Source organism: Cyprinodon variegatus, unplaced genomic scaffold (genome assembly GCF_000732505.1).
Source record: "Cyprinodon variegatus isolate N-32 unplaced genomic scaffold, C_variegatus-1.0 Scaffold736, whole genome shotgun sequence".
Lineage (NCBI taxonomy): Eukaryota > Metazoa > Chordata > Actinopteri > Cyprinodontiformes > Cyprinodontidae > Cyprinodon > Cyprinodon variegatus.
The window spans coordinates 5,547-108,453 of NW_015151189.1; the positions used below are offsets into that span (position 1 = coordinate 5,547).

Here is a 102,907-nt window from a genome sequence, read left to right on the forward strand (position 1 = left end):
GTTTTATCTATGAATTATCAAGGACCTTCTAAAGTGTTTTCGTTTTATCTGTGTTGTATTTCTTTTTGTGCACTCTGAGCCGACTAACTTTAACATCTCATAATGGTTCCATAATGATGATAGAGATTATAGATTCTTGCTACAATGCCTTAATTCGATTTAGAATGAACCTCTGTATCATGATCTACCATCAGGTGTCACTGTTAGTCTTCATAGCGAAACCACAAAGAGTTGATCATTAAGGGCCTTAAAATGCCCCTTAACTTAACCTTTACTGCTGTTGGTGTGTCTCTAAGTAAAAGTCAGAAAGTCCAGAAATTTGCAGAATTTCAACAAATATTTTAGCAAACTAAAAGAAGTTGAACCTCACGAGCGTTAAAGTTGTGAGACTGCTGGAAATATAAGCAGGCCTTTAAAGGATAGAGGAGACCGGGATGGTTATATATAACACTTTTTGCATATCTAAATCCCCTACTTTTTGAGATACATGTCTCAGATATTTATACATGATGTTTCCTACTACATATTAATGTATATTGATAAAACCTTTGGATGTTTGTCACATGCATGACAGATTAATGTCAAAGGCACATGAAAACGACTTTGCTACGACCTCCCCCAACTCATGTAGCACTGGGTTGAGTTATAAAGGTAAAACAAAAGGAGCAAAAACAGAGGCCATATTGTAGATTACATTTTACAGGTGTATTAGAATAATATATCAACCCAGAACACTGCCACTTTATGAGTGTGAATCACTGGATGGACCTCACCATGGAGATTAATCACAAAATAAAGTAAATGTAGTGAAGAACTAACCCTGCAGATCACCCACAATGTAACGTTAATCTCAGTAAGACATGTTGATCTTTTTTTACGTACTATCTGTTGGTCTGTAAAAGAAAAAAACATTTAAAATGTGTTTCAATTTCTAGTTGTGAGAAAATATGCTAAAGCATTAGGAGCAGAAATCCTTACGCATTAAGATACATTTAAATAGATTTTTAAAAGCCATCCAATATCACTTTTTTTCATTTAGGCTGAGGGTCTAAATGTAGAGATGAGGAGGCAGAGATGAGTATTTGCTGATTTAATGGCAAACGGAAACAAAATCCAAGAACACAATGCAGAAAACCAAAAACCAGGAGACGTCAGAGGAAAACACACATGAGGAGCCAAGTAAAGACAAGAAACCAGCAATGATGAACTGCAGAGGAGGTGTATCTATGGGAAACAGAACAATGAATCAGCTAATGAGCTGAATATGGAGCAGGTGTGGATAGAAGTAATTAGAAGGGAGCTAGGGGAAACGAGAGTAACTCAAAAAATGCAACACAGCTTAAATTGAACACAGAATGGAAAATAAACTAAAGATCAACAAAACAGAATGACATAGATAACTCAAAACTCAAAGGGGAGAACATAACAGTTATATCTTTAAAATAACATATATAAGCTAACATGCCCTGTTCTTAAACACCCACCATATTATAACATGTTAATGATTGTAAAGCTTTAAGAAAGAAATCTGCTAATGGGATTTAATCTGATCAAAGGACTTTATGTTAACTCCAGTCTCCTTTGGCCGGCCCAAGCCTCCATTGGGTCCTAAGCAAAAATTGATATGGTGCCCCTCTGAATCAGCCCATAATATAGAAAGCTGCGATCAACAGTCAGATGATTTTACCATTTACAAACCTACCTTAAACTCTTCACAGCACTGGCAGTGCTTTCTACAGGTTACTATATGTTTATGTCATTTTAGCATGTCATTTGTTTATAGTAGAGGTATCATATGATATTTGTCTACTTTTGTTTCTAGAATACTCCCCCAGGAATGTGCCAAAATGACCATCAATGCAACAACAAAAATGAATAAAAAGATTTGATAAAAAAAAAACATTAATTCAATTAAACAAAAAAAGACATAATTAAAAAAAAAAAACAATAAAACATCAAGCACAAAACTAAATAATATAAATAAATAGTTTTTTTTAGTTTGGAATAATGTTTTGCATATATTGGAAATGATGCAATAATTCAGTTCTAAAATTAAGTTGGTTTTGCTCAGATAGCAGTAGCAAAATCATAATTTATGCAAACAAGTATTGGGGGCTTTCTAGTGGCCTATAGCAGCCATTTAGTTTGCATCGCCTTGGGCTGACCTAAAAAAAAAAAAAATGAATTTGAGTGGGATAGAGAGAATCTGCTGAGCAAGTGTAAAAGAAAAGACTTCCTAAGCCGATTCATTGTGTAAAACAGAAAAGGACACCTTTATATTCCAAATTTGGTCAGCTGGCCTAGATTCGATGTAACGTCTGTAAGCTTTTGCATAAAATAAGGTTTTCATCATGACAATAAAAAGCTGAAAATGCCTAAACAGTTGTTTATTCGGGCCAAATGTAACTGGAGCAGGTCCATTCAAAATGAGAACATGGTATTTTAATTTACAGAGGAAGCTTTGCTCTTTTGCTGCATATTACAAGCTAGAAGCCAGTGTTTAGAGTGAACCAGGTCCTTTTTGTCTAGTTAGTGACAGATCAAACTGCGATCAAGTACTACATGCCATTTTCTTTTTATTTACAGTATTACACTGTTCAAACTTTATCACACACTATAGTATTCGTCCGTCTAGTTTTACATAAACATAAACTTCAAAAACAAACTATTCAAAAAAAAAAACAGACTGCATGAGGTATGCAATGTGAAAGTTCCTCTGTCTTGTCAGCTCATTGGATACTACCATAACTTGATGCATTTAATCTAGTTTAATTGGCTTGATCATGTGACTAAATACTTCTAAGAATATTTTGTATTTGGTCACATCCCAGCTTAATTTCTTTTTTTTTTTTTATAGGGAATGCATCTGGTATTTAAATCATAGATTAGCTTATAGTTCTACTTACCATGAAATAAAAATAAAAAAGTCAAATATTTGATCAAAAAACATTTTGTGTTGTTATGAGGAGTTTGATTTTTCAGTCAAAATGTTAAATATATGTAAAATATCCACCTTTTTCAATAGCCTGCACTGGAGGGTTAGATTTTATACATTCTTGAATGTGATCTGGAGAAAAACTAAATCTCTCCAAGGGACACAGCTCATCTCTCACAGAAAAGATAAAACAAAAATAAAGCACATGAAGGTTTGTTGTTGCAATATGACAGTGTATGGAAAAGGTCAAATAGTGAGAAAACTTTTGGAAGGCCATGAAAAAGGCTACATTTCATGAACTCAATGCATTTCCTCTCATGGGTGGGATAATTTTCAACAGGAGGAAGGATTAAAATATTCAGTAGCTTGTCTAATATTTTTGCAGTATTTGTGTTTGCCAGTGGGATTGTGATAATTGTTGTTTAATCCCAAACACATTTATGAAGTGAGCCAAGAAAACTCCAGATTGGTCTATTAATAAATAGATCAAATACGGTCTCAGTTATTCTCTTTGAAAACTATTATAGCTCTCATTTTGTGCAACAGCCCTCAAACTGCCTGGAGCCTTGCTGCAGAGCCCCTCGTTGCACATTAACAGCTATGAAGTGGAGTTTTCTTGTAAATTATCTTTAAAGCTCTCAGATTTATTTTGTGACTGCCTGAAGTGTCTGATTTAATGCTCGCCTGCAGTGCCCTGCTATCAACTTTGGCTGAATGCTATAAACAGGAGAAAAGCCATTACTTTGCAAGTTTTTCTACAGGAAATCTTTTCTTGTGCTTTGCCATCAAAATGTGATATAATGCACAACTGAGCATGATTGTGTGTGAGAAATAGAAGTCATTTGCAAAAGCCGACTTTACAGCTTTTTTGGGGCAGTTGATGTGGATGGAGATCTCCTGGGTCACTGATGAGGTGCTTTAGTAAGGATCAAGTAAGAGCGCTTAGCCTTTATAGTGATGCTTCACCAAACTCCCTATTAACGCATCGGATGACTTCCCCTGAGGGAATAAAATATGGAGCTGTATGCAGTATGCTTCCTTTCAGCAGTGGTGGTTGATCTCTGGAAAGCTGTGTTTCCTTGCTCTTTTTTCTTTTTTTTTTTAGTTAAAGACTGAAAGTTTCCTATAGAGATTAATGAAAGTAAGTATGGATAGCAACTCAGCAGATTAACAAAGGGAGAGTCTACTAATCAAAAAGCAAACAACTGTGAAAAATGAGTTTCTCTGGGGGGCTGTCTTGCTGAAAGGAAGATTATAAAATCACAAGATTTTTAGAAACATGCCAGGGTACTTACACGTCAAGCTAAACCGTTCTTTGTAAGGATGTGAACTGAGATGAGAAGAAGCATGGAGCTGGAAACACATTATGTGCATGGATTGTTAGCTTTGCTAAAAGTTCAAATTTGTTGACTTCAGACACAGCTGAAAAAGAATGGATCGATAGCAACATACGTCCCGTTTTTCTTAGAGCGCATTCAAATTGGCAAATATTCAACCCGTTTAACAGTCGCGACTGTTATCATTTTGATAGAGGAACAGTGTGTTTTTCTAGATTACAATGTTTAACATGTTGTAAAATCTTGTAATATATAGCATTTGGTAATTGGTTCAGTCTCACAAAAAAACATAGGGTAAACCTTACCTGAAGGACTGTTATGTTACTTATAGAGTAGCCTTATTTTCTATTTGTGTGAATCTATGTGGTGTGTATTAAACAATTATTTAGTTTGATAACATGTAAATGACATTTGCAATGCTGAATAACATGCATACATCTTCAATTAAAGGTGATAATGACCCAGAACAATCTAACTATAACCACCAAAGGGTACAGCTAATACAGAACAGCTAAGTGGGAGGCGGAAGCGATTATCATGAATGGTTGCCATTATCACAAGGCACAAATCTCACATGAAAAGGTGATAACAGTTCTTCACATATATGACTTTAATTTATGCCAGGAATCTTTATTATGGAAGCTGTGGAGTGTGCACAGTCTTCACCTGTTTGAAAAGAAAGATCTCTACCCCCAGTCTATGGAAAGAGAGAGTATCTGAAATTCATTTAAAAGATGATTATTAAATTAATTTAATGTGATGCTTAGTGAGCGAACATATTGAGCCAATGTCCCGTTGCTTAAAGAAATGTAGCACTAGGTCCTGCAAGACAAGATTTTCAGTATGTGTTGCATGGCTGAGCACTGAGGACATCCCTTGAGGCTATAAAAACAGCACAAGTGTGAGATGGGGAAATATGCTGCTTTTGCTCAGTAAAACAGATGTCTAACTATTTAAGTGTCCCCAAGGAGACAAAAGGCAACAACAGCTATTCAAGGTTACTTAACTAATTTTAAGGAATGATTTTCATTATCTCTGTTGTAACTCTCTGTTTTAACTTATAAGCTGAAGGGCTGCTGGATGTCTACAAGTGAAAAAATAAATTAAATGAATTTGGATAACATTGAAGTTGTGTATGATATAAAAAGTCTACATATAGTGTATTTATGCAAGGCTTTGAAATTCAGAAAAAATAAAAAAATAAGAAGATAAAGAAACTGCATTTAAGTGGTTCAAAAAACAGTCAAATGAAATAAAAATACAGGATATTGTACATCACTGAAATGCAAAGAAGATAAGTAAGATATTAATTAAATAAACTATTTAAATTTGAAGTTAGCATCAAAATAAAAAGGAGATGGATGTGTCTCTGATTTTAATATAACTTTCAAGGGGAACAGATCATTAATAAAAACTATTTGATTGTAAGGCTGCACAGTGTTGCAATGCGCAGCACAGCTGCCTTGCAGCAAGAAGGTTCTGGGTTTTATTCCTGGCCTGGGGAATTTATGCATGGAGCTTGCGTATCTTCCCCGTGCATGTGTGGGTTCTCTCTGGGTACTCCTGCTTCCTCCCACAGTCCAAAAACATAACTGTTAAGTTAATTGGCTTCTCTAAAGTCTCCTTGGCTGTGAGTGTGTGTGTGTGGGTGAATGGTTGTTTGTCTCTGTGTTGCCCTGCGATGGACTGGCGACCTGTCTAGGCTGTACCCCCTCGCGACCACAGCAGGGATAACCGTGAATTCTGAAATTAAAGTGAGATTTCTGAGAAAAAGTCAGAATTCTGAGAATAAAGTCAGAATTTTGAAATTAAAGTCAGAATTCTAAGAAAAAAGTCAGAATTCTGATATTAAAGTGAAAATTCTGAGATTAAAGTCAGAAATCTGAAATTAAAGTCAGAATTCTATGATTAAGATGAAATAAAATTCAGAAATCTGTTACTTTTTTTTTTCAGTGACCCTAATCCTCTTCCGTATAACCACAATAAAGGGATCAAAGAGAAGAGACACCTCTGCTAGTTGGTGGTCATCCAGAGGGGGCGCTGTCGCGGTTTCGTACCTTTCGAAACAAAGAAGCAGCCAGGAGACCTTTTATATTTCCAAAGAAGAAGAACCCGGCTTTATTACTCCTTTCGTACTGTACGTCATATTCAGTTGGTGATGATCTTGTCGCACAGTAGTCTGTACACTATTCCTGTCCTCATAATGCTGTCCCTCCTGTGGTCACGAAGTCTATGTCAAGTTGTTACCGAAGTCAACCGAAGGTCTTATCCGACTGTAGCTTCGTTTATCCGGAGTTACACCACCCCCACTCCAACATGCGGAGGAACATATGACGACGGTAAATGAAATAAAAAAGAGATTTTATAGGACCGTGTCCTTCTGGAGTCACCTCTGAAAGCACACATGCATGAATGTGACATTTGTATTTAACATAAGAGCTGTTTTTTTTCGTTTTTTGGTAGATATTATGTTCTAATTGCTTAATCTTTTAAGTCTGCTTCTTAATTCTGGCATTTCTGCTTACGGTAAGTTGGGAAACGGCTAACTCTTCCTGTAAAGTTGTGGGAGTTGCTGAGCCATGGGTTTGATTTTACGAGAGTGTTTGAATGTTTTTGAACGCTTGTTCACCTTAACCTCTGAACGTTCAGAGACTTTTCTGCTCAGTCACGGTGACTGATGGTTTTACATGGAAACCTGCATTGTTTTTTTTATCAACTGTGTAACACTCTTCCTTAGGAATCCAGCTGTCAGACCAGATTACAACCTATTTTTATGAGCTGATTTTACACCCAGCCTTGTGTGTTTGATTAACATACATTTTGTTTTTGATCAGAGCTGTTTGACATTCTGATTTTGGGAATTTACTTTTTGGATAAGTTGTACATTTTACTGAAATTCTTCATCAGCAGCACAGAGGACGTTAAAGCAGCTGGAAACATGCAGGAGCTGGCTTTACTAAAGTTGGTGAAATTGTTTTGTAGATAGTAAAAATCATCCATCCTTGGTTAGTAAAGCATTTTTCTGGATGATTTAAAAACAGTTAAAAGAAAAAAACCCAAAACATTAAGAATACACCTGACAAAAGTTCCAGTGCTCTGAAAGTGAACTTGGTCACCACAGTTTTTATTGATAATTGTCAGCTTTTACAACTATAACAACTAAAAACACAGACTAAACATTATATATAAACTTATATTAAATACTTTATACCACCTTTCAAAATTATGAACAAAATACATCATTATAATAAGTGAAAAGTCAGAAGAATATGGATAGGTAGAAAAAAAAATGTTCTGACTTTTCAATATCAGTGTATCTTGAAACCTTCTCCGGAATGTAAACAAAGACGGTAAAGTTGAGCCTTTATTTTTTCTTTATGTACAAACTTAAAGTCCTTCTTATCTAGTCTGGTCCATAAACCTTTTAACCTTAGCTTAGCCTGTTATGCAGTCATTTTCTGAAAAAGTTTCTTTTTTTTTTCTTTTGGGCTGCTGTTTGCCTCGAAGTACTGAACAGGGTATTATAATTCTGTGAGAAGTTGCTTGACATAGAATATGGTTTCAAATAGTTTTAAAGATGTATTATTTGGTGTTACAGATTCTTTACAAATTTGGTCTGTGACAGTTCTTTGACGGGATTTCCTCTGCAGATTTTGATAAAAAATAATCAGTACATGTCAGTATGGACTAGGGTTGTCAAAAATATTAATACTTCAAAAAGTGCAGATAGTTGATGCTGTAACCGGTTTCAAAACTATTTTTGCTATTTTTGCTTTAGTTTTCTGTAGTATCTAAAAATTAAAATAATTCCTCATGCAAACTCTGATTACAATTAAATTGTTTTACTTTTGGATTAATAAATTTTAATAAAGTGTTTTTGAATTAAATTGTTTGCATTAATTTGCACACTTATTTAAATAGCAACCGTGTTTCTATTTAGAAATTATGCTCCATGCTGAGATTTGAATTATTTTTAATGGTGATAAAAGCATTTTTTATGCCTCTAATTATTTCTTTCTTTTTTTTTTATCTCCATGGTAGTGTATCGACAATCGTAGCTATGTTGAATGTTTTCCTGGGTATAGATACCAAGTTTGAAATATTGGTACCATGACAACCCTATAGTGGCAATAGATTAGATAGATTCACATTGAGGGAAACATTTGAAGTCCGTTTGTTTCTCCTCAAGATTTTGATAATTATAGCTTATAGATGCTGCAGACGTGCAATTCAGGCACAGGCCTTTAGATATAATGAACATTGATGTTTTTTCTGGAAAACTGTATCTTAGAGAGTGCAGAGTTAAACTCTTGTTGCATTTGATGTAAAATCTTTATTACAAGCTGTTTTTAAAAGCGCCACCAGGTTTTGCTGTAGTGATAAAAGGCTGTTTGGAGGCTAATTAGCATAACATCAGGGAAGAGCTGACTGGAAAATGTAATTGTTTCAATAAAAACATTGTAACTATGACCTTTAACCTCTCTTTTTCTTCATAGAAGCGTCAATAGTGACCCCCTCACAGTTGAAGTCCATGCTGTCCAGCCGTAACATTCAGCTTTTTGATGTGAGGAACCCAGATGAATACCAGGAAGGCCACATTCCTCAAGCAGTCAACCTTCCATGTAAGTAGCAATGCATGTACAGTCTAGTTCAAAGCGATTTATCTAGAGGTTTACCTTTACCATTTCCTTTGCGATGATTGACTTTTTTTTTTTTTTTTCAAGTGGATGTTGTGGAGGAGTCTCTGAAGCTGCCTGCTGAGCAATTTCAGCAGAAGTTTGTAGTCAAGGCTCCTGGGAAAGATGATGCCAACATAGTGTTTCACTGCAAAACCGGCATCAGGAGCGCTGAAGCTCTGGGCATTGCTCGTCAACTGGGATTTCACAGGTAAAAACAGGCACATCTCCATTTACAAATCGTTGACAAAGCAGGAGCTGAGATAACCCCTTATTTTTGTTTCTTGCATGCATCTTTTTCTCAGGGCAAGACATCTGAAAGGAGGATATAGTGCGTGGGTTGAGCAGGAAGGAAACTGAATCCCAGTAAAAATCTACTTGCCATCAGAGACACCTTTTTAGAAGTGCAAAATACTAAAGCAACACTCCAGAACGTAAACATTTTTCACTTTGGCAGCTTGCGAAACTTTGGTTGTTTTAAGTTATGACATTTTAGAAGCTTTATTTAAACGTACGGATTTTAATGAGTACCTATGAAATCTGGGTAACTACTGAAAGTGTCTTTTATTCTAGATAAAGTCGTAGGACATGTGCTCAGTGTAAAAATGTTTCATGATAATAAAGTGTTCCAAGTTTTAAAAGGTCTCTTTCTGGAGTTTTCCTTTTGAAGTAATCATACAGGTTTGTACTGTAAATTTTATTTCTGCAGCTGAAAACAAGTGTTGTAGGTTCCTAATTACTATGCTGCGTTGGATGATTTTGCAGCAAACATTTTCTTTAAAGTCTTTACGCCACTGAACATGAAGAAACCAATATCAGTAACCCTTCTTTTGTGAACTTCTGGTAAGATTGAGAAAGTTTAAATTGAGAAAAAAAATTGTTAAAATGAAAACAAAGGCTGAATCTTTGGTTTTTTTCTACCTGAACTTGATTTAGAGGAAGGCATTAGAAAGGGAACAGCAAGGCTGTAACAAACCTTTGGTTTGTGATATATATAAAGATTGAACTATCAACATCTATGGTTGTTGAGGTAATATGGTTGATCTCAGTTTCAGTTTATTTTATATACCGGTAGCACAAATTTACAACACATGTCATCTCAAGGCACTTTACAGTTCACCAGATCATACAGTCAAATTGATACAAAGTTTTCTATCTAAGGAAAACCAGTTGATTGCAATGACTCATTGACTCGGATGCAATCCCTCACACTAAGCATGCTTGTTGCGACAGTGGAGAGGAAAAACTCCCTTTAACAGGAAGAAACCTCCAGCAGAACCAGGCTCAGGGCTCTCATATGCTTATAGTAAAGTCCTCCACATCTGTCTTATTGAGCTTTTGACCATAATGGCAGTGAGACGACAGAATTAGGATTTTAAAATAAAATGGGAGATTTAACTGTATAGAAGTTACAATTATAAAGGGCTAGGGTAGGTAGGAAGGATCTTCTGTAGAGGCCTGTCTTGCACCAAGTCTGGAGAAGCCTCTGACTGAGGACACACTGTTGATGCTTTAACAGTATAATGATGAGGGTGATCATGGTGATCCAGAATGTCCTTTTTTTCTCTCGGAGAAATTCCCTGTAAAATCATCTCCCAAGGAGTCCCTAGAACAGAGCCAATCTTATTTATAAACTTTTTAAGTTATTTGCTAGATGCTGTTTTCCCAGTAGATAGTGGCAAAAGGATTTATAGAAGATACACAGCATCTTGCTGCAAACGCTGAAGGTTTTCCAAGCAGGACTTGGACAATTTAACATTCCTAGTCTGAATGAAACCTTGTTCTTGTTGCACATTGGATATTCTGTTTATTTTCCAAAAATATTTCCTTTTCTGTTGAAGGAAACATACTTTTAAACATTTTTCGATTAATTTCTAAGAACCTTTATTTTAAATAACATAAGCACCATTTTAATCACTTTCAGTGAAACTTGTATCTTTTTTTTTATGAAACAGGAAAAATAGATTAATGGGAAAGAGCAATGGTAAAAAAAAATCTGGAAGTGTGGTCAATTTTAGACTTCCTTAGTAGGGTTTTAGGATTGTTGAAATATCACATAAATATTTATACCCTGCCAAACCCTTTGTAAGGGATCTTTTGATATCTACATTGAGTTCATAACTGTGAGAAAAAAACCCTTCATGACTGTGGGTAGTTCAGTGCACAAAGGTCTATGCTGTTAGCCACAGTACAATGGAAGTTGGAACTTTTGACTTTAAATAGCACCGCTTTACAAATAATATATAAAAGAACCACATGGGATCAGAAACTCTCTGTCAATCATCATATTTCAGCATAAACTAGAAACGTCACCTAAAACTGGATCAACAACAAAGTCATCTCTTGTTTCAGATGGAAAGGATTAAATACTCTGTAGAAAGTGAGTGTATATGTTAAACTACAGGCTTATGAGTTCTAATTTTATCTACTACTCTGACTATTGAAGTAGTTTAAATTTACCCCTACAGCAAGTGTTAAACTGATTGAACAGCCCATAGTTCCTTAACTTCCAGCGATCAATGATCCTCTGATAAATAAATTACACATAAAAATGACATTTGTATTTACCCCTGCAAGGCCCAAAATTCATTCACTGCCAATGGTCAAAACTTTACTGTATATTTAAGTGCACTTTCTCATGAGTAGTCAAATTAAGTTTGCAGGTATTGTTCAATAGTTTTCAATTAGAAATTGGAAAATTTAAAGTGCATTGTGACCCCATTAGCGTCCCTAATAAAAGCCAACTGAGATCTCAAACACAAAGCAGAATCATTCATATATAATGTACAATCAGGCAAGTTTTCAGCCAAAATACCTTTTTTCCATCACTGTCAAACTGTGCTATAGTAAGAATTTTTAGATTTAGCGAAATAAGACAAGTCTGCCTCTTCAGAAGTAAAATATAAAACAAAGTGAGACAAGCCTGTACTGGCTTTGCAGGGATGTCCTTTCCTTTGAGGTCTGTATGGTTGTCTTGGTGAGACAATGTAAATCCCCAGGCATTGCCTTGGAGCAGTTACCATGTGCTACCAGTTCTGCTCCCATCCTGATTTGTTTAACCTTTAAATAAAGAAAGAAGCAATTGAAGGTACCCCTTAATAAAACCTGCCTTGTTTTGCATTACAATGGATGCCAATTGCTTTATGCAACCAAACCATGGAGTCAGTAACCAGAGCAGTAAATATGAGGCCATCACATTCCAGGCTTCATTTTGATTCTATTTATAGTGGAGCTGCTAATTGATTTCATTGCTTAGTGCTTACTTTTTTTGTATGGGTTAAAATAGATGCTCAAAGCAGTTTAAAAATACTGATATATCTTGCTGCATAAAAAAAAAATCCTTCACTTTTTTTAATGAGCTTTAAATGTGTTTTTGTGATTGTTAAATGCCATTAACCCAAAAACATTCCTTAATATACCCAATTGGGGTCTAACAACAGGCAAAAGTTTTTCATCTGTTTTCGTCTGAAACTTAATTGCCTCCGATTTTGCAGAGGTAATCTGGATTCAGTGTGCCTGCAGAAAGGTGATCAAATCAAACGGAATGAATTATGAAGTTAATAAAATCCATTTGATCACATTCACTTAATTTACGTTGTTTAAGCCCCTTTCTAAACACTACCCGCTAGCATGATTAAACTCGTGGGGTATGTGCAGTGACAGAAGAGCTCATTTGCTCTTTGTCGTTTTGATTCAATTAAAGAAGCAGAGCACAGTTTCCCCACGTTGGGCCTCTGTGGCCAGACATCCTTTATGAATACAACCCTGTGGTAACCTATAGCTGTTTAATTGTTCTATTTTTGGTCTCTAGGTTTTTTTTTTTTTGTACAGTACTCTGGTAAACTATTATGCTGTTAAATTTTTTTTGGTTAAAGGTTAAGGTTAAATTATTTATGTATGAGTTTAATAATGAAAAGTTCTTAGGTTACAAGTTTTTTTATTTAAATATTTATATTAACATGATTGTAGTTCTCTATAGTGCCACTTTATCATGTAATTTATTCTTAGCCCTATGCATAAATATTTATTTATGTGACCTCTGAGTTCATGACAGTTTACTTCAAGTCCTCTTCAATCACATCATCCACATCGAAGAGTGTTCTCAGCTTTGCTTAATTTCCAGCAGTGGAGAGTAACAAAGTACATTTACTTGATTACTGTATTTAAGTTATTTCTTTGAGTATATTTACTTTACATGGGGGATTTTTTGAGGGGGTACTGTTAACTTTCACACCACTACAGTTCAAAGTCAAATATTGTATTTTCTACTTCACTCCATTTCCAGGAAGCTGCGAGTTACTTGGTCCTTTTGGCTCAGCTTAGATTTGTAACCTCTGTTGCTGTTTTTCTTTCTTGAAATTACATTTCAACACCACTGTTTTAGAGATTTGCATGACGTTCCACAAAGGTTAGAAACTCAGTAGGATTGTAAATTGAGTAGGATGAGTTCTCAAGACAGAGTTGAGAAGAGAGCTTGGTGAGAGTGTGAGGAAAATCTAACCACTCCTGATTTTTTTTATGGTTTGTTGTTAAATAAGAAATAAGAATCAAAGGTTTTCTCCATATTTTTTTGTATCATCTTTATGGTTAAGTTTTTTCCAGGTGGTTTCTGAAAGTTACAAGGTTCTTTAAAATTACTATGAAAATCAGAAAGAAATGTACTGATATTAGAAAATGTAATTTTTATTTTTGAAAACTTTTAAATGCATGTACTTTTTAATACTTTAGTATTTTCAAATTGAATACTTTAATACTTAAACTTGAGTGGATTATTGACCGTGTAACTTACTTATAGTTGAGTAAGATTTGACTATGTACTACAGTACTACTGCTACTAAGTACTACAGATGAAAACTTCATCCACCACTTTGGTTTCCAACCTGCACATCACAGCCAATCAAGTTCAAAATGATCTTTTTAGGCTTAATAGATTTTTTTTTCTGTGAATGCATGGGCGGTTCTAGACAGGGGCATTAGGGGCCAGTGCCCCACAGAACTCTACCTGGCCTCTGTCCTGAAAATTAAATGTCCAAATGTTCTTGAAATGGGTGTATTTTCCCTTAATTAGAGCAGGCAGGTCAAACAAGTTACCCATGGCTAAAACTTTTAAAATAAGAAAAAAAAACTCCATTAACTTATTTTAAAATTCAAACCTTATCTAATTTTTAAAAGTACAAATACTCAGTCCGTTGTCAGATCATCATAACTACCTGCTCAAATAAAGTGTAATTATTATTATTTTAACTAATTTTTTTAGATCATTCTTTGGTGTGTAATACTAAATAAATTTTTCGTAAAGACATGCACTGACAGAGGAGAACATAACTGATTTGTACTTTTGACCAATTTCATATTATGCCTTTACAATTCCTTTGACAATTATTTAGAAATTCCAGATAGATTAAAGCTTCAGTTCTACAAAGATCGGATCACGGTTTCTTCTGTTAGGTCAGGTGCCTGCAACTTTGGCTTTGTGGCTCATCATATAGTAAAAGATGCCCTCTTGCTCTGTTTGCATTGCAAATTGTGTCTAGTTTACTTTGAGCTCTGTGGGGTAAAAATGGTCAGGTTTGTATTTTCAGGTTTTTTGTGTCATTTGCAAATTGCATTTGCAGTGTTCGGGTAGAAAATGTACAGGAAGAATGGTAAAAGATATGCAGCAGGGGTCTTGATATCAAAGGTCAAATTCTGAACCACTTCATTGAGGGTTGGTGGCCCCTACACATGCTTTGCCCAAAGTAAGGCAAAACACAACTTTTACAAAAACATATGAAGGAAGACTGACTGACTGATTAATGGGAATAGGTTTTACAGTACATATATAATTGTATTTTCTGAGATAAAGTACAAATTAGTTTTTTGACATCTGAAGAATCAAATGTAATATAAATATATATATAAAGCAACCAGAGAATATTAATGTATAAACCAGATCAGTACATTTACAGATCAGCATTGCAGCCAGCAAACTCTTTACACCCAATCGCATAGTTTTACATTAATGAAAACCTTATTGTGCTATTAATAAAAACTTCTTAAATCATTATTAAACTTAAGTATACCATAAAAACAATAGTGAAGTAGTAAAGCTAGTAATAAAATGTTTTGTTTGTCCGTGGCCATGGTTAGAATGTTTGACACACAGATGAAAAATGAAGTATATCAACCAGTAGATGGCAGCAAAAAGCAAGACAGAGTTAAACAGAAAAAAATCATTTTTTCTCTTAATTCCAGTCTTCTATTATTTTTGCAGCGCTGATCTCTCAGTCCTGACCTTCACACCACCATCTGTCAAGACAGATATAGATCCTGACAGTAACAGCTCTGTGAGGAGCCATCAAGGGTCTAATCTTCACAAGGTCCCTCATTCAGGTGGACATACATTACCTTACTCTCCTTGTCCCTGCCCTTTCCAAGCACATCCTTCCACGATAATGTAGGAGAGGTGTGGATGCCCACTTAATGAAGGAAAAAACAGTCTTATTAATTACACACTTCTACTGAATGCCACTGAGAGACTGAGATCTACTGAATGTGGCGTATCAGAAAGGCATTGGTTTCCAGTGGTAAATCCAACTTAAGCTTATTGGAGTCAAACAACTCGCTCTAACATCCACATTACCTCTCATTGGGATTCTTCCAGCTCACCACAAAGCATATCAGAAATGATCCAGCATGTTGTTGACTAGCAGATGGATAGGTCATGTTTCCTTTGAGCACCAAGGACGTTTGGACAGTTATACATTAGTTAAATCACAACATGCTGTGTGCTTGGAGTGAAAAATGATCTGCTGATTGTGGTTGCCACTGTGGTTACAGTCCATCAACTTCCTGCTGCTCATTGCATTTAAAAAATGCACTTCACTGATGCTTTGTAATGAATTTCACTCCCTGACTTTGTCTGTTTTGAAGATACCTGGAAATATGAAGCCATTGCTTTCCAGATTACGCACTCAAAAAAATTAAATAAAAATCGTGCAAGCAGAAACTTGATATTTAAAAGGGAAATAACCCTTTCTAGTTACACTTTTATTCGGTTCCATGGTTGTCTTCTCAGGAAACAGACTTCTCGAGTATAGAAGTATACCTCAGTTTATTAAAAATGAAATAATAAATAAACAATACAACTATTACTTCAATTTGTGTTAGTGATTAAAACTGAGCACAAACACACATGATTAATCGGATACATAATAATATCATTGTTAAGAAAAGAAACCCTTCCATACAGAAAGCCAATATTCTTAGTTTCAGCTACCACAGTATACGTGTCAGATTAAATAATACTACTTATACTTCAGTGATAGTATCTAGGTGTTACTTTATTGTATGTCTTGTAACATGTCTGTTAGATGTGCTGTTCTTTTTACGTCTCTTTGCAGGTGATGAAGCAAATATTTCATCGTTATCTCCCTTTTATTTCCTCTTTCTTTCATCTTTCCTCCTTTTTTTATGTTTTCTTTTCCTGTTCTACTTACATTGCAGTGTCCATATAATCTGTAAAACTCTCTGCATAATTATTATAAAGCAATTTATATGCATAAATCAAGCGGAACACTATGGTGATAGCATTACTTCTCCACTTGTTAAAGAAACGTCTGTTGGGCTCTTTTTGGCATCAAGACATGTATACATTAAATGCCCATCATATAAGATATATTAATAAATGACTATTTATTAAATAATTACTCGATGGCACTTAGATAATAACTATTATTAATCAGTGTTTTAATTTGGAATAATAATGTACTTACATATCCAATTACCCAGATATTTTATTAAAATAAACATAAAGGGTATTAAGTAGGAGTAGACTGATACATCATCTGGCTAAAAATCCTATATAGATCGTTAAAAGACAATCTCACAAAGGTTAAAATTGCTTTTGCATTTTCAATCAGACATGAATTTTGAGTTCTGTCCTGGTGAGATACCTATTAAAAGTTTCAGAAGTTCTGTTACTGCTAACCCTAACCTTAACCCGAACCCACCTCTATATCATTACTGCTTCATAGTTACCAAAGCAACTCTTACTTCTTTGTCTTTTAGCTATTTTATAAATGTATATTCCTATCGAATAGCTTAAAATATGGGTTTTAAAAATAGGGTCACTTTTGAGATTAAGAGTACTTTTGACAATAAAAAAAGGAGGCGGCCTATTATACATGTCTTTTTGACACCAAATATCTGTTTTAAAAATGCTTTTCTGTTGGTATAATGGTGGAAATCATAATTAGCCAAAATATATGAAAACACCTGTCTGTGCATTATTCTTGCAAGGATAATAATGTTTTTCTCTCAGTGAAGTGAATTGATGAATTATATGAACCTCTCAATTTCCTTTGCTAAAAGTACTGGTGCCCAGTGGCGGTTCTAGATCAAATGTACCAGGGGGGCAGGACGGGGCCAGGGTGTCTTCATGGGGGCACAGAAAAGCATGGAATAAAAAACAGGGCAAGGGATACAAATGTATTAAGAGAGCTGCATGAAGTGAAATTTCTATTCAATTAGGTTTAGTAAAAATTCTATTTCCAATAAGGTCAACAACTTTAAGTTAATTAAGTTTCTATAAAATCTGAATTAGAACTAAAAAAAAATAGATAAATTCAGCTGTAAAAATTAGAGTATTTTTTCCAAATTTGTTTTGAAAAAAAAAAAACATTTAGCAGATGAAAACTGGGATCCTATCTCAATGCCATTGAAGCTTTTGCCGGATTTTTTAAAAAATAATTAGTAAACCATAATTTGAAAAGGAGGTCAATATACATTTATAATTTAGGAATTTTGCATATTTTTCACTAAATTTAAGTTAAAATGACCATTTTCTATAAAAACTGAATTAGAACTCAAGAAAAACTGATAAATTAAGCTCGGAAAATTAGAGTATTTTTCAAATTTATTTAGCAAAAAAAAAAATTTGCAGATATAAACTGGGATCCTATCTCAATACCATTGAAGCAATGCCTTTTTTTTTTTATAATTAGTAAACCATAATTTGAAAAGGAGGTCAACATACATGAATAATTTTGGAATTTTACATATTTTTCACTTAATTTAAGTTAAAATGACCATTTTTAAAAACATCTGAATTAGAACTCGAGAAAAACTGATAAATTCAGCTGTAAAAATTTGAGTACTTTTTCAAATTTGTTTTGAAAAAAAAAACATTTAACAGATAAAAACTGGGATCCTATCTCAATACCATTGAAGCTATCGCCTTATTGATTTTAAATAATTAATAAACCATAATTTGAAAAGAAAAAAAAAATGAAATAGATCCAAAGGACCTCTCTGTTACCATGTCTGTTCCAGCACATATCATCATTAGAATTTCTTTTAAGTATTATGTCTTCAGTAAAGGGGCCAGGACATGATCTACAGTGGCACTGGCCCCGTTGGCCCCTATCTAGAACCGCCCATGCTGGTGCCCCAACCCAACATCATTACTCCACCATGGCAACCCCTTAGAAAACCTTTTTGCAGATGCCCCTAGTGAAAAAAAGGTGTGGCATTCTCAAACATTTCCTCAGACTGCCCTCATTTATCTCATTCTGTCTCAATTGCTCGTTTAAAGAGGCCAACGTTAGGCAAGGCAAGGCAAGGCAAGGCAAATTTATTTGTATAGCACAATTCAGTACAAAGACAATGCAAAGTGCTTTACATGATTAAAATACAGGAAGATAAAACAAGCTATTTTAGTTTAAACGACCCTTCCAGCAAAGACCGACCCAGGCAGGGTCACCATCGCCTCCAACCTGGGACCAGACAACGTACATGTTATTGGTTTTTAAAGGAAAAACTATTTATTTGCCTGTATGTATTATTTACCCAATCCCGTGCCTGCTCCTTTTACGCACCTGCAAAAAACACCAGAGCGCAAAAGCGCAGAACGCATGTGAGCAGCCTCCTCTGGAGCGATGACATTTCGGTGGAGATGAAGTAACCAGCTTGGTTTGTCACAGAGCTGCTTGCAGTAACTGTATAGCTCACCCACCCTGCGCGCAATGGCACGGAGCGCTCCAACAGCTGGAGCTGGAGGCTGTCACCGGATAAGTTTCATGTCAGCTCGGACTAAGCGGCTCCATGATGGCATCTGGTGAATTCTCCACTGGGAAACGGTGACATGTGTCCACTTTGCGTTTAAAGAGGGGGGCGCGCTCCGAATACAGCACCATTAAGGACTATAAATGTTATAGGTAAGCTTCATTCCGAGCTTTTTTTGCGTCTTAAACTGGCTTTAGTAGCTATTTTGATCACTTGTATAATAGTCATGGACTTTATTTAACATCTGCCTTTTTTTCAGAAGTCTCTATTAGACGCTCTATTCTCAAAAGTTTATGAAATTTGGGCTCATTTAAAGATTTTACGATTGTTAATATTTGATGAATTTCATATAAATCAAAGAAGCAGAAAAACAACCGGATTGTGTCAGTCTTGATTGCCTATAAATCATTCTTGCTATGCGTCCTTTAAAGGGCTCCCATCCTTTAAAAACGCCCTGGCAGATTTCAGAGTACATTAACTATGCACTAAAAGGTCATGGGATGCACAGCAGATTGTTTCCTGAAGCAAAAGGGTAAAAATGAGTCTAATTTCAGAGTATAAATAAACCCTTGACTGCGCTCATATTAAAAATTTATTTTTATTCATGGATTTGCATACTTTCCAGTTCCCTGAAATAATTTATGATTGCAATGTTATGCAGCTTCCGAAAATATTTTTTGGCTTAAAATTTACCCCTGCACTTCTTGCTTTTCTGTCTCAGTGCCTTGACTTCCTCTGCTTCTTCAGTTTCTCCATTAATGTGATACTGGGTCCATTCAGGAACTGGCTGGAATAATAAACCGGGGAAAATCTTTAGAAACTTGAGTGCAAGCCAGGTCTAAAACCAACCCGCAGCCTTTTTGGCTAAATTCTTACATTTCTGCTCTTGAGGGAGAGAGGAGCAGAATAAGATGGATCTTCTTGAGCTCCTATACATAAACTAGACATTTTTATGTAAGAAAGTGAGACTATGGCAAATTATTTCAGAACCCTTTCTGCTTTTTATGTGACATTTATAATTTATAATTAAACTAAAATGACTAAAAGGGAAAACTGAATATAAAATATATGATTTGTTTGCAAGGTTATTTTTGAAAAAACATATGTGTTAATATCTGTTTCGAACATAAGAACATAATTAGTTCCAAATATAATCCATTTAGTTTTTTTTTTTTTACATTAACTATTTGACTAGCTAAACCCATAATTTAGATCAAAGTGATATTATGGACAAAGGTGTCAGTCAGGAGAAAGGCAGAGAAAATCCATGGCAACATATACTGTATGTAGATAGATCCAATACTGTGGCAAAAGGAGTTAGAAATTTCCAGATAGTGCTGGTTGTGTTCTTTGTGTGACAGAAATCTCCAAATCTTCAATGAGAATGTATTATGGTCTAATGAAACCAAACGGATAATTTTGTAACAATTTAAAAAAGTAATTTTGTGAGGGAGCATCACCAAAACAATAACCAATACCATCAGTGGAACATAGGGGTAGCAGCATGTTGCTCTGGGCTTATATAAACAGAACTTAACTTATTTTCAAGGCAGTTAAAGTATAGTACAGTTATAAATGTCAGTCTTGAAGAAACCAGACATAAAAAAAATAATTAATTTCCCACTCTTCAAAGTCCAAACATTTTATCCAGATCATCCATAGAATGAGTTAAAATAGAGGACATTTAAAGTTTAGGAACGTTGGTCTGCCTTTCAGATCGAAGTCTTATAGAACATTTGTGGGACTGCGTGAGGAAAGCTGAAGAAAAGACAAAATCAAAGCTGATGGACTTGGAGAACTTTTTCTAGGAAGAGTGAGAAAATATTGAGAAGTCAAGACATGGGGAGCTGACAGACCAAAGGAGATTCATTGCTGAAAATGAATGAAATTATGCTAAATTTGAAGGTGTGCATACTTATGGAGCCTAGGTGGAAGTTCAACTGAATAAACTCGCCTTCATCTGCCTATAACACAGCCAATCAGCTTTGAACCACACCTCCACGAAAGCCAATCAGCAACCAAAGTTCATCTTAAAAGGCCTCCAATCCACATCGTCTGCTACCTACTGCTCAGGCGGTGGATGCGCTGTGTGACTTCATTCAGATGACCCCGTTTCAACCCACCTCCAGCCCCTCCTCAACCATTGCAGCTAAACTTCATCAGAGTGTCATTCCTCCCAGACTCTTACTGCGTTCCGCATCTCATTTCAACTGGTCTGGCAGAAGACTGCCATGTTTAGCCTGGTTCTGCCAGAGGCTTCTTCCCAGTGGGGAGTTTTTCCTCTCCACTGTCGCTCCATGCTTGCTCATCACGGACATGTTCTCTCAACCTGTGTTATCCAACTGGACTTCCATCTTCCAGGTCCGTGAGTGAAGCTCTAGTATCAGCTCACGCGGTCCACTGGATCTCCCCATAAAGCTCAGCATACCGTCTCTCTAACCAGCAGTCTACAGACTGACCATCCTCATCTATCTCCACTCCACCACCAGTTTCAGGCCTGGGGGGGAAACAGCCCTATTCTTTGCTCCTGTTCATGCATATCTTTTAAAGTTAAGCTCTATGTTTCCTGACGAGGTCTGGGTGCCAAAGACAAAGTAATGAATTTCTCAAAATTGTCTTTTCTCTCCGTGTGAGTTTTTCAGATTGAAATGTAACCAGGTTAATGTAGCCTTTATTCTTTGCATTCCCGCCAAGACAGATTTACTTCTGAAGTTAAAATGTAAACGATAAATACCAGATTAAAGGTGAAGAAAGAGCTGAATTGATATATATATATATATATATATATATATATATATATATATATATATATATATATATATATATATATACATCTAACAGGGTTTGCAGATTTTTGTTATATCTGCTTCTGTAGGCACAGGTGTGAGCATGACTACCACTCTGATGTTTGGCTTCAGGCCAGGCTGGGGGGTTTGGAGACAAATGAGAGGGAAGATGAAGTGCAAGGAGCAGAAAATGGGACTACAGCCAACTGGACATCTCAGGAATGGTAGCTTGCACTTGTGATGTGTTAACCTTACTGACTCTGCTCAAAAGCATGCAACTACAGCCCTCATCAAAGCTAACATATCATTTTAATAGTTGTACCAAACTAAATAAATGTCTTTCGCTGTTTCAAGCATTAATTTCTGCATCGTCTTTATTTAGTTAACCGAGCCTACTGGAAGCAATAAGGATGACAGTATTACCTCTGCTTCTCATTTAATAGGAAAACTAAAGACAGTGTCGCATGGAAACAGGAGTGATGCGCAGAAAATAGGATTTCAGCTGGGATTTCAACCATTACGTTTCTTTTATCAGTTCATCTGTTTTTCTGTTGCTAAGAGGCAGTTTTCCCAGACGGAGCTTTGTTGTGAAATTGTGCTCCCATCATCAGAGGACAATTATGCTGCACTTATCTGACTAATGAGCTGTTAGAAATATATTTTCCATGTTTGCATGGGAATCCAAAGGAGAGGATGTACTGTGACTATCAGACGAGCGCTAAACAATGCTCCTTTTCTTGTTTTGGTAGGTTTGCCAAGTATCTCACCTCCCATGTAACTGGGGAAAAGCCATGGCAATGTTTAGCAGTGCAGAGCGACTCTGGAACGAGTCGGACCGACCTGGCTGGGATGAGAAGAATGAGAGCTCGGACTCTTTGGGGGAGGATGAGCGCAACTACTACGCCATGCTGTACTCCCTGCTCATCTTGGCCATTGTGTTTGGGAACGTGTTGGTGTGCCTGGCTGTGCTGAGGGAGCGCTCTCTCCAGACCACAACAAACTACCTGGTGGTCAGCCTGGCTGTGGCTGACCTGCTGGTTGCCTCGCTGGTCATGCCCTGGGCCGTATACCTGGAGGTTGGTACCTGAACTTATAAATTGGCTAACAAAGAACATAAGAAGTAATGTTTTTTTAGTTCTCCACATCCCTATAATATCCTAAAAAAAAGTATTTAAACCCTTACTAAACTAGGTGTAAATATTTTGGATCATCTAACCTACTATAATATCAACAAAACTTATTCTAAATGGAAACAAGATGCAGATTATAAATGATGATGTCCATGTTGTCCAAACCACTAGAACAAAATGTTTTTTTTTTTTATAATTATTTAACTGATTACATTATTTTTTTTGCCTTACTTTCAGAAGCCTTAAGGCTGGGCATACACTGTACAACTTTTTTCCCTTTTTGGGGCGATTCTCCAGTCGTGCAAGAATTTTTTCGGTTGGACTCCTGATCAAGAATCGTACGATCAGAATAAAATAAAACATTTTTGAAATTCAGTCCACCCTCGTGAGGTGTGGGTGGTTAAATCCTGCTGTTGAAGCAGAGCTACAAGCATCTACGAGCCAATTTACCAGAACTTCTAGCAGTATGCATGTGCAAACAATGGAGTTCTTCTTCCAGATTGATGAGTCCAACTGGCATCAGCTCTTGGTGCTGAGAACAACGTTTTGTTTTTGGATGTGCAGTGTGAGCATGTAGATTGCATCAGAACGTCTTGCCGTACATTGTGAGAACATACACGGGATCTGTGAACTTTTAAACCCTGCAGTTTCGTCGTGCAGTTTAAACTGTAGCTGAGTATAACAATTGAAATTATCATACAGTGTATGCCCGGCTTTACCCAAACCTGGTTACTGCCTGAACCTGTAAAAGAAAAAAAAACCCCACACAATTAACATGGAGGCTGCTTAGCATATAAAGCCAGCTAATTAAAAAAGGCATCACTCTGTCGGAAAGCCATGTACAATGCTTTAGGGTTTCTTTTTAGGGTTGCTGAAAGTGCAAACACTGGTGCATGTAGAAAGGAGTCACCAGGAATACATAATTACTCCAAAAAGGCATAATTTAATAATCTAGGAGATCAAAAAGGTTCTGAAAACTGAAACTGAAAACTTCTGAAAGTAATTTAAGAATTAAATTATTACATACTTTTCAATAAATTATAAGTGTTTTTAATTAAGAGTAATTGTTATTTGAATGGGCTTTACTGGAGACCACCATGTTTGTCAAAGAGCACTAGTGAGCACTACTGCCACCCACCGGTTTGTGGCATCACTTGTGGTCCTTTGAAGTAACACAAGCCTCAGTTGCCTTAGTCAATCGCCATGTTTGCATCCAAATGTTAAGCAAACTGGAAAAAAAATTTCAGGTTCCTTTTTTCCATCAAATGGAATGAAGCTTTGCATTATACATGGTTTCGTTATATAAAGTTGTTTTACATTTAGCTGTGACAGTATAACAGATCAATGATTAATGAATGCATTGCAATTGGCCAAGATCTACTTTATCATGTCGGCAAGTATTAGTGATGGTGCATGCTGACCAGAGATGTTGAGAGAGATGTGAAATTCTAATGCTTTACTTCTGAATGCTTGCAGAGTTTATTTAATGATTGTGTTTCCATCCCATCTATGGCATATTTACTGTTCGTTTGAAACCATGTCAAGTGAGCATAAAGACTTTTTTGGAAAATTTTGTAGCTTGATTAAAATATTGATATTTCTATCAACTTACGACCCTTCAAATTGCGCATATAAAATCACTGATGGAAATATATGATGTCGCTAAACAAAAGGAAAGAGAATGGGAAATAATTATTTAAACAGCCGACACTCAAGGAAAACCTGTCCCTGAAAAGATCAAACAAAAATGTTTAATTGTCAAAACCATTGTGCTGATCCACCAGACCTTTGGAAAAATACTCACTGGGCTGACAAGACAAAAGTGAAAAATTTTGGAAGATATGCATGTTTTAAATTTTGCATAAAACTAACCCAGCTTCCAGAATAAGTTATTTTAGAGTCAGGTTACAGTTACCCTGTTACATATGGACAGGTTTGCATGAATATGGTTTTTTCTTTATTAAATAAAAACCTCATTTTAATTCAACCTGGAGAAACTCCTGCAAAGAAAAGAAGCAATTAGAAAGATTTTATTGACATGAATGTAAATAAGTTCTTTTTGCGCTCGGACACCGGCAGGAGACATTATGCTGTAAGTCATCATGAGCCTGTTTGAATAACTTAAGAAGATGATTAGAGTAATCTTCCCCCTGGGCCCATCCATACTAGCATCGTCCATATTACAGATTTCAAGTAACAAAGTACAAATACTTGCCTTAATTAAGTATACATTTCTACTTTCTATACTTTGCTGGAATAATTCTTTTTTAGACAACTTTTCACTTCTACGCCTTACATTTATTTGCATTTATCTTAACTTTCTACTCCTTATATTTTAAAAATAGACTTTATTTTCGTTTCATTAAGGCTAATTTTCATTATGGCCTGTTGATGTTTAAAAAACATCAAAACCGTCAAAATAATTAGTTTCATCCAGACAATTTCTTTGTGGTTGGACTCAGTACTGCACCAACTTGTTGTTCTCCATCTACCAAAATGAATAGTGTTTCAAGATGATGCAAAGGTAAATTTGACACTGTTACCATTAGTTATAAGGAAGTATAAGAATAAGTATATTATAAGGAAGGTATCATCCAGAATTGTAGAAAAAATGTTCCTTTAGTTGCCTAGTTCAATAAAGCATTTCAATTTTCTTTTCCTGCATTAGTTTTACTTTTATATTTTAAGTAATTTTAAAAATGGTACTTTCACATGTTTACTTGAATAAAAAGCTTAAGTTGGTAATCTAACTTCTACAAAAGTGTTTTTAATCAATACAATGTATACTTCTACCTGAATAATAAACATTAGTAGTTTTGACACCTCTATTCCATACCACCAATAGAAGTTGAATTTGCCAAAATGTTTATATTTTCTTCTAAAAAAAAATATTTAGATTCATATAGATCATCGTAAGAGCAGTTGTTTTAAAGGATAGAATGCTCTTCGTAATGCCTTTTCTGTGCTGCATCATATAAGGGTTTACCCTGTTACTAATCAAATTTGTACAGAGTAACTTGTTGTAGACTGCAGCCATGCTACAGTGCTAATTCCAGCTCTTGCATACACATGAGTAATGAGTAAAAGCTCATTTTTATTTTTACTGAATCTACAACATTAATGTTAAGAGTGTTATTTTAGGATTGCCCAACTTCCTGCTAATAATTAGTATATAAGTGTTACCTGATTTGAAAACTGTATTGTTCATATAGTTCTACATATTATTTTATTAGATTAAATTAAGGTTAAACAGTTTGACTATTCAAGCAATTTCAATATGAATACATATTCAGGAGTTTAACAGTAATCATTCCAAAAAAATCAAACATGCCAGTTATTTTCTTTAATTACTTTATAATTTTCTCTTTTATTTTCATTTTTTCACTAATTAACTACAAAGGGCATATCTACCACAATTTCATTAATTAAAGCCTATTTAATCCTAATTTATGTCATAAATTGTTTATAATTAGGTTGGCATTTTGTCTTGACTTTTAATGGCTCTTGTAGTTTTTTTTTTGTCTTTTTTTTCTAATCACTGTACTTTAAATTCTGATAAACACCAGTGAATAATAATGTTCTAAAATATTACCATTATCTCAAATTGCTAAATAATTACTCAGTGATATACTAATTCATTGAAGTCTTAGACCTAATTGATGATAAGTATAAGAGCCCTGAAAGAGTATAGGTTAAATAGAAAAGGCTATTCGTCTTAATTAATTGTTATTTACCATCTAATTGTTAATTTACTTCAGCACCTCCTGTCATGCTCATTGCTCGGCAACCCCATTACGTGTACCTCAAGCATCAGGTTTAATCAAAGAAAAAGACTGCACTCTAAAGACAGGCTGTAAGAGAGTCATGTTTATATTTGGCACCACTGAAGCATCTAATTGTGTTTTATCCAGGATGGACTTCACACAGGGCCGGATTTAGAATATTTTTGGGCCCTAGGCAAAGGGTTAGGGTTAGACACACTTAATATCATAAGCATTCTGATGGCATTTTAGCGAAAAGATTTTTATCAAAAACATAATTAATGTGCACAAATAAGTAATACTTGTATTAACCATACATATAAAAGGAGTTTTATTGGGCCCCCTGGCACTTGGGGTTCTAGGCAATCACCTAGTTTTGCCTAAATATAAATCCGTTATGCTGTCCTAGCTTTTTTTTTTTTTTTGCCTTCATTTTGGATTAAATCAATTATTTAATTTCATAAATACTGGAGCATTAACAGAGCATAATATAAAATTTCCAAATAATTTTGTTTTAAGGCTAAATGCAAACGAAAGCAGTTCTAAGATCAGGGAGGAAGAAAATATACCAAGCTTAATACTAAATACCTTATAAATCTGCTCAAGTAAGCACCATCAGCTGCAGGAAGAAAAGGGGAGGATTATGTTATTGTGACCACAGGGTGTCTATTTAGCTGCTTCACAGAAATGTGATGATCTGTCTTTCTGCTGCGAGGATGAACAAATCATACGCCTCCTCCCAAGTTACCTTATCCTTCGATGGTTGAGCTGAGCTATGACCTCTGCCTGAGTAAAAGTGGCAGCTACTTGCAGCAGAGAATGAGCAATCTCTTTTCACAACTCACCCTAAATGATTCTTCTTAGTTTTGAACACATGACTTGTCTACAGCAACAGCTTCAAAAAAGTACAAGGACCTTGCTAAAGTATTTGTACCCCATAAATATATTCACATTTTGTCACAGCCAAAAACTTTGATATATTTTTTTGGTAGTTTATGTGATTTACCACCTACAAGATAGTGTAAATATTTGAAACTAGAGGAAAAACTGAAGGTGGTTTTCAATGCCGTCTTTTCATAAACATAATCTGTAACATGGAAGATGTATGAGTATCCAGCCCCAGAGTCAAAACTTTTTAGAGCTGCCTTTTTGTACAATTTCAAACCACCTACAACTGCAAGTCTTTGGGTGAATGTCTCTATTATCTGAGCTTTGCAAATTTAAAGACTGAAATCTTATTCTGCTTTACAAAATAAAGCGGAACAGGCTAATCCCATTTAAAGATGCAGCCAAGAGGCCCATGGTCAGTCTGGATGAATTGCAGAGATCTACAGCTTAAGTGGGAGACTACACACATCTGGCCTTTTCTTAGCCATTTCTTAAATATATCCTTAAAAAGTCTAGTTTAAGGTTTGCTATAAGCCACCGGGGATACACAGCAAACATGTGGAAAAAGGTGCTCTGGTCAGATGAAACCAAAATCAAACTGGCAACAATGCAAAATAGTATGTTTGGCATAAAAGCAAATCAGCCTGAACACAACACCCCCACTGTTAAACATGGTGGTGGCAGCATCATGATTTGGGCCTGCTTTTCTTCAGCAGGAACAGGGAAGATAGTTCAAGTTTATAGGAAGATGGATGGAGCCAAATACAAGAGATTTTTCTGGTTGAAAACCTGAGATTTGTCTTCCAACAAGACAATGATCAAAATGATAAAGCAAAATGTACAATGTAATTGTTCACAAATAAAGGTATCCAGGTGTTAGAATGGCCAAGTCATGATTCAGACCTGAATCCAATCAAGAATCTGTGGAAGGAACTGAAAACTGCTGTTCACAAACAATCTCCATCCAAACTCACTGAACTCTAGCTGTTTTGCAAGTAAGAATCGGCAAAAATGTCAGTCTCTCGATGTGCAAAACTGATTGAGACATAATCGCAGCAAAAGGTGGCGCAACAAAGTATTAACTCCAGGGGGTTGAATCATTTTGCACACCCAATTCTTTCAGTTTTTTATATGTTAAAATGTCCATTAAATTTTATTCCACTATATGACAGTGTCCTACTTGTTGTTGATTCTTCACAAACAATTACAATTTTATATCTTTATGTTTGAACCCTGAAATGTGGCAAAAGGTCAAAAGGGGGCTGAATACGTTCGCAAAGGACTGTATATGTAATCTCCTATTAAAAATATGTTTTTGTGAAAAAAATGCATCACAACATCATAATGCTTACTAAGAGATTGAGCATTGCTCTTTTAGATGTTCACATTGTGGGATACTTTTTTTTCCCAACCTTCCACCTTGAATATATATATATATACCAGTCATTAAAAAGTAATAAAAAAAAAGTAGAAAAATACTTGCTTCATAATTGACCTGTGAGCATCAAATTGCTTCAATGTTATTCTATGGGTCAAATGGCACAATTCGACACAATACGGCCCATTTGGAGAGGTTTGGAGACACCAAGAGTTCAAGGCCCCACAGAAATTTTCTGCAGTTATGGTTGACATGATGTAGAACAAATGTTATACAATGAGACATGCCTTTTATCAAGCATGTTTTCTATTAGTGCTGTCAAAAAAAGACCTATTATTTTTTTGAGAATAAAAAAACAACTTTGAGTAATTTTTGAAGGTTAGTTTATATTTTCAGAAACCAGAAGGTGTTAGCTTTCAATTGATGTATCACACATGTCATTTGGGTGTACATTTCCTCAGTTATTTGCTTTTCCATTTGGTTATGCAAAATAGGCAAGGATTATCCAAAATTTGGTGGGTGAAACAAAAGCGAACACAATGTAGCATATCTGTAAAAAACAGTATACTATATTTTAAATTAATTCAAATGGATCATAACAAATAAGATCAATAGGCTAGTTCTCAGAAGATAGATACAACTCATGAAACAGCAGACAGAGACTAGAAGTTTGCAGTTGCGAGTGCTTTGTATTTATAGTGAGGAAAATTTTATACATATTTACATCAGTGAATCATCCAAATGGCCATATAAAATGCGCAAAAAAGAAAGAAAACAAAACAATAACGAGGAAAAAGAAAAACAAAATTAATCAATTCCACAATTAATGAAACCACATCCCTTCAGTCCATTCACCCCGAGCTGGGGTTGATTAAAGGTCCCAAGCAAATTCCTTCTAAAGTGCTTGGTACAGTGCAGGTCGTGGACTGACAAAAGTCAGAGCAGAGTGGAAACAAAATTGTTCGTTGGCTGCAAGGAGTCTCCTACCAGCCTGGCAGGAGATCCAAAGTCTTTGTGCACCCAAAGTGCAATCTTTCTTGGGTTCTAGGCCTGGACCTTCAGCTCGCCATCAACACCTGGCCAATTCCATAGTTTGTATGTTAGACAAACAGCTTTTTTCATGTCATCTCGGCTAAGTAGTTAGCTCCTGCAGCTCTGCTTCTCCCAACATGCCATAGTCTTTCATACTTCCCCACTTCAACTAATATACCTAACTGATAGGCTGTTGCACATGTGACCCTGATACTCAACAGCAATTGGCTGTGTAGCAATGAGGGGATGGAAGTGAAAAAACATACACAGAATGATCACTGGAATCTTTCTCCATTATCTAAACATGTAAATGGAAAATCACTGGGATTTACACCCGTTTACAACAAGTGTTGTCTATTTACTTATTAGTGGTTTTTTCAAGGCTATTTTTTTACATGAGGTTTTATTAAGATTTTTCAGACTATAGTGGTCGGCTGGGAAATTTCACATTTTCACTTGTAAATGATTTTATAAATAAAGTAAAGGTGGCACTGTTTAATGCATATTGTACCTCTCTGTACACTGCTCACCTGTGGACTACATATAGAAAAATCAACCTGCAAAGGCTGCAGGTGGCATATAATGATGCTTCTTAGTTAGCCACGACACTGTATAGAACAAGTTCATTAATTCTAAAACCCATATTATTTATTTTATTAAACAATTTCCCCTTGAGGTTGTGATATGATCCACATAAAAAAAAAAAAAAAAAATTATGGATTAATATTTTTACTGTTCAGTTCAGTCAGGTTGGATTTTATTGATTCCCTATTTGTGTTTGATCTGACTTAATTAAAAGCATGAATTTTACAGAGTTTTAATCATATCAGTTTATGACTGTGTAGAATATCAGCAACAGAAGAGCTTCATAGGGAAAATCTATGCTATTCTTTTTTAATACCATGCAATGCAATGCAATCTTAAGTCAGTGTGATTTGCATACCACCTAGTGTCTCGAATATTAACCAGTTATTGTTCTTATGAGTCTATCATCTTGCAGTTAGTGGCATTGGTGGGCATAAGGCTATAATGAGAAAGCTACCGCTTTCAAAAAGAGATCAATGCTGCCCGCAGCAGTTTACTAAAGAACGTGTGGGTGAGGTTGAAAACTGTTCAGAAATGTGTTCTGGATCTACAGTATGATGAGTAAAATATGAACTTTGGTTCTTAATAGGAAAGACACAGGGACAGAGTTTCTACGTCATTCTGATACATAATGGTGAAAGAGTCATTTTTCAGTATACAGTCTGCTGCAGCGGGAGGCCAAAGTGGCTCATCATTCCTATCAAGAGATTGTTCAATAGAAAGATGAAAGGCTTTTTCAATCAAAGTTATGTCAAAGAAAAAATATTGTTGTAAGTTTTAGATGTCAGAGAGTTGTCCTTCAGACACCTAGACACGTATAAGAATCTCAATTCGTGAGTGTCAAACAAAGAACTGAATTATCCAGTATTTAAGGCGGACAAACAGTTAAATGTTTCAGAGCGTTTATTGACAACAGATTCGGAGTAAGTGGCGACTGCATCTAAAGCAGGAACCTCTGTGGGTGGAGACTACAGGTTAGGGACTAGGTCTTTCTGGAGGTGAATGATCATGAAAGTGCAAGTCACTATCGTAGTCTTATAGTTCAATCCGCACCCAGAGGGTGAAGTTGGTTCCAGCCACCGATGTATTGGTGGTTGGAGGACAGGTAGGAGATCAGAACCGAACAGACAAACATAGGCAGGATAATCGATAGGGTGAAGCCAAAGCCTTTATCGGTTATCGATCAAGAGCAGGTAGTCAGATAACAAGCACGCAAGAATAAGTCTCACCAAATGCTCGAAATAATCTGGCACTAATGACTTGTCTGAGTGCTGGTTCTATGGTGACTGAGTTCGAATTCAGCAACTGCATCCTCCGAATGCAAGATTCATCGGCCGATTATGTCATAGCGCGGCGCCGAGGTCTGTTTGGATTGGAAAGGTCCTCGTTATGCGGCCGGCAACTGAAGGCTTAATTTTGCTTGAAGTACGGGTCCGGTGTATCCTATGTAGCCTCGGGTATCCCGTGATTCATTGCGAGTCCAAGCAAGCCAGCTACTCCGTGCTCAGAGGAAAAAGGGAAATGACAACGAACAGTTTTGAATGTTTTAAGGGCAGTTTAATAAAATACAAGTATATGAATAGTTCCATCTGAAATGTATGAAAATAGTTCGTTTTAATGGTTATTGAGTCAGATATGTGGCAGGTAATGTTTGGTTTATTGAACTTTTTTTTTCTGTCCCTGTGCAAATGGGTTTGGTTGACATTTAAGCACAGATTATAATATCTCTGAAGTGTGAGGACTATAAATGTGATATTCGTGACGATGGTGCTGGGCTGCACGGTGGCTCCTGACCTGTTTGACTTCACAACCAAAGCTCTTTTCACGGACCTTAAAAGACCCAGTCCAGGTAGACCAAGTTCATGGAGGATGCAGCCTCTAAAATTGAACACACCCAGAGACTAATGCAGGTGGATCAGATGAGCGGGTAATGAGAACTCGGCGGAGTTAAGCAGGTGTATGAAATAAGTAATCAGACCAGGCATCAGTGCTGAGATCAGGACAGTGAGAAATCAAAAAAGGGAAGGGTTAAAGTCTAACAGTGGAATGAATAAACTCAAATTATTCAAATTTTTTCAAGCTGAACTTATCGATTGTTACACATTTTATGAAAAACGTACAAATATTTATCAGATCATTTCTTATCTTTTTCATGAGAAAGCAAATATCCAAATATGGTTTTCTAATTAAATCTGTTTTAGTGAGTTTTTTTTAAAATTTATCTATGTTTTTTTATTTCTGGCTTGAATTAGTGTTTTTTTTGTTTGTTTTTTTAATAAAATGTCGATGCCAAAAAGAATGATCCATAGTTATCAACAAATTTTTTAATATATATACCCCCTTTAATATATTTTTATGCTTAAATTAAAACCCAGGTTTTTTCATAAGGAAGTTTTTTTCACCTTGAAATTTTCTATTTGCAACCAGCCAGACAACTGTTTCTGCCCCTGCTGCATCTTTGTAGTCAGACACACAGCACACCTTACTGCTGACAGCATTGATCACATACATATTCTAACAGTGTCACAATGAAATACCTCCTGATTCCCACTGAGTAAACATACTCCATCAGTGGGTTGTTATAAGATGTGTGAAAACATTTATTTCAGTGTTGTGGTTTATAAGACAAGTTGTGTGTTGTTTAAAAAAGTGGGTGTTGTTGAGATCTAGATTTAGAAACAAATTAGCACTAAGCTACCAGAAAATGTTATCAGTTCAAAGCTTCTTTTAGGCCAACCTGTTTCTGCAACAGTGTCTGAGATCCAGTGAAAAGACTCTACAAAGCTTTGAAAAACATCAATACACCTTCGACATATTCAGTTGATGCGGCGTTAAAACCACAATGTTTAACTGAAAATTATTGAGTCTGTTTGTATTCAGGCAATTTTCTCTAATACTAAATAAAATATAGGGCAACCATTTGGCTTCATACAACCATTAGTCACAGACTCCACAATTATCTTCTCTCTTGTTATATGTAATGTACTTAATTCAGGTAAGTTATAAAGTTTCAATTCTGAAAAAAATGTCACTTTGGAGCACTAAACAAGACTAACCTATTTAAATCTATTTACAAGGGCATTTAGTCAATTTAGTCCTTTTATATAAACATATTTAATGAACTGGTGGTAAACTTCTGCAGATGTAGACGCACCAGATTCACACAGGTCACCATCCAGTGAATTGATGTGAGATCTTGGACTAATAGAACTATCTTGGTCTTTACTTCACAATAAATTGAGCTTGAGTAACAACACTAATGTACTTTTCAGGAAGGGTCAGAACAGACTTAACCTTTTTCAGTAGACTGAGTTCTTTTTGAGTACCTCCTACTCTCTAAAAGACCTTTGACTCTGTGTTTACAACCATGCTGTTATTTATATAGCTCCTTTCCACTCAATACGAGTTGTTTGGATCAATGCAGCACTGCGCACAGTTTGCACACATGCTTGTATATGGGCTTGTTGTTTTACTTTTAATGTTGATAGGTCTTTAATTTATCTTTTTGTTGCTCATTTGTTGTGATTCATTTGTCCTATGTGTACCTGGGCTTCCATTTTCCTAATTGCTTTGCCATTGACCCATCTGGATTTCCACACTGTAGAAGAATGAAGGATATTTCTATTCCAATTTATTATATTCTATTCTTTCTAATAAAATTTACTCACATAGATCCCAGATCAATCCTTGTTATAAATCAGTTTATATAAAAAAAGAGTTTATCATAAAACGTTCTCTATCTTTGGAGGTTGCAGCAATCCGAGTAATCTCATGACTGAAGATGCGGTAACAGTTGACAGGTAAGCGTGACCTTTATTGAAGAGTTGCATATAGAAAGCCAAAACTGAATAGAAGGCAACCCCCCCCCCAAAAAACTGTGTTTATAGTTTGCCACGAACCAGAAAGCAAAGCAGATATGTGGAATAGGGTGCTTCAGTCTGAAGAGATCAACATAGTTTTTCGCATAGATTTCAAATGTTACATCTGGCAAAAAAATGAAAATGAGGCGCATTCCCAGTATANCTAAACATCTTTTGGTTCATAAAACAATGAAGTAAAACCTTAATTTTCCTTCAGTTTCAAAATTTTCCTCTCGTTTTTGTTGGTCCATCACAAAAGACAAAATATTAAAAAAAAAAAAAAGCTCAGAGGGCAATAATACATTTACAAGGCTCTGAGGAGAGCATAATTAGTACTTAGGACCTATTAGTGGTAAATTAAAAGTTTTTTTTTAATCACATAAAGTATGATCTGAATTCAGAAATGAACTATGAATACCAACTAAGTGTCAGGGTCATGGAGAAATGAGCAAATTAAGCAGAGACACAGCAAACAAAAAAAGACCAAGGATTAATAATCAAAGTGCCAGCAGAGCAGCAAAACCAAGAATGTAGTCAAAGCATGACTAACAGCGTCAATTTCCAGCTACAATTTTGCAGCAAGCTGTGTGCAGAGCAGGGGCCTTTTCTTGGAGCTTGATTGTAGATTGGCTGCAGCTGGACACCCAGCTTTCACACAAGAGTATTCCCACTCCTGTAATTAAGCATAGAAGAGCAGGAAGTTGAGGCTCTGCTGAACAGGAGTGAGAAGGCTGTCAGTGTTGTGTTACAGTATAGCAAACCTTAACCAGTCTGAGATTTAAATTTTATTAGCCAACTATGTGTTTAAATTTTGAATTAATTGCCTCAAAATTTTAGCATACTTAGTAATCTTTTATTTAGTAATGCTGACAAGGTATTTTTGTTATTGTTACGTGCCCTGGCTGAGTCTAGGGGGTGTAAAGGACCAACATAAATGTAGACAGTGAATGAAGGAATCAAAAGGGCATTTAAAGGTTTTATTCTGCCATTTCTTGTGAATAAATTATGGTAAAAGCTTCAGGGAGAGCCCAGGCCAAAATAACAAAAACAACAACAAAAAAAAACCCTACAGAAAAAAGAAAAGTGGACTTACCTAACTCAATATGAACCAAAATATACAAAACTATAAAATACCCTACCTACCCAACACATAAACAGGAGAAAACTGGGGTTAAACAAAAGGGCAGCTCTCCCCTACAAAAAAACATCCAAGCAGGTTTACTTAACAGCCCATTAGATTCAACAAGGAACACAGAGGTGTATGGCCGACAAATGGCTCAGAGGCCCTGAAGTACTGCTTCACAGGCCTTAAATAGTCTTCAGGTGATCTTGATTGGACAGACTGAGGACGCAGCAGCCAGTCTTAAAGGCGGAGCCTAAACAGAGCAAGGTGTTAATTTGATGCAAGGACAAAGACATCCAACTTGGGGATGTAACATTATGCTTCGAAAGAACAAAATTATATGTTTGAAATAAGTGGGTTTTATTTTAGATAAAATACAATTATTAAAAGTGAATTTAAGCAGATATTTTTACAGTACAGTTTTCCCTGTATGACGCTGTATTTAAAATGTTTGAAAAAAGGTGTTTCTTTAAATCGATCCCCATTTTAAAAAGTATGTTTTTACTAATTCAACATTAATTACTTTTACAATAACAACACTACTTCATTCATATCTTTTTTTTTTTATTATTTATTTTCAACAAAACTTGTGAAAATAAATTTTGAATGCCCTAAATGGGACCCTCAATATCTGAATGGATAAGAAAACATAAAGCTGCCATTATTCCAAGCAATCAGCAGAGAATCCTTATCAATGCTTGTCAGGTGTTTATGGAGAAATACTAAGTCATGCTATTTTTTCAGGTAATTTCTGAATCATTTGAGAAGCATTTCCATTGATTTTTGCATCCTTGTTTAATAGTCGGAGTAGGCTATATGGTGTCTGTGAATTGTGCCTCTAAAGTTTTTAAAGTACAGAAAGCTGTATTGTCTGGTATTTCTCATCTTCCTCTTAGCAATACATCATGGATTCCCTATGGACTTTAAATGTAGCTTAGTTTGCTGCCCTTTTAGAAACAATGGTTGTTAAAGCAGGAGATGAGATTTTATGATAGGTACCAAAGTGCAGGTGAATGGGGAAAAAAAGGAGCATCTTCCCAAAGCTTTTCAGCAGAGGGTGGTGAAGGTGAGGTGATCTATTAATAACAAATTACTCTACAAATCACCACTTATAATCTAATCTGTATACTGGCGCTTAAATTGAACTTAACCCAGTGATATTTTTTTGTTTTACAATGATTGTCTCATTACTGACAAAGTGGCTGAACGGTTGTTATTACAGCTGAATTTTCCTATTTGTCAAAACAGTAGCTGCTGTAACACAAGTACCCCGCAGCTAAAGGAATCAATCACCATAGCTCCCTGTCCAGGTTATAATAGAACATACTCACACATTTGCCTTAGTAGCGAGTTATCCTGCGTCAACAGGAAAGGCAGCACAAGCTTCTGGCATTGCTGAGATACCGTCTCGAAGCAAGTGGCTTGAAGTATTAAGGCTTTGGCCCATTAGGTTCACAAAAGCCTCCCTTAACCTCTGTTGATGAGGGGAGTTAAAAATCCTCCACCTCAAAATATCTAATCATGGCGTAACTACCAGCCTTCAAAGCTATCCACCCTGAATCTTCACAGACATTTGTTTTCCTTTTTTTTTTTTGCCCCACACCTTTCAATCAGTATATCTGAATATAGAACATTGGAAACACCCACATTCTCTAACAGATAAGGTATGTTCTTCTATAACATTTTTCAATGAATCCCAAAATAAGTTTAGCAACGGCAGCCTGTATAAACCACCAGGCAATGGAAGTGTACTCTCCACGTCAGATTTTTAAAATAAAAGATCAAACGAGACATAAGATGATAAAAAAAAATCAGTCATGCATAGCGAAATCTAGTGTGGGTGCCCCAGATTAGAAATACACTCGGCGACAGTAAGTCACACAGGCAGGGAGGGATGTTCCTTACACATCCTTCGGCACTCTTTAAAAAAAAACCCTACTCACAGATTGTAAAAAATTTAGGGTGTAATTTATAAACTGTGAGAATCAATTTCTGTAAGCTCTTTTTTTTCTGTCTCTTGCCATTGGGAAAACGGTGAGCTCCAAACTCATGAGAGACAGTAAAGGTAGCACAGTCCATATATACAGTATGTATATGTATTTGAGTAATTTACTAGATGTACAGGGGTTTTGTTTTGAGGCCTATACATTTTTTTGTTATAGATATTCTCTGTACCTTACCTGTTTTTCTAATATTTATTAATTTCTTTATTTTTTTAAGTAAGTAAGAGAAAAAAAATCACTTTCTGTTTTTTGTTTTTCCTGACATGCTGATGATGATACTGCATTTTTACCAGTTGAAAGAAACAGAAAGGGGGCCTCAGATGTTTAGACACTGTGTAACCCAGTTTTTTGGTAAATCGCTTGATAAAGAGAAATAAAAAAAAAATTATCTCTGAGTTAGTTTTACTTCAAAAAAAGGCCTTGCACTACAAAATCTTATACTGCAAATAAGAGAGAGATTCCTGTCTATTTACACTGTTATATGGGCATGTTTGTATTCTCATGTGTGCCTGCCACCTCCCTGTGCAGAAAGGTATGCACTCTCATCTCTGATTTGGGAGATTTGGAAATGAGGTGATGGTGCTTGGATCCCATCTGTCTCTGTCAGACAGCCATTACCGAGTGGGGATGTGGGAGATAAGGGTCTTGTTGGTTTGGCCTGTGTTGTGTTCCCCTTTTATGGAAAGTAGTGAGAGCAATTTAAGTCAGAGTCCTCCTTTTAACTTTCTTTTTTAGATTTAGAGTCATAAGGATCAAAGAACACCTTTATAGAAAGCTTACACTGGCCACTACAATACCACGGCTTAAAAAATGTATGCATACCCCTTTAAATCTTATATATTATCCTTTTACAACCACAATCTTCAAAGGGATCATACTGTAGCTAAACACAAAATAGTGTATATTTGTGAAGTGAGGGATACATCTAAAAATATAAATAGTCTAGCATTAATTTCTATTATTAATGAAACGCCCCAGAATAAAATACAGTACACCCAGCTGCCTTCAGAAACCACCTATTTAGTAAATAGTCCACCTGTGTGTAATTTAATCTGATTATTAATCAAGCTGCTCTTTAAAGGTCTCAGAGGTCTCTTAAGCTCTGTTCATACTGCAGGCATTAATGCTTAATTCTAATATTTTTGTGAAAAGCAATTCTTTTGCAAGGTTGTTCACATTTCCTAAAATATGCGTATTGTATCTGATCTCCTGTGTTAACTGCATTCATACCACTTCAGTGTCCTGCATTCACAGTAGAGGACATATTGCATGGCAGTAAACATGGATGGTAGTTCTGGGGCGCATCTTGCGATCTTTAGCAACCTCAGCCAGTGCACTAACACCACGATTTTTTCAAGATGTCTGAAAACAAAGAGGGAGAGGGGGGCTATCCTGTTTTCCCAATATAGCTTTGAGAATTGATGTCCTAGAGCTAGATGATAGCCCAACAGATTTGCTTTCACCAGCAGATGATTATGACTGTCGCCATAAGGTTCTGCTTGGATATGCTTGGATGCTTTGAGTCAGTGGTAGAAATATTGTGCCTGCTAGATGAAGCGCCCCCCCACATGATGTCATAAAGGGCATGATTTTTTTTAAACTGAGCATTTTGAGCACACACTAGATAAAAGTTGGACAAAGGAAGTGAGAAAGATTTACATTTTTATTTGCAAAGGCTTCAGGACACATATGACTGTCACAAAATGTTTATAAAGTGAAGTTTGTTTTATTACGGACCTGTAAGCTGTGACATCACTGTCATGGTGCAGGGCCAGCTTTACTGACTTGATAAAATGTATTTGTGTATTATGAAATCTCTACACATATTCAATATTTATTGTTAAAAGGGCAGTCTCACATTGGGCACCAAGAACCTGCCCCTTTTTCAGTGTGTGCAATAGAGAAGTTGCACTGGAACTACATTATTTGCATTTGATAGTTAGTAATAGGGTGACCAAACGTCCGTATTTCCCAGGACATGTCTGTATGTCCTGTTTTTTAAAGTACCTTCATTGGACCATTACATTTACAAGCACTAGGGCACTGCACACGGCGCTGCGTGTGACGCACATTTCCAAATTTCCTAAGACATGGCTATCCACGTAAATTGATTGGGCCTGTTCAGGTGAGCATTAATCTGTGAATCATCTGTGAGGCCCATGGTAATAGAAGATGATCAAGCTATAAACAGTTGGGGTGAAACAGTTTGATGATATCAAAAGTATTATTATTATTCCAAAACACAAAGCTAGCTTTTATGGAAAAAATATCAGGAAATAAGACATTTTTTAAAATCTTGGCTGAATACAACTGCACACCCTATTGTTTTAGCTCGCATTAGATTGTTTTTCTTTCATTTTCGTTTTAATAAACTTATTTATATACTAATATATATTTTAAGAGTATGTGAGTAAATATGAAACAAAACAATGCAGCCATGGCTTGTTTTTTCTGCTTGCTTGTGCGTAAGATACACCCTGCATTTGCGTGTTCATTTTTCCAATCCCTCTGGCTTCTGTCACCTGCACGACGAAATGCACTCACCCGTGCGTCATGGTGATGGAGAGGAAGAGAAATGCGGGCTCTGTTAATCAGCCTGTCTGTCCTGTGCAGGTGGTTGGCGGCGCCTGGCTTTTCAGCAGACTCTACTGTAACATCTTCGTCACGCTGGATGTCATGATGTGCACTGCCAGTATACTCAACCTGTGCGCTATCAGCATTGACAGGTGAGTGCGGACCTCCTCACTGCATTTACTGGGACTTTTGATGACATCTTTCAGTCCTCTCATGTCACATGATGATGGATGTTTTGAAGTCTAATGCTGGATAGTGACTTTCTATGATTATGTTTTCTTTGATCTGGTTGTTTTACTTTAAATGGAGAACATTGCAATTTCCCACACCTCCCTTTTGTGTTTGTGTATGAAAGTTTCTTTTGGATGTGGACTGCATATTTACATTATTTATTTGTGTAGTTTCCTTCCTGTCTCACAGTTGATATTTAAAGTCTCTCGAAGGTCTTTGAACTTACAGGCCAGAGGCACCAAGAGAATAGTAAAATTAATAAAGGTCTAAGCAAGACCCAGAGGTGCTGAGGGATCTATTTATACAGCTCGTATCAGGGATTCGGTTAGGGAAGCTTCAGATGAAGCTGTGCATTTCCATGACACTGCATAGCAGTTAATCTCCCATTAGTCCCAGGTTTGCTCTGCATGTGTTAGCTTATGAAAATAACCTCCTTAACTGACAATAAATAGAGAGTTCTTGTCTTACAGAGAGTTTATTTTAGTTAAAATTTGAGCAGCTCTTCTCTCAGTGTGGAATACTTTTCATATAAACATACGGAAGTAAATCTGTGTTGCTGGGATTTGAATTAAAAATGCCACTGAAATTTAAATGTTGTATGTTTGTACGGTACTTACTGTTTCAGTGTTAAAATATATTCAGAACACATTTTTGACCTTAAAAAAAATTCATTGTCATTATTTCTACACAGTTGAAATTTTTTTTTTAATTTCTCTTCAAGCTAAAAATTCACATTACTTTTTCAAATTACATTTTCAATACTTATTTTTCAGTTTAATTTTTGAGTGTTAAAATAATCTGCATATAAAAAAATTCAACCTTTCATGCATATAAAAAAAATTCAAATGTAGAAATTAACATTTTCTACATGTTCCAGATCAAAAATAACTGAAGTTCAATAAAGTAACTTTTTTTATTTTATCATCAATAAAATTCAGTTTCTAATTTTTCTTTCTGTTCATTAATTCATCTCAAAGCCATTTTTGACATACATTTCTAATTATTTATACATGTTTCCAGGTTGTAACCAATTTGTAACGTTACAGACCGAGGGTCCAATATTTAGACACAATAACTTTTAACAAATTTATTAAAGTGTACAAAGTGAACAGGGACCCAATAAGCAGGAACAGGGATGTAGTTAGTGGCTGGGTTGGATATCAAAGTGAACTGAGCAAAAAAAAAAATAAAATGACTGGGCAGAAGAAAAAAAAACTCACTTAGATGGAGATTCTTTGTCTTGGAGTCTGAAGAGAAAAAACAGAACTACAGTAGTTGGTCATGGGACAGAAACAGATTTGAGCCGAGGAGTTTAAATCAGGAGGTATCTGAGGGGAAAGGCGAGAATCTTAAGTCAGAAGGCAAAACCAGGTCAGTGTCCAGAAATGAAAAAGCTCAGAATAGTTTGGCTGGGACAGGATATATTTAATGGAATCTGTGAGGCAAAAGCAAGGTCAATCCGGCATGGAAGGAACGCTAGACATCTACTCACTCTGGTATGAGGTCTGGTTAAATAGGCAGAGGAGCAGGTGGTAAGCATGAGTACCGATGAGAAGATGCAGACCTGCACAGGTGAGAAGAATGAGGGATAATGACGCCAGGAGCAGAGCTGAATGTAAACTGAGTGTTAACAAACCAGGATTATGACACATTTAGCTGCTGGCTTTAAGTAAAGTTAAAAGAACGTAGATGTTCTACATTATTCTACACATCTTATACATTAAAAGGAGCTCCCTGTTATGAATGTTATGAATGGTTTTAAGGCCTTACTCTAATGTCTCCAGGCATCCTTTTTGTTACCTTGTGTAAAACAGCTCAGACTTTATCTCATCTGATATCAATATCAATAAAACCTTTTCCCAAAGGGAAATGCGAATCAGGATTAAAATCTTACATACAACCTACCTCTTAGTGGACGGTGACAGTATTGTTTGAGCATCTTCCAGTTTATGATCAGTTTTACATTTGATCGTTTTCAGTAGTGAATATTAAAATCTTTCACCTAAAGGTGGCAACTTGTTGGTCAGATGGTTGAGACAAAATTGGATGTTTTAATTGGACAAATAAGAAAATTCAAATAAAAAAGGTTTTGAAAAATGTACAGAGTATGCTGGGTAAAAAAATCGATTTAATCGATTTTGAATCGATTCCTTTACATTTTTGTTAAATCGATGTCTAGGAAATGAGATCGATTTGTTTTATAGTGACGCGCGTGAGCAGGAAAGATGCACTCAAGATGACTTCAAGCCAGACAGCTACAAATATAGCCAATAGGTTGACTGAAGACATTAACAAATGGGGGCTGACCAGAAAACACCCTGTAGTTGTTTCAGACAACGCTGCACATGTGGTTTGCACAGTGGAGATAATGCAGCCATGCATGTCTGCTGTGTCCCCACTGTGTCACATCTGCTGCTTGAATGAGGCTTCACTTTTTTACTTTTCACAAACAAGTTTGCACTTATGAGACAGTTTGTTCACATCTCAAGTTTAAACTGTCAGATTTACAAGTTTGCACTTTGTGTTTAATATGACAGGAAGAAAATAAAACACGTGATTATTTTGAAACACAGTTGAACAACTTTCATTATTGTAAAAACCGATCGAATCGAAATTAATCGATTTAGAACTGTATGTATCAAAATCGAATCCATTCAGGACTTTGGCGAAAATACCCAGCCCTAATGCTTAAAATCCTTGCGTAATCAGGTATGTAACTGATCAAAAAGTCCTCAAATATCCAGCCAGAATGATCCTACGACTTTGCTAATGTCTGGGGCAACATTGACGATGGATGCAGGAGTTTGTCCTTTTGTGGATTTAACTAATCCACAAAAGGTGAATGACTGAATGTAATGTAAAGCGCTTTGGTCTTTTACCATCTAATGGCTACAAAAAGGGGATTGGTTTTCTCATAATTAAAAACCCATTGAATATAATGATATTCCCGCTCTTGATAACTGCGTACAGCAGTGACTGTTAAGTATGCATGGTTTTATCTACCCAGCAATGCTTAGAAATACATAAATTAAAGTGGTCATAGTTTTTTTTTTTCTATAATAATGTTTCAAAGGAGGTTCAGCAATCAAATAAGCTAATTCTAATTAGGAAATCCCTAAAAGTTCTACTAATTTACTACAAAGTTTTATTGCATTTTTTTACTTTACAGTTTAAAAACTTTCTGCTTTAAAGACAAATATTCCCATTTCTAAAATGTATGAGATTTCTTTTGAATTTGCTTCCATGTTACAAATCTAATGGAATATTTTAAAGTATCCTTGATCAAAAACCTCCTCAGGCTTTCTGAAGGCTTTTTCAACTTTTTCTCTGGACTATACTTTTTATACCTCTGTTTTTGGATTAAATTAAACATGCTAACATTAAGTCAAAGGAATAGACTTGACCTTAACTATGTAGAAAAGTTTTTTAAGTAGATTTAAAAGTGTGATATGTCCCAGAAAACTGAAATATTCAAATGAACTCCACTATTTTTAATTAGAACACTCTTCAAATATGTATCCAGGGTTATATCAGGAGCTTGCTGGTGGTTGAAAAGATTAGCAACCTCCTAAGTGGCATTTATTTTACTATTCCTTGAGGTGCAGTTTATATTGGAGCTTGTTTTTGTAAATTGATTAGGACTACCAGCAATGCATTACAACTTGCACAAATTTACAAATCGTTTTTATTTCTTTTTCTAAATCCTTACATGTTGGTTATAAGGTGTACCCTCTCTCAGCTTAGTATGCAGAGCTACTTTTATCCACCCTGAGTACAAGAAGAAAAAAAGCCTTAAAACGAAAATAATAAATATAGAGATTGGTACGTTTAGATAGAATCATGTATGCTGTTATATAACCTTCTTTTTCAAAATACGATTGGCTTTTGAAGTTAGGCATCATGGCACTTACTCAAAGTAGAATATGGGTAGGCCTAAAGGCAAATCCTTTACTTAAGCTGTTCGTATGTCAGTAATCATGTAGTCTCAAACCTTCCTCTCCTTTTCTCTCATAGGGCAGGTTTCCTAAAGTCAATAACAGACAGATTTAACAAATAGAAATAGAATAGAAATAGAGGGGAAATTAACTGTTTTATCAAGGTATTAATCACCAACACAGATTAGCTGGAGAATTTTTCTTTTTGCTTTTTGTTTGTGTAATTGTGTATTGTTAGACACCCTCTCACCTTTTACAACCAGTTAATTTACACCAGAGAGGTGTGATTATTTAGGACAATTTTCTGTGATTGATTATTGTGTGAGTCAATCTTGCTCCCATAGCATAATTGTGCAGTTTTGTGTCATTAGGAGCATTTGTTGCCACTGGTCATAAGTAATACCTTTAAAACCCTGTTGTATATTAATATGTTTATAACAATAGATGCTCTGAGACTGTTAGACAGAAAGAAATACACACAAAAAATTGGATTATTATTGGATCCAGTCAGAGGTGAAGTTAATTTAGAGCAAAAGAGATTTCTGTCTTAGAGTAGAACCACTTATTGTAAACTAAATCATAAGCCTTGTGCTTTGCAATTAACCAAACACCTTTTAACCTGGCGAAACCTTGGCAACGAGGGTAGTAAAAGAATGAACAAAGAGTTGGTGCCAATGTGGGCTTAACTTTCCGTTTTCTACTCAGAGCAGGATCAGAGTAATCATTTGAGAATAAATAACATTGGCAGTCATCTGGCTCTAAACAACACAATGCTGCACCAACTTGAGGTTGAACTCCAATACAATTGCAATTTTTTTATAGCGTAATCAAATTTTTTTTCTCTCCCTATTTTGCTATTACCCAGTGCTCATTATGCACTTGTGGCATATATAGCACACTGATTAATTATTAAACCGGAGTCCCTGTAGAGTCTAGGTTTTGGTCTTTATATTATCTACAGCTTTCTCTCCGCATATTTCAAAGGATCCCAAAGACCAACATTTTTTTTTTTGAAAGGGGGATAGGTATTTTTACTCTCTTCTGTCCTTTATAGTCCTGTACCTGAATGTGACAATCTTTTCTCCCTGTAAGCTCAAACTTTTTCCCCTGCGTGTGTTTTTGTACCCAGGTACACAGCAGTGGTAATGCCAGTCTTGTACAACACAACCCATCGGTCGAGGAAAAGAGTCTTTGCCATGATTGCTACAGTGTGGGTCCTTGCTTTCGCAGTGTCCTGTCCCTTGCTGTTTGGCTTTAACACCACAGGTAACAACCATATTCTACTTATGCTTTCAAGTTCAGCTGTGCCATTGTAACAAACAGCACTGAAGCACAAGAGGGTTTAAAATGAGACTGCTTGTTGTTTAAAGGTAGCAGGAGGCATGACACAAAAACTAGACTTTTTTGCACAAACTAAAGCAAGTTATTTTTTCATAGCACTATCCATAAGCAATGTAATTCAGTGTACCTTGAAGGAAGCTAACTAAAAGTAAACATTACATTAAAAACCAAGAATAATGCTCAAATGAAGGTAAAACTTTAAAAAATTGAAATTAAATTTAAGTGAAATTAACTGAATACATTTTAAACTAAGTCAGAAAACTACAATTAATAATAATATTATAATTCCCGATGTACTGACGTAGTTTCTGCACATCTCAGAGCTAAATGCTGCCTCACACGTTCCCTTTACTGTACACAGAGTAAAAAAGGGAACATGTTCTGGATGAACAAAAAGGTTCACATTAGTTGATCCCAATCATAAATCCCAGAACTAGTAATTTTTCTATTTCCTCACTATTAGGCAACACAGCAAGGATCAATCATTTATTTTCCTTTATGTAGTGACAATTATCTAAAAGACAAGATTTATTTTCTTATTAACATCCATTGTCTTGGTTTGTATGACATCTGTTGTGTGGAAGTACAATCCAACCACAGTCAGCAGGTCCTAGCTGAAAACATCAAAGCATGTGATTTGCCGTGCTGTATGCTTAACCTAATTTAACGTCATGCATCACATGGGTAGTAGAACTGCAAAACATCTTTATCTTATTTTATTTTATTTTTTACAGTGTTCCATATGGCAATGTGGCAATAAGAATAATTGTCTTGATGCCAAAAAGAGCCCAACAGATTTAACTTTCACTAGAGGAGCAGTACTGCTATCGCCATAGTGTTCTACTTGATTTATGCATATAAATTGCTTTGTTATAAATAATGCAGGGAATATTACAGATTATATGGACACTGCAATGTACGTAGTACAGGAAATGAAAAACAAAAAAGGGGAAAAGATGAAAGAAAGAGGAGATAAAAGGGAGATAATGATAATTCATCTCCAGTCTGCTTCACCACCTGCAAAGTGATGTAAAAACAAACAAGAACAGTAAAACATCGAACTGTAAAGAAAAGAAGCATAGAGGGAAGTATGTCTCTCTGCACAGAGTTTATCAGGCTCATTGACTGACAGAAGTTTTTAGGGTCTGCTGGTCCTGAAAGCACAGACCTGATAAGCAACTTTAAAATTAAATTTAATCCCCCGATTATATATTTCCTTTCAGGCCAATTTGGAAATGGTCTCTTTACAAAGGGACTAAAAGCCATTATTTGACAAAGGACCTGATATGATGCATTTCTCTCCAAACTGAAACAAACCTATTCGGTCTCCTGTTTTTGTAGTCATTATTTTTGTTTGAAAAAATAAATATATTGGAGTGATTTGGTAAATTAGAGGTCTTTACTTTATCACCAGCATATATATGATATGTCAATCCAATCAGGGAATGCAGATAACAGGTCAAAGTTGTCCCAGAATGAAGGATGGGGATTTCTACAAGAAAGGGCCATTAATAGATTTTTTTTTTATTACTAAATTGCAACAGTTCTGCAATATAAGATCTAGACTAGTTTAGTTCAGTACCAGACAGTTTCAACTGGCCTCTTAGTCTCTGTACTGAGATTTAGTTACACCAAATCAAGGATATTTCCTGTTCAAACAGACAGCAGTTCTAATCTTTACCAATTTAGTGCGCCCTGTTTGAAAAACTGACAGAAAATTAATTAGAGCCAGTTCATTTTTTAAGAAGTCAGTTTCTGTTAGGTGGTTTTCTAACCAATGTGTATAAATATCCCAATTAGAATGCAAAGTTTAAGTATAAAATTGCTTCTGCAGTTCTAGAGGACATCACTAGTGGAAGGAGGACAAATAAATAACATAACATAGTTTGTCTGGTGATGAGGAGGAAGTAATCAGGGTCCAGGGTAGCTGTCTAACACAGATGGGAAGAGGTTCTTTGGAGGGTAGAAGTCTTATGAAAAAAGAGGAAATTATTAGCCTAGGGGTCGTCGGTCATGGAGCCTGATTTCCAAATATTTACTGTTATGGTGAAGGGGAGCTAGATGGCTTGATCCTTTTACAGGATAGAAACCAGGTAACCTTAGGATATACACTCAGGTGTGGAATGACCTGCAGACAGCTCCTCTTAAGCTCCAATGATGAGCCCGAAGAGATGTGCAATACAGCTACTGTGTTACTACACTCAGTATGAACCTGCCTTCTCAGTGAGACAGAAAAAAGAAAGCAAAAAAACCTGGATCCTTGACAGTTTAATCATAAGCTGCCTTTTCCATAACCTTTGCTGAAAAGTTAGTTTTGGCCTGTCATTTGTTTAGGCTTTAGATTATGGCCCCTGTAACAGAGGCTGGATTGCTGCAGACCAGTGTGAAACATTGTCTATCCTGTGTGAAAATGTGCCGACCTTTGTCAATTTCCGAAACAAGATTGCAGACGATGTTTATGGTGTTAAAATAGCAGGTTACAATGCTGTATGTTTATATTGCTGACAGGGTTTATTACAATGTTAACGAAATGTTGCTGAGGATATGAGTGAAAGTAGAGTAAAGGAAAGAGGGAAAAACGATCAGGCTTTGAAAGGTTTTTCCCAATCTGAGTTCCTGGTGAAATAGCCTTCGCATAAGAAAAAAAAGAATACAATTTCTAATTTTCTCAGTGCTGACATTAAAGGGCAAACAATTACGCCATCACAAATATAGCTATACATTACATGTTTTCTCTTGTAGAACAAGTACTGAAGGACAGTGTATTACAACACTTCAATGATGCTGAAGGTACCTTTGAAAACTGTCTGTACTCCTTTTCTCTCTTATAAACTCAATTGGACAATACATTCTTCGGTCTTTAAGCTAACTCAGAATAATACAACGTAAAGTATCATATGGAAATGCAAAAAGAATAGACAAGGCATGTTTTCAACAATTTTTATGCAAACCTTTTTGAAGTATGTTTATTTTCAACCTCTCAAATTTAATACCGTAAAATAAAATGTAGTACAATCACTTGTCTTCATAAGTGAAGGTGCTGATAGCATCATGCTGCGGGGTTGCAGCCTGTTAGAGTTTATAGGATGTCAGCTGGCGAAAGTACTATATACAGAACAGTGCTTGAAATGGGTGTTGATGTTCTAGAAGGCTGATGAGCTGTAACATGCAGTCAGGACTAAAATGGAGCAAATTGGAGTAGAGATGTCCAAATCTTGTCCAAAAGAGTTTCTTTCTGCAAACATTTGGAAAATATACTCCCTCCTAAACCACTAGCTACGTTTACATGGAAAAAAACAGGGATTAAAGGCCTGATTAGATCAAAAAATGTTTAATGTAAACATGTCAGACTGACAATTCTGTCTAATTAAATTCAGTCCAATTGCAAAGAATTTTCATTCCAAAAGAGAGAGGTGGATTTGCCAATCGCCTTTCCGATTAGTGTCTATGTACACAGCCATTCAGATCTTTGGAGTAAACAAATCTTCACTGTAAATGTAGGCAATATCAGCGTGAGATTTTTCTCTTTACTCCTAACCTTCATCCACTGGCTTCCGACCCTTGGAGGAGGAGGTGGCACTAAATTCAAATCAATTGAATTCAGTTTATTTCTATAGCGCAAATTCACAACACATGTCATCTCAAGGAACTTTACAGTTCAACCAGATCATACAGTCAATTTGATTCCTAGTTTTCTATCTAAGGAAAACCAGTTGATTGCATTGACTCATTGACTCAAATGCAATCCCTCACACTAAGCGTGCTTGTAGCGACAGTGGAGAGGAAAAACTCCCTTTTAACAGGAAGAAACCTCCAGCAGAACCAGGCTCAGTGTGAGCGGCCATCTGCTGAGGCCGACTGGGGTTGAAGGAGACAGAAGCAGATATAAAAGGCAACTGTAAAAGGCTGCCCCGTCCAGGAAACACACAGCCAGGCAGACGAGCTCCGAGCCAGCTCCCATGTCAGAGGCTGAAGAGAGCACATCCAGCCAGTCATGGTCAGAGAAACAGGACTACACTGGAAAAACAGGCCGATCTCCAGCATCTATAAACAAGGATGTTGATGGCAGTAGTACAGCTGATATTTCTCTCCAGGATGGCGTCACAGCCAAACAGGAATAGACGAGACAAAGCTACTACGAGAAAAAGCAGAGAGAGCATAACGTTAGAGATTGAACTAACAGATTATGCAGATTGAGAGTCATCAAAAACATATTTGCCTTGCTAGAATAGCATCCTTCTTTTAGCTTCTCCTCATTTTGCCTTGCTGCGCTCCTAAGCCACTTTCTCCATAGGTATAACATGTAAATCAATTGCTCCGGGAAGGAAAAGTGTTCAGTTTAAAAGCACCAATCATCTGGGTCCATAGGACCCTTAACCTCAGAATGCTCCATCGTTAGCTACAAGCTGCTCACTTATCCATATGGAAAGGTTTGATCACACCTGACACACAGTTTAGTAAGAGTTGAAGTTCTTAAATAAAGCTCATTCTAAATATATTCTTCGGGACTTTGAAGACAAAGGTTTGAGAGAAAAATGAAAAAGATTTAACAAAAATGACTTGCATTAAAAAGTGGTTCTAAAAAGCTACTTCACTAATGTGCTTCAAACTTTTAAGACTCTTTATTTGAAATTTTTTTATGATTTGTTATTTATATTTAGACATAAAACACACTCTTAATCACTCATATTTTCCTTGATGACAAACATGATAGTATACTTACAACAGTAACCCACATCCAAACAATAGATTACTGTGCAACATCTTAAGTGCCTATCAAAAAGCAGAAGTGAATGTGCACAACTGTTTAATTAAAAATAATGACAGACATAATAACAGACTGCTTCAATTAAACGCATTTTCTTTTCCCCACTGTAATCATAATCAAATAATAAAACAAGTACTGATTGCAGAAACTTTGCCATTTGGTGCTATGTGTTGGATGGATGGCTAGATTGGTGGGTTCACATCACGGCTCAGACGTTTTGTCTTTCTTTGAGTGCAATGCAATGAAAATTAACAACTTGGAAGAAAAAGCAGCGTAACTGACAGCTTGAATGACTTGATAATATAAATCAAAAATAGGAGCCAGTTTCAGAGACCAGACATATTGTTCACTTAAAAGCTGAAGAGGCGGCCCTTCTTTATTGCCAAATTGCTTTAAATTACAATTATATAAGCTCACCTTGTGGAGATTTAACTCTGGAATTTTAATTCAATAACATGCTCTGCTGCATATTCGTATCTTGAATTCATGATGCATTACTGTTAAATCATTCATATGCACAATATCAAAGAGCATAAAGAATCAAGGTCACAGGTCTACTGGAACTGATGCCCTGTAGCTCTTTAAGCGGGATCCCATGATCCTGGGGCTGTGATGCTCCCTAATATCGAAGTACATGAAGGGTCAAAACAAAAGATAAACAACTAACAGTTACTATTCTGCACAAGTTACCATCCCCATGGTAAAGTGGTTTAAGCCTCTGACTGTAATGTCAGGGTGTGAATCTCAAATGTCAGAAGTGGAATCCAGTGTGAAAACTTTGCCTAGACTGAATAAGTTGTTATGACCTGCTGTGGCATCCCATAAATATGGAAGCAGCTCAAAAGTCACAACTAGAAAGCTCTACAGAAGGTAGATTAAAGAGAGATAAATTTATCATACGCTTGGCAAAGTGAACAGAGTTTTTGTAGACTTTGCTAAAACTGCATGCTATAACAGCTGAAAAAAGCAAGATGAATGGAAAATTGTGATGACAGAATCATGCTGTCTGGTTGCTTTTCCTCAGCAGGGGCAGATAAGAAAGTGTAAGATGCTGCAAAGATGGACGGAGATAAATAAAAAGTAATCCTAAAGAAGAGCTGTTCAGAGGTAGTGGAACATTACAAACTGGGTTGGAAAATGTGACTACGCACTAAATGCACTGATGACTGTAGACTGATTTACTTCGGTGAAGAGTATAAAAGGAGAAAAAATCTGCCATATCTTACTGACAACATTTATATTTTGTTTCAGGATAGGTGATGCCTTCTTTGAACTTGCGTTTATTTGACGTGTCCGTGTTATCCACCTTCTTGATACCAGAAAATCACACTTTTGCTTAACTAGGCCTTCAAACTCTCTGGACAAATTGTGTAATGCACAGACACTTTCCCTGTTTTTCTACCACAGATGATCCTTTGGTGTGCTCTATTTCAAACCCTGACTTTGTGATATACTCCTCCGTGGTGTCTTTCTACCTGCCGTTCATCGTCACTCTGCTGGTATATATCCGAATCTACGTCTTCCTCAGGATGAGGAGGAAAAGGATCGCCTTCGGACAGGCAAGCGGAAAAGTTCAGCCTGGTTCCACTCAGCCTTCAATGGTAAGTTTAATGCATACCTTTTCCTATGGTTTACTTTCAAAAGTGTGCTTTTTCCTTTAGCAGAACTCTTTGATAATGGCATTTAAAGATAGCTTCTATACAATATATATATTAGTATTAGATAAACAGCAATGGATAATTTTTGCTGTTCGCATTTTTTTGTTTTGATCAATATGTATTTTTCTGATTTTTCACTCATACAGGTTTAATTCACTCATTCTCTTTTATTCTGATTCATGATTGATATTGATTTAATCAGAAATAGAGAAAAAATGTACGAATATGGTCAGGAAATTTTCGTAAATGTACTGCAGTAAACAGAAATGAATGGAGCGAATGGTTTCGCTATTTAAAGCCACAATCAGGAGCAAATTAGCAGTCTGCATTGTGAAGATAGCATTTCAAGTGATATGAATGATACTGACTGGGCAAATGGAGCAAATCAAAACTGCAATTTGTGCAGTGGATCTGCAAATAGAGCGACTTCAACAATATGACATGTTCTCTCAATTTTCATTGCGTTAACTACTCAGGGACTGACTCTGGTTGTGAAGCAAGGTGAAGAAGCGCAGCGGAGACTAAGCTCTTTTCATTCAAAAACTCACAGCAGATTTCATCCCTTGACACATGTTATGTCCTTATTCTGTGGAAAATACTGCTGGAGGTGACCATCATCCAGCTGCAGCTCCTGGAGTAATCATTGATACTCGCCGAATCTAAAGCCTCTCTGGAGGATCTGCTCGACCCATGGACACCAATGCCATTGTTAGGTGCTCCACATTACGTACAGCATCTTGACTAACTCGATAAAATGAAGGTCTTTCATTTTGAGTTGAACAGACAAGAGAACCCAGCAAGCAGATAGGAGCTCCTCCTTATTGATTATGTGAACTAGGGAAAATGTTGACTTGTCGTTGTGAATCATTTGTGATTGTGAATTATATTAGGGTAGGAAACACTAAGCTCTTTCAACGAGCACTCATGGATAAATTGAAATTACCCCCACACCAACACAATATTAATGCTTTGATATATACAGTATGAAATGGAAAATACCGGATCTTAACTTACTAGTTGTCTTCTTTCTCAATCCAGTTAAGATGTCTTGTCCATTTTTTTGGGAGTGGGGGTGGGGGGTATCCTATAGTAAATTTTTGTCAGACCCCTGCTAAGAATGCATATGTGAGAAAAATTAGCATTCTTAGAGATGACCCCAAAAATGTAATTAAAAAAGTGCCCTCAAGGCGTACAAAAAGTATTAAATATTAAACATCCTTCTCCTTCATCCTTGGAAGACAATATAGACATAGATTTGTAGCATTTAGTGCTTATATAAAGTGCAGCTGTGCTGAAACTGATTATAAAATTGGCAGGTGGTTTTATTTGATCGTAAGCAAGGGTGTTCAGTGTTTATATGATGTTGTTCACTGAGAAGAAGTGAGTGTGTCAACTTGAAAGTATGATGGAATGTGGGTGACTGCAGTGGGGCAGTGGGGGCGATCGCTTACATAGCTTTGGGAAATTAACTGTTCCTGAGTCCATTTGTTTTTTTATCCTTCTGATATAGATTACAGCATCATTTTCCTGATGAATGTCAAGAAAACACGGCCTCAGTGGTTGAGATCTCTGTGTGTAACACTTCTCTGGACTTGTGCATTGTAATCCAAGTCCACAGTTGTCATTATTAAAACACACAGACTGAAAGTGTTTGTACGCCAAACATTTGAAAATGGTATAAAACTATTTATAAAACCATATTCACACATAAATCCAAGCCATCTTCCTTCATATATCCAAGTGTGACTCAAAGTTTGCACACAAGCCTCCACCTCATGTTCAGCCCTCCAACTAGAGGGCTTTACATGAAAGTTGGAATGATATGTTTAGTAGCCACAGTAGTGATAAATAAGCCAAGATCGTCTGTCAGGTCTAGTAAAATGATTTGACATTAGTTTTGTGTCACTCACACATAACCTAAAAGCTGTTTGAGAAAAGTATAAATTTTGAAGCTTTTGAAGCGACAATCTTATCAAATAGAAAATGTATCAAAATTGGACAAAAGGGAGTTTGCCTTGTCTTTATAGTCTAAAATAATAATTTGACATTCATTTTGTGTAAACAGGTCACAATAATTGAAAATTATTCAACTTTGTTTGTCAGCACTGTTAGTTTGCATATTTATTGATGGTCCCTCGCAGAACAGCTGTATGTTGGAGTAGTGAGCAGCCTCACTGAATTTCTGGGGAATGCTTGGGGGTTGTTTTGAGGATGTTGTTCAAGGTAAACCACAGTCCACCTGGGAGTTAATAGTAATGTTTCAAAGGATGCTAATAGCATTAGCATTGACCTGTTGCCCTTTCCCCGTTGTGTCAAACATTTCTTCAGTTTTACTGAAGAAATTATTGTTGTTGTTGTTGATAACATATTATTAGGTAGGATAACTGCACCTGTCCTGAACTTAAGGCAGACAAACACAGCACTACAAGGTTGACAGATCTGTCTGACCGCCTTTCTTGTATCTTATGTTAAAAGCCTAAAACTAACAAACACAAAATGTGCCTAATGTTGTAAAAAGCAGCCCAACTTTCAGCATTCTGCCTCAAAGCATATTTCCCTGCCTAAGGTGTTCAAAAAAACTCAACTGAATGGAACCTCACCAAAGCTGGCAATACTGCTTAGCAGTACCTTGCAGACCAGTAGGAAGCATTCAGTAGGATGTAGTCTTTTTGCAGACCCCCGTCTTCTTAAATGTATCCCCTTGGGCTTCTGATGAGCAGATGAAAACACAGTTGTTGTTTTTTTTTTTACTTTTATTATTTTTAGAATAGACACCTTTAACATTAGATATAGTATGAAATAATTAAAAAAATGTTAAATAAAATGAAAAATAATATTGATTATATACTGTACTATGAAAAAAGTGTAACTTAATCTAAGTCAAAATATACTCACTTTACCCATTCAATGTAAACTTGTAAAATAAAATAATGATGCATTTCCTTAACCTTAAAAAGAAAGTTTAATGAATGAAAGGATGTTATTAGCAAAACATTAAACACCCGCTGTGTAAAAGCTCTGGCTCTGACATTTAGAAAGTTTTAGAAATGATTTCCAGATAAAAGGGCTGAAAAGTGATGTCAAGCAGATCATTCCAATGAAACATTTCTCTGGTGAGATCGTCAGACTGCTGTAATTTTGTGCGAGGCAGCTTTGTTAATGTAAGCTGAGTGCAGCGGAGTGTTCAGAGGAACAGAGGTCTGAAAGGAATGTAAATGTAACGCACCGTTTATGAGCACTGGACACGGCTGTCTGTCCAAATAAAGCTGTGGTAATTTAAATTGACTCGTCAAGTTAAAAATAGTATGTTTAATCAAGAGGGTGTGATAATGTTTTGGCCACTTTGTTTAACTTATTTCAATCTAAAGTGTGCGCTGGGATCAGACACAACATTAAAACAGCAATTAAATGGTCTGTTCACAATACTGGTTTGTTGGGAGCAATAAAAAGCATGAAGCTCTAAGCCATTTTAGCCAAACTTTGATGCCTGGGTGACTGTCAGAAGATATACAGTAAAAGCTAAACTTCAGTGAGTTATGAAATAAAACTAAGTATTAAAAAAAAACGGGCCAAGAAAGGACAAAATAGACCAAAATAGGCTCACGCCTAATAAAGTTTCCATGATAATTTTGTCTTTTGATTCAATTATTTTACCAAATGAACAGCTAAATTTGCTATTTGAATCAGTGTAAGTTCACCTGAACAAAATGATTAACCTTTAGTAGAATGACAATTTAGGAGTTTAGCAGGTTTATCTGAAGTGGACCTGATAAAGAACATTGTTAAAAGCTTGGCTTTATTGTTATAAAACAAAAAAGAAAGCCGGAGTTCTGATTTTCTTCTGTTGATACTGTCATGATGGCGCTGTTGACTGGCTTAATTATGAATTTAATTCACCTTTCTAACTCTGATCCACCTACTCCTTCCTCTATTTAAGGTGCTTGCATCCAGTCATCAGGGACAGATTATTTCTCTCGAGCCAGTGAGGAGAGTGTGTCCAGCGGTACCTTAGTGTTTCTGATTTCCTTTTCTGCCTCTCTACCACTGAGCCCTCCTGTTCCTGTCTGATCTGTTTTAACCTGCCCGCTTCCGGTTATCAGTGGAGATTATTCACAAATATGTGGAGAGAGTGATTCAGTGTTACCTTAGTGTTTTTCACTACCTGATCCTGGCCTGGCCTGCCTCTCAACCACTGAGGTTGCCTGTTCCCGTCTGATCTGTTTGCCTGACCTGTTTTTGGATTACTGCTGGATTCTGCCTGCTTAACGAACTTGGATGGGTTTCTTATCTGGATTTTGCTCTGGAACCTCTTCGAACTTTTGTCTCCTGGTTCTGAATCCTGAGCATGTCCTTTACACCGGCTTTGGCTTCACCCTCTGGATTATCCTGCCCTCCTTCATCTGCCCGGATCTGGTCTCCTTTTGGTTTTTAACCCGTCTTTCCTGTCTGCAGAGGTTCCTACAATAGACACCCTTGCTGCTGTGAGTGCAGATCCAAAGTTCTTAATAAAAGTAATCCCACTGGCTGTCTTGCTTTGAAGTACTGGTTCTGCTGTTCTGAGCCGTGACAGATACAGTAAATGGAATGACCAGATCTGTCTCTCATTTGACTAAAGTAAGCTTTAATAGACATTTTTTGACTTAGATTGCAATGTGATGATGTGCTGTTAATGTTTTAAAGCCTCTTTGGAAAATTTCAGTTGATTAGAAAGAATATAGCAAAAACCTTTGCATATAACAGCATTTTAGGAATATATCATTTTGCAGACTTTAAAAAATTGTGGTGACAATGTGATGGTTCTACAATCATCTGGTGCTTCATGATTTTTCTTTTTTAAACTGATGATAAAATCTATTTTATTTCCAAGAAAATCCTAAAGAAGAATGCCTGGTGGTTACTTTGTGACCTCAAGTACAATTTGGTCATTCTGCCCAGCAGGGAAACGATCTAAAGCACTGCAGCATGTTCATCTCTGGAATGCTAAAAAAAAGAGTGGAAGGCAGTTGAAATGAATGCTCTTGAGCATTTAAAGCTTGGACTTTAATCCAATTGCATGGGGCTGACCTTCAACATTGGTCAAAATCCTTCCAGTTTGGTTCTTTAAAAGGATTTTGCAAAGATTAGGGGGACAAAATCCATGAATGGTGATGTTAGATGAATTGTTGACACAAATGCTTCGTATATTTTAAGCAATTGTTTGATGGCGCAACCCCTCATCAATTTCTGGCGGTACTTACCTTTATCAGTGGAGTTAGATTGGTTTAAAAACCATTTCTCATTTAATTAATGAAATTCTCAACTCAAAGCTTTTGTTTCTATTTACTCAAATTAGCTTAGGCCTATGCTGAAACCTCCTAAGTATTCAATCGTGAAAAAAAAAAAGTAGAAAAAAGAAAAAAATCCAAGGAGGGAAAAAAGAGGGACTCACTAAACTAAGCTAATGCACATATATTATATCTCACTAAGCTAAAACCAATCAGTGTATCTTATAACTTCACAGAACAAAAAAAATATAATACTTTTAATATTTTTATTGTTTAAAGAGAGTGAATTATATTATAATTCACTCTCTTTAAAAAATATCTTTGAAATAATTTTCTTTGGATATATGAAAGATTGACCTGTTAAATTCATAATCTGTATTATTTGTTTTAATGCACATACGTTTTGTTTTTTTCAGAAAATTCCTCATGGTTTATGACAAGGCTAGCATGTAAATGTGCAGCGATTACTGTGGAGAAGACCCAAATGTAGAAAGATCTTGAAAAGAAAAAGGAAGAAATTATTCAACTTTATATGGCTAATTAACTGAAATGTGCCTTACATGAAGGGGAACATTTTGTTGAAAGCTGAGTACAGCAAAAGTTTAACAAAGACTCAAAAAAATATCACAAAAAGGCAAATGTTGGAGGTTTTGTATCAAATAACACAGGGAAATAGTTTTATTTAGGAAACAGAGCCCAGTCTGCCAACAAGGCATAAAGCATAATCGATTTAGGGTAGTGGCAGCCTAGTGGTTAGGGCATAGAGCTTGGATACTGAGGTTCTGAGTTCGAACCCCACTCCCATAGACTGCCATTCTGGGTCTGTGGGATTGGGTCCCCACATTGCTCCCTGTGGGCCTCATGAAATGCAGAGTTGAATTTCTCCAATGTGAGATCAATAAAGTTCAATTATTATTATGAATGAGATGAACCAGGCAACATAGCAACTAGTGAAATAAAAAGGAGAAACACCAACTGATACCATAGTTAAAAGTAATCAACTACTCAAGGAACATTTAAAACTGAAGAACCTCTTTCTCTTTCTAGCTAAAGGCCATTTCAGTTTGCCCTCTTTCTTTTTCTGGGTTCATTTATGGCATACTGGATGAGTTGTTTAGGCTCTATCCTACTCTTCCTGGTATAGTTACCTTTCAAATAGAACTAAAATGCTTTCAACCCCAGTTACTTAATGATTAAACAGGGTTGATGGGATGGTAATTATTTATTTACAGGTCCCAAGTTGGATTCAATAACCTATTATCCTTAAAAATCAATTGCTCATTTAAAAATGCATTTTGTCTGACTGTTTATCTGAAACATTTATTTGAAATAACCTAAAAACACCAAGCAATGGGCAAATTGATGAATTAATTAATGGGCAAATGTTTTTGCACAAAGGTACAGAAGCTACATAATTTTTTTAACAATTTTACAACTTTGAAACCTTTACAATTTTTACGCAAGATAACATTTCTGCAAAATTTCTAATATAACTTTTTTTTCTCTCTGTGGTAGAAAATATCATAAATAAATCCAGCGTAAGGCTGTTAGTTTTGGGTTATCTCCCATCCTCCTAAAGATGTATTTTTAAATAATTTTATATAACTTTTATATCACCAAATAAATGTGAAACAGTGGAGGAAGCTAGTGTTTTTCCTCTTAGGAACTGGATCTAAACTCTGTTCCAGTGATGATGACAGAGTTCAAACCTATTATCCATTTAAATCTCTGAGATACTTTATATCAGATTTGTCCTGTTTAGTTATGTATATCTTCTAATTTTATTTATTCTACTACTTGGAGTTGTTATGATGCTCACAGTAATTAGATAAATTTGACATCCTTGTTTAAAAAATTAACTTTGGTTTGAATATTTATCTCCATTTTTTGATCCTATACATCTGTTATGGATTATGGTTCTTTTTGTTGTCTTCTTTGCATTTTCTGTATAGGTGATTCAGCAACCCCAGTCCCAAGTCAGGAGACGGTCTTAATTGAACTTACACAGCAGGTTATAAGCTTCCCTATTTGGGATTTCAAACTTTATCTTCTCTACATTTTCAATAGTGTGCATCATGAAGTTTGTAGTGCGCTTTAATTGAGTTGACTCAGGAGTCAGACGGCATGAAAACATACACGACAAGTAACCCAGTTTCCTTGATTTGCTCTGTCCCTGTCATGAATTCCAATAAAACCGTCCTCTGCGATAAGACAAGCCGAATTGATGAGTTTCGAGTGAAGGGCGGAGAAATGTGCTACTTGTATACTGATGAGGTTTTGTGCATTCATCCAAAAAATGTTTTATTTATTTACCTCCTTTCTGTTTTCTTAGGAGACGTGTCTGCAGGAAGAAACTCCTAAGGGAAGACAAGACTTATCACCTATAAGGATTAAAGTGGTGAGTGATGTTTTCAGGTTATGATCAAATGAAAGCATGACAATCTAGTTAGTAACAGTCCCAGATTGTTGTGACCCGGTGACTAAACAAGGTCCTTCTGTTTCTATTCTTTCCTTTTCCCCGTCTGTGCATTTTCATGCAAACTCAGGATCTCTTTCGATCCACTGAGCGGTTACAAGCCCAGCGGTCTGAGAGGGAGTCTGAAATTGCAATTCTGAAGCGTAGCTTGCTCTTACGTCACCTGGTCGCTTGTCATCTAAGCAAAGTCTAGGGATGACGCACTGCAGCACCTGCACAACCTGCAGGCTGCTTGAAAGCTGAGCAAATAACAATCTGTAGTTTTGCTTAGAGGTAAACATAAGTTGATATGAGTCAGAAAGTAGAACAGAAAGTTTCTGTTTTTTGCCGCACTGCTTGAACCTTATTGATTGATGTTATTCCTCGTGAAGGAAATGGCTAATTAAAGCAGCTGGTGAAGACTTGGTTATATGGGTGATGTATGAACAAGCTGCAGGAATAAAAGGCTGCATTTACTAATGCTCATAATACGCTTCCTGATGTGTGCTGAATGCCCAAGTAGAGCTGCAGTGTAAAAAAAAGTTTGTGTCTCCTAAAACAGCTTGAATCAGCTGCAAAGTCAAATTTTCTCAGCCTTATTAAACACTTTGTTGGCTTGGAGTAGCAATTATCTGCTAGTATAACCAAATGAACCCAAGGGGAATTAGGCAAATGGACTCTTGTTATTTAAAAGACTCCACACAGGTAGAGAGAATCCTGATTCAAAGGCAATGAAGTGCAATTATCGAATATAAAATCCTCAATGATTATTCTTTAATACATTGGGGCATTAAAACTATCTGTAAAAACAATTTAAAGAATTTTTAGTTTATTTACCTTTGAAGAAACAATTGTTTTTTCTGTTTACTAGATATATTTTAGGTGCCTCTTAGTCTATTAAAGAAAAGAATAGAAAAGAATCACAGAAAAGTAGACTTTTTCAGTTTACTGAATGAGCTGAACTACATAGACTCAATGTAATATACTTCAACTGATTTCTCTCTTTATGTGAATAATTATGGATTGCATATTATAACACATAAAAAAAAAAATACAGAAATATCATTCTTTTGAAAAGTCCCAGCTAAATTGGTTGCTTTAATAGTGACTTTCAGCATGTCAGCATTGTTGCTCTGGGGTTTAGGTCAGGTTAATTGGATGGCATTATAAGCGTGGTGATACCACTACCATTATATTTGTGATTTTGGCTCCATGCAAATGGACTTTATCTCCAAATAAAATGAAAGTATACTTTCCTTGAAACAGTTTTAACCCTCTCTTCTTTTGTTCATCCATGCTAAAAGATTTTCATTGTTTGTTTGTTTCTTTTTTTTTTTATTAGGGAGGGACTTGACAAAGGGAATGCAATACCTGTAGTTGTAGCCCTGGATCTGAATGTATCTGTGTGTGACTCTAGAGGCTATGACTGTCTTCCTCATGGTTCTGCACAGCATAACCTTTCACTTCATTGGTTTTATCAAGTATTAACATTTTTAGAAAACCTGAATTCTGGGTTGTGATTAGCTGTTAGCCATAAAAATGAACATAATGTGGCTCACTTGTTGTACACTTCCAACCACTTTACTTAGAAAATCTAACTTTGGAGCTTCATGGAGTCAATTGTGTCACTGGAGGCTATATCAGTGTTGATTTCAGCCAATTAATATACCGTAAAAAAAATATTTAAACCATTTCATTTTAACTTATCAGTTGTAAGGGACTTTTTTTTTTACCAATTCACCAGAGTTAGATTACTTTGGATTTCTGTCTGTTGTAGTAGGAAATTGACTTCTAATTTATCAAGATCTTGGGAAAACCAAAACAATGAGCTGAAAATTCTAAACATGCTGCACAGATCTTATACTCTGCTACTGAATGCAAATTGTGATTGTTATTATGGTTGATCATTTCTCATGTGCCACTTATTTATAACTATTTTTGTGCACTTTAAGAGTTAAGAAAAAAACACTTGCACTGACAGAAAACCCTTTTTCCACCTCAGCAGAGTGTTGAACCATCAGGTCCATCCAAGCCCAATCTGCTCTCAGGCTTCCTGTGGGGCAAACGCCCAAAGACCGGACCAGTGGAGAACTCTGTGCTGCCCCCAGTGGACACACAAAACTACTGCAGCATCAGCCATGCCTCCTGTGGCCGCACTGACTTGGATCTGGAGCAGGACCAAAGAGGGCAGGATGCAGTGGACAATGACCAGGAACACCCTCCTGTCAGGATGGGGTGCGAGGTTAAGGATCTGACAAATGGTCGGACGCACACGTCGCTGCGGCCAATGTCTCATTCTTATACCAGCCAACGATTCAGGAGCATGCACGCTCGGGAGAAAAAGGCAACTCAAATGTTGGCCATTGTGCTTGGTGAGTCAACGCTTTCATAATAGGGATTAAATAAGAAAACCAGCATGTAAATGTCAAGGGAGCACACTGTGGAGACACATTTCTTAAAGTAGCCCTATTCTTTAATCAACTTCAGCTCCTTTAACATTTTTCCTAATGAACCTTTCTGCCTCTTGTACTGGCTCACAGGAGCTCTCCTTTTGCCATGACGGCACAACAGTATTTACTTAATCTCTGTGCTCTAACCTTATTTCTTGCAGAGCTGCATTAAAAGCTTAAATGTCAAAAAGAGGTTTGGCTGAGCTCAGGACTGCAGTGTGTGTTGTTCAGGAGTCAGGACACCTTGTACACTCACTTCACTGGCCAGCCAGGTTATTTTAAGCTCTGTCCAGTTCACCCTGGGATTGCAAATGCCTGACAAAACTCCAATCAGTGATGCTGGATTACATTACACTGGTTTTGGTAATGAGAGCCGTGCACATATACAAAAGAACATCTCTGTTAGGCCAATTTCTCGCGTTTTCCCAAACTCAACCTGATTTCTCAGTAATCTTCAGGTCCAAGTTACAAAGTGAACTGCAGATTCTCTGCAGCCTTAACATTTTATTATCTGTGTATATGTCACAAACTCCTTGAAAAGCGACACTAATAATAAATTATTTTCTAATTAAAACATTGTTTTATTAGACATCCTCAATATTAGGTTTGTAGCCATATCTTGGTCAGTTTCCCGTTTTGCCCTACTCTTCATATTTAAGATGACAGAGTAAATATTTATCTGTGAGATGTTAAAAGCTTGGAAGATTCTTAGATAATCTAATCCAGCTCTATAAACCCCCACTACATTACCCCCAACCTGTCACCTTTGTCATTTGCTCCTTATGAGCCTGTTTGTTCACCTCTGAAGCTGGACAGAAAAGCTGAATTTTGCTTCTAATAAAGGGACATTGTGTAAGAATTACTGTCATCTAGAGGTGAAATGGGGGTATTTCATTCAAACAAACACTAAAACTCAGCATGTCACTGCCACAAACATCTATTGCGGAAGCAGTAGCCCCCATGTGTCAAAAAGCCTCACCAATGCAGGCGTAACCACGTCATGTCACAAACCTGGTCTTATAGTTCAGTCCAAGCCCAGAGGAAGAAGTTGGTTCCAGTCGGTCAGCTGGAAATGAAACACGGCGGACATTGCCCAGAGGGTCCCAGACGCTGATGTCTCTGAGGTCGGCACACAGGAGATCAGAGCTGAGCAGACGAATGAATGCAGGGAAATCCAGAGGGCAGAGCCAAAGCAGATGTTGAAGATGTGCTCGGTAGTCAGAGCCATGAGATCAGAGGTCCAAAGAGGTGCCGAAAGGAAATCCACAACGGAGTCAGGAACAGTTCCAGGTTCGGTTTACAGAAAGGAAGATATCAAGCAGGAATCCAAAGACAGATCAGGCAAACAGATCAGAACAAGATCAGGCAGGCTCAGAGGCAGATTGGATCAGGTTTAAACAGTCAGAAAACACAGGTACGCTAGAGAACTCCCACCAAAGGCTCAAATAATCTGGCACTGATGACTGGTTAGAAGGCTGTTTAAATCATTTTAGCCGGTGGATCAGATGAGTGGTAATGAGAACTGGGAGGAGCAAGGCAGGAGAATAAAATGTGTAAACAGACCTGTCATCAGCGCCAAGACTATGACACTGGTATTTTCTGTAATGAAATGCCAGCATTCACAGCGACTTTGAAAGCCACTAAACTCACCTGCAAATCTGTACCAACATGATTGGTCTATGTTGGCAGGATCTGCTGTTATCCTTTCTATGGTAGCTTGTAACATTGTCTAATTAAACTGAATGGAAAATGTTAGATTTAGGCCAATTAAGGCAGTACATTTAACTTGCCAAGGAGAAACATGCTACTTCAGCTTCCTTTTTAAAATCTTTCTCCTTCATTGGTGCCTTTCACCTGGAGAAGGGTTGCTCGCTGCTCGACCTCTTTTTTTTAATGCCTTCAGTTTCTTTATCTTTTAAGTCGTCTTTTTGCTTTCTTGGAGATGGTGAAACTGTTTATTGTGTTGCTGCTGCACATTTCCAGTCCTGTAACGTGCTGCAGCAGTCCAGACTTTCAGCTGTTCGGCTAGCATCTCCAAAGCCTCACAACTGCCTCTCAATCACACTGAACTGCCAGCAAGAGGAAATGCATTGTTATTCCATGCATTAGTAACGTTTGAGCCCTTGCCAGCTTCTGTACTTAACAGATAGCAAACTCACAGTCAGTGACCAGACTTATGTAGAAAATATTATAAAACTGTTTGTTTATGAAAAGTAGGCTGATTATTAGTGGAGGTAATAATGCACCAATAATAACATATGTAAATGCAGTCATCAATTTTAGTCAGTAAAAAAAAAAAAAAAAAGATTGTTACACAATGTCAGTGATGATGCACTGGACTTTTTTAAGGGGGCAAAGTAAATATCTAACATATTTTCTGTGCAAGATTTTGAAAATGATGTAATTTTTTTTTCTTCAAAGTTAGGTGCTACTTAATGTTAATCCATCATAAAACATCTCAATAAAAGACATTCAGGTCTGAGGTTTGTATGTTAGGAAATGTAAAAAAAGTTAATAGGTATGAATAAGTTAGCAAGAAGCTGCAGAAGACAAAGTAGTGGAGAGGGGTGGCAGAGTCTCAAGCAAATGGTCAGCACTTATATTGTGCCAGAATCTAAAACAAACGTATGTAGTTATGTTTTGCATAAATGAACATAATTAAAACACATCAGCATGAAAAAGATGAGAGGACAGCGTTTGGAGAATACAATGTAAATATCCTCTGTCTGCATTGAGACTGTGTAACTGAAGGCAAGGCAAGGCAAAGCAAATTTATTTGTATAGCACAATTCAGTACAAAGACAATGCAAAGTGCTTTACATGATTAAAATACAGGAAGATAAAACAGAATCAAAGCAAGTAGGAAAAAATAAAAAACAAATAAAATGAAATAAAAAATGTAGAAACAAAAAAAGAATATTAAAAACAGTTGGAACTGAAGGAACTAAAACACTGATCACAGACATATATTTTTGTTTCAGTTTGGGTAAATGTTCAACTCAAACTCATTGAAGCTTAAAGTAAAGCTTTGTTGGTGGAACAGTGCATCCCTTCACAGTTTGACAAGTACTAGATCTTCTGGGACATAAACGTGTGTGCAATTTGGGCGTTCCCACAGAGGAACAAATACAAGTGCCATCCCAAACCCCACAGTTGTTAGGGCGAGTGGACCATTCAGCCCTTAAATAGCAATTCTGCATCAGTTGCAGGCTTGCTGGAATTTGGCAGTGGATGTAACGGTGACCTGATGGCAGAGAAAAGACGTTCCTCCAAATGTAAATTTGTTTGGTTTGCTGTATCTTCGTCACACTGATGGAAAATCACAAGTTAGGTTTAAGAAGGAATGTAATTAATTCCAAAATGGAGGGTCCTCTTTGAAATACTTTTATCTGGCCATAGACATTTGTCATCCTGCGCCACAAAGCTACAGTCACGCACATGGGGTGTCACTATGTTGCCGTAGTAACGACTACTTTCCTTTTCTGTTGGAAGGAAAAAGCCATCCCATTCTCGTTTAAAGCCCCCCATCTTCAGACAAGGCGCCTTCCACAGCTGGGAGTGACGCTCAATAGTTATAGGGGAACACTGTTTTTTTTTTTTTTTACATTGGGCCCTTGATTTTACGTTATTACATCATGTTATACTCACCCATATGAGTCTTGTGTCATTTGGAGCCGTTCTGTAGATATTCCATTAGGTTATATCCAAGTAACGTCTTCCTATGGGCAACGACCTGAAGGCACAAACTAAATTGTTCATAATTTATCATTTATCGTATGTCAGCATTCATAACATGTAGGCGAATCACTGTCCCCCAGTCATCCGCGGTTATATTTTTTATATTTATATCTTTTAAGAACGAAGGAGCAAGAATATGGCAGCTAAAGACATAAAACCTAGGAAAAGCTTCTGTTTTGGCTAACTAAGTTTGTATTTTATCAGAATAATGAAAGATGTTTCACAGAATGATATACAGTATTTGTGAACAGGAATTCTTGGTGTTTGAAGATATTTGGTCGTGACCCTAACAGCTTGCAGATACCATTTCCTGTACAAATAAGTTCAACAATTGTCCAGTGTCAATGTCAGAGAAACTGTAATGTGACATACATGAGTTAACCAGTTTATGTGTATAGCTCCATAAAAAATGTTGTCTTCAGATACACTGAAAAAAAGAATGCAATCGTTTTTTAGTTACTTTAACACAATTGCTTCATGTTAGCAGGGTAGGACATAAAACAATTGTGTTAAAGTAACTAAATATGATTAAGTAAATGAAAAAATCAGTTGCATTCTGGTCACTGATGTGTTTTGGAGGTCTAGCTTTGGGAAAGGAAACAACCATGAAATAAGACTATGATTAACGTATTTTTTTTATCTCTCTCTTTCTCTATCTTCTCTTTGTTTCACTTTCATGGCATTCAACCTGTACTCCGCTGTCCTTTCCCCACACCGCTCCACTGTCTTCCTGCTTCAGGGGTGTTCCTCATCTGCTGGCTGCCTTTTTTTGTGACTCATATCCTGAATACCCACTGCAGGACGTGCTACGTGCCTCCTGAACTTTACAGTGCTTTCACCTGGCTGGGATATGTAAACAGCGCCCTAAACCCTGTCATCTATACTACCTTCAACATTGAGTTCAGAAGGGCCTTCATCAAAATCCTCAGCTGCTGAGACGAATAAAATCATGTCAGGAGATTAAATTGGAGACCATGCTGCGTGCTTGTGCAATATCTCAGGATTTGCGTATTTGGTAAACTGTGACCCCAGGATAAACTTCAATGGAGGAAAACAAACAGCTATTAAAGGATGCGGGAAGCAATAAATGTATTTCAAAGCTTGGTTTTTATTTTCAACAGTATTATTCCTCATAAAATACCTTAATTGTTATATGCAGACTGTCTTGAAGAGCACAGTGTGTTCTCTTTTATTTTAGGGGATTTGTCTTGTAAAGTATTCTGTATTTACCTTTCATCGGTACAGCTCCATAGTTCATGATATAAATCTTTAAGCCTTTAGGAGCCAAAATGGAGCCTTAAGGCTGATAAATGGATATATGGGCCTGTTCATCTAAAGGTCTTCTGAATCCACATCATGTGGATTAAGTAATGTTACTCAACTCTCCCACTCAGCCCCTCCTTCATCTCAATGACCTTCAGGTACTCACCTGCGCATGCACGGATCGAAATTCACTACTACTGTATGTATTAGAAATGTGCCCATAGGACAGCGCTGGTTCCTGCCAAGACACAAAGTCATTTTGGAGATTTTCATATGTGCAGCAGCCATTGTGCTCAGTGTGGACTCATTGAAATAAAAAAAGGAAAATTAAGTGTTAAAACCCTTTTTTTTTTTTTATTAACTGTATTTATTTGCAATCTCTTCAGCCTCTGCAGCAGGAGTGCAGACTAGGAGCATTTTTGCCATGGACAAATTAACCAAGGCAGAGCATTGTAAATGAAATAAAAAACAAACAAAATAATTTTGTTGTCCAGAGGTATATGTGTAAACATGAACTTAACTTTTCTTTAAATAAGTTAAAGATTTTTTTTTATAAAAAAAAATTATAATAAAAATAAGTGAAAGATATTGCCATTAAAGAAAATCTAAATAAATAAGTCAAAGGTGCATAGCAATAATGCAGTGAGAATAAAAAAAATAAATAAAATAAGAGTCTTTAATTTTTAATGCTGGAAAATGCTAGCACAGTAAATATCACCATATGTTGATGGAAGTGTTATACTTCTGGCTCACCATTGTTAACCAGTATTATAAAAATGTATGGGTTGGCAATAAAAAAAAAAGCCTAACCCCTAACCCTCTATAGCTTGTTATGTGACATGTCAGCACTGCATCATACACAAGGCATACAAAAAAGAGAAAGTAATACAAATTATGCTGCACTAAAGATGGGTGTGGACTTTGAATTATCTTTGTGCATAAATTGTGCATAAATACGTGCATATATGAGTTGCATTATAAATGTTTGATCATTTATTTGCTGTATCCACTCTTTATGTTGTAATTATTACCCCTGTCATGCTTTGGTGTATCTGCCTTTCATATCAGAGGCGTAGCAAAAAATAAGCTTGATGCATTGCCTTACAATTCATTTAGCAAAAAAACTAATTAAATGAAGCACCAAGCCATGTTACCACATTTGCACATTTTGAAAAATTCCAATAGATTCCACACACAATATGAACAAAACATATGCATCATTGTTACAGGTATTGCAGCTGCTATTAATCCGTTCCCAAAGATTAATGGTGGAAACCTTTAATGTTTTTAAAATAACTCTCAGACAGGTAATTTTATTTCTAAGAGGTAAGGTTGTCAGGAGTACACAGAAATCATCTCAATCTCCAAAACATTGCTTTGTCATAAGGGTTTTTGTACCCTTCTTAAACAATTGTGTATGTACAAGCTCTCTTCATCACACTGCTTCCAGTATGTGTGTGTTCGTGTTTGTATTTGAGACATTGTGGGGCCCATTTTCTGAAAAAAAAAATAGCACATTCTGGGGGCCAACTGCTCCTTCTGGGGCCCATTGTCTAGACCCCTAAAGGATATTTGCTTATCTAAGGTCAGGGGTCACGTTTTGGACTCAAGTGTAAATTGAGTTTAGGTTAGGGTTAGGTTTTAATATGGAGTTAAATTGGTCTCAATTTTCACAAAAACACATATGTGATTGATACACAGATGCATTTTTTTTTTTATTTGCTCATATTAAAGAGCTGTCAACTGGGCTGTACAATCCTCTCCCTATAAATATTTAATCCTCTATGAAAAAATGCAAATAATTCTTTAATAAGACCCTCATCTAATAGACATGCAATGTTTGTTCTTAAACCTAATGTGTGTAACGAACCTAGTGACTTATTTCTTTGTTGTTTTATGCACAAAATATGACAACAACCGGACTAAATCGCGAAATGAAACAGCGTGCGGAGAGAGAAACTCTATGTAATGCGTATTACTAAGGGTATGCTGGCCTGACGTGGTATGCTGAGCTCACAGAACACCAGAGCAGAGCAAATAGTCATCCCACGTGGAGTAGAAATGGGTTGGAAATTAATGAAAGTCCAAGGAAAGACCCGAAAAAGATAGAGAGATGTATTATGTGTGTTTGTGTATGTGTGAATATATGCATGTCTGTGTGACAGTTTTATTAACATTTCACAACATTTCTAACAGAAATCTTTTGCTTTTGCACTGGAACTTAGCAAAAGATCTAAATAACCTGGTGCCAGATGACTAATTAGGCCATTTATACTTTCATCAAATACACACAAATAAGTGAACTCTAGAGTCCAACAGAAATTAGTAGGTTAACGTTGGTTTTTCAAATTCATGTTATTCCACTAACAATTGCCAATGTTGATGCACTTCTGCTATGGCTTTAGTCTCCTTACTGATTTAAGCTGTTGCATTGAAAGTCTCAAGCAAATGGTCAGCACTTACATCGTGCTTTTTCAGGTGAGGGGCCTCAAAAGCAAATTCAACACAAAAGTAAGCAAAGCCGTACTAATAAGGCGAAATACCGAAATAACAAAAAAGGCAAAAAGAAAGCACAAACTGCCAAAGTTAAGAATTTAACCCTAGCAAAAACAATCCAAAAAGCCAAGAAATACAGAAGTTACTAAATTTATTGTTTACTGAAAAAAAAACACACAGAAAATCAAGACTTAAAAAACCCAAAATCACACCATTTTACTAATTTGAGGCTTATTTATATTTTTATAAAGACAGAAAAAAAATAATAATAATTTAGGCAGCACACTCATTTGAAAAAAAAAAAATGATACTGGATCAGTTAAAGTGTCTGTCTCAGGTCAAGGATGGGGAGAAATTAAATGACAAAGTCAAGTCAAATATGTCTTTTAGAGCAAATGTTGAAGACAGATTGTGGAGGTGGTGAGGGATATAAAATATTGGGACTTACTGCTTGCTGTACATCTCCTTATATTTTGGTTAGAGACAAACACCTGCTCCCCTAACAGATCTGTGCCTTTGCATCAACTCAGCCTTGTGCAGCTGGAGATGCTTATGAAGATGACGCACCTAGTGTGTGTTCCCCGTGTGTGCATCCATGCTTGCTTTTATTTATGGATGCATGCGGTAATGTGAGAAAAGAATTCTGCTTGTGATCCCCTAAATGTAAACATCAATAATACATTACACAGATTAATGTCTCCCCTCAATTGAAAACTCTGCCTTCTTAGAGATCAAATCAATGCATAATTCATAGTGAGGGCATCATGAAAGGTATATATCAGGTTTGTAATCAAAACATAAATGAAACGGAGCCTGGAATGAGATTAGATGATAAATAAGATTTACTTGTTTTGTCCATCCAAATTAATGTGTTTATGGCACCTTTTATGGTAAAAAGATATATAGCTTTGGTAAAGTACCTCCAGATGACTTCCCAGTAATTCAATAAGCATAAGCACTAATATTTAAAAAGACCTTTTCACCTTTTCTTTTAAATAAACAACATATTGAAGATAATAACTTTCAGCAATAATGAAATAACCAGAAGGCTAAAACAAACAGAGGTTATTGCTGTGCGTTTTTATCAGCAGGGATGGCATTTTTTTTTTTTTTACATTTTCCTCTAATTGTTGCTAGAGGAAAGGTTAAGATGTCATTTGAAACAAAGTGTTTTGACCCTTTGGGATTGTGTACATTCTCAGAACTCATCCAATTTCATGGCAGACTGTTTTTATATCGTAAAGCATCCTTTAGGTTCATCCTTTAGGTGTCTTGAAGGCAATGCAAGCTCCGTAGGAGCTTACTCAACAAAAAATAGATCAAAAGGTATTCATCCAAAAATAATGCTTGAAACAATAGTATTTTGCTGCAATAGATTTTACACATTATGTCAGCCTCACATGAATGTGCTATCACCCACCACTAAGAGGTAACGCTTTAAATTCTCAGCATGTTCAGAGTCCTGGTTGCTTCCCTCCTGCTGGTTCTGGGAAAGACCGCATGAAGCTGCGCTATGGGGCGAAACAGATCTGAAGTCTAATTTGGATCTCTATGTGTCCTCAGTCCTCTGATGAAGCTACATGCCATCAAGTGCAAGAGTATTTCTGTTAGATCATTCTCTACTGCTTAATGATTACACCCCCAAAAGTAGCAGAGCTGAGTCTGGATGGCATGAGTAAGAACTGGAGAACATGAAACTGACTAATGAATGAGTGTTTTAACAAAGTAATAGCTGGGTTTCATAGAGATAGAAAACTACGAATAAAATGGATCTGAATCTTGGTGGTGAGCTAAAAGGCGGGTCCGATTAAGCAATTCCTCACTGGAGTTTAGAGGTAAAATATACATAAGAGAATCAAAGGCTCAGTAGGGTCTTAAAGCCTTCCACATTTTAATTAACATTAGAAAATAGGTTGTATTAGAATAAACTTGTTTTATTTCATATTTGCTTTTATTGTGCTGGTTTAACATTTGGATAAATTTAGCCACTACTTTTAGTTCCTAGAAATTTGCTACACAGACCTTTTTGCTAAACCCTAATTACAAAACCATTTCAAGTATCTAGTTAATGAATAAACTGAGCCATGAAAATCTAGCTTTATCCAAGCGAATCACTCAACTGCTGGGAAGATCAAAAAGATGAATATATGAACTGCACTCATAAGGTTTCTAACCAACATAGAAAGCGTTTTGGAAATCTAGTCCCATTATAAAAATATTCTCTTTTCCCACAAAAACTGTAATCAATTACCTGTCAAAAACATATTTATGCTGATGAAAAAATTATAGCAGTAAAGTAATATTCAGTACTCTCAGTCAATCTCTGTTATTTCAATCATTTTGACAGGGCTGTGCTGCCCAATCAAAGGCAGGTTTTTTCTTATTGCATGTGGAAAAATGCTCAAAATACGGGTAAACAGATGACTGATACCTTATGTAGGCTGACACTTTGAAACCACATTTTATTTTTAGTCTCGCTAAGTATGTAAATGAAAAGTACCTAATTTATAATATATGCTTAGTATATATGTTATCATGAACATGGTTGTGTGTTAGACAGATACAGTGAGAACTAAACTGCCAATTTTGTAGGTTTTCCAACTTGCAAAGCATGTATACGACTTAAGTTTTTATAAGACATCATCTTTAATTGTTGGTGATGGAAACCAAATTACAAAAATTAAAAACATCCCATTGATTTTTTGTATTTGATGCATCATAATAACAAAACTGAGATGGTACAGAAAGCTTTGTTTGCAACTACAGATAGTAGACATTTCCGGAGTTTTAACGAGGTTTTCACACAGTATAGTAGGGGTTTTGGACCATTCCTCCATAGAGATTATCTCCATATCCTCCAGGTGTCGGGCCAGTCATCAGGTAATACAGACTTTTAGCTCCTAACATTTATGCTGGGTTCAGGTCCGGAGACTGGCTGGGTCACTACAGGACCTTGGGATGCTTCTTGCAGAGCAGCTCCTTAGCCCTCCTGGCTGTCTTCTTTGGATCCCATCATAAGCTTCCTTTGCTAATTGTGCATTCACACAGAACACAGTGTCCACTGTGATTTCTGCGAGCCTTGTGGATAGTTCACCACTCTGTGTTTCAGATGCACAGTGTTTACACCCTGGACCCTCTCAAACACTTTTTATATTTGATCACTGCTGGACTTTATGGAATGTAAATGTTAATTTACTGTATGAAAAGCTGTACTAATGAGATTTAGTTTTGTATACACTCTGTGTATACAAAATTACAATACAAGTTGTCTAAGTGGGCCACATCATTAAATAGGAGGATCTTCAGCTGTTTGAGCCCCACTGGTGTGAAAAAACTCAACAAATAGACTGAATGGTGAGTGTTTCATTGGTCCAGGTTCTTTCAGTTAATATGGTCATATGTAAAAATCAATAGAAGCAATAAATAAATAAAATAAAGATCATTTGTGATACTTTTCAGAGATATTAAAGAATATTTTTTAGGAGATCCGGAGGTCAACTATCCCCCCATTAACCTCAGAAATTAATCAAAATTATCTACTTTTTTGTTGCATCCTGAACATATTTCCTTTAAATATGTACCATGTGTGCACTAGTTTATTGATTTGTTTAATATAACTGTTATTTGTTCAATCAATTAAATTGCTTAAAACATCATGTCTAGTTACTCTTGTTTAGCCACATCTGACCTGGGCACTAAGTCAATGTTAGTGGCGGGAGTAGAGAGAAAAGAAGAGAAGAAGAACACTGCCCAGACAGCTCCAGATGCTGAAGCCTTGAAGACTGAAGAACTGGATGGTGAGCAGATCCAAGCAGATGAAGCAAGGCAGGTCTTTCCAGAAAGCAAAGCCTAAGCCAGTGTCGAAGAGGTTCACAGGAGTCCAAGACAAAAAATCTGACATCCGGAACAGGTACCGAAAGGAAATCCAGGTAGAAGATCCAGGTTCAGTCCACAGGCAGAAACAAGCAGCAGTCCGAAGACAGGTCAGGCAAACAGATCAAAACAGGAACACTGTAGGCAGGCTCGAGGTCCAAAAGTAGAACAGGTCAGGATCAAGCAATCAGAACACAAAGAGGTATGCTAGAGAACTCTCACAAAAAGGCTAGAATAATCTGGCACTGGTGAGTGGGAGCAAGCAAGTTAAAAAGAGATCAAGTGACTTGATCAAGTGATCAAGTGAAACAGATGAAAGGTGAGGAGAAACTGGGTGGAGTTAAACAGGGGACTGGAATGAACCATTAAAATAGTCATCAGTGCAAAAATCATGACACAGAGAATGATACTGGTCAGTATCTCCTGAAACATGGCCCATTCCCTCCTCCCCTCAATATGGTGCAGAGGTAGACTGACCAACCTCTTAAAGTTCTTCCATTTTCTTATAATTGCATTAACAGCTATTGCTATTTTTCTGTTGCCAATCCCAGCCTTGAGCAGGTCTACTACTTTATCCCTGGTGTTCTCTCTGGTCTTTGGTAATTGTGAAGAGATTGGAGTTTGTTGTGTGTTTGTGTTTGTTTTTATTATGCAATAAAATGAAAGACAATTACTTGTAAAATTACATAATGTGATATTCTGAATTTTTGTCTCAGATGCTACTCACAGTTGAAAGAACTGTGATATAAATGGAGTTTTACATACTATTCAAGTTTCCCTATAAGAATCGATCATGCAAGGTAAAGAGTTATAGGTGGGATCTCTGTTCCCATGCATAGAGATGTCTGTGGCACTCACTTAACATAGGCCTACGTAATCCGACAATAACATACTTACAGTTGGTTTATTAAAAATGCTTTTCAGTAAAAGTCAACAGCAATAACTCCAATAACAAATGATAATTTTATTAAAAATGTATTTATTAAAAAATGCTTAACAATTCCTGTAATGAATGAATAGCACAATGAAAGAAATAGTTTCTCATCTAAACATCCCTCACTTAACAATAAAAGTTAAAAATAACCCTCAACTCCCAATAACACATGATACTCAGCCTCAGTTATGAATGAAATAATGTCTGTTCTGTAGGCTATTGGAAAAAATTTATTAACAAATGAGCTAATTAACAAAAAAATACCTCTTGTGTAGCAAAAATAATAAAAAAAATGTAGCTACTGTACCAAAAATGAAAAAAACATGTCAATAGACTATCTTTACATTCAGTGTCCAGGTGCCTTTTCAGATCCCTTGCACCTCTATTGGACATAAACATACATCGATAAACATACATTTGCGCTTTGGCATGTTGTTGCCGTACTGACAGCCACGCTATCTATCTTCTGATTAAGAACAGGGCTGCCCACACTGACGCGGCTCAGGGATTACGTCACACGCCGCGCTGTGCGCAGTGCTCTAGAGCCTGTAAATTTAATGGTCCAATGAAGGTAATTTTAAAAAACAGGACATTTCCTCACTTTCCCAAAAAAAACCCGGGACGCCAGGGACAGGACATGAAATACGTACATGTCCCGGGAAATACGGGCGTTTGGTCACCCTACATTAGTGTTCATGTGTTCCTCATATGCTCATTACATTTCGATTACAGAGTATGACCAAGAGTCATTTAATGGAATCCTGATGTCTATTTTCTGCTAGCTATTTCAAATAGGGTTTAGAATCCTTTGCCTAAAGGTTATTGGTTCTTGATTAAGCAAATCATTTAATAAAACATTATTTGGCCAAATAATGTTTTATTCACCTCATGGATTTGCATTGTGAATTGGTCTCAAAAAATTGAAATTTCTCTAAATTAGTGAAAAGCTAATAATCATATTCCAAGTTCTTAAAGATAAACTTTGGTTTTCAAACTCAAAATCCATCTTAAACTGTAATATGGTTTTCAACCATATTTTCCCCTTCCTCTTTGTACATAGTAGTTTAGTTAAGTAGTTTCACTAGTCTTAGTTGAGAGTGTTAAACTGAAAAAGATTTGACTTGGAGCTGAATGATTTTGTTAAAAAACTCTTATAGTTTGAACAGAAGTTGTGAGTTTATTCCATGTATGTGCAGAATTAACTGTTTCACTATGATTAGTGCTCGAATCACTCTTTGATTTATTGTTCTAACACACAGCTAGTAGGGCGTGTTTTCATAAACAATATATAAGAGATGAAATAATATCTGATTAAATAAGATATATAATCAAATAATCAACATCTAAAGATATCAGAAATATAAATCCCAGCCAGCTGGGAATTGAATAGAACATAAAATCACAACATTAATTGGCATCCTACCTGAATGGGCATTGAACTTAATATCCCAACAACATACACCAAAAAGTATCCCATATTTACTAATATTTATCTTTGAGCGTAAAGAGCAATTGTTGTCCGATGAGCAATAAAGAAAACATAAACTGTTATTGCTTTGGTTTTTACTTTTTATGAGTTTTCTGTCAGTACAAAAACATCTGCTAATGACAACATGCAGATTGTGCTTTAACTACTCTCATTACTACTCAGCATTATACACCATGAAATGGTTACCGCATCAACATATTTTCATTTGTGAAATATCTAATAAACTATTAGGATAAAGGAAAACATGTAATTGCAGCAGTTGTCTGTTTTTTTTCAACCACTAGATATTAAGTATTGGTAAGAAAAAATGTGTCTTTTTTTAGGACCAAGAGATAAGATATTTACCTGTAGATGTATTTCCACATAAAATTAATATTTTTTATTTTTCTACAATGTTGTACTGCTTTAAAATATAGACTGCAGCTCTGCTTTCTTTGCATTTAGAAAAAGTGCCTGTGAATATTTTTTTCCAACTTTTTTTTTCTAATTTGACCCATAATTTGACTCAAACACGGGGAATTGTTTTGATTTGTGCGACAGAGGGACAGAAGTGAAAAATACGGAACTGTTTCATGCAAATCAGTACATCTGGTTACTCTTAACTGTCCTGTCTTTCTCCTGTCCTTTCTTCTGTTTGGATGTCTCCCAAATGTCTTTCCTTTTTTCCTCTCATTGTTTACTCATTTTGCCTATCATTCTGTCCTAGTTTCCTATATTCTGACCTCTGTCATGTCCTCAATTCCTATCTTAAACATGTCTGCTCTTTCTTTCCTTCATTATGTCCTTCCTTACTTGCTTACGCTCTGCTTCTGTTATGTCTTTTCCCACCCTTGTGTCTGCCCTACCTTTCTTCATTAAATTCAAATCCCCTGTACGTACATTAAAGTGCGTACACCACATTTCTAAAATAATTACCTTTTCTGCTTTCACATACATATAAACTTGAACAATATCTTATTCTTAATTTATGACGTCCCTTGGGCTCATAACACCTCCAGCTCTTCTAGGGGGGTTTACACATATAACTTTCTTAATGACTTTCTGAAGTACATTTGTTAAGTAAAGCCTTGATGTTTCGCAAGATGGCCTGTTTAATTTATCCCAATGTTTCTCTGTCTGGTTGAGATCTACAGTCTGTGCAAACCAGTCAATTTCTTCCTCACCAGGCTTGCTCATATTTGTCTTTACAGGACTTGGTTTTAACACCGGTATGGAGTCATGATACAGCCCCTCCAAACTGCTTCCACTTCGATGGATGCACAAGATTGTTCAAAATGTGTTGGCATTTTGAAGCATCAAGGGTAAGGGGCAAACTTCAGAAATATTCTGCCCACAGACATCAAAGTGGAGCCTGCCAGGTTCCTACAATTCTTGTCCCATTGAGTGCAACATATAATCAACTCTCCTGGTTTTATGATTAGCACCTGATTACCTTGGTTGAGACAATATTGCCTTCTCTGACCTATAAGCTAAAAGGGACACGTGATTATTGTTGTATAAACTAATGTAATGGTCTGCTGCTCACAGGACAAAAGAACATTTCAAAGCTATTAAATGCTACAAATCTTGACATTGTGAAATCTGCTGTGCAAACTGATTTGAGCTTTCTGCTTTGCATCACTTCTGGGATACAAATTGATATTGTGCAATACAGATATGCATGAGAGAGCACATGCATGGCCTATGGGTAGAGAAGTACTCACAGGTGTATTCATGTCTGTGGAAGCATAAACAGGTGCTTTGATTTCTTGTGTATGCATTTGTGTTGGGCAGAATTTTCCTGAATAGGTCTAACTTATGGGGAGGCTTGCAACCTTTTTATTTTTGCTGTTACATGTAGGAAGCAAATGATGAATGAAATGCAGCACTTGCATGTTTATCAGCGCAGCTCAGGAGGAAGAGGAAGCTTCCCTGAATGACAGCTGCTACTGTGTAATTACTATGGGGTGCTAAAAGTTATGTGAAGAAACTTCAACTTTACTGTATATTTGTATTGCTAAACATTTGTAAACAGTGTACCGATTGATGGGTTTTTTGTATTCAAACATACTACTTGCATGTGCAATGAAAGGATGAATTGATGACGCTGACTCTTGCAAAACTGGCAGTTCTCCATCTGGTTCCCTCTTTATTCATGGTGTATTTTAAACTGGCTTTTTGTGAGAATCTGTGGGTGGACAAACATGCCCTGTGATAGGCACTTACAGGATTTAACAATGGGTAGTGATGATGGATGGATGGATCAAGATGTTGATTACAGTCAGTAATGCCAACAACCCTTGAGTCTGTCACAGCCTTCTTTTATCCAACACTTTTCCTCCCACCAGTGAACAATGATAATCACCCTCTCCTCCCTGTCTCTGTTGTTGCCTTAATGAATGCTATGTGCCATTTTGAGGTTGCATGGTCACATGTTAGGATGTAACTAATCCTACAGTGGTGGCAAATTAGTTTCAGCATGTTGGCAGGGAATAATATGTTAACATACAGTGCCACCTGTAACATGCAGTGGGATTGGTTTTACTGTCAGGTAAATGGCACTTATCATATGGAGTTAGGATGAATTCTTGAGGATTTACTTCTAGAGTGGAAAATATAGAGATATCCTGTTCAAGTGGAACGATTCAACTTTATCTTCAAACTACACACTGTTTAAAAATACTTTTATGTCATAAAAAATTATTCCAAAACATTTTCAAAAAGAGGTACGGGAGCATTCATTATTGACGCAGTTAATCCTTCTGGAACCTTCCATAGAGGTTTCCATAGATTAAGTAAAGACCAGAATGTGCAAAAGGAAGGCTACAGGAAATAAGGCTTTTAAATCCTCAATAATGCTTGCATAATTTCTTTAAATAGTGATTTAAATAGCACTTTTAAATGCTCCATACATGCTGAATGCCAGGTGTACCCAGAAATTAACTTAGAGAAACTAGACAATTGAAAAGTCACCTTTGAAGTGCTACAAATCAGGCTTAAGGAAACCTTTGGCCTGGTAGACAGAACTAATTATAGGGGCTAAAATTAGTAAATTCTTATTTAATTTTAATACCTTAGGTGTCTGTTTAGATGATAGGGTATACCTTAAAACTCATTTAAAGTCACAAATAAATGCTATGGCTGTTGTTATAACCGAACTGTGCCAAACAGGGATATGCAAAAAGTATTTTTGCCATAGGAACTGTTACTTATAGTAAATCTGTGCTACTTTACTTCACTACTAAAATACTACTTTGCTAGCCTATTTAATAATGGATGCATTGAGAATCACCATATATTGTAAAATTTTACCAAGCTATGAAAATGAAATATATAGAAAAAGCAAGTGCTGTATATGTTTATCAGAATCCTTGTTGTTTGGAGTTTGGGTCCGTTAACGTCTTTTCCTGGGAATGTCTTAACTACAGAAATGGTGCTGCACGGCACAGCAAAAGGGCTCCATGGCGCTATCATGAATATAAAGAACTGAAAAATCTGTATTATATTGAGCAGCGTACAATTATGATATATGAAATAGATTTTTCCCACACCCATATTCCTGTACTATTTCTCCTTCAACTAAGTCTAAGACATGCCCAAAACAGGTTGGCCAGTTAAGTTGGAGTTGGGTGGTATTGTACAGTAGGTTGGTATTATTGTTTAAGGCAGGACTTCTTGCTGTGACAAAAGCACAGCTGAACCAAAACAAAAATGGCAGCACAGGAGGTCGTAAGCGTAGCTATTATCATTTTGTTTTGTCAGAATCCATTACTCCATCTTTGAATAAAAACAAGTGTAGGTTGTTGTGGTTTCTCATGGCCTCTGCTGCTATTCTATTTGTTTCCATGATTGGCTAAATGCAGACTTTGGTAGGTGGGCACACAGTGTTGCTTCACTCAATCTGTTTGGAAGGTTCTGCTGGTTGCTACTTTCCCTGAATGGATCCAATGGGACCTGTCGCAGATTAATGATGTGTAGAGCTAAATCTGATCACTACACATTATTAGTCAGGCATTTCGGGTTAGTTTGTCAATATGGCTTTCAATTTGTGCCTCTACATGAAATCATGGGCATTGCCCCCGATGAATTTTTTATGTGATGCACTTTTAATACTCTGTAGTGCTTATTTAAGTTTTTTGACCAAACCCTGTGAGCCCCTGTACTAGGTGGCAGAGGTATGTTGTAGGAATTAGGGTACCTAGGCATTTAAGGTTTTTCCATCACCAAGGGACAAGATGATTTGCAAGGCAGTTTTCTATAGTCTGGCAGAAATTTTTAACAAGTAATAAAAAATTGTTAAACCAATTAAGTTATATTAAAGTTATAAATAATGAAATTTTAATTGTAACTTTACCAAATCTAAGGAAGCAGCCCTGTATTATTTTTGGTTTATAATTTACATTGAACATTTATCATAGCAGGCAGAGAACCCAAATGTTGCTGGACTTTGTAGATCTTTGTCTTTTATCTTTCAGAGCTTTCATGGAAACTCACTGATTGCATGCAAATCCTTCTCCAGCCCTGACAGCATCTTAACCTCCTTTTCGAGCTAACCCTGAAAGGTGCAGCGGTGCCTTGAGCTCCCTATGGTCTCCTTCATGTTTCCTCCACCACATTTATCTTTCTCCTCTGATAACGTGCAAGAGGAACAGGTAGAGAAATGGAGGCCTCGAGAGAACATTGCTGTCTGTGTGGTTCGTGACCAACATTCATTAGTAGCACCGTGGTTTTGAGGAAGCCATTTAGCTTAATTAAATGTAATTAGTTCTAGGTGGTTAGTAATGCCACATATTGGTAAATAACAGAGGAAATTGGACGTTTCAGAGGACTTTTAAAAGTGAAAGGATCTGTGGAAAACTTTAAAATCACAATGCCAAGAAAAAAACATAAATATCAGTGTAACATTCCCAGATGTGTATCTAGTAAGTATGTTTTCTTTTTTTTTGTCATTACACTGTCACAGGGACAGAGCAACAAAAGGAACTCTCTGCATTTAACCCATCACCTTGGGGAGTGCCCGGAGAGCAGTGTGGGGTTAAGGGTCTTTCCTCAGAGAGCCAGAGTGACAGTCTGTGGGATTGGAGCTCGAACTCAGAACCTCAAGATTCCACACTCCATGCCCTAATCCCTAGGCTGCCACTACCACTCGAGCAGTTATGTAAAAGCACAACTGATTATGCTTTGGTACTTTTCTCTGTCTCACTAGGTATGTATACTTGGACACAAATAATTGGCCGGGAGGGCTGACCAGACCAAAAGAATTTCATATAAACATGTCAGAGTGAAGATTCTAATCCAGTGCAGCTCTATTGGAAAGAATTTTCATTCGAATTGGTACAGTATACACCCATTTGAATCTTTAGATTAACATAATCTCCACTGCGCATGCTCGCAACATCTGTGTGACTTTTACTCTTTATTTCTAATCTTCTGTCACGATTTGTATGGAGGTTGGTTAGGACCCAAATCTTGTAGATTTAATGAAAAAACAGAGGCAGACAACCAAAAATCCAGAAAGCATCAGGGAAAACTTACATAGGAAGCCAGAGATGAGGGAACAACAAAACAACAAGGAACCAGCACTGAGGGACTGCCGAGGTAGAGTATATAAGGGGAACAGAACAAAAAATTGACTAATGTGAGTGGAATTAACTAAAAGGAAGCCAAGAGGAAAGGAAAGAAGCACAAGGGGGCAACAGAGAGTACGGTAACTAAAGACTGCTTGAATATAATGGAAAATAGTCCCAAAAGAGGAGAACCATGACACCTTCATCCGCTCACTCCTGGTCCTTGGTGGAGAAGGTGTCATAAATGGGACAGATGGACCCACTATTCAAGGTGAGTCAGACAATGGGAAGATTCAAAATGTTTAATGACAGAAAATTAAACATAACAGAAACGCGGGCTGCTGAGGATAATCGGGCAACCCATCACTGGCGTTCTGAATGCGAGATAAACACAGGTAAGTGATCATGATGATCTGACAGGAGATGATTATCAGATTGAGTCACTTACCTGGTTTAACAATTTAGTCCATCTTCCTTTAAAGAGGTGCGATCCAGCCAATGAGCCGCCAACAAAACGCGGTGTGCACCGCCCAGAGTGTCCCAGATGCTGCAGCCCCAGGGAACATGCAGGAAGTCAATCCAGGTCAGGGGAAAGCAGATCAGGCAGGAACAGTACAGGACTCCAGGAGTTCTCAGCTTGATCAGAGGTTCCAGTTCTAACAGAAACAGAGGGATCCAAGCTTCCAGGAATCCTCACAGTGTGACACTTGGAAGGCTCTGAGCTGTCCAAGCTGCTGGATCTTGCCTTCCCCAGAGAGGATGGACTGAACTGTTAAAACCAGGTAAGTAACTCACTCTGTTAAATATCTCCTGTCAGACGATCATGCTCACTTATCTGTTTCTCCCTGCAGAGTGTCATGCAGCAACTGCACACCGCTTTTCCTTAGCAGCCCGCGTCCTGTTCTGTTCTGCTTTATTATTTTCTGAAATTAAACATTTTGAAACCTCCCATTGTGTGACTCGCCTTGAATACTGGTTCCATCCGTGCCATTTATGACAGTTTGTTGGTGATGAATGTTTTGTTTAAAAGACCAGAACAGCAGAAAGGTATAATATGGTAAACAAATTAAAGATTACATGTACAATTACTACTAAATGTAATGTCAACTGTCTCCTTTTGGTCCTTGAATAGTGATTTTATTCTTAAATTAAAATCTCAAGTTGAATGTCTGCCATTGCTCAATCATGAGTGTTGCATGAAGTGATAGTGGGACCTAAATTCTTTTTTAAAGGGGTATTAAACCTTCTCCGCCATATTAAACTGCAACTGAGGTTTTAATATCATAGCTTGTAAAACACAGGAAATTAAAGAAATATAATTTTTTTCTGCAGCTCTCCCTGTGTTACATATTGCTGCCAAACCGATGTAGGATTTGGCATTTCAGTTTGGTGAGAATAGTGTTGCCCAATATAAGCCGTAAGAAACACTTGCATAGAGATTCCCCAATTTCATTCTCATGGACATACTGTGGATATGTAAATGCATTTCAGTTGTTCTGCATGACTACATTCTCCAAACATTCCTGAGATCAACCCTGGAGACAAGATTAAAGGGCAAATACTGATGCCCCCTGAATTACCATCACAATGTGGCCGTCTGGTTATTAACTTTGCAGCGGGTGTCAGCAAGGGAGCTACTTCTGGAGTTAATGACCAGTGAAGAAGAAAAACTCAGCGTTAAGGATTGGAATGACCCTTTCATACCAATCAGGACTCGTCTGATTTGAATGTCTATCCTTTTATTTTTACAAGAGAAACCTGAATTAAGGAACATTTCCTTAATATTGATGACCTTGATTGCAATTAGCAATGTCTCTCTGGAGATTCATGCATCTACTGCAGGTTCAAAAATCATAGCTTTAATTCTTAGGTCTTTGAAATTTCTTTTAGAAGTTCTGTTATTCATCAATGGATGATCTCTCAACAAACAAAATAATAAAGGAGTGTTTTACAGAAGTTTGAAATTGTTTTGGATTTTCTTTTCTTAACAAAAATATAAATATGAATTCAGGCTCATTTGCCTAACCATGCACCTGGTAAATGTTGGTAAATGTACCTATATATTTGGACTTTCACCACTTGCTTTTTGTAAAAATTGTGAATTGGTTGGTTTTGTAGGACCAGTTCTGCTGTTAAGTTTAGTTTCCAGAACCCATCAATATTTCGGTTATTTGTCTGATATTTTAATAGCAGCACTTGCAGTTTATTGTGATGGTTTGTTTAAATATATTGAATTTTATCCAAGTGTTTGTTTTATTTTATATGTCAAAGGCCTAGTGCGGGGGTCGGCAACCCGTGGCTCCGGAGCTGCATGCGGCTCTTTAGCGCCCTCCTTGTGGCTCACTGGAGCTTTTACAAAAATTTATAAAAATCAATTTTTTTTTTTTATTGTTTTAATATGGTGTGCAGGAGGTAAAACAAAAATTAATTATGTTTTCCAATGCTGTAAACATTTGTATAATAAATATGTTTAAACAATAATTTGCGTCATAGCCATAGAGATCAGTGGTCATAACTTGCAACCAGCATGACACGGTGCAAGGCAAACAAAGCTGCAGATGTGTCCATGACCATGGATCCCAAAGGGAAAAAAGAAGATAGCTGATGAGAAAAGAGGATTCAAAGAATAGACAGAATAATTTGCTTTCATTATCAATGCAGAACGATTGCCTGCATTTTTGCTTTGTAATGAGAGGTTGTCAAAAAATAAAAAAAGAGTAATATAGAAAAGGCATTTCTAGGGAAGGCAAGTTAAATATGCAGCCGACCACCAAGTTGGGAATGAGAGAAAAAGTGTGATTGCAGAACTTGTGGATAAATTAGAGGAGAGCAAAGATAGACTTAAGAAGTGGATTGCATCTCCAAAATCCACTACTGCTGCTAGTGTTGTTGGAAGGGTGGAAAACTGTCCACAGATCAAACAGGTAGCGCTCTGATGCAGGTATGTGAAATTTCTTCCTTTTTTTCCCCAAATCCCAAAATTATTAATCACAACAAGGAACGCTGGTGATGGAGGATGTGGGATTTCAGGGTTGAAGAGCTCTGCCCTGATGGATGTCAGTTCCTGCTTGGTTCCTCATGACTCAATCAACTACTCCCAGCAGAAACATGTCCACCATAGAAAGATTTGTTTATCGTGTTTCTATAATATTATCAATGCAACAAAACCTAAACTTTATGGTGAAGGTCGATGAAGCGGCGCGCAGTGAACTTCACGCAAAGAGAGCGTTCACTGGTCCTCCTTCACCTCATGCTGCTATGTGACGTTTAATCCACGATAATCATTTTATCATGAATGCTTATTATATATTTAAGCCCACATAGTCCTTTTCTATAGTGGGATAATACACTTTGCCATACCAGGCTTATATAAGACTTTTACATTTTTGCGGCTCTAGACAGATTTATTTTGTTTTTTTGGTCCAATATGGCTTTGAGCAGTTATGGTTGCTGAGATAATTTTTATTTATTTTGTTATTTTTTGGCACTAGTGGCTTGTTTTTTCGACAGTAGGCTGACAGGAAAGGGGGTATGAGAGAGGGGGAGAGACATGCGGCAAAGGACCGCAGGTCGGATTCAAACCCAAGTCGGCCACATCAAGGACTAAGGCTCCGTACATGGGTCATGCGTGATAACAACTGCGCCACCTGCACGCCCAGACAGCATTGATGAAAACCATCAATGCTGTCTTTATGAAAGAATTGGCAAAGATTCTGAAGTACGGTACAAATCTAAGGCTGTCACAAACTGCAACCTGTTGGAACACCAATTCCACCGTCCACCATGAAACAGCTCAATTGGAAATCGCCCACATATACATAAGGGGTACAAATGTCCAGGATTACCACAATGTGATGTCATATCGATTTGTTTTGTCATGATCTGGCTTAGTTGCTCATTTCATTCACCTGTCAAATTCTGGTTCTGCTCACATTATCCACCTGCTCCTGCCTCTATTTAAGGCACTTGTTCCAAGTGGTCAGCGCCAGATTATTCTAGTGTCTAGTTTTTCTAGCATTACTAATAGTGTTCTGATTGCCTGATTCTGACCCGTTACTGTATTTGGACCTTTGAACCTGCCTGCCCCTGTTCTGATTTGTTTGCCTGACCTGTCTTTGGATTCTGTTGTGGAATAAACATGGATCTGCCTCTTGACTTCGTCCTCTGGATTATCCAGCCCTCCTTCATCTTTTCAGATCTGATCTGCTGTCAGTTCTGTGTCCTTCAAGACTTTGGCTTCTGGAACTCTCTGTGCGGCAACCGCTGTGTCTTGACAGCTGATCGGCTGGTATCTACCTCGTTCTCTGGGCCTGAATATGGGTCCCTCTGTTCTGAGTTGTTACATGTTTAGATAACTACACAATGATGTGTAGTCATCTAAGTCTGTCTATGAATACTTTTCTATTTATTTCAAAAGTCTGCTATTGATATTATTGGACATTATCTGTCCATCTAACACAATTTTTTTATTTTGATTTGATTATTTTACTTTTTGCTCCCAGTTGCACTTGTACATTGCATAATGTAGATGAAATAAAAAAAACAAAAACAAAAACAAATGGAAGATCACCTTGAAATTCTTCAACTCTACCCAAAGTCAACACTGAGAGCGTTAAAACCTTGGCACAAGTGGGTAACCCAACTAGACAATGAACTAAATGTTTTTAAAGCCTGTTAAAGTTTGTTGTATCACCTTTCACACCTCATAAAAAAGTCAAAATGTATAATGAAAAGACCCCCCCTTTTTAGCTTGATGGCTGCTTTATAAGTAATGGCATTCTAAACATGGTTACACTTTGATGGTGCGGACAGTCAGCAGCTGGCTCCGATTAAATTGGGACCTCCCTAACACCTTTTCTGGAGCGGAGTGCACCGTAATGAGATTACAAGGGAAAATATGCATCAATTTGTATGCAAAGGTCTATAGCTTCACTCGCACGTGAGGGAATGGTGATACAGGCAATGGAAATGGCTTGTGTTTCAGTCTTATAGAGGTCAAGGAACATGCGGCATCAAACGAAAAAATTGACTCATTAATCACATAGATTTGTGTGTCTCTTGTAGTTCATTTTAAGAAGGCTGTAGATGTTCGGTAAATATATTCAGCTCCAGAGCTGAGAATTTCAAGCCAAAAAAATAATAAACATCCTTTAGTTTCTCACTTTCATTATTATTATGCTTTCGGGGTCTGTATCTCAGTCTAATTATTTACCCCATTCTCCCGAGCACCTGGTTTCAATTGATTACATTATTCAGCTTGAAGACATGCACTCTATCTCCCTGCTCACCTGCCAGACTTCTGTACCTTTTTCTTCTCTGCTTGTTCTGTTTTATATATGCTGCTCTGCACAAATGATTCAAGTGACATGGATCTTCTTGGCATTCTCACATGCAGCTTTTTTTAGTCATTTTGTGCAAGTATTTATTTTTAAATCTTTGTCTGTTTTGCAGCTGGATGGAAGCTTTCTTAGCATATGCTTTCTGACAATTACATACATGGAGGCCATTAACAGGGTTTAATTTAATGAAGCTTTATTGATATAATGGCAACTCATGAAATATCAAGGCACTTTACAGTGACACTTACAGTGACGATCTAATCATACAAATACATTTTTAAGGAAAACCATCCCACTGCATTGAGTCATTGGCTTTGCAGGATTCGCTTCTCCTGGATGAGCATGTAGTGACAGTAAACATATGCTAGTATTCTGCTTAAACAGGGCAGATATGCAGAAATATTGGAGATGAGAAACCAAGTTTTAACAGGAAGAAACCTCCATTAGAACTAGGCTTAATGTGAGTAACCTCCTGCAAAGGCTGACCGGGGTTTCAAGAAGACAGATGTAAACACACAAAAGGAACATACTGTAGAACCACTGATCCATTAGTACTTTCTATCTTTGCCACAACAGGCTTGAAATGGAAGGCCATCAGCTTTCACAAGAGGTTTCAACACCAATCCAAGAGTCTTTAGCGTCTTTTCACTGAAATTCTGCATTTTGCTCCCCTACTATTGCCCTTCACCACAGTTCCAGAACCATGGATGTTTTGCCTTTTTGTCCCGGGCGTACACTGTGCGATTTTCGGGGCGATTTTCCGGTCGTGCGAGAATTTTTCGATCGGCCCGACTTTCAGCCTGATCATGGATTGTGCGTCGTGTAGAGTAGAGGGGGTAACGAGGGGCGATCAGCCTCCCACGACCACCTACCAATCAGGAATCGTGATGTCGCAAGAAAATCAGACATGTTTGGTTTTCTCCTGACCGTCATTGGCAAATCGCTCAGTAGGCATGCGCAAACAAGGATTCTTTGTTTTCTTCTTCCTCTCAGATGTAAACACAGATGCATGGGTGGGGTGCAATAAGTGAAATGGAGTTCTTTCTGAAAAATTGACGGAACGTAGTAGCCACTTTTGCTCAGCCATGTCTTTGTCCAATTATGTCGTCGCCTTTTCTTTTTAGGGCTTTCAGCACAAAATTGCACAAATTGCCAAGGCACTGCGTTTCACTATACTGAGCTTAATATTCCCCTCCTATTTGTCTGGCTTCCAGATAGATGAGTCAGAGCGGCACCATCTAACTGTGGAGCTGAGTCTGACATGGTTTTTAGTTGTACAGTGTGAGCAGGTAGATCGCATCAGAGCATGGGGCTGAACATAAATTGAACTCACACTGTACTCACAGTATGAGCAGTAGCTGCATACAACGATTTAAAAAAATCACACAGTGTACGCCCGGCTTTAGGAAGGTAAACCTTCACTGAAGTCTTAAGGCCGCGCTGTGTGATTTTGAGGCCCTAGGGGAGCTAGACTCATGACTTCAAGATCTAACACCCCTCACAGCAAGTAGCAACCATACACTGTCACAAAGGCTACATTCCCACCGCAGGCCTTGATGCTCAATTCCGATTTTTTTTTGTGAAATCCGATTTTTTTTCTGTTGGCGTTCACATTTCCAAATGTGACTTGTATGTGATCTCCTGTGTACAGCTTAAGTGTTCCGAATGCACAGTAGAGGACGCAATGACATCACAAGCCAGCATGCTTCGTGTTTATGGAAGTAAACATGGATGTAGTGCTGGAGCACATCTAGCGATCTTTCCAAACTTTAAAACCTCAATCTTTTCAAGATGGTTAAAAAATATTGCTCTCCGCATCATCGTCTGCCATGGTGTTTGTTTTTCTTGCCGCTTCTGTGTAGCAAGAAGCAGAATAGTGACCTTTGTCGGGTATTAATGGCGTTCAGGTCGTATGAATGCGACCTGGCTGTTCAGACACAGGTCAAATTTGACAAGATCAGATTTGTATCGGGTTCAGGACCACATAGTAGAGTCCTGCACGGGTCGAGTTTTACCAACCCGCACCCGCCTGAACCCGTTAGGATGACTACCGAACCCGACCCGTCACCCGAGGATATCTTCAATTCAAATCCGAACCCGACCCGTTGATATTTAATCCGCAACCTGACCCGTTAACACATCAAGTAATAGGCTATAGTACGCTGTGCTGCAGAACAGCGCCATTAACACTGCAGCAGACGTGTATGCACTGACTGTGGCTTTTTGGAGGGAAGCCCACACTGCCGGCAGGGCTTTAAGCTACAACAAAGGTGACCCCAGTGCCTGATTAATATAACATTTCTGATGTCCATGACAACACACACGCATAAAAAAAAAAATCACCAACTACCCGCCGCACTAAAAAAAATATCCGCCTGACCCGTTTATTTTTATTTATGTATTTTTCACCCGCAAAAGAGCATTTTAGCGGGTGACCCATCGGGGACCCGCGGGTACCCGACCCGTTGCAGGACTCTACCACATAGCCAAGTAGCCTGGGTCGGATTGGAAAAAATTGGATCTGTGTTGTTCAGACAGCCATGAAAAGATCAGATCCAGGTCGCATGTGGGCAAAAAAATCGGATTTGGGTCACTTCAGGCTGCAGTGTGAACAAAGCCACATTCAATTGGTCTTCCTTAATGTTTTGGAATCTTATAGCAGACCATTTTGGACCACCAGTTTGAGAATTCACCAAATTCATACTTAGCTGACATATTATTTTATACATCTTGAATTTAGCTAATACCATAGGCAATAGTTATACCTTAAATTCTTTTAAGGCTCTAATTAGCTCCAATTGTCCTGTATTTAATAAAATGCATCTATCAACCACAGTCTTTGCACAGTATGACTCTGTCATCAGTGTCTTTCACAGAGTCAGGTTGGGTGGAGTGTTGAAGATGACCCAAATTCAGAACTGACTGAAGCTGATGTGATTGCTTGAAGATTTATTAATACAAAGGCAGCAACTGAGGCAAAAATCCCATATAACAAAATACAGAAAATACAAAAACTAGAAGATGTCAGAAAAAACACACAAGGATCAAGAAATGATGAGGAACCAGCAAAAACTGAACAGGAAGTTTATATATGGGAGACAGAAACAGTGGGAGGACTAATTGGCAGACGAGGAACAGGTGTGGGCAGAAGAATCTAGAGGGGAGCTAGGGGAAAGAGACTGACATAAGAGGGCAACAGAGGGTAAAAAGGAAACACATAAGAACTCAAATATAACCAGAAAAAAACTCAAAATGGAAATGAAACCAATAAAACTCAAAAAGAAAACTTTGACAGACCCAAAACCATGACACACAGTATGGAAGATCATAATGGTTTGTAATGTTAAACCTTCAACAGCTGTATCCAATGGACAAAGTGTTGGGATGCTTGTCAGGGAATTGGGCAGAAAACTAAACATTTTCCTTGGCAGATGAACGAGTAGTGGAGAAATAGTATTTGGACTTTTTTTTGTCAACATATAGATGCGGGGACCTTGTATTTATGAGTCATATGAGTTTATGAGTGAATGTGGTGTCCAATTCAAGTTTGGCTGAACTAAGCCCACATGCATGAAGATGACTTTGTATAAATCAGGACATGAAAAACAAAATGGCAGGAAAAGACCAAAAACAAAAGACAATAAGTTGGCCAAATAGTCGTATGCAATCCTTTCATTTATCAGCTATGGCTATCTCATGAAGAAAACCAACTGTGTCAGAAGAGATTTAGCAGTCCTGTTACATTTGACAAACCTATGACAGAAAAATAGATAATTAAGTCATAAAAAATGTTTTAAAGCAAAAAGGCTTTGTCTCCTAAATACGAGATAATTACTTATGTTGATAAAATTCAGATGGACTAAAATGCAGTACCATGACTGGATGGAATAGAAAAACAACTCAACAAACATTTTATCTCAACTTGGATTTGTGACTTCACTTGTTAGGCCACCACAGAGTTTACAGTATTTCAAAAGGCTGGTGTTAACCTCTTGGTTTTGCAAGGTCAAACTAGTTTGTATATCTATTATTTTTGCTCAATGTGTAATCATTATCAACGTTAATGCCACACATGGTACACTGTGTGAGTTTAATAATATATAATCTTGATTGTAAATCATATTACACAGTATATTGCTTGCAGTGGCAGAGTAATATCATAAAGATCAAGCAAAGCTATAAGCGGAGCTATGAACAGAAAAACAGTCTCTGGGGTTAAGGATATTATCATTAGATTCAGATCAAAATAGGAAGAGGGACGAAGGTAAAGGAGACAGCTGAAGGGGAAGAGTGACAGGAAATGCAACATTGATCGCAGCAGCAATAACAGCGCACTATTTTTACAGAAAAAGTATGGCGGCTTGATATTTGATCTTTGATTTATTTTTCTTTCCAAAATAAATAGTTTTGTCCTAGGCTATAAAACTAGACATTTTACTGAATTATTAGAAATTACAATCTGTGACATCATTTTACCAACAGCATTAAAAAAAAATTAAACAACCTTATAAATGGTCTTAACTGATTACTCAGGAGCATTTTGGTGTGCCAACACATTTCAGAAAAGCATACTGTCATAAGCCATACTGATCAGTGTAGTAAACTTTTAATGCTGCACAGTATCCATCCGGTAGGGCTCCTGGGGAACGTGTTTGCAAAATATGTTTGCAAAGGGAAGAGATATTCAATACAATTCATTAATCTGATTGGGTAAATAAGCTGATTGGGTAAATAACCAAATGGCACATGTTGAACTTTAAGTCCAATCAAAGCAGCAGTAGCAACTGTGATGTATCACATTCTTAATATGTTTCACAACCAGTGAAGTTAACTGTAGTTTGTGACAATTCATCTTGCTTGCAAGGTAATGAGAAAACTACCTCTTTAAAACTCAAAAGATACATATATTTTTAAACAGGCATCCCCAAAGTTGGTCCTCGAGGGCTGCTGTCCCGCAGGTTTCAGAGGTTTCCCTGCTTTAGCACAGCTGATTATGATGCAGTTAAGCAAAACCCTGTTAATCAGCTTTCAATTATAATCAGCTGTGCTGGAGGAAGGAAACCTCTAAAACCTGCAGAACATCGGGCCTCGAGGACCGACTTTGGGGATGCCTGTTTTAAAAGAACAGTATTGATTGTGGTATTTCATATCAGTAATCATAATGGGAGTTGACATGGGAGCTGGCTCGGAGCTCGTTTTCCTGGCTGTGTGTTTCCTGGACTGGGCCGTCTGTAGAGCTGGTTTACAGTTGCCTTTTGCATCTCTGCTTCTTTCTGTATGTCTGCTTCTGTCTGCTTGAACCCTAGTTCTGTGATTTCCAAAACTTGCCAGCTTATTTAAACATAGCATGTTTGATGAGACAAAGTCGAAGAAAATTAAAATGGATAAAACAAAGCTAGTGTTCTGTACTCAGTCTGGTTTTCTACTTTAAGTCTTGCTCTGCTGTTTCCTTTATTAACTAGTTCAGAATCTTCTTCCCTGAGTATGCACACCCAGAGGCATTTTCTCGCTTTCTTTTGTAAAAAAAAAAGTACTGGTTTGTTTAATTCTCATTACAAGGTATTTTCTGTGCATCTGTAATAATGCTTATGCTGCACATCTATATGGTCACACTTTTTATATTAACTACATAAGGGTTAAAAAGAAGAAAAGATTTTAAAGATTGTTAAAAAATAATAAAATCTGCTGCTTGACTGTTTAACATTTCCTCAGAGTAATGTCATGGCCTTGGTTCTGATGGTTAGCAGTTTTCATTTACTCCTGTTCACCTGTCTAATTGGCCCAGCGGCTCATTAACGCACATTGCTTCAACCTGGTTCCCTCTCCTATTTATGCTGTTTGTCTGCCTACCATTGGCGACAGATTATTCACGCTGTTTTTGTGAGAGTAACTCTAGCGTTCAAAAAAGTTTTCTTTGACTCTGATTCTGAGTTCTTTTCTGCTTTTGGATATTCATGTTTTTGCCTTGCCCTTGCCTGCTCTGTCAGTTTTGTTTTTGGACAGATTTCCTGGATTCTGCTGGTTTACTGAACTTGGACTGTGCTACTGACCTCTGCTTGGATTCTCATCTGGTACTGCTTTGGTTCTCTGATCCTCTGGTCTTGCAACATGGTTCGGATGCAACCTTGACTCTGGATATTCCCTCATGGACACTGTTTCCTCCTTGGTGTTGGCTGGCGCCAGCTCATCACCACCCTGAACTCTGGAAGAGGCTATAGCCTCAAGCAGCAGACATTCTCCCTCCCAGATTCCTCCCCTTCCTCTGGGATCGGACAGAACTCTTAACCAGGTCAGTGACTTTCTGCTCCTGGTGGTGATTAGCCCGACATTCTAGTCACTGACCTGAGTTTTCTTTCTCTGCAGAGAATCCCGTTAGTCACCTTGCTAAAGACCAGCCACTGGCTGTATTTGTTTAATAAAGCCAGTAGGAAAATCGGCTTGATCTGTCTGTCTGAAAATTGAGTCCAAGTGTCTGAGGTCCTGACAAGTCAGTTATATCTTCACCTTAAGCTTTTGATTTTATGCAATTTATTTTTGGTTTTCACTTAGACTCATGTTTTTCAAAACTCTTGTTTTCTAGTCATGTTTTGCTTGTTAGTGTCACTATTCTAAGTATGTTTGTTCATTTCTAGTCATGCTCCAGTTATCCAATTAGAACTGTAGTTTCCAACTGCCTCATGCAACTAATTCTTTGTTTTTCTTCGGCACATTCTATATATAGGTTTCAGTTTGATTCAGTCCTCTGGGATAAATATTGTTTTTCACACCACATCGTGTCAAACTTCTGTTAGAAAAGTTATCTACTCATCATGCTGCCTCTGCTTGTGCCCACTTTTGGGTCAACTGCATTGAAACCCTCCTGCCATTTATTATGTATATGAAAACAGTTTAGCTGAGGCTAGATGTGGGAAAGCAGAAATCTGGGCCTTTAACATATCTGTTTTTCATAGCTACCACAGAAACATTGCAGATGTGGTTTCTAGAAAGATACTTCATCCTAGAACTTTTTTTTTGTTTGAGCTGCAAAATTGATACATAAATGTGGTAAATAAGGTCTATTTTACAAAATTGGGGGGTAATGGCTTAGTGGTTAGAGCAGTGCACTTGTGCTCTGAGAAAGTTGCAAGAAAACTGTTCAATCCACACAGCCAGCACTCTGGGTCTCTAAGCAAGACCCTTAACTACACAGTGAGGTTAAGAAAATGGATTAGATGTAGAGAATCTCCAGTGTGATATTAATAAAGATCAATTATTTAAAAAAATATATTATAAAATAAAAATTTTCATTTGGGATGGAATAACCTCCAGAAAGAGCTCAAGTTAGAAACTCTCGTGTCCATTAATGAATTTAAAGCAACCATGAAGAATGTAGTGATGGAGATACAGTATGTGCTTGTTTTTCTTGAGATGCTCAATGTGTTTTAACATACTGCTCTGATTTTATATTTTTATGTTTTTTTTTAATTTTTTATTTGTTTTTATTTTTTAATTCTTTATTTTTTATTTAGCAAAATGTAATAAGTTGTAAATATGTATGAACTTCCTGTGGTTTGGCTGCTACCTTGGCCAGGTCTCTCTTGAAAAAGAGATTCTGAATCTCAATGGGACTTCCTGGTTAATTAAAGGTTAAATAAAAAGTAAAAAAAATTTAGGTACAGTCACCAAAATTGCATCAATCATGTAAACCACACTGAATGAGTTGACTTTTAAGAAGTCGCACCTCAGTCTGGAATGAGATTTACTTCTGTTTATCAATATTGAAAGCGTTATGTGTATCATATTTGATACATTAACTTTTGAGGCCTCTACATCATCAGTGTCATATTTCTGTTGTTGAAAAACCTGACTTACACAATCAGACACATGTAGTGATCAGAAAATATATTAAAAATTAGACATTTTATGCAAAGAAATAATCTAATTTCACTTAACAACTTATATGTTTTTTTCTATTTGTCAAAAAGTTAAGTGGAAACTCTAGTTTGAAAAAAAATTTTTTTCTGAAAAATTATTTCCTTGTTAAGGTTTTAAGTGTTACAAATATTTTTCATAGCAACAGATTTAAGGCTGTTTGTGTCATGATCTTCCCTGATAGCTCACCTTAATTGTTAATTTCACTCACCTGCCTAACTCTGCCCAGATTACTAATTATCACTGATCTCATCCACCTACGCAGTTCCATTATACTGAGCTCAGTTCCAGATCGTTGTTTGCTGTTTTTTTGATCCCTGTTAGATGTCTTTAGGTTCTGTTTTAATTAGTCTAAGGTTCATGTCCCCATTCCAGTGAGGAGATTATTCACAAGCCAGTGGTGAGAGCTTTTCAGGTAGTGGTGGTGAGATGAAGCCTCATGAGGCATTTGAACCTTTTGGCCAAATTGCTTCAACGATCCCCACAGTTCATGAAGCCTCATGCGAACATGTCACCACATACTGGTGGAGTGCAGAACTACAGTTAGCAATATAATAAAATCTTTTGCAATCGTTTTTCTTAGGTTTTTTTTCCATATAAGTTCTTTTGAAATTGTTAATAATTGGTCTGTATAATAAAATCTTTTGTAAGTTTTTTGTGTGTAAAATATCTTAGAAGAGAAAAATCACTGTTTTTCTGCCATTTTAGTGAAACTTAAGCAGACAGTGAAAGTTCTAGTACAAATTGGCCAACTATTGACAAAATGAAAGGTGTTCAACATTTTATTCAAACAATAGTTTTTCCAGAGTTTTTGGTTTTAATCAGGTTAGTCGGGTAGCGAGGCTTCGGACGACATCTATTTTGGCCCCTCCCCCTAATGAAGCAAGCCTCGATATGCACCTCGCGGAAACGCCCCCTCCAGTACTCGACACACGCTTCGAAGCCTCGGCTAATCTCATAACATTACTAGTTTCAGCGTTTTCCTTGTGATTCTGATCTCCTGATTCCGTTCCCTCTCATCCGCTGGCCCTGTCTGTCCCCGTCTGATCTGTTTGCCTGAACTCCTTGATTCTGCCTGTCTGTATCTGTGCATTTTTGTCTGAGCTGGTTGCTCGAAGCACGGCACTCTGAACCCGCCTGTGCGTGTCTGTCTGGGCACGCCTCTGGACCCATCTGACTCCGAACCTGCCTTCACGCTCTGAGGATTCCTGGAAGCCTGGATCCCTCTGTTCCTGTTAGGGTTGGAACTAGAGGGCTGCGCGGGACAGATTTTCCAGTCCCACGCCCGCCCCCTCCTGCAGTGTTCAGTCCCGCTCGCGTCCGCTCCTGTAATAGTTTGTCCCACTCCCGCCCCCATTTCCTGCATGATTCCAACGTTCGCCTACTGCTCAAGGCAATTCGTTTCATTAGTTCGAGGAATTAAACACGCTGTGCTTAGCTGAGCAGATTACTGGCCAAATCTTCACCGCATAGTGCATGACGCCGTTAGATGGCACGAGCTGCAATATCCTGCACATTGTCATGTATATATATATATATGATAGACATAGACTTATAATTTATTACTCTATTTTACATTTTATTTTACGTTTTAAAACACGTTTTAGTACGCGGGACTGCCGCTTATCACTGCTCCCGCCCGCACCCACACTGTGCGCTCTCCCTCGCGGCCACACCCGCAAAGAGCTTTCAATATTTGTCCCGCACCACACGACTTTGCGTTGGGTCCCTCGAGTCCTGCGGGAGTGCACGGCTCTAGTTGGAACCTCTGATAGAGCAGAGGTTTCCTGGATTCCTCCAGGGCAGCAGCATCAGGGACACTCTGGGCAACGCAGGCCACATCTGGTTGGCAGCCCATCGGCTGGATCACACCTTTCTAAGGAGATTGACTGAACAGTGAAACCAGGTAAGTGACTCACTGAGATTATCGTCTCCTGTCAGATGATTGTGGTCACTTACCTGTGTTTCTTCCCCCAGAGTGTCAGTGATTGGGCGGTCCCCCTTCCCCCTCCTGCAGTCGCTCCGGTCACAGTTCCACAAGCTTCAGTTCTGTCTGTTTATGGTTTTGTTTTAATAAATGTTTTGAACTTTCCTACTGACTGTTAGATTAATTGGCATCTCTAAATTCTCCTTAGCTGTGAGTGTGTGTGCATGGTTGCATGTCTCTGTGTTATCCTCTGAGTGAGTAGCAACCTGTCCAGAATACCTGTTTTAGAGCAGAAGACGGCTATTAAACCAGGTTAGTGACCTAACCTCATTTAATAGTTCTCTCCAAGCCCAGAGCAGGATCCAGCTGGTGGGCACCCAATAAGATGAGGCGGGCGCCACCCAGATTGTCCCAGATGCTGCAGCCCAGTGAGTCCGAAGCCAGGTCAGGCAAACAGATCAGAACAGGAACAGGGAGGCTCAGAGGTCCAGGAGTCCGAAGCCAGATCAGGCAAACAGATCAAACGGGAACAAGTATGCTCTGCGTTTGAGAAGCAGAACAGGTCAGGATCATGAAATCAGAAATACCAAGGAACTCTAAAAACCCTCTCACCACTGGCTAGGTAGAACAAAAACAATCAGGCCCTGATGACTGGATGCAAGCAGCTTAAATAGAGGCAGGAGCAGCCGGAGCAGATGAGCAGTGATTAGAAACCAGGCAGAGTTAGACAGGTGATTGAAATAAAAAATTAAGCCAGTCATCAGCGCCAAGATCTTGACACCACTAGCCGCCACTGGACTTAACTCTTCCTATAAAATGTATTTAGAAAAATTGTTGCGGTTTAAAGCTGCAGTCTGTTACATTGAGAAGAGAGCAGACTTCGACTGAAAATTTGAAGAAAAACAGGTTTCACGCCACTCCCCCACCCTCTCTGCTTCACTCATGCCCCACCTCCAAGCTCCACCCCTCTCACAGCATCTGCGCGGCTACCGCATGCGACCAGAAGCCTCCAAGCAGCGTACGCGGCATGGAGTGTGAACCGGTAAGAGCGATAACACTCACCTCCAAGCAGCTAGATATAAGATGCTGGTTATACCAAAGTTACAAAGCGGCAGGTTCAGCTGTGAGAGGGAGGGGGCGGGATTCAGCGTGTGTGAGCTGTGATTGACACTCTATCAGACGCTCCTCTGGCTGTGATTGGTTGTTTTGTCTCGTCCCGAAATATTCTTTCCAGATTGCAATACAGGCAGTAGGCGGGACCAATTGAAGCAGTTTTTTCACAGGTTACATATCACATGTACTGCTGTCTGGGCATAGGGACAGTTTTAGCCAATATGACAAAAAAGTGATTTTTAAAAACTTACAGACTTCAGCTTTAAGGAATTAAATGTATAAACAAAATTTTAAAATAGTCCATCCATTGTGTTTTGTTTATAATTGCTGCCAGTCTCCAGTTGTCATTAGGAAAGTGGTGGGTTCAATCCATTACCCCTCTTTGCCTCCACCTGAACTCAATCTTCCTCCAACCATCATCGGTGGGGATAATTAAAAAGAAAAAATATTTTTTCAAGTGCTAGAAGGGAAGATGACCCATGGTATGTTTTACTTTTAATGAAAGAAAAAAAAACAACAATTATCAAAGAGATAAATTTAATCTGACAAAAGTAACAATAAATAAAAATAAAAAACTCATAAAGCAGGCCTGGGTAAAATTGATATTCACATGTGTTTTAATAACACCATAGATAAATAAAGAGGTATTATTGCATGGTAATGAGGAAGCATTTGGAAAAACGTAAATGAAAATATAAACATAATCATACCAGTTTTATTTTATCCTCATTATCCTAATCGCTCTTCTCACTTTAAATTTGTCGCGATTGTGGAGGTATAATACATTTAAAAATTATATTTACCTGTTGCTTTATTTTACTCTAATCCATCAACAGTCAGATTTTTCCATCGCTGTCATTCATTTATCAAACAGATTATAGATATGCATCTAACACCTTCCCTTTTTAAACGCTGCTTTTCCTTCCCACTTTCTCTCCCAGCTGCAGGCTCCTGCTGCCTGTTAGTTCTGTGAAACTTGTTAATTAAATCGACTGATTGAAAGATCCTCAGGGAACAGTTCTTAATCGATGAGCACAAATAGATGACTTTCATTTCACATGATTCCTCCCATGACACTTGGCATCTCCTGGGCCCAATTGAGAGCAGTGTGTGCCGACTGTTGGACAATAACAAAGAAGATGAAGCAATCCCAGTCAATCACAGCATACCATAACAATCTCTCTTCCCTCCAGCAGTTGCAGAAAATAAATAGTTTCCCTCCACCTTTACACCTTTCTTTTGGTATCGATGCTTGAAAGGTTTTCAATCTTTTGCTTTTGATGACATTCTTCAGGCTCTGCTAACCCCAATTAGTTATCTTTTCTTCTTTTGTGCCATTTATATACTAAAACCTGGAAGTATGGAGGATCTGTTGGGGACTTAATGAGTACCAAGAGTTAACATTCCTCCAGTTCACAAAAATTATGATCGAAGCTGTGTACAAATTAAGTTTCAGGCAACACATAAAAGGAAGATAAAATATTCATGCAATAGGATTGGCGGGAACACATGTGCACACAGTAGGGAGACAGAAATGGGTCTGGCCTTTCATCAGCTGCAGGCGGTATCCTGTTTTACACAGCTGTTCTTTTGCCCCTGCAGCTCCGTGTGAGTTTGACCTCCACATTTACAGCAACAACAGCCTGACCCAGCTGGCTCAAACATCACAGCATCACAGAAAATGTTAATTCACAAAACAAAAGAACCTCAGCATGAATCATCATACATGCAGAATAGACTTATTTTGAGACTTTTGCGGCCAAAAATAGATGAAAATACCAAAGGATGCAGGCAAGAGAATATTTAATGCTGTCCTTATGACGGGGTCTGTTTGAGTATAAGACTGCTTTGTGGCTGTAAAATTCCTAAGCTTAAAAAGAGCTCTGTGAGCCATGCTTCCAGTAAACAAGATACTTGCCCGATAATCATAGAAATCATGATATGAACAGCTAAATTTGGGCTGAAAATTGGAATCTCATTCGCTTTTAAGTCAACAAAACATTTAAGGAACTAAATTTGAAGTCCAACCAGTAACTGACAATTTTTCTAAGAACCAGAAATGTCAGCCTCAAGGGTGGGGATAAGAAAAAAAAGAAAAATATACATATAAATATCAAAGAACCACTAACATCTCTTGGATTCCTCTGGGTAGCCGCTGAATGTCTGAGATAAATGTCATGGTTATACATCAAATATTCAGGGAGATATTTCTGACTGGACTCCACTGGTGGTCGCACTGCCAGAATGATATTCCTAACGTCAAAGCCGTGCTGTCAAGATCTTGTATTTCAAGATTATAAATACAGATTTGAATTATTTTGATGCTAATAAAAGCAATCCAATAACATTAGAAATCTTCAAAGAATGTAAAAGCTTGCTGATGTGGTGCTTTGGAAGTTATAACAACCATATGTGTAATGTATGTAAGTGGATTAGATTCAAAGCTGCATAAGATATTCCAAATGTATCCTTCTCACAAGTGGGCAGTTTAAATTATTAGCATCGCAAAGAACAGCTTGAACTTCAGAATGAACTACAGTCATTGCGTAAGTAACATGCTTTTAGCCTCTGATGTGTTAATGATGGCTTAATGCAACAAAAAATTTTTAGTATGCCGTTTAGATTATCTGGTAAAATAATAAAAATAAAGAGAACAACAAAACTGATTATTTGAGAAAATGTTTATTAATTGCTAGTTTGCAAAATTCACCAGCATCACCTCCTATTTTATACTTTTTGTAATACTGTGCAACCCAAATTACAGATAATTACAGTAAATTTGACCAAATAGCAGTTACTGGACACATTTTATGGGTTAAAGTATTCACTCATCTATGCTCAGACACAGGAACTTTGATAGCATCCCATTGTTAATCCATTTCGTTAAAGAGGATTTCAGTCCAAACTTTACCAGTTAACAGCTTCAAGTTATCTTCTAGGATGTTTTCAGAAACATATTGAAAATTTCACAAAAGGTCAAACTGATTAAAACATTTGTAATTAGTCTAAAGTATTCCAGTTGATATGTTATGCAGAGGTAGGGTAGTAACTAATTGTAATGATAGTTTAAGCAATCTGACCCACATGCAGAGAACCACTCAGAGACAAAGGGAAAAAGTTTAAAGAGGTTTATTCAATGTAGATGAATAACAGAAGTTGGATCTGGAACTCAGTGGACTGGTGAACCGGAACTGGAAAGTCTGAAGGGGAGATCACAGTGATCAGTTAAGGGACTGTAGGAAATTTGACTGAGGTTTAAATATTACTAGAGAGGGACTCACTTTTGAGGGGGCTTTTGTCAGTCCTTGAATCCAGCTTGTGGGGGGTTAATCCAGAGAAGAGGGAACTCGTTGGAGGGCAGACAGATAGACAAGCGTTGGACCAGGAGGGGTAAAGGAGTGGACTGTCACTTAGATTTCAGATGAGGACTTGAACGGATCATGTGGAGGTTTCCCCTGCTCAGTGTGAACTTGGTTAATCCTTCCAGGGGGAGAAGGTCGAGGTGTAAAGTTACTCAGGAAGGCTACCCAAACACTCTGGTGTCGAGGTAGTGACAGCCCACTGCTCAAATACTCCTCCAGTAATGATCCAACGAGCCGCAGGTGTGCAGGGAGGCCCAACGAGGACAGGGCACAACCTGGTGGTGGAGAGAGAAAAACACACAAACAACCTACACAAACTGGATTCCTAACACTAATTACATTTACTTAATTACGGATGCACCACTTTTTACTTTACATGGGTAATATCTTAATAAAATGTTGCAATTGTTGAGTCTATACTTGACCCGTCCTTGTCCTCAGACAGATTTTGGATGTCTATGCCGATATCCAATAACTGCTCATCTCCCTGATGCGGGTGCAGATGAAATTATTACCGAGCATGTTCATTGTCGTCTAACCCATCCATGTATATATATGTCTAACTAGGAGCTGGGACATACTGTAGATGGAAAGATGGTTTCCCAACTCAGAGAGCAGTGGGTCTCTCAGCCTCTCCCAGCCCTTTTTCCAAAAAAATTACCCATCTCTCTAAGGTAGAGTGCCAAAGCATGCAAAAGAACGCACATGCTTTGGCCTCCACCATAGCGTGAATGATCCCCAGACACACGAGACAGGTCCTTGTTATGAATTGACAAGCCGCAACCCAGAGGACAGGGGCGAATGGAAGAATTCTGCTTTGCTTTTGTGTGTGTTGTGCTCATCCTGAAACATAAAGCCAGATAGGAAGGCCTATATGTGACGGCCTATAATGACGGACAAATACATAGTGCAGGCAGGGCCTGTCTTTTTTCGTCATGTCATTTGCTTAGGAGGCGTGATTCTGGGCAACTCTCACCCATTGGGCGAGAGACTCATGCATCTCAGTGTCTTCACACGCTCACACTACATATCACCAATTTACAAATTACAGACATTAAAACTGAACTCCGTTACACTTATTAATATAAAATAGCATGCTGATAAAAGTCCAGTTCGTTTTCAACACAACCTTAGTGTTAAAATAAAAGGATATGCCATGTTCATACCAAGTCCGTATTCTTCTATCAGCCCACCTATTATCTGTCCTGACAGCAGCGAAGCTGGACCTGAGCCAGATAAGGGGGGGAAAAAAAACAGTATTTCTGAGCAGTTATTAAGAGGTATGTCATTTGAACTTTTATCTTATCCTATCTGGAATAAGATAATTCACTTTGTAATTTAATGACGATTTTAAGCAATCGAGCACTTGAGTAAATATGAATGAAACATACACAGATAACAATAATTGTTGCTCAGTCTAGACAAATAATCTCCTATTTGATTTTAGGACTAATTTAACCAACCTAAATCTCTAAATTCTTGAAGCTTCCAGGTTTGCCTCTAAAATCCATAGGAGGTCCACAAAAGAAAAGAACCATTGCATTTTATTTTTTAAAAGATCAGCTACCCAAGAAAAGACCAACCACATAAGACACAGAGAGGATGTGCAGAACGACTCAGTTATCTAGAAGATGAACCACAGGGATATTCTCATTTTATTACCTATTTAATTAATTTATCCTTATTTTTGTCCATATATATA

At 37.2% G+C, this 102,907-nt stretch overlaps 2 protein-coding genes across 4 annotated transcripts; both read left to right on the forward strand.

Moving 5' to 3' along the window:
- The first annotated feature begins 6,359 nt into the window (after window positions 1-6,359).
- Window positions 6,360-9,598, forward strand: LOC107097942 (thiosulfate sulfurtransferase/rhodanese-like domain-containing protein 1). Its single transcript, XM_015395316.1, has 4 exons — window positions 6,360-6,611; window positions 8,769-8,894; window positions 8,997-9,159; window positions 9,254-9,598. The coding sequence occupies exons 1-4, from the start codon at window positions 6,431-6,433 to the stop codon at window positions 9,306-9,308; spliced, it is 525 nt and encodes a 174-aa protein (XP_015250802.1). The 5' UTR covers window positions 6,360-6,430; the 3' UTR covers window positions 9,309-9,598.
- A 9,188-nt stretch (window positions 9,599-18,786) lies between these two features.
- drd3 (dopamine receptor D3) lies at window positions 18,787-67,651 on the forward strand. Of its 3 annotated transcripts, none has more exons than XM_015395310.1 (9): window positions 18,787-19,144; window positions 21,911-22,002; window positions 22,528-22,854; window positions 40,152-40,264; window positions 45,408-45,544; window positions 51,795-51,988; window positions 59,642-59,707; window positions 61,767-62,136; window positions 66,692-67,651. In XM_015395310.1, the coding sequence occupies exons 2-9, from the start codon at window positions 22,000-22,002 to the stop codon at window positions 66,886-66,888; spliced, it is 1,407 nt and encodes a 468-aa protein (XP_015250796.1). In that variant the 5' UTR covers window positions 18,787-19,144; window positions 21,911-21,999; the 3' UTR covers window positions 66,889-67,651. The 3 variants fall into 3 exon arrangements, with proteins under 3 accessions (XP_015250796.1, XP_015250798.1, XP_015250799.1); XM_015395312.1 differs by having other exon boundaries at window positions 61,770-62,136; XM_015395313.1 differs by lacking the exon at window positions 21,911-22,002 and having other exon boundaries at window positions 18,788-19,144.
- The last annotated feature ends 35,256 nt before the right edge of the window (window positions 67,652-102,907 follow it).

Coding starts and splice junctions, on each gene's coding strand:
- drd3 (XM_015395310.1), top strand. Junction 22,855..40,151: donor CCTGGGCCGTATACCTGGAG/GTTGGTACCTGA, acceptor TGTCCTGTGCAG/GTGGTTGGCGGCGCCTGGCT. Junction 45,545..51,794: donor GTTTGGCTTTAACACCACAG/GTAACAACCATA, acceptor TTTCTACCACAG/ATGATCCTTTGGTGTGCTCT.
- LOC107097942 (XM_015395316.1), top strand. CDS start 6,431: ATGATCTTGTCGCACAGTAGTCTGTACACTATTCCTGTCCTCATAATG. Junction 8,895..8,996: donor TCAAGCAGTCAACCTTCCAT/GTAAGTAGCAAT, acceptor TTTTTTTTCAAG/TGGATGTTGTGGAGGAGTCT. Junction 9,160..9,253: donor CGTCAACTGGGATTTCACAG/GTAAAAACAGGC, acceptor TCTTTTTCTCAG/GGCAAGACATCTGAAAGGAG.